This window comes from Muscardinus avellanarius, assembly GCF_963383645.1.
Source record: "Muscardinus avellanarius genome assembly, chromosome: 18".
Lineage (NCBI taxonomy): Eukaryota > Metazoa > Chordata > Mammalia > Rodentia > Gliridae > Muscardinus > Muscardinus avellanarius.
The window spans coordinates 2955301-3098847 of NC_137804.1; the positions used below are offsets into that span (position 1 = coordinate 2955301).

At 45.8% G+C, this 143547-nt stretch overlaps 2 protein-coding genes across 2 annotated transcripts in view; both read left to right on the forward strand.

Annotated features, from left to right (window-relative positions):
* Positions 1-34729: 34729 nt before the first annotated feature.
* Positions 34730-107773, forward strand: GOLGA4 (golgin A4; the record flags this gene model as incomplete). Its single annotated transcript, XM_080715863.1, has 25 exons — positions 34730-34801; positions 44760-44849; positions 47950-48048; positions 50804-50869; positions 54094-54408; positions 55650-55697; positions 56848-56904; positions 59993-60091; positions 60409-60520; positions 61815-62002; positions 62274-62357; positions 64070-64217; positions 75278-75456; positions 76783-76914; positions 78140-78295; positions 80782-85019; positions 85720-85841; positions 86285-86415; positions 93391-93504; positions 93932-93952; positions 94131-94199; positions 95021-95096; positions 99064-99167; positions 104684-104783; positions 107670-107773. The coding sequence occupies 25 exons, from the start codon at positions 34730-34732 to the stop codon at positions 107771-107773; spliced, it is 6924 nt and encodes a 2307-aa protein (XP_080571989.1).
* Positions 107774-134142: 26369 nt separating this feature from the next.
* Positions 134143-143547, forward strand: part of ITGA9 (integrin subunit alpha 9) — a gene marked incomplete at both ends in the record, with an annotated part of 279709 nt that continues 270304 nt past the window's right edge. The window contains one exon of the mRNA XM_080715880.1: positions 134143-134327. Within this exon, the coding sequence (XP_080572006.1) occupies positions 134143-134327 (185 nt within the window). The remainder of the gene's footprint in view (positions 134328-143547) is intronic.

The window sequence follows — 143547 nt, forward strand, 5'->3', positions numbered from 1 at the left end:
TTTCTTCTCCCCCAAAGCATAGAACTTAAAAGATCACACTTCCCACTACATTCCGGCAAGTGGAATTCATGTGCCCTTGGTGGGCATCCAGGCTGTCTTCCTGTGTCTGTCATGCTGGTGTTACACAGTGTGGAGAACCAGATCTAAGAGTCAATCAAAAGAGTGGCCAGGATATATAACTCACAAAAAGTAGAGATGCTGTGAGGACCGAAGCAGAGCCGGGCTCTAGTAGGAAGAGAAAGACAGTAGCTGTGCTGGCGGCAAGCAAGAGCAGCCGGCAAGCTTACATGCTGGAGCACCAGCAAAGCAGAGCAGTCCCAGCCGACTTGATAGTGCCTCCTCAGCCACCGAGGCCCCTTGTGAGGACCTTTGCACAAGAACTCTTTAGAGACTCCTTGGCCATGTAGGAGTCCTGCCTTTCTCTCTCTCCTACTAAACATTGTACTTTGATTCTTGTGTCTGCTAAGCTAATTTTTTTTGTGTGTGTGTGGTACTAGGGGTGGAACCCAGAGGCCTTGTACCTCCAAGATACACCCCAGCCCTATTTTTTAGTCTATTTATTTATTTATTGGTGGTACTGGGGGTGGAACCCAGAGGCTTTCTACCTCCGGGCTATATTCCCAGACATATTTTATATTTTATTTGGAAACAGGGTCTCACTAAGTTGCTGAGAGCCTCACTAAGTAGCTGAGGCTGGCTTCAAACCTGTACGATCCTCCTGTCTCAGCCTCCCAAGTGCGGGGATTACAAGCACGCGCCACCACGCCTGGCCTAGTCTTTTTATTTTTGAAACAGGGTCTCACTGAGTTGCAAAGGGCCTCGCTAAGTAGCTGAGGCTGCCTGTGAATCATGGACCTTTGGTCTCCGCCTCCCAAAGGCTGGGATTACAAGCATGGGCCACCACACCAGCTTGCTAAGCTAAATTCTTTTGGTCTTGGGGAAAAAAGCTGAGGTAAACTATGAGTCCTGGGCTGAGCCATTCTTTCCCCAGCCCAACCCATAGCAGTCCCTGTCTCAAGACATCTTATAGGCAAAGAAACTAATTTACGGTAGGGTGAGGGGTGACTTGACCAAGATAACTGATCTGAGAAGTGGTCAGTTGACGTGTATTTATCTCATCTGTCTCAAAGCCAGGATTTTTCTTCATTTTCTGCTGTGCTAAATTCTAGGCAGCTGTATCATCTCCAGGTATATGGGTGCTGAAGAAACTTCTAGGCTCAGGTTGTAGAGAAGAGTTCTGTCCAGGTAGAGAGGAGACCCTTGGAGGAAACCTCAGGACATATCCAGAGTGATCCTAAGAAATGTTTGGATTATAACAGTGAACAAAACACAATGATGGCCCCATTTAGGTGGAGCTGATGTCCTAGTGAGAGAGAATAAATTTATGGATTACATAATGTACTAGGAAGTTGTTAGGACTACAAAAGACAAAACAGGGTGGGGAAGTGATTGCAGAAGTGTTAAGAAGGGAGGAAATTGGTTTTACTTCTTTACTTACTACTAGGAATTGAACCCAGGGACATTCTACCTCTGAGCTAGATCCCCAGCCCTATTTTATTTTTTGTTTTGAAACAGAGTCTCACTAAGTTGCAGAGGGCCTGACCAAGTTGTTGAGGCTGGCTGTGAACCTGCAATCCTCCTGTCTCAGCCTCTCAAGTACTAGAATTACAGGTATTAGGATCTGCGTGACACCATGTCCAGCTGGAAATGTGGTTTTATTCCTCCTTCTCCTCTTTTTCCTCCTCCTCCTCCTCCTCCTCCTCCTCCTCCTCCTCCTCCTCCTCCTCCTCCTCCTCCTCCTTCTTCTTCTTCTTCTTCTTCTTCTTCTTCTTCTTCTTCTTTGTGGTGCTGGGGATGGAACCCAGAGGTTTTCTACCTTCAGGCTACACTCCCAGACCTATATTCTATTTTACTTGGAAACAGGGTCTCACTAAGTTGCTGAGAACCTCACTAAGTAACTGAGGCTTTGAACCTGCGTGATCCTCCTGCCTCAGCCTCCCAAGCGCTGGGATTACAAGTGTGCACCACCACGCCCAGCTGGAAATGTGATGGTTTTTTTTTTTTTTTTTTTTTTTTTTTGGTGGTACTGGGGTTCCTGGAAACACTTCTACCTCCGGGCTACACTCCCAGACCTATTTTTTATACTTTTATTTGTAAACAGGGTCTCTTAATCCAGCAAGGCTGGCTTTGAACCTGCGCGATCCTCCTGTCTCCGCATCCCAAGTGCGGGGCGTATGCCACCACGCCTGGTGGTGATGTGGTTTTAAATGATGTGCTCATTGCAAGGCTGCAGTGGCTGACACCTGAGACCCCAGTGCTTAGGTGGCTGAGACAGGAGGAATCAATAAGTTAGTGTATGCTAACTTAGTGCTTCAAAACTAAACACAATTACAAAATAGGGCAAGGGGTCTAGCTCAGAGGTAGAATCCTCCTGGGTTCAACTCCCAGTATACATCCCCAAAAGTGGGCCTTTTCTTTGAGTCATAGAATTTTTTTTTTCAGTAATGGGGATTTAACTCAGGGGCATTTTACTCTGAGCTACAATGCAGACTAATTTTTATTCTTTATTTTGAAACAGGGTCTCACAAAGTTGCAGAGGACCTTCCTAGGTAGCTGAGGCTGTCCGTGAACCTGCGATCTTCCTGTCTTGGCCTCCCAAGTACGAGAATTGCAAGCATGTACCACAACTGGCTGAGTCATAGGATTTACTTTTTTTTTATTTTATGGTACTAGGAATGGAACCCAAGAGCATTTTACCTCCGAGCCACACCCCAGCCCTATTTTTTATTCTTTATTTTGAAACAGGGTCTCACTGAGTTGCAAAGCCTCACTAAGTAGCTGAGGCTGTCCACAAACCATGATCCTCCTGGGGTGTCACTCAAGTAGATTTCCCCTGGGTTAAATCCCCAGCATGACAAAAAAAAAAAAAAAAAGCAAAACAAAAAAAACACACTTCCCACTACACTCCTGCAAATTAAGAAAGGCTGATAAAGGGAAAAGGTGGCAAGCTGGAGCAAGGGCGGGGATCAGCAGCTCTCCCAGACTTCTAGGTCAAGACCTATCAGGAATTCCAAAGAGGATTGAAAGTTGACCAATCAGGATCCAGATCCAAGGACCAATCAGAGTCCAGGCCAAGGACCAATCAGGGCCCAGATCTAAGAACGAATCAGAAGAGTTGCCAGGATATATAAATAGGCTTAGGAATCACAGAAAAGCAGGGAAGCTGGGAGGTCAGACACCCGCCAGGTCAGACACCCACTAGCTACCAACAGAAGAAAAGCAGAGCAGGGGATAGAGCAGGAAGAGAAAGGCAGTGGTGGTAGCAATGCTTGCAGAGCGTAATGCCAACAAAGCAGAGCCATCCCAAGAGTGTTCTGACAGTGTCTTCTCAGCTGCAGCAGCAGCCAAGGCCTACTGCTATCACTGGTGACAGCTACTTTTTCAAGATTCCCTTCCCTGTGCAGGATATGTCTACTAAACTAGTTTTTTTTTTTTTTTTTTTTTTTGTCTCTTAGAGACAAGAGCTGAGGTAAACTGTGTCTCAGGCTGAGAACTCCCTGCCCCTGCCCCACCCACAGCAGTACCTGTCTTATTGGTGCTGTGACTCAGATATTTCTTTTCTCTATTTCTCAGCAGAAGTGATCTCAGAGATCAGTGGTGTGCAATTGCCAGTGCTTGGCCTGGGTTGCTTCCAGAGAGTACCCAGAGGCCCCACTGGTTCTCTGTTCTCCATGGCCTGAGAGGGTATTTCACTTCCGATATTATTCTCTTCCCAGAAACTTCTTGTTGCAGAAATTCTCTGGAATAACCAACCCAATGCCAGTTGGGGTGGAAAAGAAGTTTATCACACTGGCGGGCCAAAGTTAGGATAACTCCTGAAAGACTCCAGCCCCAAGCTCTCATTTTATAGGATGAAGGGTGGAAGTAGGCAGGCGGGGTTACAGAAGTTGAAACGTGGCAGTTAGCGATTGCAGAAAATTCCTGAGCCAACTGCAACTTATGTGACTTATGACCTATGTGACTTACAGCCTACAAGACTTAGGACCAATGTGACTTACGACCTGTGTGATTTACGACCTACGTGACTTCTGACCTACGTGACTTACCATCTTTTCTTCAGGCAGTTGCCTGGATACGTGGCCTTCCATTTTAGTAATGCTTCCACATTCTGATCCCTCGAACACTGGACACCAGCCAGCCAGTAAAAGCCATAAAGGGGGGAGGGACACCCATCTACAAGGCTGGTGAAAGGTCTCACAATATTTTCTTTGGGGGGAACCCTCTTTTCCTGCTGAAGGACTGTTGCCTTAGGGGCTCACCTTCCTGGAGGCTCTGAAAGCCATTAGTAATTTTCTTGCTTGTCAAATGGTTTCTTTTTTTTTTTTAACTTCTGAGTCTGACTCATATTTTAAAACTGTGTTTTCTAGCCATTTTACCCTGCCTGTGATCCCTGTTGCTGTGATGCACATGCTACCCCATGGAGGGAATCTGGGGGTCAGTCATCACTTTCTGTCCCCTGCCTTCCCTCTGGGCAAGGGAGCAAGAGGGGGTCTGGGGAGCTCATGTTGGGGCTTCCTGTGCCCTTGGTGGGGGTCAAGGCCGTCTCTCTGTTTGACACGCTGGTGCTTCAGATGAAGGGGCCAAGTGTGGTGTGTGTTGGGCCAATCAAATTATAGATGTTGCTCCAGATGGAGCCAAATGACAGCCCCAAAAAATTCTACCATGGACTTTGTGATGGTCCCGAGCCCTGATAACCCATCTACTGGACCCTAGCTGCCATTCTCCCTCCATTGACTTTTCTCAGCAGGAAGCAGCTCAGGCAATCATGGCTCTTATTCCCTAATGGCAGAGAGGGATGCCAATATAATAGGAGGGATAAAGAGTGGTGAGCTAGTGAGGGCAGGGCTGGCTGCTTTCCTTGACTTCTAGGTCCAGGCTGATTAAGGATTTCTTTTCTTTTCTTTTTTTTCTTTTTTTCTTTTTTTTTTTTTTTTTGGTGGTACTGGGGTTTCTGGAAGCCCTTCTATTTCCGGGCTACACTGCCAGACCTATTTTTACATTTTTATTTGGAAACAGGGTCTCCTAAGCCAGCGCTTGCGGCTGGCTTCGAACCTGAGCGATCCTCCTGTCTCCGCCTCCCAAGCGTGGGGATTACAAGCATCGCCACCACCCCCGGCCTTGATTAAGGATTTCAAAGAGAGTTTGAAAATGGACCAATCAAGGTCCAGATGTAATGACCAATCAGGGCCCAGAACTAAGGACTAGTCAGGGTCCAAATCTAAAGACCTAAGGGCCAATCAGGATCCAAATTTAGGGAGTAATCAGGGTCCAGACCTAACGGGCCAACCAGGGCCCAGATCTAAGGACCAATTAGAAGGCTTGCCAGGATATGTGCAAACCTCCCCATTGCAAGAGTGCAGGCTGTGTGAGGAGAGAGCAGAGCAGAGCAGAGCACCGGCTGTGATCTGGAGGAGAGGCACTGGCGAGGGCAGCAAAGCGGAGCAGCAGTGACAGCAATTTGGCGCTGCCTCCGCAGTAGCCGGGCGCCGTGGGGCGCAGCTGCTCAGGGACTCTTCTGAGCCTCTCTTACTGTGCAGAGTCCTGCTGCCTTTCCCTGGCTCCTTCTTTTAGAAGCTGTACCCTGGCTCCTATGTCCTCTAAACTAAATTCTTTTGGCTCTTTGACAAGAGCTGAGATAAACTTCAGGTCCCAGGCTAAGACCTTCTCCTCACTCCAGCCCAGCCAGTAGCTTTCCCTGTCTCAAGACAAACTTCGCGTGTGCGTGTGTTCCTGGGAATGGAACCCAGGGGCCTTTTACCTTCAAGCTACACCCCCAGGCCTATTTTTTATTTTATTTGGAAACAGGGTCTCACTAAGTTGCTGAGAGCCTCACTTAGCTGCTGAGGCTGGCTTCGAACCTGCGCGATCCTCCTGTCTCAGCCTCCCAAGTACTGGGATTACAAGTGTGCGCCACCACGCCTGGCAAGACAGATGTTATTAGTTTCATCTTATAGGCAAGGCAATGACATCTTAGTGGGGTGAGGGGGGGGGGTCTGCCTAAGATCACTCACCTGGGAAGTGGTCAGTCTATCTGCATCCGTCTCATCTGCCTCAAATCCAGGGCTCTCCTTTGTATTCCCCTATTTTGAATCCTAAGCAGCCTTATCATCTCCAGATATATGGGCTCTGAGAAATCTAGGCTCTGGCTGTAGAGAGCAGTCCTATTCTGATAGAGAGCAGCCCGTGCAGAAGACCTCAGGATGTGTCCAGAGTCCTCCTAAGAAACATTTGGTTTATATTAAACATTTGGTGAACAAAACACAAAGATGCCCATATCTAGGTAGAATTGACAAACTAGTGGGAGAGAGACAAAAACAGTAATTATAAATAGATTATACAACATACTAAAGAGTTTTAAGGGCAGCAAGCAAGGAAGAAAATTATAGAGTGGGAAAGTGCTATCAGAAGCATAAAGATGGGAGGCTGAGACAGGAGGATCGCGAGTTCTCAGCCAGCCTCCGCTACTTAGTGAGGCCCTCAGCAACTCAGTGAGACCCTGTTACAAAATAAAGAAGAAAAAATAGGGCTGGGGGTATCGCTTAGAGGTAGAATGTCCTTGGGTTCAATCCCCAGTACTGGAAAAAAAAAAGTGTCAAGATGGGAAGAAATGTGGTTTGTTTATTATTTATTCTTATTATTTATTTATTTATTTTTGCAGTACTGGAGATGGAACCCAGGCGCATTCTATCTCTGAGCTACACCCCCAGCTTGATTTTTTTATTCTTTATTTTGAAACAGGGTCTCACTGAGTTGCAAAGGGCTTAAGTAGCTGAGGCTGTCCGCGAACCGCAATCCTCCTGTCTCAGCCTCCCAAATGCTGAGATTACAAGCATGTGTCACCACGCCTGGTTTGCCCTATTTTTTTTTTTAAACATTACAAAATAGGGCTGAGGTGTAGCTCAGAGTTTTGAATCCTGAATACCACAAGACAATAATTAAAAATAAAAAGATCCGGGCGTGGTGGCGCACACTTGTAATCCCCATGCTTGGGGGGCGGAGACAGGAGGATCACGTAGGTTCAAAGCCAGTCTCCCTGGCTTAAGAGACCCTGTTTCCAAATTTTAAAAATATAAAAATAGGTCTGGGAGTGTAGCCCGGAGGTAGAAGGGTTCCACCCCCAGTACCACAAAAATAAATAAATAAATGAATAAATAAAATGAAAATAGTGTTCAGGGAAGGTCTCACCGAAAAGGTGACATTTGAGCAGAGACTTGGTGATCAAGGACTGGACCTTGATATATGAGCAAAGAAGATTCCAGGCAGAAACACAAGGAGCCAGTCAAAGGCCCCGAGGCGAGGACAGCGGCCCGAGGGTGGAGAGGAAAGTGAGAAGGTGAGAAGAGGTAGACATGGCTGGAGTTTGGTGTTATCTCAGCTCTGTATTGCTGCATAACAATTTATCCTCACACTTGACAATCTAAAACAATAGGCCGGGTGTGGTGGCGCACGCTTGTAATCCCCGCGCTTGGGAGGCTGAGACAGGAGGATCGTGCAGGTTCGAAGCCAGCCTCAGCTACTTAGTGAGGCTCTCAGCAACTTAGTGAGACCCTGTTTCCAAATAAAATATAAAATGGGTCTGGGAGTATATCCCTGAAGTAGAAAGCCTCTGGGTTCCACCCCCAGTACCACCAAAAAATAAAAAAATAAAAAATGAAACAACAGGCCGGGCGTAGTGGTGCATGCTTGTAATCCCAGCATATGGGAGGCTGAGACAGGAGGATTGTGGTTCACGGATAGCCTCAGCTACTTAATGAGGGCCTTTGCAACTTAGTGAGACCCTGTTTCAAAAAATAAAGAATAAAAAATAGGGCTAGGGGTATAGCTTGGAGGTAGAATGCCCCTGGGTTCCATCCCTAGTACCACACACACAAAAAAATAATAAAATAAAATAAAAATAAAACAACAGACATTATTTGGGAGGCTGAGATAAGGGATTGCAGTTCATGGCCAGCCTCGGCTATTTAGTGAGGCCGTCTGCAACTCAGTGAGACCCTGTTTCCAAACAAAGAATAAAAAATAGGGCTGGGGGGTCGGGTATAGCTCGGAGATCGAATGCCCCTGGGTTCCATTCCCAGTGCTGAAAAAAATTTTAAAAACGAAAACAACAGACATTCGCTTTCAGTTTCTATGGGTCAGAAATTCAGCAAAGCTATTAGTTCCGACCTGGGTCTCTCGAGAGGCTGCGGTTAAGATATTGCCTAGGGCCGGGCGTGGTGGCGCACGCTTGTAATCCCCGCGCTTGGGAGGCGGAGACAGGAGGATCGCACTGGTTCAGAGCCAGCCCCGCTGCTTAAGAGACCCTGTTTCCAAATAAAAAATATAAAATAGGTCTGGGAGTGTAGCCCGTGGGAGTGTATCCCAGAGGTAGAAGGGCTTCCAGGAACCCCAGTACCACCAAAAAAAAAAAAAAAAAAAAGATATTGCCTAGGGATGTTCTGGAACAACTGGATCCTAGCGTATAAGGAGCATCCCCCAAAGCGTCATGAAACCAAAGAAAGACAGACAGATCTAGGACTTGCACAGGGTGCTATTTATTAGGGAATTTATCGATGACAATGTCATCCTAGGTGGTAACAAGGCCAATTGGTTTGCTGCAATTTGGATCAGAAAAAGGTTCATATTTGTAGGTTTGGACAACAATGATTTCATCCTAACTGGAAAGTACTTGATTTATCTTAAGATAATGTCAGAGCATCAGGCTCATCCCTGGAGCCAGGGTCCTATTGCAAAGCCCCTTGACTCCAGTGTTTTTCTCTACGATTTGTTGCGAAACTGTGCAGGAAACACAGCTAGGGTCTGTCATGGTGCTCACAACTCAAGATGGTTGCAGTCACGTCAAGTTGGATACATCAGTCATGGTCATTTGAAGGCTCAGCTGAGGTCAGAGGACCTGCTTTCAAGATGGCGCACACATGCGGCTGGCAAGTCGCTGCAGTGTGTTGGCAGGAGGCCTTAGTTCTTCATGACATGGACCTCCCCAGGGGGCTGCTTGGGCATCTTCAAAAGATAGTGTCTAGTTTCCTCCGGAGTGGTTGATCCAAGAAACAGACCAAGGCAGGGGTTGCAATTGTCTTTAACGACCAAGTCTCAGTAGACATAAGGCATCCTCTTCCACATACTCTATCAGTGAGAGATTCGGTGTGGCAGAAATAACCTGAGGGCACATATATCAGAAGTAAGGGGTTGATGTTTATGCAAGTAAAAAAAAAAAAAAAAAAAAGAAGGGATGCCGGGCGTGGTGGCACATGCTTGCAATCCCCGCGCTTGGGAGGCTGAGACAGGAGGATCACACGGGTTCGAAGCCAGCCTCAGCTACTTAGTGAGGCTCTCAGCAACTTAGTGAGACCCTGTTTCCAAATAAAATATTAAAAAGGTCTGGGAGTATAGCCCAGAGGTAGGAGGCCTCTGGGTTCCACCCCCAGTACCACAAAAAAAAAAAAAGAAGGGTTATTGGGGGGCCAGCTTGCAGGCTGGCCACCATAGATGGGGGCCAAGCATGGCCACGTAATGAAGCTTGGTAGGATTAATTGGCCTTAGGTTTGCACAGAGCTCTGATATGACCTTCATAGGATCACAGATATATTTGGGTTCCCTGGTGGAGCGTTTGTCAGCCTCTCAGTGTGGAGATATCTTTCTGTAGATTGAGGTTGGTGCAGAAAGAAGCCTAGAAGTGTGAATAATATTTTTTCTATGACAACGATAGGCCGAGGCCCATCATACAGCCTCATCATGGGGCTAAACACCAACTCCCTCCTTTGGAGGAGGAAATAACAGTGGTTAGACTTGGAAACCCATGAAACCAGATGGAAAAGGCACCATGATCAGAATGTACAAGGAGTGTTATAGCCGAGCGTGGCGTGTACACCTGTAATCCCAGTAACTTGGGAGGCTGGGAGAGGAGGATCACAGGTTCAAGGACAGCCTCAGCAATGTAGCAAGACTCTCAGCGATCCAATGAGACTCTGTTTCAAAACAAAAAATAAAACAAGAATTGGGGGTAAAGCTCAGAGGTAGAGTGCCCCTGGGTTTCATCCCCATACTCCACCACCACATATACACACAAAAAAAGTGTGTTTACTTTTATACAGTATAAACTTCCACACATAGTAAACTTGCTTCTTTCTACCACTTAGATTCCATTTTTTTTAATAGTTAAAAAAAAAAAAAAAAGGCCAGGCATGGTTGCAAACGCTTGTAATCCCAGTACTTGGGAGCCTGAGACAAAAGGATCTCAGGTTCAAAGCCAGCCTTAGCTACTTAGTGAGGTTCTCAGCAACTTAGTGAGACCCTGTTTCCAAAAGAAATATAAAATAGGTCTGGGAGTGTAGCCTAGAGGTAGAAAACCCCTGGGTTCCATCCCCAGTAACACACACACACACACACACACACAGACTGATTCTAGGAAACTCTTTTTACCTTCTAAGTTTTGCTGTTATGTCTACTATACTGTTAAAGATACTGTTAAATCTGTGTGAACAACTAGAATTTTCTATCTAGTCATCCATCCTTTCGGGAGCTCTCTGCTGCTGCCATCTGCTGATCACTTAGAATAATAGCAACTAGGGTGTTTGGTTCCAGTGACTCACCAATTAGAAGTGTGTCCTGGATTCTGGGTAAATAAATACTTCTAGTGGCAGATGGCCAATTGCTTTGCAAGACTTTGTCTATGTAAAGCTTTGATTATCAGAAACTCCTTTCTGATACTAAGCTAAATTCTTTATTGTTCTAATTTTCACCCAATTTGTCCTTTTTCAAATACTTTCTATTTTTAAAAAAATATTTTAAAGCAGCTAAGCCAGGCATGGTGGCACATGCTTGTAATCTCAGTACTTGAGAGGCTGAGACAGAAGGATCACAGATTCAAAACCAGCCTCCGCAACTTAGCAAGGCCCTCCACAACTTAGTGAGACCCTGTTTCCAAATAAGAAATAAAACCGGGCTGGGGGTGTAGATTGGAGGTAGAATGCCTCTGAGTTCAATCCCCAATGCCCCAACACACACGGCTGCTTATTGTATTTCCCCCAACCCTCCGTTCCCCCTAAATTCCAGCTTCTCCATCATTCCTTAAATTATATACTACACAGAGCCTCTATCATCCAGAGCCGGAGACAGGGATTCTGCTGCAAGCCATGCTGGAGAGTGGCTTCAGGGACCACCTGGGATGGAGATGAGGAAGCAGGATGGGCCAAGGGGCAGAGCTAAGGGAGAATGTGGGCTCTGCTGGGCCCAAATGCACCTGATCCTGTGGGGAGCTCTGGGGCCTGGGAGGCTTCAATAAGTTAGTCCCACCTAGAGGCAAGGGGGTCCGGCTTTTGTGTTCTCTGTCGCTCAGTCACTGGCCCTGAGGTGATATGAGTTGGGGGTAACTCTTCCTCAATGACGAGGTTCCCATGTATGCAAGGGTAGTTGGGAGCAGCCAGTGTTGGCAGGATGTGGGGTATGAGTGCCCAGGAAAAGGTATCTGTGTACCTTCTTCTAACAGCCCATCTCAGTCCTTATGCCCAGCCCAAGACCCAAGCAGCCCAGAGGCGCTCTGATGTGTGGAATTCAAGGGGCCACTAAGTCCTGTTCTCCTTAGCTCAGGATTAGTTGTCAGGGCTCACATGCAGATTGTGTCAATCTAAGCCCCCACCCCCCTCTCATTTGTTAGTCTGCCCTGTATTCTTTATTTTTTTATTTATGGGGTGTTTTTTTTTTTTTTTTTTTTTTTTTTAGTACTGGGGATGGAACCCCGGGCCAGTCTACCTCCATGCTATACCCCCAGCCCTACTTGTTGTTCTTTATTTTGAAACAGGGTCTCACTGAGTTGTAAAGGTTCTAAATAGCTGAGGCTTTCCACGGATCCGGATCCTCTTGTCTTAGCCTACCAAATGCTGGGATTACAACTGTGCACCACCACCCCCGGCTCATGGTGAGATAGTCTTTACTAAGCAACTTAAACAATGGAATGACATCAAGCAGAGATTCCAGCCAACAAGAGACAACTGGCTTTGAATTTCCTCCCCTGAATGCAGACACAAGGCTAATTCCTTACTGGGATGGTTCAAACCGGAAACTTGACTTCAAAGTCATCATGTCTATCTATATTTAAAATACGGCTGAGTAGGGTGGAACTTGCCTGTCATCTCAATACCTGTAAGCCTGAGACAGTAGGATCACAGGTTCCAAACCAGCCTCAGCAACTTACTGAGCCCGGCTTTTCCTTTCTTTTTCTTTCTTTCTTTCCTTCTTTCTTTCTTTCTTTCTTTCTTTCTTTCTTTCTTTTTTTTTTGTGGTACTGGGGGTGGAACCCAGGGGCTTTTCTACCTCCAGGCTAGATTACAAGACCTATTTTTACATTTTATTTGGAAACTGGGTCTCACTAAGTTGCTGAGAGCCTCACTAAGTAGCTGAGGCTGGATTTGAACCTGCGCGATCCTCCTGTCTCAGCCTCCCAACCGCAGGAATTATAAGCGTGCGCCACCACGCCCGGCGAGACCTGCATTCTAAAAAATTAAAAGTAAGCTGCAACTTAGTGAGACCCTGTGTCAAAATAAAGAGTTAAAATAGGACTGGGGGGGGTAGCTCAGAGGTAGAATGCCCTTGGGTTCCAACCCCAGTACCACACACACACAAAAAAAAAATAAAAATAATAAGGGCTGGGGGTGTACCTCTGCCACTGAGTTCAATTTCCAATACCACAAAAATTATTTTGAGCTTGTGAAGTTTGAAATGTTATTAATTTACTTATTGAATATGTTTTTTTAGATTTCTAGTGAAGAAGTTAAGCAAGCAGCTGGTCCAAAAAAAAAAAAAAAAAAAAGAGTCAAATTAAGCTGGACATGGTAACGCATGTCTGTATCCCAATACTGGGTGGGAGACTGAGACAGAAGATCACAGGTTCAAGGCTAGTCTCAGCAACTTAGGCCCTCAGCAACTTAGTGAGACCCTGTTTCAAATTTTAAAAAATAATGACAATAAAATAAAACCAGGCTGGGATGTTGCTCAGAAGTACAATGCCCCTGGGTTCAGTCCCCAGTCCTCCTCCCAAGGGTCAAATTATTTGCAGTCAATAAAATGTAACTGATCACTGCTTGGTTTCTCCAGCAACAAGTTCCTCCCCTGGCACAATGCCTGAACTGCTCAGGTTTTCTTTCCCTCTGGCGATTGCTATTTAGTTAACAGGAGAGTGAGCATTCTATGGGACCCTAGCTAGAGTCTAGAAAAATGAACAGCCAGGCTCTCCTATTGGTGGCAGCTGCATTCCAGATGCTAAAATCACTCCTGAGATTTTTCATGGCATGAAAAAAAAAAATGGTCCCAGATACCACTGTCCACCAATTTCATGCTCATGTCTTCCTGTCTTCCTAGATGGCTTCCCAACATATTGCTCCACAAAGAGGAAGCCATTATCACGCCCATTTAATTTTCATGAAGTGCTGTAATAGGGATCGTGGATTCAGCAAGTGAAGCTGAAAGCCACATTAATAATGCACGTGAAGCAGGACTGATGGGCCCTCTGTCGTCTTAACGTCAGTGAGGAAGAGGGGAGAGCAAGGTGCGGCAGCATGGCGACGTACCGCATCCCTTCTGCAGAGAGGCTGGGAACAAGGGACGGGGAAGAATCTTCAGTTTTCAACTTAAGTTACTGGTTCTCCAGCAGAAAAGCCATCAGAGAGCCAGGCATGTTGGTGCCTGTTTGTAATCCCAGTTACTTAGGAGGCTGAAACTGGAGGATCACAGGTTTGCTGCCAGCCTCAACTACTTAGCAATGCTCTCTGCAACATACTGAGATCCTGTTTCCAAATAAAAAATAAAATAGGTGTAGCTCAGAAATAGAAAATCCCTGGGTTCAAGCCCCAGTAACACCCCCCCCACATACACACACACCAAAAAAGAAAGAAAGAAAGAAAGAAAGAAAAAAAGAAAGAAAGAAAGAAAGGAAGGAAGGAAAGGAAGGCCCATCACATCAGAGGGTGAGTCTAATTTAAAATGTCTTTCTCGCCGGGCATGGTGGCGCACACTTGCAATCCCCACACTTGGGAGGCAGAGACAGGAGGATCACGCTGGTTCGAAGCCAACCTTGCTGGCTTAAGAGACCCTGTTTTGAAATAAAAATATAACATAAGTCTGGGAGTGTAGTCCAGAGGTAGAAGGGTTTCCAGGAACCCCAGTACCACCAAAATATATTTTAAAAAGTCTTCATTTTCTCCAATGAATATCTCTTAAAGGCCTGTCATGTCTCAGACAATGTCTCAGGTCTCGAAATCTGGATAATAGCAGGCTCTCTGGAAGATGTTCTGATAACACATTGTTGTAGGAGAAGCTGGCTTAAAGAAACTCGTAATTGCTGGGGTGAGGTGGCACATGTCTGTAATCTTAGTACTAAGGCAAGAGAATTACAGGCTCGAGGCCAGCACACCGTAACTTAGTGAGACCCTATTTCAAAATAAATAGGGCTGAGGGTGTAGAACAGAGATAGAACCACCCCTGGGTTCAATCCCCGGTACCAAAAAAAAAAAAAAAAAAAAGCCAGATGTGGTGGCACATGCCTGTAATCCCAGTACTAGGAAGGCTGAGACAGGAGAATCCCAGGTTTGAGGACAGCCTCGGCAAGTAGTAAGTAAGACTTATAAACCTAGTGAGATCCTGCTTCAAATTAAAAATAAAATAGGGCACTTGGGCTGGGCATGGTGGCACATGCTTGTAATCCTAGTATTTGGGAAGCTGAGACAGGAGAATCATGGTTGGGCTACTTAGTGAAGCCCTCTGCAACCTAGCGAGACCCTGTTTCCAAATAAGAAATAAAATCAGGCTGGGGGTGCAGCTTGGAGGTAGAATGCCTCTTGGTTTAATTCCCAGTACCAAAATAAGTAAATAAATAAATAAATAAAATAGGGCTGGAGGTACACCTCAGATACAGAATGGCCCTGGTTTCAATCCCCAAACTACACACACACAAAAAAAAAAATAAAAGAAAGGAAGAAAAGAAAAGAAAGAAAGAAAGAAAGAAAGGAAGGAAGGAAGGAAGGAAGGAAGGAAGGAAGAAAAAAGAAAAGAGAAAAGAAACTGTAGCCAGCCATGGAGGTACACACTTATAATCCTAGCATTTGGGAGGCTCAGACAGGAGGATCACGGTTCACAGACAGCCTCAGCTTAGCGAGAAGGCCCTTTGCAACTCAATGAGAACTTGTTTTAAAATAAAGAATAAAGCCGGGCATGGTGGTACATGCTTGTAATCCCTGCGCTTGGGAGGCGGAGACAGGAGGATCGCACTGGTTCGAAGCCAGCCCCGCTGGCTTAAGAGACCCACCCTGTTTCCAAAAATTAAAAAGTATAAAATAGGTCTGGGAGTGTAGCCCGGATGTAGAAGGGCTTCCAGGAGCCCCAGTACCACTAAATAAATAAATAAATGAATAAATATAAAATAAAGAATAAAAAATATGGCTGGAGGTGTAGCTCAGAGGTAGAATGCCCCTGGGTAGTTCCCCAGTACTGCATAAAAGAGAAATAAATAAATAAATAAATAAAGAAAGAAAGAAAGAAAGAAAGAGAGAAAGAAAGGGAGAGAAAGAAAGAGCCTGTAATTGATAGATGGTTGCCTAGCATCCAGCTTGCTCACCCACCCCTCACACACATAGGTGGTGTGTCATGGGTAGAAATCTAGCCCCGGGCTTCAGGAGATGCTGGACACAGCTCCGCCCTGTGAGCAGGTGCGGATTGTTCCAAGGCGGTCCTGGTTTTCCCATGTCTCTTTGCAGGGATAGGTTTAGACATGGCCATGTGATATCATTGTGACCAATGAAACTGAGATGTCTGCAGGGGGCTTCCAAGAAAGACTGACTGGCTCCCAATAAAAAACATAACTGAATCCAGATTTGAAGGCTGGCAGTAGGAGCAGCCGCTTTGTGACAGCGTCAGGGAGGCCCCCCAAAATGGACCTAGAGCACTTTTTTTTTTAACCATACTGAGGATTGAACCCAGGTCTTACATCTGCTAGGTATACAATCTACCATTGAGCTACAAACCCAGCCAAGAGAGTCTTGCTAAATTGGCCAGGCTGGCTTCAAAGTTGTGATCCTCCTGACTCAATCTCCCTGCTAGCTGGGTTTTCAGGTAGGTATCACCACACTTGGTTAGAGCATTTCTTCTTTAAAACAATTGCTAAGTAAGTTACAAGGCAGAGCAGCAAGATGGGAAGGAACTTGGTCCTTCGAAATGCCATTGAGGCTGGGTGTTTGGGAAGCTGAGACACCTTTCTGTATTCCCAGTACTTGTATTCACCTGTAATCCCAGTACTTGGGAGGCTGAGACTGTAATCCCAGTACTTGGGAGGCTGAGACTCGAGGATCACAGGTTCAAGGGCAGCCTCAGCAACTTAAAGAGACTCAGCACCCTAGCAAGAATAAAAAATAGAGCCGGGTGTAGTGGTGCACGCTTGTAATCCCAGCATTTGGGAGGCTGAGACCTGGAGGATTGCGGTTCACAGCCAGCCTCAGCTACTTAGTGAGGCCCTCTGCAACTCAGTGAGACCTGGTTTCAAAATAAATAATAAAAAATAGGGCAGGGTGTATAGCTTGGAGGTCGAATGCCCCTGGGTTCCATCCCCAGACCCATAAATAAATAAATAAATAAATAAATAAATAAATAAATAAAAATTGGGGTGCAGGCCGGGGCAATGAGGCTGAGCCATGTGCAGGCGGTTTTCTTTGACTTGGACAACACGTTCATCCACACAGCTGGAGCGAACAGAAGGGCCATGCTGGAGCTTCAAGGATTATCAGATGTGGGAAAACCCACTTTCAAAAGTGAATCTTCCTGACCCCAAGTGTCCTGTCTTTCATGCTTTTTCGAGTAATAAAGCTCTTAGCATCAAAATACCATTATTACAAAGAAGCCAAGCCAGGTGTGGTAGCGCAGTCTTGTAATCCCAGCTCTTGGGAGGCTGAGACAGGAGCATAGCACAGGTTCGAAGCCAGCCTCAGCTACTTAGTGAGGCTCTCAGCAACTTAGTGAGACCCTGTTTCAAAAATAAAATATAAAATAGGGCTGGGAGTATAGCCTGGAGGTAGAAAGCCTCTGGGTTCCACCCCCAGTACCACAAAAAAAAAAGAAGAAGGAGGAGGAGGAGGAGGAGGAGGAGGAGGAGGAGGAGGAGGAGAAGAAGAAGAAGAAGAAGAAGAAGAAGAAGAAGAAGAAGAAGAAGAAGAAGAAGAAGATGATGATGATGTTCAAACTAAGCACAGCAAGGAATGTTTTCATCCTTACAGTGGTGCATGCATTACAGACCTGAGGGCGTCACACAGGGAAGAAGCAATCTAAGAAACAAAAGTCTGTGCAGACCGTAGGAGGCTGGCTGAAGAACGTTATTTCCCGTGGAAATCTACACGTTCATAGCACGTGACGCTAGCTGAAGATGTCAAAGCCGTGCTCGCTGAACTTCGCAAGGAAGCTCGCCTATTCTTGTTAACAAATGGAGACAGACAGCGGGAGAAGGTGGAGGCGTGTACCGGTCCTACTTTGATGCTGTTGCAGTTGGAGAGCAAGAAGGGAAGAAACCAGCACCTTCTGGTCACTGCTGTGATCGCCTTGGAGTGCGACCTGGGGGCTGTGTGACGGTTGGTGACGCGGTAGAAACCGATACGCAAGCTGGCCTCAGCGCCGGGCTGAAAGCAGCGGTCCGGATAAATGTTAAAAGTGGACCAGAGACTGACATCCTCTTCCATCCCGCGTTTCATAGCTTCTTCTGTGCTAGAATTACCTGCTCTCTTACAAAATATGGATTGCAAATTCCATATTCTAGTTGGAAGACCATAAAAGGTCACAGTTACAAACTTCAGGGTCAGTTGGTATGGTTGAAACTAAGAGAAGTGAAGGTATTCCAATATCATGGTTCATTTCTAAGAATAGCGTGACTTAGGATTTGATGGCCATGTGTGAAGGTCTTCCCAACCCTATTGCCTCTGTGTGTGTGTGTGTGTGTGTGTGTGTGTGTGTGTGTGTGTGTAGTACTGGGGGTGGAACCCAGGAGCTTTTCTACCTCCGGGATATACCCCCAGACCTATTTTATATTTTTTATTTGGGTCTCACTAAGTTGCTGAGAGCCTCACTAAGTGGCTGAGGCTGGCTTCAAACCTGTGCGATCCTCCTGTCTCAGCCTCCCAAGCGCGGGGATTACAAGCGTGTGCCACCACACCCGGCAACCCTATTTATTGCTTTTGACAACAACTGACTTGTGCTTATAACTGAAAATTCAGTTAGTATCAATACAAGTTGCTTTTAAGTGTGTACTCCAGAAAATTTGAGGAAATACATGACATGTTTTAGGCTGTGACTTGAGATTTTCAAAAATTATTTTGCTAATCTTTTAGTATCTTAGTTCCATTATAGTAAGCAGGGCTTAGACACATTTACACAAATACAGGTTTTATAGCTTAAAAAGATAATTTTTATGGTGTTTGGGTTTGAACATTCTACCTCCAAGATATACCCCCAACCCTATTTTTATTTTTTATTTGAAAACAGGGTCTCACTAAGTTGCTGAGGGCCACACATTGCTGAGACTGACTTTGAACTTCAGTTCTCCCGCCTCAGTCTCCCAGGTACCAGGATTGTAGGCATGCACCACCACATCCGGGTTGCAAACACATATATGTTGTTTTGTTTTGTTTTGCTTTTACGGTACTAAGGATTGAACTCAGGGCCATTCTACCTCCAAGCTACACCCCCAGCCCTATTTTTAATTCTTATTTTTTTATTTTTTATTTTTTATTTTTTTTGGTGGTACTGTGGAAGGAACACTTCTACCTCGAGGCTACACTCCCAGACCTATTTTATACTTTTATTTGGAAACAGGGCCTCTTAAGCTAGCGAGGCTGGCTTCGAACCTGCACGATCCTCCTGTCTCCATCTCCCAAGCACGGGGATTACAAGTCTGTGCCACCACGCCCAGCTTTATTCTTTATTTTGAAACAGGGTCTCACTAAGTTCTGGAGGGCCTCACTAAGTTCCTGAGGCTGGCCGTGAACCTGCAATCCTCCTGTCTCAACCTCCCAAGGGTGCACCACCACACTCGACTGCAAATAGATATTTAAAAAACAGAAGACCACCAAAAATTTTAAAAATTTAAAAAATAAATAAAAAGCAGAAGAGCCGGGTGTGATGGCACACGCTTGTAATCCCCGCGCTTGGGAGGCGGAGACAGGAGGATCGTGCAGATTCGAAGCCAGCCGCGCGCGGGCTTACAAGACCCTGTTTCCAAATAAAAATGTAAAAATAGGTCTGGGAGTGTAGCCCGGAGGTAGAAGGGCTTCCAGGAACCCAGTACCACCAAACAAACAAACAAACAAACAAACCAAGAAAAACCCAGAAGAGATTTATCAGAGCAACTGGGTCTGATTAGTATGAAGTAGTGAGTCATGCAACAAGACATTTCATAGTGACTCTTTTGCATATATTTAAACATAAGAGATTTTTTGCCTAAAAAATGAAAAATTAAAAGGAGTGCAATGTAGCTTGAAGGTAAAATACCCCTGCGTCAAATTCTCAGTGCTAAAAAAGAAAAAAAATGTCATTTACCATTGAATGTCCAACCCAGGTGCTGTCCTATGTTTGGACTTCCAGCTACCAGATAAACAATTTCCTTGTTGTTTAAACTAAGTGAGCTCAGATTCTTTTAAAGTTTGGGATAAAAAGGGAAAAAAAAATTCTAAGCCGGGCGTGGTGGCACATGCTTGTAATCCCAGGATTTGGGAGGCTGAGACAGGAGGATTGTAGTTCAAGGACAGCCTCAGCTATGTAGTGAGTCCCTTTGCAATTCAGTGAGACCCTGTTTCAAAAAATAAAGAATAAAATAATTGGGCTGGGGTGTAGCTCGGTGGTAGAATACCCCTGGGTTCCATCTCCTATTCTGCTACTGAGTTTGTATGTATACTTTTGTGTTCTTGGAGATTTAACCCAGAGGCATTCTACCTCTGAGCTACACCCCCAGCCCTATTTTTTTTCTTTCTTTCCTTCCTTCCTTCCTTCCTTCCTTCCTTCCTTCCTTCCTTCCTTCCTTCCTTCCTTCTTATTTATTTATTTTGACATAGTGGGGATGGAACCCAGGGACTTTCTACCTCTGAGCCATACCTCTAACCATATTTTTTATTCTTTATTTTGAAACAGGGTCTCACTAAGTTGTGGAGGGCCTCACTAAGTACCTGAGGCTGGTCACGAGCCTGCGACCCTCCTTTCTCAGCCTCTCAAGTACTGGGATTAAACACATGTGCCACCACGCCTGTCTTATTTTTATTTTGAAACAGGGCCTCACGAGGTTGATTAGAATCTCTCTGCTTACTGAGGCTTTCTTTGAACCTGTGATCCTCCCAAGTTCTGGGATTATAGGCATGTGCCACCATGCCTGGGTGTACGTGTACTTCTGATCCAGGTTTTAAGCTGCCTGTGATGTACTTATTAAAGAATGGTACACAATGTCTCAGGTGCTGAGAGAAGGGATTTGAGCACACGTGTTTTATTAAGGTCATGGTCTTGGGAGAAACCAGTGCAGAAGGGAGTAAAACCGGATAGCCCAAGGGGGAAAGATGAAAGCGGATGCGGTTCAGGCAAAGTCGAGCCTTGCCCTGATCCATGGGAGGGAGGTTTTGTTTTGTTTTTTGTTTTGTTTTGTTTTTGCCGGTCTGGGGATGGAACCCAGGGGCATTTGACCTCCGAGCCACACCCCCCGCCCCATTTTTTATCCTTTATTTTGAAACCGGGTCTCACTGAGTTGCAGAGGGCCTCACTAAGTAGCTGAGGCTGTCCGCGAACCGTGATCCTCTGGTCTCAGCCTCCCAAATGCTGGGATTGGGAGGGAGGTTTTGCAGAATTGTCCAATATGGCTATATGCAAATATTCATTTATGGGTTTTTTTTTGTTTTGTTTTTTTTTTTTGCGGTCCTGGGATGAAACCCAGGGGCATTCTACCTCTGAGCTATACCTCAGCCCTAAGTTTTATTCTTTATTTTAAAAAACGAGGTCTCACAAAGTTGCAGAGGGAGGGCCTCACTAAGTAGCTGAGGCTGTCTGTGAACCCGTGATCCTCTCGTCTCAGCCTCGCCAGTACTGGGATTACAAGCGTGTGCTGGCACGCCTGGCACCACTTATGTTTAACACAATGTAAAGTTCAGTTCTTCACGTCAGGGGAAGGTCACAGGTAATGTCACGGGCCATTGCACTCGTAACAGCTCCAGACTTGGCCGCAGGTTAGGCATCTGGGCAGAGCACCAGCCGTGACCATGGCTGGGGTGCAATGCTTCTGGCGAAGTTGTTGGGAAACACTCCTTCCCTCCCATCAGCACTGGGAATTCGGGATCTCCAGGGATGGCTTCTAAGGAGCATCTGCAATGCCAGTGAGATCTAGACGCAGACCTGTACCACCTGTACAAACATATCTGATGGGCAGGTCATCCCAGGGAGGCTCGGGTGGCAGAAGAGACAATGGAGGCTCAGAGTGCAGACTCCAGGGGAGACAGGGACCTGACCCAACGGGCGAGACCTAGAAAAAAGTGCCTGGGTGTGAGAGGGCTGGGGAGTTGGCACAGAACTTGGAGCCACTGCAAGAACTGTCTCATCCAGCCACTGTGTCCCACGAGAAAGAAGTTGAGGGTGTACACACATTTTTATTAAGTGCTCATCAAGCTATAACGGACTTTCCTCTATTGTATGTCTGTCTGGTCTTTGGGTACTTCTTCACTGGACACGGATTTTGCAATGCCGTCTTCTATAAAGAGAACAGATGATTCAGTCTCTCCTCGTTCTTGGTTGACCAAAATTTGTTGGTATTGCTGGTAATCACAGTACTTAGGAGGCTGAGACAGGAGGATCACAGGTTCGAGGCTGGTCTCAGCAACTTAGCAAGACCCTGTGTCAACACAGAAAATAAAATAGGGCTTAGAGTAGCTTGGAAGTAGAATGCCCTTGGGTCCAATCCCCAGTACCCCCCCCACACACTATTGGTGTCATTATTATTATTGCTAGTCCTACTGCTGCTGATTTAGACACATTTTTTAAGCCGGGCGTGGTGGCTCACGCTTGTAATCATAGTACTTGGGAGGCTTAGTGAGACCCTGTTTCCAAATAAAATATAAAGTAGGTCTGGGAGTATAGCCTGGAGGTAGAAAACCCATGGGTTCTATCCCCGGTAACACACACACACACACACACACACACACACACACACACACACACACACGAAACATTTCTTTGTCCTTCACATCTTATGGGAAATGCCATACCTTCCTTCTTGGTTCCTTGACCAGGAGATACTTCTTGTCTGGGGAAAAGTCCTCAGATAACACAGCCACAGCCCCTCAATATGGCTGCCAGGGCAGCTGGTAAAGTTGTCAGGAACCCCCTTCCCTTTGATCAGTACTGGGGTGCAGAATCTCCAGGGATGGACCCTAAGGCGCACCTTTGGCTCCCGTTGCCCTAGCTCAGGTCAGGCTCACCGCCTCTCCCATCGGCAGTTGGGTCCCAGGTGGGGGGCCGTAGGGTGGGCGCTGCAGGAAGACGTGCTGACCAGTGTGAGTCATGATCCCCCTGAGCAGGAGGCAAAGGAGCTTCTCATTCAGAATCTTCTCTCTGGGGCCAGAGATGGAATCCAGAGGTTAAAGGCACCGACAACTCATGTGCCCTCGGTGGACACCAACAGACCTCCACCTGCTGGCATCTGCAGCGCTGCCTTGGGCCTGTTCTCTGGCCACTGAAGCCCACTTTGCCCGCCTGTGTGGCGAGCCACCGGTGTCTATGAATTATTGGGTCCTGCCCAACCTCCAGCCAACCACTAATGGAAAATAGTGTATGAATACCAAAGCTCCTCACCCCGTGGGTGGGATTCCTGTGCAGGAGCCCACACTGGCTTCCAGGATTTCCCATCTTAATTAAGCTCTGGGTGTCTCTGTGGCACATGCCTGACAATGCCCATATCTCCTCTTTGGCTGCCTTTCCTATGCTGTCTGTCTCGCTTCTCTTTATGCTGGATTTTTTTTTTTTTTTTTTTTTTTTTTTTTACTTCCTAACTGATCTTCTTGTGCATGAGTCATGGTCTCAGCATCTGCTTCTGGGGTTACACAACTAAGACCCCAGGTGAGTCCACCAGGTGTGCTTGTTGCTAGGGACTGGGTGATGTGGACAGCGTGCTGGTGCTTGTTGCTAGGGACTGGGTGATGCAGACAGCGTGCTGGTGCTTGTTGCTAGGGACTGGGTGATGCAGACAGCGTGCTGGTGCTTGTTGCTAGGGACTGGGTGATGCGGACAGCGTGCTGGCAGCCTGCTACCCAGCTTGAGCCCAGGATTACCATCAAGGTATAATTCTATCCTGGGTTGCAAAAGGGCAATCCTGCATGTTGTCAAGCCACAGAGAGGACTTTAGAGTCTTTAGAACGTCTCCTCAGATTTGCAGACATTAATCTTAAAGACTCTTCAGGCCTAAGCTGTCTCTTTCATCTTCTCTGTTAAGGTGCATGAATCTCGAGGGAATATGAGTTGCTCTCAATGACTACGTATTGGTCCTGGTCTATTACGTCGCATACTTGATAAACAGGTCAGGACTCTGTCGGTTACAAGTGACAGAAAACCAGCTGAAACCAGACTAGGCGGAAAAAGAATTTGTTATTTCAGATAACTGGGAATAGTCCTGGGCTGGTTTAAAGTAAGAGTAAGAGCCAGAATTCAGGGACTCAGAGCCTGGAACTATATACAGATCGACTGTCAGTGACACTTTTTTTTTTTTTTTTTTTTTTTGCGGTACTAGAAATGGAACCCAGGGGCATTCTACCTCTGAGCTACACCCCCAGCCCTATTTTTTATTCTTTCATTTTTGAAACAGGGTCTCACTGAGTTGCAGAGGACCTCACTAAGTAGCTGAGGCTGGCCGCAAACCGAGATCCTCCTGTCTCAGCCTCCCAAGTGCTGGGATTACAAGTGTGCGCCACCACGGCCGGCTCAGTGACACAATTTATCTGTTTCCTTCTCTTGACCTCTCCTCCCCCCTCTCCTCGCTCACCCAGTCCCCTTCCACGACTCCACTGGTGTCTCCCCCTTCTAGTTTCCACATACAAGAGAAACCATGGTGCCCTTGATTTTTGGAGCCTGGCTGATCTCAGCATCTTTTTTCTTGTACCATTCATTCATTTTCCTGCAAGGGACAAACTTGGCTTCTGTTTTCCTGATAGCCCTTGACCAGCACTTGGAGGTATTAGAGTGGGGCTGAAGGCAGGGACAATACTGGAGAAACAGACGTCTTCTCCCTTGAAGTCCAGGCGCCTCAGGGATAGGAATGGGGACCAGGAGGCAGTGGCAGGGCGCTGAAGTCCACAGCTGGTCCCTGGGCATCACCCTTTGTCCTTCCCCCTAGGGGCGGGGGTGGAGAGATTAATGAATAGAGAAAAGGGCAGGCAACAGAGGACCCAGTCTCCCCACCCATGGACAGTAAGCCACAAGCCAGCCAGCACAGTCGTCCAGCTGTCTGGGGTGAAGTCCAGAGGGGCTGCCCCACAACAGAAGCATCTTTATCTGGAAGCATGGTGGGGACCGTTTTGGCTGCATCTGTAACCTGTCTAGGGTCGGGCTGGCTGCTGATTCGCCACAGCCCACGGTTGGGGCCCATTGTTAAATGTCAATATTTTCACAGCCCTCCCACGCTGCCGGGTGTAGCTTCTGTCGCTCAGTGCTGGGAGGACAGGCGATTCTTTCACACATAATAGGGAACGACACAAGAAAGACTCTTTTTCTCTCGAAGACTGACCAAGCCAGTTAGCAGGCCAGTACACTCTGAATAATGATGCCCTTTCACATGGAGAAAAAGGAGGATTCTGGAATCACACATTTTTGAAACCACTAGACAGCAAGTTTGGTGAGGATGTTTTTTTGTTTTTCGATATTTTGCAGTACTGGGGATTGAACCGAGGGACATTCTACCTCTGAGCTACACCCTCAGTCCTATCTTTTATTCTTTATTTAAAAAAAATTTTTTTTTGTGGGTTTGGGGATGAAACCCAGGGGCATTTGACCTCTGAGCTACACTCCCTGTTCTATTTTTTCTTCTTTATTTTTGAAACAGGGTCTCACTAAGTTGCAGAGGGCCTCACTAAGTAGCTGAGGCTGTCCGCGAACCGCAATCCTCCGGTCTCAGCCTCCTGAATGCTAGGATTACAAGTGTGCACCACCACGCCCAGCACTATTCTTTATTTTGAAACAGTGTCTCACTAAGTTGTAGAGGACCTCCCTAAGTAGCTGAGGCTCGCTGTGAACCTGCAATCCTCCTGTTTCCGCCTCCCAAGTACTGGGATTAAAAAGTGTGTGCCACTGCCGGGCGTGGTGGCGCACGCTTGTAATCCCCACACTTGGGAGGCGGAGACAGGAGGATCGCGCAGGTTCGAAGCCAGCCGCACTGGCTTAAGAGACCCTGTTTCCAAATAAAAATATAAAAATAGGTGTCTGGGAGTGTAGCCTGGAGGTAGAAGGGTTTCCAGGAACCCCAGTACCTCCAAAAAAAAAAAAAAAAAAAGCATGCACCACTATGCCGGGCTTGAGGATGGTTTTTGCAAGTTGATTCTATAACATTAGGTAAGCTTCCAAGCCTAAAATAAATAAAATATATTTATTCAGGATATTGCACAAGTGTTTGTACGTGTGGATTAAAGTCCATCATCCTGGGCTGGGCATGGTGGTGCACACCTGTAATCATAGTACTTGGGAGGCTGAGACAGGAGAATCACAAATTCAAGGCCCACCTTGGCAAGTAATGAGGCTCTCAGCAACGTAGTGAGACCCTGTTTCAAAATAAGAAATAAAATAGGGTTGGGGGCATAGCTCAGTGTTGGACTGCTCCTGGGTTCTATCCCCAGTAAAATATACACACAGCCTCCTGAAAAGTATCTTGTGCTCAAGATAGTGCGGAAAACTGTCCTAAGTCTAAAAACCATCTTAGTGAAAGCTGACTACCAGCCAGCCACTTGGTTAGAGGGTTGATGAGCTTCTCGCTGGCTTCGGCAGAAGGCCGCTCTCTTCAGGGCACCGCAGGCCGCGACCTCGGTGAGTCTCCGCTGTCCACTTCACTCTGTTCTGTAATTGCTGCAGTTTGTTTTGCTGAAGGTCGTGATCTCCGACATCTTTGCAAATGTGCCAGACAAAAACTTACCTTCTAGAACATTCCTCACGCATCGCCCGGCTGCTATAGCTAGAGACGAACAAGCACCTGATGACCTGCTCGTGGCCTTGTGAGCGTGAGAGGAAGGGAGGCCCTGAAGCCGGCGCGGCGCACGCTCGTCATCCCAGCATTCGGGAGGCTGAGACCGGAGGATCGCGGTTCGCGGACAGCCTCAGCTGCTTAGTGAGGTCCTCTGCAACTCAGTGAGACCGGTTTCAAAAGAAAGAATAAAAAATAGGGCAGGGGGTGTAGCTTGGAGGTCGAATACCCCTGGGTTCCATCCCCAGACCCACAAAAAAAAAAAAAAAAAAAGAAAGAAAGAAAGAAAAGAAAAGAAAAGAAAGGAGGAGCTGAGTTTCTCTGGGGCAGTTGGCTCTCACGCCTTCTCCCTCTCACCTTTTGAGACCAGGAATAAAGTCTCCAGAGCATTGTTTCATCTCGTCCTGCTGAGCACTGCTGATACAGAGCCTGGCAGACAGGATGTGAGAACTGTGCCATGCCTGAAGGAGATGCTTGCGGAGCAAGGTTCCACAAACAAAGATGCCCGCCCATCAGTCCAGGTGTCTCTGTTTCTCAGGAGAATCTGGGGCTGCCAGTCTTTGGGTGTGCTCCGAGGGACCTGTGGAACTGGTGTAAGCAGCTCCATCAGAGGCAGGAATGCCACAGAGGCAGCTGGGCCTGGGGTGCGGTGGGTGGGGCTTTTGCTGAGAGGCCCCCCCTGGAGAGGGTGACCCAACACTTCTCCGTGCTGTGGGGACTGTCAAGGGCGGCTGCAGGGTAGTTACCCTGATGGACGAAGGGCACGCATACATGCTCCTTCTCTGTGAAGTGTAGCTGTGACCACCCCAGCCACCGCCTTCTTCTCCTGCCATCTGCCAGTGTAAGCCCATCACCCAGAAGCCTTAAGGTAAAAATCTTAGTGGGGGGCAGAGGTGCACGACTGTAATACCAATGCCTGGAAGGCTGAAACAGGAGGACAGCAGGGCAAGGTCAGCCTCAGCAACTTCAGCAATTTAGTGAGACCCTGTTTCCAAATAAAAATGAAATAGGCCTGGGGGTATAGCTCAGAGATAGAATGCCCCTGGGTTTGATCCCCAGTACTGCAATAAATAAGTAAATAAATTAGCCAGGCGTGGTGGCACACGCTGTAATCCCTGCGCTTGGGAGGCTGAGACAGGAGGATCGCACAGGTTCGGAGCCAGCCTCAGCTACTTAGTGAGGCTCTCAGCAACTTAGTGAGACCCTGTTTCCAAATAAAATATAAAATAGGTCTGGGAGTTTAGCTCAGAGGTAAAAAGCCCCTGGGTTCCACCCCTAGTACCACCAAAAACAAAAACAAAAACAAACCCCCAATAAGTAAATGAATAAATAATAAATAAATAAACATTAAAATCCTTAGCTTATGTGCTGGAAACACATTTCTATAGTTAGGAAAAGGTCAGTTAAAAAGGTCTTTATGCTTTTTGTTTTAGTTCTCCTAAACTCTGAGGGTGACCCTTTAAAACTGAAGGAGGAACAGAACGTTGTTTACAATAGCCTCCCTCCCTCCTAGAAGGCAGTTCAGAGTATCTTCTGTTCCCAAAGTGCAAAGTCTTCCTTGTGACTTCCTTATAATGACTGCCTCACCTACTCAGGAGGAGGGACTTCAGTGATAGATGTAGGAATGCAAGATGGGGGCCAGGAAAGGTTTTGCTTTGGGGAAGGAAAGGCAGAGATGACCAAAGTCCCAAGATAAAAGATAAAGTGTGGCAAGCTGAAATAAGGACCAGGGAGGCAGTTCTCCCTGACTTTTAGGTTAAGACTGAACAAGGGTTCTAAAGAGGGATTGAAAATGGGCCAATCAGGGCCCAGATGTAAGGACCAATCGGTGCCCAGAGGGAAGGACCAATCAGGGTTCAGATCTAAGGACCAATCAGAAGAGTTGACAGGCTATAAAAGCAAGCTTCCTGAGAGCAAAAAAAGCTGTTAGAAGGGAAAGAGATCAGTGGTGGTGACCACCCAGGAAAGGAGAGAGGGGTGCCCACTGCAAGTGGGGCACTGGGACCCTTCTGAGACCCTTCCCTGTACCAGAGATCTTGCTGCCTGTCCCTATCTCCTATTAAGTGCTGTGCCCTGATTCCTGTTTCTCATAAGCTAATTCCTTTGGCTCTTGGAGTCAAGAGGTGAGATAAACTTGCCCCAACCCGATATGTAGTAATCCTTGTCTCACTTAGACCTGGTAGAATAGGCAGAGACAAGGCCAAAGTGTGTCTGGGAGGATTAAGTCAGCAACCAGAGGGTGATGGTAGGACTGCTTGGAGTAAAAAATATGTGTTTAATAAGAGTATTTAGAACTCTTGGGGTATAATAGCATGGGGTATGTGTGGACACAAGCACTCCACTGAGATAGGAGGACTGTAGGTTTGAAGCCATCCCCAGAAATTTAGTGAGGCCCTCAGCAACTTAGCAAGACCTTGTTTCAAAATTAAAAAAATAAAAATAAAAAGGGCTTGGGAGCTGGGTGTGGTGATGCATGCATGCCTGTAATTCTAGTGCGTGGGAAGCTGGAAGAGGAGGATTGCAGGTTGGAGGATAGCCTCAGCAACTTAGTGAGGCTCTGTTTCAGAAACAAAATTCAGAAGGGTTAGGGGTGTTGTTTGGAGGCAGAATGCCTCTGGGTTCAATCTCTACTACCACAAAAAAAAAAAAAAAGAAAAAAAAGAAAAGAAAAAAAACCAGGCTTGCAGTGTAGCCAAAAGTGAAATGCCCCTGAGTTCAATCTCCAGTCACACACACACACACACACACACACACACACACACACACACACACACACACACCCCAGCTCTAGAAATGAAAGGCAGCTCAGTGCCACAGCACATGCCTATCATGTGTGAGGCCTTGGAGTGAGGCCCAGCCATGCATAAGAAGTATGTATGTATGTATGTATGTATGTATGTATGTATTTTGCAGCACTGGGGATGGAACCCAGGGGCATTCTACCTCTGAGCTATTATCCCCAGCCCTACTTTTTATTTTTTATTTTTTATGGTGGTACTGGGGGTGGAACCCAGAGACTTGCTACCTCTGTAGCAGGGCTTGGTGGTGCACACTTGTAATCCCAGACTTCAGGAGGCTTAGACAGAAATATAAAATAGGTCTGGGAGTGTAGCCCAGAGGTAGAGGGCCCCTGTGTTCCATCCCCAGTACCACACACACACACACACACACACACACACACGTACGCACATAAATTATCTTTGTTTTCTTGGCAAGCTATTATTATTCTAAAACTTACATACAGTAAAATTGAACTTTGTTTATTTTTGTGGTGCTGGGGATGGAACCCAGGGCCTCACTAATGCCAGGCAAGTGCCCTACTGCTGAGCTACACCCCAGCCCTGAACTACAGCCCTGAACTTGATTTTTGTCTATAGTTCTAGTTCTGTAAGTTGTTTTACCTGCCGTGTGTCTGTGCGTGCACGCGTGCGTCCATGCATGTGTGCATGTGTGTGTGTTTGCATGCACACATGTGGCATTGGGGATTAAACTCAGGGCCATAGCCAGGCATGGTGGCGCACGCTTGTAATCCCAGCATTTGGGAGGCTGAGACCTGAGGATTGCGGTTCGTGGACAGCCTCAGCTACTTAGTGAGACCCTCTGCAACTCAGTGAGACCCAGTTTCAAAAGAAAGAATAAAAAATAGGGCAGGGGGTGTAGCTCGGAGGTCGAATGCCCCTGGGTTCCATCCCCAGACCTGCCAATAAATAAATAAATAAATAAATAAACTCAGGGCTATATGCTTGGCACTAAACTACTGAGCTACATTCTAGCCCAGTTCCCTGAGTTTTAGTGCAAGTATAGATGTATATATTCACCACCAAAATCAGGAAACAGATCCATAGAACCTCCAACAACAACCAAAACAGGATACTGCCAGCTCCCCAGATCTCCTCCTACCCCCCATTACCCCTTTGTGTCCAAAACAACATTTTCCTTGATTTCTAACACCAGAGATTAGCCTTGCGTATATGGAGTCATACGTGTGTGTGTGTGTGTGTGTGTGTGTGTGTGTGTGTACGTGTGGTGATGGGGACTGAGCCCACAGGAGTTCCATAAAGATAAAGCCGAGGAGTTCTCAGCTACACCTCAGCTTATCTTTATCTGGAAACAGGGTCTTGCTAAGCTGATGCCCGCCTCACTGAGTTGCTGAGGCTGGCTTTGAACCTGAGATTCTCCGGTCTCAACCTCTCAAGCACTGGGAATACAGGCGTGCACCACCACGCCCAGCATGTGCCTTTGTTTGACTTCTTGTAATCAACATTATGAAAGATTCATCCATGTTGTCATGTGATGATTATAGGGCAATGAATTGCACAATATTTCCTTATATGACAATAGTGTGTGTGTGTGTGTGTGTGTGTGTGTGTGTGTGTGTGTGTGTGTCACTGGTGATGGAGCCCAAGGGCATTCTACCTCTAATGTACACATTTATTTATTTATTGGTGGTACTGGGGTTCCTGGAAACCCTTCTACCTCCAGGCTACACCTCCAGACCTATTTTTATACTTTTTTATTTGGAAACAGGGTCTCTTACGCCAGTGCGGCTGGCTTCGAACCTGCGCGATCCTCTTGTCTCCGCCTCCGAAGCACGGGGATTACAAGTGTGCGCCACCACGCCCGGCTCTCACCCTTTTTTATTTTGAAACAGGGTTTCATTAGGTTGATGAGAGTATTTCCTGGGGCTGTCCTCAAACCTGCAATCCTCTGTCTCAACCTCCCAAGTACTGAATAAGTGTGTGCCACCATGTCTGGCTACATTTTTGACATTATGAATTAAAATCAAGCCTTTATATAGGTTTGATAAACATGAGTTAATTTATGTTTAGAGTTTCTTTAGCACTTCAAGATGATAACGTAGCTGGGCAGGGTGGCCAGTTTGTAATCCCAGTATGTGGGAGGCTGAGACAGGAGGATCACAGGTTCAAAGTTAGCCTCAGCAATTCAGCAAGGCCCTCAGCAACTTAGTGAGACCCTGTTTCAAAATATGTACAATAGGGCTGGGTGTGTAGCTCAGAGGTAGAATGCCCTGGGTTCAGCCTTTAGTGCCACAAAATATGATAAAATAATCCCCCTGCTTCCACTTTTCTAGTTTTTCTTTTTGGTATTGGGGATTGAACCCAGAAGCATTCTACTTCCAAGTTATACCCCCAGCCTGACTTTATTTCATATCTGGAAACAGGGCCTCACTAAGTAGCTGAGGCTGGTTACAAACCTGTCATCTTCGTGTCTCAGCCTCCCCATTTCTGGGATTACTAACATGCACCACCACGTCTGGCCCTAGTATTTTTTTTTTTTTTTTTGTGTGTGTGGTACTGGGGTTCCTGGAAACCCTTCTACCTCCGGGCTACACTCCCAGACCCATTTTTATATTATTATTTGGAAATAGGGTCTCTTAAGCCAGCAAGGCTGGCTTCAAACCTGCGGGATCCTCCTGTCTCTGCTTCTCAAGCGCGGGGATTACAAGCGTGCGCCGCCACGCCTGGCCCTAGTATTTTGATAGCTTCATTTTTAAGAGAGTGAGGAATAAATCTTTCAGGATATCAAGTCAGCTGGGCATGGTGGCGCACACCTATAATCTCGACACTTGGGAGGTTGAGACAGGAGGCTCATAGCTTTGAAGCCAGCCATACCAATTTAGCAAGGTCCTCAGCAATCTAATGAAATCGTTTCAAAATAAAAAATAAAATAGGGCTGGGAGGTAGAATGCCCTTGGGTTCATTTCCTAGCAAAACACACACACACACACACACACACACACACGCACGCACGCACGCACACATGCACACACACACAATCAGTGTATTATCCTAATAATCATTTACTCCTCACAGGAATACTGCAGCGGTCTTCATTTTGCAGATAATTTGAAACGAAGTCGGGTACAGTGGTTCACACTTGAGATCCCAGCTACGTTGGAAGCTGAGGTGGAAAGACCACTTGAGGGGGGGGAGATGGGGGAGGGAGAAAGGAAGAGAAAGACAGACAGACAGGAAGCAAGAGGAGGAGGAGGAGGAGGAGGAGGAGGAGGAGGAGGAGGAGGAGGAGGAGGGGGGGGGGATAAATATGGTGGGAGAGAGGGAAGGAACTGAAACACAGAAATTCAGTATGTTTCTTCCATCACAGTTACTAAATAGCAAGCCTGGGATTTGTACTGTCAGTTGACTTTAATGTCAAGATGATCATTCACTATGCTACTTGGCCTTTTTACGCAGAAAGAACCCAATATCAGTAAACAGTATGAGGCCAACTTTTCTTCCTCCTCTTCCTTTTCTTTTCCATGTTACAAACACAGTATCCAAATCCTAGCAAGAGTGACTCTGTTTACGTAGGAGTCTGATTGTTTAGTAAGGAAGGAGGGAATGTGACACCTTCCTACTTCCATTTCACCAACCCGTGGAAGCTCTGGGTTTCCAAGCGACCTCATTTCCTGAAATAAGATTTATTTCTCATCCCAGTATTGGGTTTCTCCTTCAAATGATGGTTCTTATTAAAGTTTTGAGTCATCAGCTTTGTAGATTTTTCTAGAACATGTCATGTAAACAAAACTGTTAAGAATGAAGTCTAACAGCTTACAAAACTTTAGCAGGGTGTGTCTCAGAAACAAGAAGGAAGTATTAAACATATTACAGCCTGGGACCGATAAAGGGCAAGAGGCCTGCGGTCACTTTCCAATTCTGTAGCTGAGATCATTCGACTCTGGGCAAGTTGTTGGAGCTTTTGGTTGTTTTATCTTTCCTGGAGATTTGTCAAACAGGGGCAATAATAGTAATAATGAAGCCCCATTCTGTTCCCTAATTTTCTTACTTTGGCCCACAATGGGAATTAAATTAAAACCACACACACACATGCACACACCTCTAATACTAAGTTACTCCAGACTGAAAAATTGGCTAAATTCCGAGGAGAGTCATGGTCTAAGTTTAGATTATGATGTGTAGACTTTTCTTCCGTGGGAGGTTTCCCAGGAGTTTTATAACTGCAATTTACAGAGTTTTACAATATTCTCTTGAAAAAGTAGTTATTGCAAACATACTCTAAAGCATTCCAAAGAGATATATTAGAACAGTGTAATACAAGTATTTTCATCTCCAAATCTTTGTTACTTGCTATAATAAAAGCCAAAGGGCTTCTCTTTCCCTTGTTGTATAACACAGACACACACACACACATACGTGTATGCATGTAAACATATTTATACATGCGTATAATCTCTTCCCTGCTATAAGTATTGGGCAATCTGGAATGGGAAGAACAATACAGCTGCCCTTTCACATTTGAGAACAGTGCTCTGAATGTACAAAAGAAGACATTTTCCTTTTTTGCATCCAAGAAGGCATATACAAAATGGGTGCAGTGGTGAACACCTGTAATCCCAGGTGTTGGGAGGCGAGACGGGGGGTCGAAGGTTCAAGGCCGGCCTTCACCGGCCACTGTCTCCTACCATGTGGGTACCTGCTGCGCTCCTAACTGGCTCCTCCTAAGCATCTGACTTTGTACCCAGCAGTGTGCCTCAGTGCCAAAGGTCTAAGAGCAAGAAAATGTCTCTCTTGTATTTTTTGATTGATGTCAAAGACTGTGCTCTTGGCCACGCTTACACTCCGGTGGCTACAAGGATTCTGGGTGAAGGTCAAGATGCATCATACAGCATTATAAATGTCGATACGGCATTTGTAGTCAGAAAGTAGAAAAATCAGAGTTAAGCCGGATGTGATGGCACCCCGCGGTAACCCCGTAGGATTTGGGAGGCCGGGACAGGAGCGGGCTCACGGCCAGCCTCAGCACGTTAGCAAGGCCCTTTGCAATTTAGTGAGACTCTGTTTCCAAATTAAAAAATAAAAGAGGGCCAGGGATGGGATGGTAAAACCCAGAAGCAGAATGCCCTGGGTTCAATCCCCAGTACAAACAATAAACACAGAATTCTAACGACAGATACTGAACAGGTGCACACTACGCTTCAGACCCACTAGGTTCCCTGGATCCCCTTCCCACACGGGCCTCCTTCCCCGTGGGTCTAACTCCCCCCTTCGGTAGACCCTGCCCGGCCCCCACCTAGCCCCGGCGCGCGCCTGCGCGGTGCTCAGATCCGGCTGAGCGCGGCGGCGCAGGTGCCGAGGCGCTCCGCACCCTCCCGCTGGGCGCCTCCACGGCGCATGCGCGGGCGCTCGGCGGCGCGTGTCCTCCGCGGCGCTCCGTAGGTCCCGGGCGGCGAGCTCCACGTCGGCCGCGCAGGCGCGCTGGGCGCGCCGCTCACCTGCTGCCGTTGTCGCCGCCGCCGCCGGGGCTGGATGGGGGGCCGGGACCAGCCGGTGGCACCTGGAAGGAAGAGACGCGGCGGCGGCGACGCCGACCCCCGCAGGACGCGTGGGCCGCTCGGGCCGCGAGCTCCAGGAGGCGGCGGCGAGGCCCGGCCCCCGCGGCCGTAGAGCAGGGCGCGCTCACACTCGGGACCCGCGCTGCGCCATGTTCAAGAAACTGAAGCAAAAGATCAGCGAGGAGCAGCAGCAGCTCCAGCAGGCGCTGGCTCCTACGCAGGTGAGGGGGCCGCCGCCTCCCTCCCCGGGGTCCCGACCCCGCCGCGGCGGGGATCCTGTGACCTTTGGCCTCTAGCCCGGGAGCCCCGGACCCTCCCTGGACCCCGCGTGAGTGCGGGGCGGGCCAGGTCCTAGGGATCTCTGACCCGGGTGCCGTCCCGGTTGGCCGGGCGCGCGTTGACCTTCGACCTCTAGAGTTCTCCCTGGCGTCCGCCCCTGCCCTTAGGGTGAGTGCGAGGGCTCGGATCTGGCCTGCTTTCTGAGCCCATCGCAGGCCCTCCTACTCTTCCGAGACTCCGACGCAAGAGAGGGCGGGCTGGGACAGCCAGGTCCCCGGTGATACCTGTGCTCCGACGAGGCCCTCTCTGCATCCCGACCCGAGGCGGAGTTTGAAAAGGCCAGGATCCTGCAGAACCCCGGCCGGCGGGTCTCTGTAGCCTCCCAGCTCCGAACCCCGGCCCAGGGCAGAGGACGGGGTGGCGCGCCCTCCCGGACCTGGACGTGCTGGCGGCGTGGCCCGCGTCCAGACACGGTCACGAGTTAGTCACTTCGCATAACTTGGTCGATACCGGCCGGGCGGGCGCCGGGGCTGACTTTCCCGGCCGGCCGGTGCTGTCGGTAACCCCGCGTGCAGCTTGCACACAGCGGTTGTGTTTGTTTTTCGGAAATGCTGTTGCTTTAGGAAGTGTGTTTCCAGGGAAAAGGGGGCGTGTTAGTGTTAAAGACACAGTCTCCTAAAGTCTTCGCTGAACGTGTTTCTGTGTTGACAGCTAAGGCGAGGGCTCCTGCGAAATGGCTTTCTAAAGCCTTTACGAGTCTCAACAAATTGAACACAAACTTCTTTCTTAATTTTAGGGTTTCTGGTCTTTGCCTGTGGTTCCAGAAAGGCTGAGTTTTTACTAATAAGGAGTCGTTTCTGTTTCTAAACAACATTTATCTTACAACTTCCTGCATTCAGGTTTTTCCCTGAAACTATCAATTGATTTTTTTTTTTTTAATTTGAGGCTTATGAGTGAAGCCTAAAGAGTAAAACAGTCCTTGAGAAGAACATTGGAACTTAGCCGGGTGTGGTGGTGCACGCTTGTAATCCCAGCGTTCAGGAGGCTGAGACCGGAGGATCGCGGTTCACAGGCAGCCTCAGCTACTTAGTGAGGCCCTCTGCAACTCAGTGAGACCCTCTTTCAAAATAAAGAACAAAAAGGGCAGGGGATGTAGCTCGGAGATCGAACAACAGAACTTGACATTGAAAACTTGTTTGTTTTCCCAAGTAAATGGTGATAAAAATTTAAATATTAAGGCATGTACTTTTGCATGCTTCTGTTGCAGCTTTTTAAACTTTATTTTATTATTATTAGTGTGTGTGTGTGTGGTACTGTGGATTGAAGCCAGAGACATTCTACCTTCCAGCTACATCCCCTAGCCTGATCTTATTTCTTGGAAACAGGGTCTCCCGAGGCTGATGAGCATCTATTATTTGCTGAGGCTGTCTTTGAACCTGTAATCCTCCTGACTCAGCCTGGGATTATAGACGTAAGCCATCACGCCTGGCCTTTTTTTTTTTTTTTTTTAACTTTATAAACACATTGTTTAGCACACAAAGAGAAACCTTAAAAGGTAGGTGCAGGTGAGGAATGTGCGTCAGTGGGCAGTGACTTTAAGGCGTTTATGTTTGGGAATGAATACAGTATTACCAGGAATTTATTCTAAGAAAATTATGGATGTATAAAGACTTGGCTACATGGATATTCTCTTCCTTTCTCTTTTGTACTGGGTATTGAACCCAGGGCCTTCCTTGTACATGCTAGGGTAAGGATTCTGCCATGGAGCTACATCTCTAGCCCTTTTGAAACAAGTTTATTTTGAGATAGGGTCAGTTAAGTTACCCAGGCTGGCCTTGAACTCCTGGGCCTAAGTGATCCTCCTGCTTCAGCCTCCGGAACGGCTGGGATTGTAGGGCCTTCCACTATGCTCTGCGGAAGATGAATTTTTACTTTATTTTTCAGATCTGCGGACTAAAACTGGGGACATTCTGCCTTTGAGCCAGGGTCTAAAACAGGGTCCTGCCTAGATGCTGAGGCTGTCCTTGAACCTGCAGTCTTGTTTCAGATGGCTTCCCAAATCCTAGGATTACAGACATGTGCTACCACTCCCTGCTGGAAGATGAGTTGTACAACATTGTTCCATTGTTTTTCATTGGCAGCAATGTTGAGAAATCTAGCGCTCTTTTGTCCCCCTCCCCACACTTGGTACTGGGACTGAACTCGGGGGGGTTTCACCTGTGAGCTATACCAGCACTATCTTATTTTTTATTTTGAAACAGGGTCTTACTAAATTGTGGAAGGCCTCATTAAGTTGCTGAGGCTGGCTGCAAACCTGTGATCCTCCTGTCTTAGACTCCCAAGTACCAAGATTACCAGTGAGTGCCACCACATCCGGCTCTTTCTGTTTTGAAGACTCAGCCACCATCGTGGCTTCTCTGAAATTTCATGGCAAATATTCCTTTTTATGGATTTTGTTTGTGTGGTACTGGGGACTGAACCCAGACATGCTGCCTCTGAGTTACACCCCTAGCCCATTTTATTTTTTGTTTTGAAACAAAGTCTTGCTAGGTTGCTGCGGTTGGTCTCGAACCTTCAATCCTCCTATCTCAGCCTCGTAAGTACTGGAATTACAGGTGTGTGCCCTCACTTCCTGGCCTCTCAGGTCTGTTTCTTACTGTCCTCTGCTTTTTCATAAATTGTCCTTATGTAGAATTATTTTATCTCCCTGAGGATAATAGGGATGTTTTCTGTTTATATTTTTCTTTTAATCTCTATTGTTTGTTGTTCTGTGTTTATGTTTTTATCTCTGTCTTTTACATTGGAAACTTTTGTCAGATACTGAGTGTACTGTGCTATCTGGTCACATTTGAGGGTGAGGCACTAAAAGTCTGCTGTTCTCTGGGAGTAGCCTGTGATGTTACTCCCTAGGCATGCTCTAGGTGATGGGCTATAAACTGGCTTTAGTATGGGGAGATACATGTCAGTAGCTGGAAGTCTTTTTAAAGGGGTCACTCAGTTTTTCCAGAGAAGCATTCTGTTTTGGGAAGGAGTAAGGAATTGTCATTGTCAACTCTCTGGAAGGGTGCTGAGGAAATGGTTGGGGTTCCACTATTCACTGTGCGTACTGTGGCTTACCCTCTCAAGTTTGGCTACACTTGTGCTCTTCACCCCTGTTTCTCTGAACTCTGTCGCCCAGTGAGAAGCCTCATGCTCCAGAAAACAGACCCCGTTCTCCAGCAGGGTGGGCCGAGCACCTGGGGTCGTTCAGCTCGTCTTCCTGGTTTTGGACTTGCTTCCGCTCCTGAGTCCCGCCTCGTGCCTTGCCAGGTCTTCCCAGGGTCCTGGGATGAACATAGTCTCACCTCTTCTCATGGCTCCCTTTAGGGCCTTGGGGTGGCAGTGTCCTCAGCTCTGCTGATTAGCTCGAATCTTCTGAAATTGGTTTGTTTGTTTGTTTGTTTGTTTTGGTGGTACTGGGGATTGAACTCAGGGGCCTTCTACCTCCAGGCTACACTCCCAGGCCTATTTTATATTTTATTTGGAAACAGGGTCTCTTAAACCAGCGCGATCCTCCTGTCTCAGCCTCCCAAGCGTGGGGATGACAAGCGTGCGCCACCACACCCGGCTTGGATCTTCTGAAATTGGGTTGAAATTTCTTATTTCAACCTTGAAGCCTGAGAAGATGGGGTATATAGTTCAGCCATCATGTTTAACTGGAAATTTCCTTAAGTTATTTTGACTGAGTGGAATTATTTTGGATAACCCCCTATTAAAGAGCTGTTTTTGAGAGGTCAGCATTTATAACATAAGAGCAATATTTCATTTCTGGCACTCCTAAGACGTCAGATGAAGGTACTTCATTACTACCATGATGAAAAGTTTTAATCATTTTGGTAACTAAAATATGAAGGGTATATGAAAACTAACCCCACGTTACTGCAACCATCCTTTTAGAGCTGGAATGTGATGTTTATTTGCAGTGACTTTCAGCAGTCTCCACGAGGACTCTATGGCTGTCCCTGCCGTGCCTGGTTACCCATCGGTGTGGGAGGTAGGAGTGACGTGATTAGTACGCTTGTGCAAATCTCATTTATTTGGGGCATAACTTAAAAAGCAGGCAATAAGTCAAAACGCCTACATGCAACTAAAAATGTTAATATCATCAACTTCACATTCTGTATCAAATGTAAGTTACTTGCAAGAAAACATTTAGAAATTCCTCATTTAGAGCTTTCTCCTGCTTATTTTGTCTACAGTTCAGGAAATAAAGCTACTCAGTTTCTAAACTAGTAGCCCGCTAGAGTGCAACTGTCAAGTACTATATTGACAGGAGTGACCGTTGACCTAGAAAATGTTAAATTATGTTGTTTTCTTTTACTTTAGGAAACAAATTAGTTAATTGATTTCAGAAAGTTATAGATTCAAAACAGCCTGAAGAGACTTGGAGATTCGTATTTATATCTGTATCTCTAACAGTGCCACTTTCTTGAGTGACTGTCCATGACTCCCCTCAACCTGCCCCTGATATATAGCCCCTCATCGAATAAACTGATTAAGATAGGTTGGCTTTGTGTGTGTGTGTGTGTGTGTGTGGTACTGAGGATGATGAAGCCCAGGGACATTCTACTCTCAGCCCTATTTTTTATTATTTATTTTGAAACAGGGTCTCACTGAGTTGCAAAGAGCCTCACTAAGTAGGGATTATAAGCGTGCACCACCACGCCCGGCTTAAGGTTGGCTTTAACATAGAACTTCCTGATTGATAATGTGAATATCTTTAATTAATTAATTATTTTTATTTTGAATACTGGAGATTGAACCCAGAGACATTCTACCTCCGAGCTACACCCCAGCCCTATTTTTATTCTTTATTTTGAAACAGGCTCTCACTAAGTTGTGGAGGGCCCCATTAAGTAGCTGAGACTGGTCGCAGACCTGCAGTCCTCCGGCTGTGAACCTGTGATCCTCCTGTCTCAGCCTCCCAAGTACTGGGATAACAAGCATGACTCATGCTGGGCTCTTTTTCTTTTTTTCGTTGGTGCTGGAGATTGAGGTTCTTCCACATACTAGGCAAGTACTGGGCAACTGCGCTACACCCTCAGCCCAGGAAGCTTTTTTAAAAATATTTAATGAAAGTGTAGAGAATGTGGCACCTCATGTCATAAAATCCCATGTGGAGTCTCTCTCGTCGGGGCTGGAGGGGACGCTCTGTGGAGAAGGCTTGTGCAGTATGGGCAGGACCCTGGGATCGATTCCCGGCGCTGATGCTGAGCACTGCGCACCCACTCAAGTAGCTGTTGTGTAAAACTTGTAGAGCGTCCCCATGTGAATTGACTGGTGGCCTTGTTGTTACTGCGAGACCCAGAGAATGAAGTGTGAGAAAGTCCTGGAAAGGCACGGAGCAAGTGCACATGGGAATCAGAAGACCTGTGTGGTCAGTCTCCACCTTGGCACCTGAGCCTGAGCCAGCGTGGAAGTGCTCTGAGCTCCTCGTGTTCTCATCAGGAGCTTGTGATAGTATCTGTCCTGCTTACCTCTCAGGCTGGTTGCATGATCAAAGCCGATAAGTATCTGCCAGCACTTGTGATCGTAGAGCGCTTGCTTACTTACCAGTGCCTGCAGGCTGTGCTGGGCATTGCGTTTGCTCGGGTGTGGGTAGTCCTCGCACCATGGGCTTGAGAGGCAGTACTTTCTGTGAGCACAGGGGCTTGTGGCTGCCCTGGGAATCGTTTATGGGGAGGGTCAGGCTGGCGGCCGAGCGGGCAGTGGAGGATCGCGGTACTGGGCAGGGCCACTCAAGGCTCATTGTTCCTCAGCACGGCCACTTGTTTTCTTACGTTGCTGAGAAGGTTCCACAGCTTTGATGCCCGCAGCCCAGTTTCTTCACACTTCTGTAAGTCCGCAGTCTGGGAGGGCGAAACTGGATTCTCTGCCCAGGGTCTTCCAAGGCTGAAGTCAAGGTGTCTTCCAGGGCGTGTTCTCACCCGAGCATAGGGCTTCCACTGCACAGGCACTTGTGCGGTTAGCGTGGAATCCAGCCTTGGCCCTCGAGAGCGGAGGCCTCATTTCTTGCGGGCTGTCAGCGGGAGGACAGACCCCTTTCGGCTCCCGAGGCTTCCACGTACGTGCAGCTCCTCACCATGTGCCCTTGGAGGCCGTTGGCTTTCTCGGGACATTCCAAGTGCGTCTCTCTCTGCCCTCTACACCATATTTAGTGAAGGGCTCATGTAATTAGAGTCCCGTCCAAGTAATCTTTTTGTTGTTGTTGGGACCCAGGGGCATTCTATCTTTGAGCTATATATACCCTTAGCCCTATTTATTTTTTATTTTTGAAACAGGGTCTCGCTAATTGTTGAGAGTGTCACTAAGTTATTGAGGCTGGCCTCAAGCCCATGATCCTCCTGCTTCAGCCTCCCAAGTACTGGTGTACCACCATGCCTGGCTCCAAGTAATCTTTTGATTAGCTTAGAATCAACTGATTTTTTTTTCCTCCAGGTTTTGGAAATGGAACCCAGGGGCATTTGACCTCTGAGCTATACCTCTTGCCCTGTTTTTTTATTTTTTATTTTGAAACCGGGTCTCACTGAGTTGCAGAGGGCCTCACTAAGTAGCTGAGGCTGTCTGCGAACCGCGATCCTCTGGTCTCAGCCTTCTGAATGCTGGGATTACAAGCGTTCACCACCATGCCCGGCTGAATCAGCTGATTTTGGTTACATGGTTGAAAGCCATGTAATGTGGTCTTGGAAGTGATAGCCTATTCATAGGGCAAGCAAGGGTCATTTGGGGTCATCAGGATTCTGCTTACCACAGTGACTTAAAATGGTTTTTCTGGTACTGAAATTGAAACCTGTGCTCAGCTTATAATCAGCTGGTGGACAATAAAATATTAATTGTGAGCCTAGCTGTAGCAGGTTTCTCAGAAAATGCCTTAGCAATCTGATTTCACATTTTTCATGTCTATGAGAATTAATCAGCCCAAGTTTGGTTCCAGGGAACCTAACCTTTTGTATCTTGAAGTGAGGGCAGCTCACTAAAGCGCAGGAACAGTTAGTTGTTCCTGTAAAGAGCGCTTTGTACTTTACAGTCCGCCCCTTCTCTTGCGTGGTCCTTGGAGGGTGACCAGCAAACCCTCATCAGGCCAGGTTGGCCAGGTGGACTCCTTCCTGGAGGACAGTGTGTTTTAGAACTGGTTCTTCGACTTGGTAAACCCTCATTTGATTTCATCAGTTTATCCAGAGCTGACAAGGCTCCCGGATTAGATTCATAGGAGGCCAAGTGTAAGACCTAAGACCAGTTTTAAAAATTCACTGTGGGGTTTACTTTTCAAGTGGTTGAAAGTCACTGTCTAGGGTAGCCCTTTCCTGGCCTCTGGACATTTGGACAGCTGAGTTAATAGCCTACAGGTCTCTTAGACATGATGGGATCACAGCACAAAGATCTGGCAGTCAGGTCTCTCCTCTAGTTTGGTAGTACTTTCCAATTACTTTCTAATGTTTTACCCCTCCAGTGGCTTTTTAATAAAAGAAGATCTTTGGTCTCACCACTTTTACATAGCTATAGGAGAACTCCCCCCTCCCCAGTGACAGCCTTTGAAGTGACATGGTTTGAAAATTAGGGGTCTCAGTGTGGGAAGCCTTGTTAACTTTCCTGCAGCTGGCTGAAAGCTGTTTCTAAAGTACTGGTGATGCTCGTGACGTGGCTTCAGCCCTGGAGTGCACGTTGGTGACTGGGCTTACCCTTCCCTTTCTAAGCACAGTGTCTGCTTTTACTCATACATACCTAGACACTGAAACCATGGTTAAGGCTTAGCTTTATTTCACATTCCGCTGCTTCCTTGTTTAGAATTTTAAGACCATATTCTTCGGGTTTTATCTGGGGTAGTAGGCTGTCTTATCCCTTCAGGTGACTTCTGGCATAGCTGATTTCAGTCGACCACGTGCTGGCTTTCTGACTCATCTTTTAGAAGGGAGTGTGTGTTGGAATTCTTAATTGTGAACAACATTCAGTCTAGCTGGTCAGCAGAAAGGAAATTATTAAAGACTGTTCTGTAGCAGATGGAATTTCCTCGAGGGCTCTTCTGGGCTCACTGCTGCGTCAGCCTCGCTGCGGACGGAGACTGCTCTCTGGATGTGTGGCAGTGGCCTCAGCCTGAGCCGGCATCGAGGCTTCCCTGCACAGCCCTCCTGCGTGGCTGTGATTTCTGTGCCTTGCTCGCTAGATGAGCTTTGATTTTGCGGCTTTCTCACATAACCTACTTATGACTCAAGATTTCACATGGGTGGGTGTGATTGGTGGAGCTCAAGTTACATGCTCCTGATAAGAAGCGGACTGAGCCCAGGGCTGTGGCCCAGGCCTATCCTCCCAGTACTTGGGAGGCTGAGATAGGAGAATTGCAGGTTCAAGGCCAGCCTCAGCAACCTAGTGAGATCCTGGTTCAAAATAAAAAGTAAAAAAGGTTAAGAGTAGTTTAGAGGTAGAATGCAAGTACACAGAAGTAAAATAAAATAAATACTATAAAAGAGGACTAGGTTAGTTAATTTTGTTTGTTTGGTTTTCTGGCGTTGGGGATGGAGCCCAGTGCCTTGTGCATGCTGGGCAAGCATTGTACTACTGAGCTAGACCCCTACACCCAGTTTTCTGCGTTCTGACTTTGGGACTTACAAGAGCTGTTTATGGGAAAAAGGTTTTTAATTTTTGTTATGAGGCATAGATGCTTTCCCCTCCTCTCAATTAAACTGCTCCTTTTGATTTTTGGTGTGTGTATATGTGTCAGTCACAGGGGATCCAATCCTGGGCCTTGCACTTATTAATTTCTGCTTTTGACATAAAAATCTCTTTCCTCTTCAGAGATTAAAGAAATAGACTGGTATTTACTCTCTGTGTTACAAATTTGAAAAATCATTTAAGTCTTTATTAGAGCTTAAGTATGAATTAAGGGTGCGATTGATGTCTCTCCCCTTGTGCATGGCCAGCTGTCCCAACACCGTTTGTGGAATCTCTGTCCTGACCTGGTGTGAAGTGCTCCTCATAAACCAAGACTGTGTCTGTTGCTGGTTGTGAATAGCGTTTGTACGCATGCGCACGGTTCCTCGCGCCCTCTCGGCTGTGGTGTACGTACAGGCCTGACTTCAGAGCTCCATGTATTCATTCATTCACTCATTTGACAAATATTTATTAAATGCCTTGAATGTAGAGCAGTGTAGACAACAATGGTAAGGACTGACTATGAACTGTTGTGTTCAGGTCTGTTTGTTACAGGTGTAGAAGCTGCTTGGAGTTTGGGTTTTATACTTTTAGTGCTGTTTTAGGTCAACTTAGAGTAGACCTCAGTCTTCTAATTTAAACTTTGGGGCCTTTCTTTTGAGTTTTGTACAATAGATTCCAGTAGTCAGGCTATATATACTAAGCTTCATAGTGTCTAGCTATGACCCAAAGAGGAGCCTTTGACTGAAGAAGCAGGAAAGTGCTATTTACCTGTGCACTTCATTGTCCTGAATGTTTAAGGGCCCTTAAAGATGGAATTAACAACCTTATTTCTTTAAGTGAACTTTAAAATTGGAAATCCCCTTATTTCATAGAAAAGTTGCAAAGCCAGTGTAGGATTTTCCTAAACCCCTCACCCTGCAGTGGTTCCCCTTTGGTTATCACCTTACAACCATCACAACATTATTTTGTATATGAGGAGACATAGCTCTCAAAAAATTCTTCCAGGCAAGATTAGAGATCTGGTTGGTGGTAGAATTGGGCCAGGAACCCAGTGGGTGGCCTGGCTCTTCTAGTTGGTCGCATTTTAATAATTCTCTCCTCCTCGCATTCCTGTACCTTTCCTTTCTTTCACTGAGTTCTTGGCATGTGCTAAGGGACGGGCTACTCAGCACACGTAGTTTTTCTAATTTGCACAATACTTTTTAAATCCAGGCTTCCTCCAGTGCCTCAACACCAACAAGAAACAGGAGCAGGACATCTTCATTTACAGAGCAGTTTGATGAAGATGCACCCAATAGAGAGGTGAGTGTGACATTTCTAATACACTTCTTACAAGAAGCTAATTCATTTAAAATGTAATGCTGCTGTTGTAACAAGTGGGAAACTATTTCACAGGTCAATTATTTAATTCTTAGGTGTTGTTTTTATTAGTAACATAATTAGTCTTTTTATTTTTCCAAAATAACAGCTATGCTTTTGTAAAGTGTTTAAGAGCCTCAATATGAGAGGATAATACACTCTGTGTATAAATTTGAAGCTTTCAGAATAATTTGGTAACAATTTGTTCAAAGTAGCATCAGATGGGATAAAGCCCTGATTCTGTATAGCTAGTAGCTGACAGTACGACCCATTTTTCCCCTCAGCATTTCCTTTTCTTTCTGTGAAATGTAGCACAGATACAGATAAGAGGGTAAGACAACAGTGCACGCACAGATCAGCAGGTTACCATGAGTGACTCTCCACGCTACCATCACCCAGGGCAAGAAAAGGAGCCCTGCTAATACCTAGCACCCCCTCCCTCCACCGTCCTCCCTCCGTGAAAGACAGCCCCGCCCTGGGCTTTGATGTTTGCCTTCTTCCTTTCCTTCATGGTTTTACCATGGAATTGTGCTTTCTAAATGTGAACGTTGCAGTTAAGCATATGGTTGTCTCCAGTTCTGGGCTCTTGTAAATAATGCTGCTCAAAATATTATTGTACATGTTTTTGGGCACAAATGTACCTACATTTCCATTGGTGTATGCTTTGGAATAAATCATTAGCTCAAAGGACATAAATAGTTGGAACACTTGAGGAGATAATGCCACTGTATTTCAATAGAAATGTACCCACCATTAGGAGTCCATGAAAGTTACTATCGCTCTCTATTCTTGTTCTTCTCTAATTTCAGCCTTTCTGGAGAATGTGTGTGTGTGTGTGTGTGTGTGTGTGTGTGTGTGTGTGTGTGTGTGTGTTATTGAACCCAGGGGCATTCTGCCTCCAAGCTATAGTCCCAGCTCTTTTTTTTGTTTTGAAACAGAGTCTTACTAAGTTCCTGAGAGTCTGTCCAGTGCGCTGAGGCTGGCTTAGAACCTGTGTGCACCACCACACCTCAGGGTCTGCTTTCTTGTTGAGTGGGTTGAGCATTCTCAGAATTGGAGTGCCAAGCTGATTTTTTTTTTTTTTTTTTAAACAGGGTCTAAGTTACTGAGTGCCTCACTAAGTTGCTGAGGCTGGTCTTGAACCTGCAGTCCTCCTGTCTCAGCCTCCCAAGTGCTGGCATTATGTGTGTGCCACCACACTCAGCTCCAGGCTGAGTTTTATTGATTTATTTTTCTCAGGTATTGTGGACTTAGTAAAACTTCCTTGAATTTATATTGTGTCTTCTTTCCTGGTTTCCTGGGCTAATTGTTTTTCTCCATTTTTTTCTAGCCTTATTCTTTTTATTGGTGATTGGGGTTGGGGAAGGTTAGATACCTTATCCTTTTTGCTGTTGTTGGTTTAAAGACTTGCTATATAGTAGCGATATCTATAGAGACAAAATAGAGCCTTGGGTTTTGGTCTTGAATTTGGCCAAAGTAATATACTCAAAGTTTGTACAGTATCTTTCCCTACCTGCTGCTTTAAACAATGTATTCTTGTGTAGTCTGTATGGTATAGGATCACATGTACTTTTCAAGATATACAGTATGGCAAATAAGAATATTATGAATTTAATTGACACAAAAAACTGGCTAACAGTTGCATATGACAGTATCTGGGATGAAAGTAACAGGACCACCTGCTGGCCAGGCAAAGGAAGGTATATTTCTACCCTTGAGAAGGCACTGCACTGCTGAGTACCTCACCCGCTATGAGAGATGACCATCAGGCTTTGTTGCCTATGAATAAACATGAATCTGAAAATCACAGAAATTGATAGTCATTGTTTCTTAAAGAATTTCAGAGAAGCTCCTCCACTAGGCCAGGACGGCTGGTCTTAGAAGTGATCATTCAGAGCCGCACACAGGCGCATCCTCACCTGGAGGACGCTGTCTGGCTGGATCACGCTGGGAGTTCACCCTGAGGCGTCCTTGCTGTTTCAAAAACACGAAAGTGGTAGATGAAACTTGTAAAACATTGAGAGGCAAGGCAGACATCTTGCCAGGCTAAGAGAGACTGAAGCCCTGGGCCGAGAGGCCGTGGCCCTGCGACAAAGGCCGCACTACAGAAAAGGACTTGTACTTTCTCTTGGTTCTCTCAAGGGTGGTGTTCGCCATGCTGGGTCCTAGGTGATAATGTTAACTCCTTACATGCAGTGGACACCGTCCCGGGGCCATTAGGCCTAACCACCTCTCTGCCTACATCTATTTATGTTGTGATGAGAAACTCCTGTCCCTGGGGAGGCCTCATGCGCCTGGCTAATTCTTTTTTGTGTTTTATCATCTATACCCATTTGCATGCTCTCTTTTTGAATATGTAAAACTGAGTGACTCAGTATTTATGAATGTTATTCTAAGGCTTTGTGTTCATCATGCATTTTTAATCCTCTTTACTAAGGAATGATTGATATGTAAAAAGCTGTACATATTTAGGGTAGACAACACCATGAGTTTGGAGATAAGTATGCACCTGTAAAAGTTGTACTGTCAAAGCCATGCATACAGCCATCACCTGCCAGAGTGCCCTCCTGTCTCCGTTATGATGATCATACTCGTTATTGGTGAGAACACAGTATCAGATCTATTCTCCTAAGAAATTCTAAGTATACAGTACAGTGTTACTAGCTGTCAGCACTGTGTGTACAAAGGTCTCCAGAATTTTCTTATTTTTGCATAACCAAAACCTTGTACTCTTCCGTGTTTGTGTTGGGAGGATTTTTATACCAAATTGCCAGACGTGTGCGTGCCCCGGCGCAGGCTGCCTGTGTTCGCATGGTGGAAGCTGGTGGTTCATGAGTTGGCCTTTGAGGTTCTAAACTGATCGGCTCCCCTCCATGTGACCTTTCCCAGCAGCTCGCCCCTTCCCTTGGGGTGGTGGTGCTAGTGGTGACGGCCTGTGTGTTACGCATGCTGTGCGCTGAGAACACTTTGCAACATGCCATCATGATCTGTTTTTTATCATGTGTTTTGTTTTTATACCTGTCGATCACACTGAATGCGACAGCTGCTAGCCGGGATGATAGCAGAGCCTGCTTTTCTCTCTGAATATACTGTCTTTGCTTTGGATTCCTCCCAGCAGCCTAAATCACAGAGTGACGGTGTGGTGAGTGCGTCCACCGCGTCGTGCATCCCCGCGGGGAAGCAGCGCGACCGCAACTGTAGACGCTTCAGACCTCGCTGCTTGCCACCTCCCTCCCGCTCCTCAGGGCGTCCTCGGCGTCCTGTTGCTAACCTGCTCTAAACAGTCCACTGAGATGCTGAGCGCTGGTGGCTGGTGTGCTTCTAACACCAGCTTTATAACAGCAACGAAATAACACGGATCACTAGTGTGGCTAGTGTAGCTGCCTTCACTTGGCCTCAGCTATCAAGTGTTCTCCCTTGGGAATGTTTGCTTATTAATTCACAAAAGGTGTGCACACCAGCAATCTCCATATTATTGGTAGGAGGCCACGAATATTTTGAGATGTGACATTTTTAGGGAAAAAGTCATTATTGTATAAATCTATAATTCAAGAACCATAGATACGTCGGTAAGTTCTACTATAACAATTATTTTGCAATTACGTGTAATAAATAATTGCATCGTATTTTTCAGTGACCAGCTCTTAGTATCAAATATCTGAAAGGAAATAGTTTATTTCATTTTTAAACTGACAACATATTTTTTTAACTTTGTATATAAGATCATTTTGGGAAAATGCACATTTTCTTATTTTTCTCATAAGTTTGTAATTTAGCAAGTTAAAATTTAGAAATGTCTGCCCAGTAAGGTTAGCTTTGGATGTTAGATTCAAGTTGTTCTAAACAGTGGAAAAGCACCTTAGTTTATTAGGTAGCTCGTGAAAAGAGTAGGACATTCCTGTACATATACCATGTAGCCAGTGGAGACTCGCTTGTGTGTGGCGGGAGCGTCTTCAGTTCTATTCTAAACCTGGCTTCAGAGGAGCCGCAGTGACCTGGGTCACTCGTGTCTGGGGAGCTCACCCCTGACCCCAGCAATAGCCGGCGCCTCACTGTTCATCACTGATAGGGAGTGAGGTAGGATCCCAGGTAGGGACAACTTGCCAGTTAACTTCAAAGGCCGGGCATGACTTTCTTTATATTTTGTGTGGTAGTAATAGAAATTGTTAGCTGGGCGTGGTGGTGCACCCCTGTAATCTCAGCATTTGGGAGGCTGAGACAGGAGGATTGTGGTTCGTGTACAGCCTCAGGTAGTTAGCAAAGTCCTTTGCAACTCAGTGAGACCCTGTTTCAAAAGAAAGAATAAAAAATAGGACTGGGGGTTAGCTCAGAGGTAGAATGACCCTGGGTTCCATCCCAAGACCCATTTAAAAAAAAATATATATATATATAAAATTTATTTTGGTAGTACTGAGGATGGAACTCAGGGGCATACTACCTCTGAGCTATACACACACCAGATTTTTTTTTGAAACAGAATCTCACTAAGTTGCAGAGGGCCTCCCGAGGTTGCTGCAGCTGGCTGAGAACCTGCAATCCTCCCGACTCAACCTCCTAAGTATTGAGATTGCAAGTGTGTGCTGCCACGCCCGGCTCCTGGGTCAACATATAATGTCGCTCATGGCCATTCCACCACCACCCTCTCCAGACAGGACAGAGCCCCTTCCTTTGGGATATTTGAAACAAATGAAAGAAATAGATTCTCTCTATAAATATTTTAGTATGTATATCTCTAAAAGATAAAAAACTAAAATATAAGACCACAGCATTTTTATCATACCCAAAAATTACTTTTTATTTTGGTACTGGGGTACTTTGAACCCAGGGGACATTTTACCTCTGAGCCACGCCCCCAGCACTATTTTTTATTTTGAAACAGGGAGGTCTCACCAGTTCCTGAGGGTTTTGTTAAGTTACTGAAGCTGGCCTCCTGTCGCAGCCTCGCAGGTCCTGTTGTTACAGGTGTGTGCCACCACCGCTGGCTCAGTTTCTTACTATTACGTATGTTCATAAACTTGGAGGCTACTTTTACAAAGCTGAGTGAAGACAAGTTAGTCTTCCACTTAGAGTGAAGACAAGTTAGGCCACATATATGAGCTGTTCTTGGTCGGCCGTAGAGGTAGGACAGGCGCTGTTTAACCAGTTACCGAAGCTTAAAGCCACTAGAGCTGTGCTGGGTGGAAGGCTTTTCTTTACAACACAGAATGATTTTTTTCCTGAGTGAGTTTTATAGTGCTGAAAAATTGTAGGTAAGACAGTGTGTTATGAATCCAGCATAGAATTTTGAATCTCAGAGAATCACCTAGTTACCTGTGACATCTACGTTATGATGCAGTCGGGATGCCGCTCAGGTGGGGCGTTTGTCCTACCAAGAGAACAAAGCAAAGTATTTACTGGAAGCAGAGATTTTTACCTATAGCTTTCTCTAAAAATGGTCACAATTTCATTTAAATTGATGGCTTAAAGTGAAGGGGGCATTTCCCTTTCCTGTGTCAAGATATTTTTCATAGACTAACTCAAAGAATTTTAATTCGAATATGATTTTGTTGTAGGGAACAATTGATAGTACTTCTGAATAGTTTTCTATTTGAGTTTTGCTAATTGAATCACCGTTGTTGATTTTTGTTGTGGGGAAAGAACTAGGGACATAATGGGACAAGTATGTGATTAGTTGAAATAATTCTTGTTACATACTAATCTTTGTCCATATATTACAGCAAAATGAATCTTCTTAACAAACTAGTTTTGCCTTGCATGAGAGTGTTCTAATAGTGAACATTTACTAATTCTGTTTAATAAATTCATGTGTCTAATAAAGAGGTATTTGGTACTTTGTTTATAACAGTTTTAAAACCTGAATTTTCTGTTTCATCGTGACGTTTCTTTCTTTTTCTTAGAATGCATCTACCCATGCTACGAAATCTCCCGACAGTGTTAATGGAAGTGAACCAGCCCTTCCCCAGGTCTGTTACTGGTGTTTTTTTGAAACATAGAAAGTCATTTCAGGTGTTGGCTAATCTACATTAACTGTTAGCATTTGAATGTATTAAAGCAATGGTGTTCAAATATTTTGTACAGTATGTGTGGTACATACAGGTGTGTTCATGGTTTCTTGGAGAATAGTTTTAAATGAAGGTAAGATTTCTTTTTTCCTTACTTAAAAAATTCATGGCAGCTGGGCATGGTGGTCCATAGTTGTGATCCCAGTACATGGGAAGCCAGGGCAGGAGAAATGCAGGTTGAAGGCCAGTCTGAGCAACTTCGATTCTACTTCAAAATAAAAAATAAAATATTGGGCTGCAAGTAAGCTTAGAGGTAGAATGCCCATGGGTTCAGTCCCCATTGCCAAGAGGATGATGACGACGACGGTGATAATAGTAATAGTAACGATGATGTGACAACGATGGCAGGGTAGTGAAAACTTGGAAAAAATGAAATCGGTCTTATAGTTGTAAAAGGCTTTGGAGACAGCCGTATTGAGGGACATGCTGAGTTAGAGTCTGGAAGAGGAGTATGAGGAAGTGGGGTTTCTTTTAAAGTTCACTCTTAATGCAAAGTATTTTACTACTAGAGAATTAGGGTTGTCGTTGATTTGAAAAAATATGTGGCGAGTGCAGCTCAAGTGACATCTCTGAGCCCCTGTAAGTTTACGATGGTAGTGTTCAAGGGAAATACGTCTTCTCTGGCTTTAGCGATGGCAGCAATCGTAAGGCCGAAGCTTGAGCTGAACGAACGTGTACTCTGTGCCCCGTTCGTGGGACGCACCGTGCCAGGCTACAGAGATCGCGGGGCCCTTTCTAAGAGGGCGAGGGTCTGTGCGGGTGCCCGGCGCACGTGCGCCCAGGCCGCCCTTGGGTCTCAGTGATGGGCAACTCCGCACCCGCCCTCACCACCGCCTGCGAGCCGGCGCTGCAGCGCCCCCGGTGGAGGCCCCCGGCCCCGGGTCTTCCCTGGCCTCCCGCGTGCTTCTCCTCCCGGGCGCAGGCGGCCTCTGCGGACTGCTCCATCCAGGCAGGAGGAGAAGCTGAGGACAAGGCAGGAGTTGTATTTTGATCAAGAAAACAGCCGCTGTCCGCAGAGACCCTCCTGTGGATTTCTTTTTCTTCCCATCCATAGCAAACTTAGATGGCCCCGGCTTAGCTGAAAGAGCAGATACATTTTCCGTGTCAGTTAGCATGTGTGTGTTATTTTAGCCTTTCCCAGACTCTGAAACCCCAGCTCCTCGTAGTGTTCTTCCAACCTGCTTCACACCTGTTGATACGGAGCAGTCTCCAGGAGGACTGTGTGCCGCGAGCTGAGGGCACTTTCCATGCATGGGTCAGAGGCGCCTGGTAATGAAATCTGAGCAGAGCAGCCCCTAGAAGCTTTTGAGAATGGAAGGTTTTTTCTTCCTTCAGACCCCACCCTATTCAGGTAAAGCGCGCCCATGGTGAAAAACCACCTGAAAGTAGAGAAAAATTCACAATGAAAATAAAACCGCCCCAAATCCTACCTCCTGGAGACACTGTTAACTTGCGGTGTCTGTCCCTCATGACTCAGTTTTAAGGGTGTTTAAGAAGTATATATGATTACTTTAAGTCAAAATCATTCACATATTATGTATTAAATTTGATTTTTCCCCATTTAATAGTATAGCTTGAACTTTAAAAAAAATTTTTGTGTGTGTGTTACTAGGGATTGAACCCAAGGACAGTCCACCTCCAAGCTCTACTCCCAGCCCTTTTAAAATTTAATTTAATTTAATTTTTTTGCAGTACTGGGGATGGAACTCAGAGGCATTCTACCTTGAGCTACATTCCCAGCCCTATTTTTTATTCTTTATTTTGAAACAGGGTTTCACTAAGTTGCTGAGGCTGGCCTCAAACCTGCGATCCTCCTGTCTCAGACTCTCAAGTACTCGGATCGTAGCCTGGAGAGTGTGAGACGGGGGCGTCTCAAAGAGGAGACTGACTGGGCTCTGGCCTCCTTAGGCACTGTGTGGAGCGGCCTCTGGCGATGAGCCCTTGGCTCGCTTGTGGTTTTCACTGTGTTTAAACAACCTGTGTCCCCGAGAGGGCGCTGTGGCTCTGCCTCTTGCTCCCACCTCCCTATACTGTAATTCCATGTCTGAAACCCATGAGTAAAATGTCTCCTTTTGGTGTTAAAGTTGGTGTTCAAGGGAATGTTCTTGTTTTCCTGTAGTCTGTGCCGACACACGGCCCCGGTCTCCCCTGAGCATTTCACTCCTGGCGTCTTTGCCTTTGTTTTTCTCTTTTTCCTTTTTTTGAGGTGCTGGGGACCGAGCCCGGGGCCTCCTGTGTCCTCGGCAAGTCACCCAGCCCCAGCCCCAGCCCTCGGCTTGTTGACGATCCTGCAGGCGCCCTGTTGTCGCACTAACGAGAGGGAACTGGTAGGGAACTCCCAAGGACTGACTGACGCGACCTGAGTAGAACGGCACGGGTTAGAACAGGTGGTCAAGTCAGGCCGCATAATGTTTCCTTATGATCATTCAGATCAGCTAAGAGAACGTTGTGGCCTGTTGCTGCTCCTGACCTGGGGCCCACTGACTGCGAGAGGGGGTGACCTAGACTGCTGAGCCGCCCTGCAGTGTCCTCCTGCTGGGCGGATTCCTGCTGACAGAGAGTGGGTGGGGCGCGTTGTGGTCACTAGTCAAGGCTGCCTCCTAGCCCCATCTAAACCGAAGGCTCATTTGCGCTCCCCTGCCCCGCCTCCATTCGCCTATCTTGGGAGGAACCCGCTGCCACCTCCAGAGGACTCTGCAGATAAAGCCAGCCGAGTTCAGTCACACACCATGTCTAGGCTCGGTGGGCACCGGTGCAGGCGGGGTGTACACATGGCCGCTGCCTGTAAGGATCCTGGAGTTAAGCGGATGAGTCCTCACGCACACCTTTGGGTGTGCTGGGGAAGCATGGCTTTCTTCTTTTTATATGCAAATGTAAGGAACGTATCTTAGTGACCGGTCTACTGCTGGCCGACAGGCCTAGGACCTATACCAGCCCTCTGACTCCAGGTTCAGAGCTTTTCCAGAAACAACCAGGTGTCTTTTGTGTTTCAGAAAACAGTGTTTAAGTAAGGTGTCAGGTGTGTAAGTTGCACTTGTTGGAGCTTTTAAGTTTGCGGGTGGCTGGGAGTGACGGAAGGCCGAGTGTGCGTATGTTAACCCGCACTCTGTTGGGTTTGGTTGCAGTCGGGTGACACACAGACTTTTGCGCAGAAGCTCCAGCTCCGGGTGCCTTCCATGGAGTCTTTGTTTCGAAGTCCGATAAAGGAATCTCTATTCCGATCTTCTTCCAAAGAGTCTTTGGTGCGAACGTCTTCCAGAGAGTCCCTGAACCACCTGGACTTGGACTGCTCTGCCGCCACCTTTGACCCACCCTCTGATATGGAGAGCGAGGCCGAAGACTCCCTGGGGAATTCAGACAGCCTCAGCAAAGAGCAGCTGGCTCAGCGGTTGCGGAGAGTGGAGCGGAGCCTAAGTAGCTACAGAGGAAAGTATTCCGAGGTAGGAGCGTGACCTTCCGCCTACGCAGAATATTTTCATCTTGTTTCCTGGTTGGCTGGGCATCGATTCCCCAGATGCCTGGTTACTACTGGGAGGTTGTCCATGGCAATATCTAGTTAAAAGACTCGGAGTGGTACAGAGGCCCTTAGCCAATACTCTTCCTGCAGCATCGGAGAGGACCGTTGTCTGCAGCTTCTTGTTCTCCCTTAGTGTGCGCCTTCTCTCTCTTGGCCCCTCTCCAGTGTCCCTTGGACACCCAGGACAGAGGTCACCCTCCCTCCTCACTTCCCCTCCCTTGTCCATCCCTAACACAGTGGCTCCCACATCGCCCGCAGCCAAGTCCCCAGGATTGCCGGCTGCACTTGGGTTTTAGGTGGTCTGATTATCTGGCCGGTTTGGCTCGTTCTCATTGTGCCTACATTTAAACGTTTGCCAGAAATGCATCTTTTAACTGCCACCCCGCGAGGACGACGCGCCCTGGCAGGCGTGAGGGCGGCGCGGTGCTAGCACCTTCCTTTTGGGCTGAGTTCGCCACTGCCTTCCTTTGACTCCCTTCCCAGTACAGACCAAGCCAGCCTTCTTCAGGAACGTCTTTGTGGAATGGGCAGGCAACAGCCTTTTGTTTGCCTTAATTCATAATATTTTACTGTTTTATGGTTCATAAATTGGCATCACAGTAAATTTAAATGAATGAATACTAACATTCCTGGTTACCTGGTCATGGCGGCACACGATTATAGTCCCAGTACGTGTGAGGCAGAGGTAGGAGAATCACAGGTTGGAGATCAGCCTCAGCTATTTAGTGAGGCCCTCTGCAACTTAGTTTCAAAATAAATAATAAAATATAGGGCTGGGAATATAGCTTGGAGGTAGACTGCTCCTGGGCTTCATCCCCAATGTCACAGACAAAGAAAGTTCAGGGTTAGTATATAAAGTCAGCCAAAACTTCAGTTACGCTCTTCTACAGGTAGTTTACTCTATAGCCAAAACCAAAACAAAGAAGCTTTCATGAGATATATAAAGTAATCTTTTTAAAAAGTGTGCAGAGGCCCGGCCTGCTGGCACACGCTTGTAATCCCAGTACTTGGGAGGCTGAGACTGGAGGATCGCGGTTCGCAGACAGCCTCAGCTCTACATAAGGGACTCATAATTTTATTTTCATAAATAAATGCTTTGGCAGGTTAGAATAATTACTAGTATTTATTTAGTAATGACTAATATTATTTGTAACTTTATTTTAGCTTGTTACAGCTTATCAGACTCTTCAGAGAGAGAAGAAAAAGCTACAAGTAAGTGATTTCTTGGTTGTGTTATTAAGCCATACATAATTTTAAAATAAAAGGTCTTACAGTAAGATATTTTTAAATTCTCCATATGAACACGGTATTTAACCTGTTTTTCCATGTCTCGAAGTTTTGATAAAGAGACTGAATGCTAGGTCTTGGTGATACCACCACTGTTGGGGAGGGAGGAGTGGTTGAGTCACAGATCCCTGCAAGGTTTAAGAGGTTTGAATTGAAGGCATATTTCCTGTAGCTCAGTCTGCAGGTTTCCTTCTTGATTATCTCTGTTTCCTTCTCGATTATCTCTGTTTTTTACGGTGCTGGGGGTTGGACCCAGGGACTTCGTGCACGCTATGCAAGCACTCTACCACTGAGCTACATCCCCAGCCTCGACACCAGCCTTCTGTGTATCCCTCGCCCACTCCCCCACCCCGCACCAGCCCTGTCTGGGAATGTACACAGTGGTGCTCTACCACGGAGCTACATCTTCAGCCCTTTTTATTTTGTATTTTGAGAGGATTTTGCTGAGATGTCCAGGCTGGCCCGTGTGATCCTCCTGCCTCATCCTCCTGAGTACCTGGGGCAGTGGGCATATGCCACCACACTCAGCACATTTGTAATTTAATTTAACTTTAAAAATTTTATTTTTATAATTAACATATAGTAAAAGTAAGTTGGTTTTTTTTTTTTTTTTTTTTTTTTGCGGGTCTGGAGATGGAACTCAGGGACATTCTACCTCCGAGCTACACCCCCTGCCCTATTTTTTATTCTTTATTTTGAAACCGGGTCTCACCGAGTTGCAGAGGGCCTCACTACGTAGCTGAGGCTGTCCGCGAACCGCGATCTGGTCTCAGCCTCCCGAATGCTGGGATTACAAGCGTGAGCCACCACGCCCGGCTAGTAAGTTTTGTTTGGTTTATATGTCTATGCAATTTTACAAATATTCAGAGCATATAACTACTCCTGTAGCCAGGAATATAGTTGTATTGACTTATAATTGATTTCAATATGCTGACAATCTTAATATTTTCAGTCTTGTTTTCTGTCTTCATATTATTTGTATCAATAGTTATAATATTTTAAAAGTAACTCTTTTTAACTTGCTTTGTATTGCTACGCTATACAGATATTTAATGAGTTTTTTTTTCTATTAAAGGGTATATTAAGTCAGAGTCAGGATAAAGCACTTCGGAGGATTGGAGAATTGAGAGAGGTGAGTTTTAGTGATCAGTACTTGGAGAATAGCCGTGAGGTTCAGCACTATTGTACGTGCTGGGGTAGTTTGATGGGCTCGTAATTAGTTGACAGCTAACCAGCCCGCCCAGCCTGCAAGACCACAGTTAGTCCTTACAGTTTTTGTTTGTATGGTTTTCCTAAGATACCTGTTGGGATTAATGAAACGAGTGTCTTACTTAGCAGCAGAAACTGCTGTCTGTTTGGAAGCAGTGGCAATTTCCAAGCTAAACTGTTCTTGCTGTTAAGTATTCTAGGCTTCATTTTGCTTTTCCTAACCAACAGTCTTTTTGGTTAAAATAGGATAAAAATGATGTTGGCTGTGATTTTGGGGTAGTTGTTGGAGGGTGGGTGGACCGAGCCCTTCATGCCTGGCTGCGGGCCGCAGGCCCCTCTTGCTGGGGAGTTCAGGTCCCAGAGGGAGTAGTGGCTGGTCCAGTTCTCTGCATCCTGAGCCATCTGACGACCTTGACAGATCCCGCCACCGCTCTTGGTGCTCCAGCCCCACACGCTGGCACTGTGGTATTTGTGGGGCGTATCTTATCTATTTTTGTTGTGAATGTTCTTTATGGATTTTGCATTGCTAATATTTGTTACTTTTTGCTACTCAAATCAGGGTTTTTGAGAATCTGAAACAAGCGGGGAAGGGCAAATAAAAGCTAGGCATGAACCTGGGCGTGGTGGTACGCACTTGTAATCCCAATACTTGGGAGGCTAGGACAGGAGGATCACAGGTTTGTAGCCACCCTCAGCAACTTAATGAAATCCTGTTTAAAAATTAAAAAAAATATATATAGGACTGTAGGGAAAAAAAAATATAGGATATGTGGGACTGTAGGTCAAAGGCAGAATGCCCCTGGGTTCCCCAGTACCACAGGACAAAACATTTTAAAATGTGAAACACCTTTTCACTTTTGATAGGGGCAAATAATATGGCACTTTTTTTTAAAAAAAAGGTTTTTTTTATTAAGCTGATATATTTTTGTTTAATATATTTTCCTTCTCATTAGCTTTCATTTGGGGAATCAATGAAGGGTATTTAACAATAGGTATATTCAACTTTGGTTAAGAAGTTAAATGTCTGGGTTTCATTCAGTTAGTGATAGTAATGTAGGGCAGACATGTTTGAAGGTGGGAAGTAGACATTAGAGGCCAGACATTGGGTTATGAGGGTGTTTATAATGGTGTTGTATTTGGAAAAACAGGAACGCTGTGGTTTTCTCCTGCTGCACAGCATTCTCCACTAAAGAGTCTCTCATCGAGGGTGCTGTCCTGAAGAAAATACAGCTGAATGGGGAATGGACCTCTGTTTTCTTATAGATGAGAAAGTAGATAGGCATTATTATTGGCCCTTGGTAATCCTAGGGCCTTACAGATGTGGAGGAAAGTGCCAGATTGCCTCTGTACTTTGAGAATTGATAGCGCAGTGTTAGAAGTGGTTGCTTATAAGTCCTTGAAATAGTATCTGAGGAAAATTATTCTGGTGATCTATAAGGGACGGATCACATCAGAAGAACCCTGAGGGAAGAAATCTCTGTAGATGGCTACTGACAGAAACCAGCCATTCAAAACCTGTAGATACATGTACTATGGTTCTAGCTGTGGGAAAAGAAATGACCTAAACATGGTAGAGAAAGTAGGAAAAGAATTTGATCATATGTAGGGACCAGTAATGCAAGCAACGTGTGACGTTGTGTATTGTGAATCTGGGGAAGTGTGGGCTTGGAGTCCCCGGATGATGAAGGGGACGGTGTCTGGAGGTTAGAGAGGCTCGTCATAGCATCTAAGGGCAGGAGTGTAAGGGAGAAGCAGCACACAGGGCTGAGCTGAGGAGGGCGGGCAGGGTCAGTAAAGAGCAGGGGAGCATAGCGTCAGGAGCCCAAAAGGCTGGGACGACAGAGAAGGAATGGCTATTGGATTTCATTAATGAACTAACAAAAGCAGCACTTAAGTTTCAGGAGCTAGAAGTTTTATTGTTGATAGTCAGCTACTTCTTATTTTATAGATAGACACTCTGGTGCTTTCATATGGGAGGACGAAGACAATTGGCTTTCTGTTTAGTAAAGTTTAGATTTAGATTGAGTAAATAAGATACTGTGGTAGGATGCCTCAAAATAAAATTTTAGTTTTTAAAATTTTTCCCATAATATTAAGCCGGGCGTGGTGGTGCATGCTTGTAATCCCAGCATTTGGGAGGCTGAGACAGGAGGATCCCGGTTCGCAGACAGCCTCAGCTACTTAGGCCCTTTGCAACTCAGTGAGACCATTTCAAAATAAAGAATAAAAAATAGGACTAGCTATGTCACTTGAAGGTAGAATACCCCTGGGTTCCATACTGCAAAATAAATAAATAAATAAATAAATTTCCCATGTTATTATCAACATAACAATCATCACAGCTCCAGAAAGTATACATTTTCTTCTTGAATCTTCATATTCTTTTTTTTTTTTTAACTGAAGCTGTCCTTAAACCTTCACTAGTCATAATTTGCTGAGATATAAGGATAAGGTGTATCCAAAAGAGGCTATGTCAGCCCAAATACCTGCAGCTCAGGTGGGGGGCGGGGTGGGAGGAGGACTTAGAGCGAGTCATTGTTGGTGTCTTTTCATTTATCTGTTTGCAAAAATCCTTTAGGACTGAAATCCTCTGTGGAGTATTCTAGGGAATGGGGAGGAACAAAATTATTTGTTGGTGTTAATGTTTTAAGTAATGTTAATGTCTCAAATGCTAACTATTCTCTAATTATTGATGCTGATACCTTAAGAGTACGCAAGCTGGGCACAGTGGCGCACGCTTGTAATCCCAGTACTCCACAGGTTGGGACAGGAGGAGCTCAGGTTCACGGTCAGCCTCAGCTACTTAGTGAGGCCCTCAACGTGTGAGACCTTGTTTCAAAATAAAGTAGAAAAAATAGGGCTGGGGGTGTAGCTTGGAGATAGACTGCCCCTGGGTTCAGTCTCTAGAAAAAGGTGTGCAGATCTGGATTGGTCATGTTTCTAAACTTTGAAAATTTTGAGTTTGTATCTTTTTATATTGAAAACTACCTATCCAGTTGTTTTTGTTTTAGGAACTCCAGATGGACCAGCAAGCAAAGAAACATCTCCAGGAGGAGTTTGATGCATCTTTAGAGGAGAAAGATCAGCATATCAGTGTTCTCCAAACTCAGGTAAAAGAGTGAAAGTAGGGAATTTCTGGCTAAAGAAAAGCAGGGGTTTTGATGGGATATCTAAGGGGTCCCAAACATTTTTTTTTCAAAAGCCTGTTTTTAAAGCTCTTTAATTTTTCTCAGTTTTTAGGCTAATTTTGGTTTTTTTTTTTTTTTTTTTTTTTTTTTTGCTAACTGATATTACAGGTAATATACCACATTAAAACCAACAGCATTGGGAATAAACTCTCCCCCATTGTAACAAACATGATTTACTCTAGAGAAAACACTCCTGCCCTAGCCTTCTATTTTCCCTCTAATGAAGTACTTCTTTTAAGGTTGCCCTCTTGAAACAACGCTTGCGAAATGGCCCAACGAATGCTGATGTACTGAAACCACCCTTGGAGTCACAGACTGAAGAGAGCACAGAGGGAGAGGGGGAGCCAGGAGGTAAGCTTCATTTGTCAGAAGCCTAATTTAAAAATTAGAGGAGAGCCGGGCGTGGGGGTGCATGCCTGTCATTCTCGTACTTGAGGTTGAGATTGGAGGGCTGCAGGTTCAAGACCAGTCTCTGCAACTTAGCGAAACTCTCAGCAACATAATGAGATTCTGTTTCAACAATAACAACAACGAAAACTCCACCATGCCTGGCTAGACAGAGGGTAATTTTATATAACAAAAAAATGATTTATCAGCCAGGCATGGTGGCACTTGTAATCCCCACGCTGGGGAGGCTGAGTCAGGAGGATTGCACAGGTTCAAAACCAGCCTCAGCTACTGACTGAGGCCCTCAGCAACGTAAACCCTGTTACCAAATAAAATGTAAAATAGGTCTGGGAGTATAGCCCGGAGGTAGAAAGCCTCTGGGTGCCACCCCCAGTACCACCACCAAAAAAAAAAAAAACGCTTATCAGAGCTGCACATGGTGGTGTGCGCTTGTAAACCCAGCATTTGGGAGGCTGAGACAGGAGGATCACGGTTCATGGACAGCCTCAGCTACTTAGTGAGGCCCTTTGCAACTCAGCGAGACCTTGTTTCAAAATAAAGAATAAAAAATCAGGCCAGGCATGGTGGCACACACTTGTAATCCCAATATTTGGGAGGTGGAGACTGGTGGAATGTGGGTCGCGGCCAGCCTCAGCTACTTAGTGAGGCCCTCTGCAACTCAGTAAGACCCTGTTTCAGAGACTAAAACTTAGGGTTCGGGGTGTAGAAGACCCCTTGGAGGTAGAAGACCCCTGTGATCCATCCCCAGTAATGCAAAAAAAAAAAAAAAAAAGAATAAAAATCGGGCTGGGGATATAGCTTGGAGATAGAATGGCCCTGGGTTCCATCCCTAGTACTGCAAAATATAAATCAATCAATCAATCAAAAATTGTTATTAGCCTATCTTTTAAGGAGGGCGGATCCAGTTAATGTAGTTAACGCCTGTGTCAATTTAGGATGGTTGAACCCCAGAAGAGGCGCTTGCGCTTCCCCATTTTCAGATTAACACCACCTAGTAACCAAGAGTGGACCAGGGTTAGCTGACCAGCTTGCCCCTGTCGATGTGGCTCAAGGGTAGGCAGAGTCTTGGTATGGGAATATCCTCCTGGGGCTGGGCTGACTGGTGGCAGTGTGTGAGAGTGCGTCTTAGCCTGTGTGGAGCCATAGGTTCAAGTCCCAGCGCCAAGCAGAAGAGGGTCGACCCGAGTGCTGCCCACTGGCTGCCCCTGACCCTCTGCTTACGCTGCTCTCTCACTAGTGGGTGATGGCGCTTCGGCCAAGACGCTGGAGGCCCTTCAGCGGAGAGTCAGGCGGCAAGAGAGCCTGCTTCAGCGCTGCAAGGAGAGGCTGCAGGCACAGAAGGAGCAGTGCGCGCTGCTGACCAGCGAGAAGGAGGCGCTGCAGGAGCAGCTGGACGAGCGGCTGCAGGAACTGGAGAAGGTGAAGGTGAGCGCGCTCCGCTCTGCCCCCTCCCGCCCCTGGCACCAGGCCCCGGCTCCAGTGGCCCGCGCCTTCCCGGGCCCGCTGCCCTCACGGGCACGAGAGGACAGGCGTCCTTGTTGGTCACCCAAGTGCCCTGGGCTTTGTGGCACTCACCCGACTGCTCATGCTCCCTCCCGCTAGACTAAGCTATGCTTTGAGATTAGATAAGATGTTCAGAGTTCTCATGAGGAGAAGCTTTACTAGATATGGAAATGAAATTTTAAAATTTTTTTAGGAGCTTCATATGGCTGAGAAGACTAAACTTATCACTCAGTTGCGTGATGCAAAGAACTTAATTGAACAGCTTGAACAAGATAAGGTAAAAACAACACAATTGATGATACTAAATGTTCACGTTCACATGTGAAAGCAGTTGGAGGTGTTCATGCCTCTGCTTTCCACAATATTGCAGCTGCTTCCATGGAAAGCGTTCTCATTTCTAGATACATAGAACTCTTAGTATTGTATCCTGTGAAGCTGATTCTCTCTCTGGGACTTTGCAATCCCAGTCAGCATTTTAATTTTTAGATTTGAGTAACAGTTGCAAAGGAAGTATTATGTTTATAATACATGTCCACTTTTCAGAGAAAAATTTATTTATGGTTATGGCATTCTACCTGTGAATGGTTTTTACTATATTGTTTCAAATATTATGGAAACAGATTACTCTCTCAGATAAGTTGCCTGAAAAGTAAGCGATGATGTTTATATTTAATATAAACAAAAATGTCCTTAAGTGGCTTTTAAATATGTAGGTGAGCGTGGAGGGTTCACACAGGGCTGACTCTGATCCGCGGCTGTGTGGAGTTGCAGCAGTAGCTTTGCAGGAGAGACACCTGGAAGGTGCCGAGGGTGGGCAGCCCCCTGTGCCTCTGGAAGGTGCCGAGGGTGGACAGTTCCCATGAGCCTCTCGGCCCTCCGTCTTGGGTTCTTTAAAAATGCAGCTCCCAGTTTGTTTCGTACCATCTGTCATTTTCTTTAATTTGCTCGTTTTTAGCCATAGCATTTTAGCATATCTTTAAAACAAAATCTTTTTGCACAAACAGAATGACCTTATGATCTGAGCTAGCCGTCGCTCGTCCTCTGTGCGGCTGCTCTGGATTCATTCTCAGGTCCCTAAGATCTCCAACTGCCTTCCTCGATCGGGTGGACTTTCTCTCTTGTACTTGGTTGATAGGACTCTTAAGACTTCTTCTAATCTATGGGCTCGGTTGTCCTCTCTCTGTTTTGTTCTGTTGTGATTTGGTTTTTGAAGAAACTGAACACCCCCCATTTTGTTTTGATATTTGCTGACAGTGCTCCCTTTACCTGGAGCTTTATCTGTCCATGAATGCGCTAATCCAGAGTAGCCACTCTGAAGCAGTGCCAGCAGACCTGCAAGTGAGGTTGTAACCGCGAGACCACGAAGTAGCCTGCGGTCACAAAGGCTCCCGGTCTTCTCAAGAGGCAGGTTGAGCTGCCCCATTCTTTGCTAGCTCCAGATGACTGGTTTAAAATGTAATATTTGCTCCTCCATTTCCCCCAGCGAACTTCATTTCTAGTGTAGATTGTCCACAGAGAGGGAACAGAAGCAACTAGCAAGTGAAGAAGGTGCGCCCTACTGGCAGCAGTAGGAGTGGTGGTGGGCGGGACAGTTCCCAGAGGGGAGAAAAACCTGTGGAGCTGTGCGGCAGCCTGCTCCGGCCACGGTCTCTGGGGTTGTGAGTTATGCAGATCGTAGGTACACTGCGAGCACTGGCTCAAATTACAGCCTTGAACCAAGTTCAAAAGGCTATATTCTGTTCATTCTAAACTGTTCATTGAGGCAGGAAAGCACTTTATAGAGAGGTTATAAAATAATCTTTTAACTGAAAATGTTTTAATGCTTAAAGGATTTAATATTCACATTTTTATATGAAAATATCCTGATATATCAGGTCACTGAAGCATAGAGAACAAGAACTATTTTTCTGCCTTTGTAATTAAGTTTGAGCTGTGCTATTGATAATGCAGCTTGTTATGCAAAGCTTCAGAGTGTGCGCTTCTGTTCAGGGAATGGTGATAGCAGAGACAAAACGTCAGATGCATGAGACCCTGGAACTGAAAGAGGAAGAGATCGCTCAGCTTCGCAGTCGCCTCAAGCAGATGACTGCACAGGGGGAGGAGCTGCGGGAACAGAAGGAAAAGTCCGAGCGAGCTGGTAAGCAGGCGGGGTTCTCTTTAATAGGGGCTCAGAGGCATGTGAAGCGTTTTACCTGTATTTTGAAAAATTAGTTGAGTAATGATAAAAATGTTAACACTTTTTATAAAATGGTAAACTGCTCATTACAAAAGGCAAGGATCAGCAAACCTGGTCTGTGGGCCAAATCTACCCCACGGTTTGTTTATATTCCTCAAGCTGAGTGATTTTTACTTTCTTAAATGGTTGGAAATAAAAAATAAAAGAAGAAAACATAACAGGAATCGTTTGTAGCCTGCAAAACAAAATACTAACATATAGCCTTTTACAGAAGAATCGTTTATGGACCACTGCCTTAAGAGTGTTGGAAATGTAAAAATCTTCCAGTAGACACAGCATGGTTCTTAATAAATAACTGCTACCTTATAGAGGCTTTCGGCTGAACAGAAGTTTAAGGAATTGTCTGCTTTTAAAAGGAATAATGGCTAGCTGGGCGTGGTGGCACACGCTTGTAATCTCCACACTTGGGAGGCTGAGATAGGAGGATCGCTCAGGTTCAAAGCCAGCCTCAGCTACTTAGTGAGGTGCTCAGCAACTTGGCAAGACCTTGTTTCCAAATAAAATATAAAATTGGTCTGGGAGCGTGGCCCAGAGGTGGAAAGCTTCTGGGTTCCACCCCCAGTATCATGGAAAAAAAATGGAATAATGACTAATTCAATTTTGTGCATAGTAGCACTGTGCCTTAGAACTAATGGTTCTTAGTTCAAATATTAAGTGACACAGTAAGCTGTAGGCTGAGGAGAATAGAGACCAGTGCAGCACCCACGGTGCAGGACGGAGGGCTGCTGGGAAGGGAGTGAGCGGGGTCAGCCGCCTTCCTGTTAGGAAGGGTGCAAGTTTTGAGTTGGACCTCAAATAACTAATGCACAGATTAGTTATTAGTAATAGAAAAAAAAACTGCTCTAAACAGAGAGGTGGAGACAGCTTTCAGGTGCCACGCCACCACCCTCCTCAGGTGCCGTGACTGTAGTGCATGTAGGAATCAACCGGGAGACAGTTTTGCCAAGGTGGGCAGTGAATCTGGATTGTGGAGGATCTTAAGTCTGTGCGTGGACTTCGAGGTACAAGGAGTAAGGAACCAGCAATGGGGAAGCATCTGGTGGTGGGAGCTCGTGCTTCCTCCCTGGCTTCTTAAAACGCAGGTGAATGTGGTCTTTAAATGTGAAAATGTATATGTAGATACATATGTACATATACATATGTATGTATGTCTGAGGGCTGCTGGGTATTGAATCCAGAGCCTTGTACATGCTAAGCACACACTCTTATCACTGAGCTGCACCCCAGGCTCTAAACTGTATTTTTGTAAATATTCAATAGCCTGTAAGTTGAGATCAAAAGTTAATAGTACTGCCAGGCGTGGTGGCGCTCGCTTATAATCCCCACACTTGGGAGGCTGAGACAGGAGGATCCCACAAGTTCGAAGCCAGCCTCAGCTACTTAGTGAGGCTCTTAGCAACTTAGTGAGACCTATTTCCAAATAAAGTATAAAATAGGTCTGAGAGTATAGCCCAGAGGGAGAAAGCTACTGGGTTCCAAAACCCAGTACCACCAAAAAAAAAAAAAAGAAAGGAAAAAGTTAATAGTGCAGCCAAAATAGTAAAAATACACAGGCCAGAAGCCAGCCTCAGCAACTTAGACCTTGTTTCAAAATTAAAAGTAAAAAATAAAATATGGCTGGGATGTACCTGAGAGGTAGAATATTCCTGGGTTCAATCTCCAGCATCACACACACACCAAAAAAAAAAAAAAGGAAAGGAAAAAGGAACACAAATTTAGCCGCGTATTGTGGTATACACCTGCAATCCCAGTACTGGAAAAGCTGAGTCAGGAGGATCACAGGTCTAAGACAAGCCTAGCAACATAGCAAGCCTCAGAATCTTAGCAAGACCCTGTTTCACAACCAAAAATTAAAAGGGATGAGGGGTAAAGCCCAGGGGTAGAACTCCCCTGGGTTCAATCCCCAGTATCAAAAATAAAATAAAATAAAAGACGGACAGAGAGAGAGAGAGAGAGAGAGAGAGAGAGAGAGAGAGAGAGAGGGAGAGAATGAACACGAACAGAGAGAAAACAGAGAGAGAAAACAGAGAGAGAAAACAGAAAAAAAACAACTAAAAAAATCATTAAAAGGAAATTAAGATTTATTTTAAAAATTGGAGGTACGATGAATGGGGCATGTTACTACTGAGCTACATTGCCAGCTCTTTTTAATTTTCTCTTTCTTAATTTGGAGAGAATCTTGCTAAGTTGTGCAGGCCAGCCTCAAACCTGTGACCCTCCTGCTTCAGCCTCCTCAGTCACTGGGATTACAGGTGATCGCCACTGCACCTCAGGTTTAAGGTATTTAATAGATACATTGAAAGTCTTTAGGTAAGTGCTTTGATAGATATTTTTAATTGTACTTGTAATCATAATTATGGAAGGCTATAAATTTGATAGCAGATAGTTTCACATCTTGTAAATCTAATGAAACCTAGTTTTGCACATGAGTTGCATTTCATCTAATAGTTGTTTTTGAGTAGAACTGTTGTAATAGAAAATGGTTTTTAGTTCAAATATTAAGTCCATATACCAGTTAAAAGAAACATTCCGATTAAGTATTAAAACATAAAGTCAGCATAAAGGAAATCAAGTTTCTATAAGCAGTCTCTGACTTTTGGGGAGAATTCAGTTGCTATTGTTAAATACTTCTTTTCTTTGAGTAAAAATCTCTTCTAAGATTTTTATAAGTAAAATTGGGCCTTAAATCGTCTCACATTTAAAGTTTAAAGGCTAACCATGTAAGAGTTGGCCATATAAAGGAAACAGTAACGTCATTACAGCTTGCCATTAGGATTTTAGAAGTAGGTGTTTACATAAAGCTGTCACCTAAGAAAATGAGTCTCCTAATGCATTTTCAACTGTAGAAATTGTGGCTCTGTAGTTGCTGGTAATTCTTGACACGTGGGTCCCAAGAGTCCACCGCTTCCTTTGGCTCACTTGCTTTGGATGTCAGAGCTGGCTGAAGAGCATTCTCTGCCACTGTTCTTGAGAAACAGACTATTTTCTCAAGACAAACTGGTGCCCCGCATGTTGGAGAACAGAGGAAATCTCAGTGTCTCTGATTTTAAGAAGAATAATTTTGTCATAAAATACTAAGATATGAGCATGGTGATGCACCACTTCAGGACGCGGTATCAGCCTCCAGTACTTAAGCAGTCTGCTTTCTAGTGAACGTGTTTTTTTTTTGTTTTTTTTTGAAATATGATATTTTAGCATTTTTGTTAACATTTTTTATTCTAATGGATAAAAAATGAAAAATAAAAATATTGTTATAAGTACTTTATTACAGCTGTTGATTTTATTTCTTTCTAGGTTTTACTTAAAATAGTGGTCAGGTCTTTTAGTAACCAGATTTTAAACTTGGAGAAATCTGACTAGTTGGCTTTAGGGCATAATACTATGTCTTAGGTGCTAGGAAACATTTGTGATTGTTTTGATATCCTTAATGCAGCACCAGTGTCTAATGTTAATGCTATGAAGCCCCACCCTGCGTCTTGTGTGCCAACTGGGGCAGGGCGCCCAGCCAGGTACTAATGCCGTGTTGCCAGAGACTGGAAACAGGGAATGGAAGCAGGTCGTTGTCTCGGGCCCTCATGGAGTGTCCATGTGCTTATATTATAGTAGTAGCATCATCATCCATAGAATTTTGTATGTTCTTTATACCACCTCTTAGCATTATCTTAGGAATACCTTTACATGCTGGTAAGGTCTTAACTTTTTTTTTTTTTTTTTTTTTTTTGGTACCTGGTATCAAACTCAGAGGCATTCTACCTCCAAGCTACGTCCCTGGCCCTGTGGTTTTGTTTTGTTTTGTTTTGTTTTTTGATACATGGTCTAGCTAGGTTGATGACAGTCTCATTACATTTCTGAGGCTGCCTTTGAACCTGCGATTCTCCTGTCTCAGCCTCCCAAATACTGGGATTACAGGCGTGCACCATCACGCCTGGCTGTTTTAACATATTTTAGTGGCTGTATCATAGTGTATGCACATCATTGACTTGGTAAGCACTTCTCTATTGACACCTAGAGTGTTTTGTATTTTTGCTTTTATGAATAATGCAGTCATTTTGTGATATAGCTTGTGCCATATCTTTGAGTGTTTCCTCAAAATAACTTCTTACCCACAGACTTTTAGTTGTTTTGTTAGTTACCTTTAAGTGATTTAAATAGAGCCCGTTCTAAGAGCCCATACCAGTGTTAACTCCCCGCCCTTTAAGTGTGCCCACTGCAGTTATGTAAAGTGAGTGTGAAACGCTCTGGTGAATGGGGCGCGCCTTCCCACGCACTAACTTTCATTAGCCTGTCCCCTGCCCTGTGCTCAAGCTCCGTGTTTTATATGGTTGGCTGCATTGGGAACGTGAGTTAACTCACACCGTTCTCTGCTTTTCTATCATCACGTCGCGTTTGTGCAGGTAATGAGCTTGTCATCGTCTGTGTCCTTAGGCCTGATACAGCAAAGACATTCAGTCTTTAAAATGCAGACCCTTTAAAATGGAGTTTATGTACTGAAGTCATGTGTAAGGTGTATGCGCTTTATATGACAAGCCAAAATCACATGCGTATTTCAGTGTTTTGTTAGTGTCTGTTAATTTATGTAAAATAGTTTTCTTGGAGTCTTAAGTCTCACAAAACATCTTATTTTTGTGCATCCACACATGCCAATAAGTGAATCATGGTGCCTTTCCCAAGCCTTGTATGAACAGGACTGGGGTAAGGAGAATTTTTTTTTTTCTTAACGTAGGTACTTAGATAAGCTTTAAGAAGAAAATTCCATGTTTCTCAGGCAAAATAAATAAATAAACAAGAATAAAATTAAAGACATTTTAAGCATGCCATGTTACATAGAAGTATGTTCATATTTGAGCACTAGATGACTATCTCATGGAATATTTTATTACTTTAAGTGCATTCATTTCTGTGCTGGGAATGTCGCTGTTGCTGGAAAGCATCAGCAGCTGGGCTGAGTTCCTTTGGGGTAGGGTCCTATCTCCATTTTGCCTGAATTCCTTGGCTTTACCTTAGCCTAGTGTTTTTCAAGATTAGTCTCATTTTTAAAGGTATTTGATAGATTATTTTGTATGTAAGGAGTACATGAAAAATTGGACAAATCTGCCATTTTTGGGAGGTCAAAATGTATTAATAGAATGAATTTAATTATAAATTTTGGAAAGTGACTTTATTATTTTTTTTACGGGTCTGGGGATGGAACCCAGGGGCATTTGACCTCTGAACTACGCCCCCTGCCCCCCCCTCCCGTTTTTTTGGAAACAAGTCTCACTAAGTTGCAAAGGGCTTCACTAAGTAGCCGAGGCTGTCTGCCAACCTTGATCCTCCAGTCTCAGCCTCCTGAATGCTGGGATTACAAGCGTGCGCCACCACGCCCGGCTGAAAGTGACTTTACAAAGTAGATTTTCTTTGCAAATGTGATATTTAATAAATTTTTTATTTTTTTTATTTAATTTTTTTATTTAATTTTTTTTTTGTAGTGCTGGAGGTTTAACCAAGGGACATTCTACCTCCAAGCTACATTCCCAGCCCTAGTTTTATTATTTATTTATTTATTTATTTATTTATTTTTACTTGAAGCAGGGTCTCACTAAGTTACGGAGGGCCTCACTCCAGGCTATGCCTGGCCTTGGAGATCCGAATTTACATGTAAGCATTGTGCTATCTGGTTTATACCACTGGGTGGTAGTATTTTATCTTCATTTATGAAGGCTATAGACGAGAATTTTTGAACTGTTTTTTAATCTCACGGCCCTCTTTAGATTCTTAAAACTTACTGGCAATTTCAAAGAGCTACATTTATGTGGGTTCTGTGTATTGGTATTTATTGTATAAAAATCGAAAAAAGTTTAATTCATTTATAAATAACAAATATAAATCTATTACATATGAATATAAATATTTTTATGAAAGGTACCTATATTTTCCAAATAAAATTTAGTGTGAAGAGTGGCCTTGCTTTACATTTTTGTTTATAGCATTGTTTGCCTTAATAGAATACAGCTGGATTTTCATGCCGATTTCTGCATTCAATCTGTTGTGACATGTTACTTTGGTTGAAATATATGAAGAACATCTGTTTTACACAGATATGTATTTGGAAAGATCACCAGTCCTTTGAAAGGCTACCAGGACCTGAGACTCTTTGGAGCACATATTGAGAACTGCTGCTGACTTTAACTTTTATTCATAAAACTGATGACTGGGTGGGAATTCCAATAAGCAAAATTCTTTTTGTTGCTTTTTTGTTAATTTGCATTTCATTCATTTTGCAGCACTGTGTATGTTTCTTAAACCTAATACCACATGTGTTTTAGCGGGTTTTGCTTGGTTATGGTTCCCTACCCCCCTCCCAGGATAAATACATAGTCGCTGCCTTCTCGGGATGATCCAGCAGCTAATCTAGAGGTTGGCGGCCTTTCTACACTTCTGCATCTTTGCTTATTCCCTGCCTGGAATGGAGGTAGAAACGGGTCCTGTTAGCTTTATTGTAGAATGTCTCTAAGACAGTGCAATACAGCAGCAATGCTGTGTGGAACCCCTGAATTCCAGCCCCCCTGGAACTGGAATGGAACCCAGGGGCATTCTGCCTCTGAGCCACAGCCCCAGTCCTATATTTAACTCTTTATTTTTGAAACAGGGTCTCACTGAGTAGCAAAGGGCCTCACTAAGTAGCTGAGGCTGGCTGCCAACCGCGATCCTCCTATCTCAGCCTCCCAAATGCTGGGATTACACGCGTGTGCCACCATGCCCGGCTAATTCCAGCCTTTTTGATGATTGATCAGGATACTCAGGGGGAGAAGAGAAGGTAGTGGAATGGCAAAAACAATGCCACATTCTTTTTTTTTTTTTTTCTTTTTTTTTGGTGGCACTGGGATTCCTGGAAGCCCTTCTACTTCCGGGCTACACTCCCAGACCTATTTTTACATTTTTATTTGGAAACAGAGTCTCCTTGAGCCAGCGCACGTGGCTCGCTTTGAACCTGCGTGATCCTCCTGTCTCTGCCTCCCAAGCGTGGGGATTACAAGCATGCGCCACCATGCCCGGCAACAATGCCACATTCTTACCAGCTTTATCTAAGGATTTGTTTATTGTTTCCTTCCTCTCCTTACTGGTTTTGCTTTTGTGAAACATTTTTACATGTCACCCAACACTTAGCAGTTACTTGGTGAATGGTAACCATCCAGTAATATTTGATAAATGGATGCAGGATGATTGGATTATAGCTTTTCTCACTGAAGTCTTAAAGTGAGCCTGAGTCCATTTTAAACTTCCCACGGATGTAAGTGGACCTCATCTGAGGTGAGAAGCGAGGGGCTGGCAGTGAGTCCTGCCCTGCCTTTACTTACCTGGGGCAAACTGTATTTACAGTTGGTTCAGTTTTGCCTAGAAATACTTTTCAAAGTATTGTTTCTTCCTCTTTTAAATAAAAATTGCCTGAGATACATTGAATTTTGCTTTGGAAGAACACAGCGTGTTCTTGCAACATCCCGCGGCAGTTTGAGCTTGCCTTCCTGTCCGGTGTGTGCGCTGACCGGTGCCCGCACTCTTGCATGGGGGCGCGCTCGTTGACTGGGCTGATCCACACTTGCTTTCTCCCCACTCATTGCTCTGTGTTGGTAATCGAGAGGTAAATTCCGTGGGCATTCAGATCATGCCTCTGCCGTACTCACATACTGCAGACTCACATACATAGCATACTTTCACTTTGGGAAGGGTAGGGAATTCACTTCAAGAGCATTGCAGGCTGTGGCTACCACTTGATTGTGTCTGGTGGTTGCAGGGTCAGGAGGTGAGATGCTTCTGGTTAGTCAATGAATGTTTTTGGTATATTCTTCTCAAACATTGACTGCAACTCAACTGTTGGAGGTTGATTTCCTGTGAGGAAGTGGCTTCATTGTAGTATTGCGAGAAACCATAATGGGGCTGAAGTGTGTTTTAGATATGTGCATATATACTATGTGCTTTAGTGCTTTTTAGGGGTTATGTAGCATTTCCTTAAAGCAGGATGCAGGTAGAAAGAAGTGACTTTTTTGTGTTTATAAGAGGTATGGATATATTGTAATTTTGATGAGTTAGAAGATATTAGTCATTGGTTTGGAAATTCTGTCTAAGAAATATTATTACTTAGCTGAGATTGATCAATATCAGCATCCTTAGTTTTTTAAAAACATTACAAGGTAAGGATTGTTTCTTAAAACTATTTAAAAATTCTACCATCAAGCTTTATAGTCAGGTTGATTTATCATCCAAGGGAAAATGTGGATGCCCTGTTAATTCACTTGAATGAGGATACTGGGTTAAAAGATTTCAAAGGTTTCTTTCGAGGTGAGAAATTATTTGGTTCCCTTACATAATAGAAAGAATTTAAGTTTAGGTGAAGAGAATTATAGAACCAAATATATCCTTATTTAATTATTATTTGGTAGGTAATCAGATGATGTAGGAGAAGCATTTTAGTAGATTAAACACTAAAATTAGAATGTATTATCAGAATGTTCTAAGGCTTACTGAGTATGTTTAGAAAACTCCGGATGAGTACCAAAACTGTCTTCTCAAGTTCTCCAGAGTGACTTAAGGCATTTCTGTGAAGCACTTAGAAGGCAAAGATCCAGATTTAATCTGGATAATAAGGATGAAAAGGTGCTGATGATATCTGTTAGAAATCTCTGCCATTCCTTTTTCATCTTTTTCTTTCCCAAGAGTTAAGTCTTGAGCACAGACTAGCAGTGAGCCCTCTGCCGTGGAGTCTCTGCCGTGACCATTCACTGTACTGACTTTAGGGAGCAGCCCGCTTTGCAGCAGCACCCGGAGCTCATCGTGCCCGTGGCTGGACACTAGAGTTCCAGGGACGAGCAGCCTCGCAGAGCAAAGGCGAAGCGCTCCTCTAGCATTGTGCTTCCAGCATTCTTGTTTCTAGGGATTATCATCGTGTATTTGTAAGTGCTGCCAATCAGGGTAGACAAAGAATCTTAAAAAATGGTTTTAGCCAATTCCTTTGAAATTTAAACCTTACTTGAGCGTCAGTTTTATATTCTGTTTATATAGAATCAATGAATTGGGTCGATTTGGGGTTTTTTTTGTTTGTTTGTTTTGGTGGTTCTGGGGTTCCTGGAAACCCTTCTACCTCTGGGCTACACTCCCAGACCTATTTTATATTTTTATTTGGAAACAGGGTCTCTTAAGCCAGTGTGGCTGGCTTCGAACCTGCGCGATCCTCCTGTCTCCACCTCCCAAGCGCAGGGATTACAAGCATGCGCCACCATGCCTGGCTTGGTCAATTTGTTTTTATATCAAAGATTTATCGTTGCCAAAGAAGTTATTTTTTCAACTGTGAGCACAACCTTGTGTTTCTCAGTTGTTACCAGAATTTAGCTTCTCCCTTTTTCGGAGCCTAATGCATTTTACTATTAAGAAAATGTCTTACGCTCAGTATATTGGCACACACCTGTAATTCTAGTATTTGAGAGGCTAAGACTGAAGGATTATAGGTTTGCAGCCAGCCCCAGCAACTTAGTGAGGCCCTCTGTAACTTAATGAGATCCTGTTTCAAAATAAAATATAAAATAGGGCTGGGGATAGGGCTAGAGGCAGAATGGCCCTGGGTTTAATCCCCAGTAAAACACACACACACACACACACACACACACACACACACACACACACACACACACACACACAGCTTTAGAATAGATATTTGTTTTCAGCTATGTAATTCCTGTGCCCCAACCATTGTTAATTAAGCCAAGCGTGGTTAATAAAAGACCCTTTTCCCTGAGATGCCATAGGTCAAAGTTCCCACATTTCTTACACAAGAAGTGAAAATATTGCATATATCAAGGAGCTGTCTCCTCTGGGCGTGTTTCTTGATGGGATTGAAAACCTTTCACGAACATAGAGTTTTGTCTCTAGTCTTTCCAGTGGGAAGTTTGGGGACTTCTTTTAGGACTAAGGTAAATCATTTAGGATGACAGTAGCAGTAGGATTTTCACAGGTCTCATTATGCTGATAATGTGTGTGCACATATATGTATGCAACACATGTGCATACACGTATAGGTGCATGTATGCACATGCAGACACAGACAGATATGGAGGTCATGTTAACCAGCTGCTGGACCACCCTCCTATTTTGTTGGGTGCTGGGTGAGCTTATTTGGCTTCCTTAAAGACCTTACTACTCTAGCTAACATTATTTCTTCAAGGGCCTGAATTCCTATTTATCTTATAAAGAACTTCTTGGAAGCAGGACCTTTCCATATACTTCTCAGCCAGATAAAGTTTTCTTTCTAGTCAACTCAAAGCAGCCCTAGTGTGTAACTTGTACACAAGAAGCAGTTTTCATTTCAAAAGTATATTGTATAAATATGTGATTGACCCAGTGAATGTTTTTAAAAGAAACAAGTTTCTCTGGACTTTTATTATATGGTAAAGAAGTTCTTACAAATATTACTAAGTCATCTTTCCATTTTTACAAATGTCCTAGTGATATGCAATATTATTACTAACTACCGATGATAGATACACTAAAAAACTGTGTAACATTCAAGAAACCAATCTCAATTGTACAGCACAGAAGTAAAGAACATTTCTTTGAATTTGTTAGTCATTAGGACCCTGGTGAGAATCTTTACAAAGTGTCAGAAAGACACTGATGACTCTGGTGTCCGTAGGGATACCAGTGTCCTTGTGACTATTAAAGTAGAATCTTTATTTTTTTCAAATTTCTGAGCTTAGGCTAAATTAGCAGACTTATTATTCTAATCTGGAACTCAACCCCCAAAAAATCAGTTTCAGTGTCAACAGTTCCTGTGGCTTTGTTGGCTAGCTTAGATTTCTCTTGGCTGAAAACAAAGATGTGTTGTTAACCTGTCCTGCTATAGCTGCTTTTAGTTCTTGTACATTGGGTGTAAAACACTTTAGCTCAATGATAGTATTTCTTGAGATACTTGTTTTCTGCTGTTTTTATTATAGCTTTTGAGGAACTTGAAAAAGCCTTGAGTACAGCCCAAAAAACAGAAGAGGCACGGAGAAAGATGAAGGCGGAAATGGATGAGCAAATAAGAGCTATTGAGAAAGCCAGCGAAGAGGAGCGCGTCAGCCTCCAGCAGGAGCTGAGCCGGGTGAAACAGGAGGTGGTTGACATCATGAAAGTAAGGGCGGGCTTGGCTGAACCCAGAGCCTCACGCGGTGTTTGTTCTGAGGTCGTTTACTAGGGGGCGTTCATGTGTATCTTAGGCCCTGGCCATTCCATGATGCTGAGGATAGAGTGGGAAGCACCTTACTGGAGAGATGCACGTATCGTTGGTCGGTCCCTGGCGCTTAGCCTTTGCTTCCTCTGGTGGGCTGTTATGGACTGACTTCCTGCTTTGGGCTCCTGGAGGGCACGCTGCGCAGTTGATTCAGTAGGGTGCCCTTCATACAGCTGGCTCAGAATGTGCTTGATCAATGTGTGTGTACTTATGGGGTTTAAAGGTTTTAGAAGATAATTACTCATTTCTTTTATGTGTGCTGGGGATTGAAGCAAGGGTCCTCCTCACCTACTTTACCCCTGAGCCACTTCCCCTTTCCCTTACAGTCTAGTTGTAATTATTAATGTTCTGGCTACTCTTCTTTTTTGGTGGTATTGGGGTTCCTGGAAACCCTTCTATGTCCAGGCTACACTCCCAGACACTTATTTTTTATATTTTTATTTGGAAACAGGGTCTCTTAAGCCAGCAAGGCTGGCTTCGAACCTGCGCGATACTGTCTCCACCTCCCAATTGTGGGGATTACAAGCGTGCTCCACCATGCCCGGCATGTTCTGGCTACTCTTAAAAATACAGATAGGCTGGTCATGGTGCTGTAGGCCTCTAATCCCAGCTATGCATTAAAGGAGGATGACAAGTTTTAGGTCAGCCTGGGAAACTTTGTGAAACTGTCCATGATAAAACAAAAAGAAAAATCCAGATGTGATGGTGCACACTTGTAATTCCAGTACTTGGGAGGCAAAGACAGGAGGATCGCGGTTCACAGCAGCCTCAGCTACTTAGTGAGGCCCTCAGCAACTCAGTGAGATCCTGTTTCAAAATAAAGAATTTAGTAGGGCTGGAGGTGTAGCTCAGAGGCAGAATGCCCCTGGGTTCCATCCCCAGCACCAAGAGAAAGAAGAGAAGGAAGGACAGGAAAGAGGGAGGGAGGGAGAGAGGAAAAGGCAGGGCCTGGCCAGGCGGCAGGGCAGGTACTGGGGATGCAGCTCAGTGATAGAGCACTTGCCTCGCAGATGCAGGGGACCCGGGTTCTGTTCCCAGCACTGCAAAAAGGGCATATGGATAGATAGAGCTCATTTTCAAAATTAGTCAGCTTTTTTAAAAGTTATCTTTTTAGAAATGAATAACTTTTCAGAATTCCATAGATCTCCATTTTTTCAGAAATGTAATCATGTCAGTAGTATGATCATTTCCTGCATGTTTTCATTTGATGTGTCTGGCTCGTTTCAGAAGTCTTCCGAAGAACAAATTACTGAACTTCAGAAGCTCCATGAGAAGGAGCTGGCCAGCCAGGAGCAGGAGCTGACCAGGAAGCTCCAGACCCAGGAGCAGGCACTGCAGGAGCAGATGCGAGTTGCTCTGGTAAGCACCTGCTCTGTTTCTGCTTTAGGTGAACTTCACAGAGCTAAAGAGTTGTCAGCCCCGGCCTGTGCCTCCCTCAAGGTCAGAGTATTGGCAGCTTTGACCTCTGAGTATTCAGAGGTTATAGGGGGCAGGCAAAAGAGGCTGTGTCAGGCTGGGCCGGTGGCACATGCTTGTCATCCCAGCATTCGGGAGGCTGACACAGAAGGATCCGGGTTCATGGACAGCCTCAGCTACTCAGTGAGGTCCTCTGCAACTCAGTGAGATCCTGTTTCAAAATAAAGAATAAGTGAAGACACTGCTGTTGGCAATGTGAAGTGCAGGTCAGTGTACTTATCATAATTGGGGTTCAATCGAGAAATTAACAGCTAGCGTGCTCGTGTAATGTTAAAAGTGCTCTCTTGAATTTCTCAAAGCAGTGAAAATCTTTTTTTTTTTCTCTTCTCTCCTGTGGTACTGGGGATTGAGCCCAGAGGCATTTTACCTCCAAACTATACCCCTAGTCCTATTTTTTATTCTTTATTTTTAAATAGGGTCTCATTAAGTTGCAGAGAGCCTCAGTAAGTAGCTGAGGCTGGCCAGGAACCTGTGATCCTCCTTTCTCAGCCTCCCAAGTACTGGGATTACAAGTGTGAGCCACCATGCCTGGCTGTCTTTAATATTAATATTGACATGTAATAGGACAATTAGAGAAACTTTTCAGAATTAAGAGGGTGGCAGGTCATCTAAAATGTGTCCTATAGGCTTTGTTCTATAAATATTCTCTTGATCTTCTCTGCATAGTCACAGATAATCTGCTTTTCATTGGGTTTCTATATGAGGGTACCATATTTTACTGATGTATTTCTCACAGATTGTTTAAGCTTAAAATCTAGTTTCTAATATATTTTAGAGGGTTGAAATATCTCAAGTGAGAGAAGAAATAACAAAAATTATGTGACCCTACACATTCAGTAATGTTTGGTAAAACATTTTAAATACTGGACAGTAGACACGACAGGCCAAGTGGAACAAAGTTTTTCAGGCCAGTAGTGATGGTGGCAAAGATCAGCCAGAGCATGCTGGGAAAACGCAGGTGCCTGGCTTCTGCAGACAGGAGAGGTGGTGGTGCTGCCGCCTCCAGGGCTGGTGCAGATCAGCCGAAAGGCAGGAGTCCTGCGGAAGCACTTGGGAACGCTAAAGATTAACATGGGTTTACCATGGTGTTTGCTCATTTTTTACATAGGAAAAGAGTGAATCAGAATATTTGAAGATCACTCGAGAAAAAGAACAGCAAGAATCATTGGCACTGGAAGAGTTAGAATTGCAGAAAAAAGCAATCCTTCTAGAGAGTGAAAATAAACTCAGGGAACTTCGACAAGAAGCGGAGACTTACAAAACTGTAAGTTTAAATAATGTAACGGTTCGAGAACTGTGAAATTACTTGTATAATTTGTATGCTTTCCGATGAGCATATTCAAGTGAGGGAAAGGGCCAGACAACAGCCACTAAGGTTTCAGCTCTTCTGTTTTACTGGGCTGGGTGTGTGCACACGCGCCCTCGCTTTGAGTGAGTGAGAGCGGTCTGGGAGCGTGCTCGTGGCCCTGGGCTTCGTGTTCGCTCCCTGGTCCTCTGGGCTCGCCTGCAGCGAGCTGTGTTGCTGTCGCCACTCGCTCCCTGCACTACACGCTCGCTGGCATCGCTGGGACCTGGCCTCTCCCTGTAGGCAGCACCTGCCAGCTCCTCCTGCTCGCCCAGCCTCCGCTCAGGCCGCGTCCCAAGCATCAGCCCTCTTCTGCTTATAGCAGTTTAGTAACACCAATGTCTCACTTTGCATTTAAGCTTTCCCCAATTTTTCTATATGGAATGTAGTCCTGTAATTGGTGTATTTGTATATGTTTCATTGTGCTTTGTTTTTGTTTGTTTGTGTTTTGTTTATTTGTTTGTTTTTGTGGTACTGGGGTTCCTGGAAACCCTTCTACCTCTGGGCTACACTCCCAGACCTATTTTTTATACTTTTTAAATTTGAAAACAGGGTTTCTTAAGCCAGCATGGCTGGCTTCGAACCTTTGCGATCCTCCTGTCTCCGCCTCCCAAGTGCGAGGATTACAAACATACACCACCACGCCCGGCATGATTTTTTTTTTTTTTTTTTGGTACTGGGTATTGAACCAGTACTACCTCTGAGCTGCATTCCTAGTTCTTTTTATTTTCTACCTCTGAGCTACACTTCTAGCTCTTTTTATTTTTGAAACAGGTTATTACCAAGTTACTGTGTACTGGCCTCTAACCTGTGATCCTCCTGTCTCAGCCTTCCAAGTATTGGGAGTACAGGTGTGCCCCACATGCCCAGCTTCATTGTGCATATTTTTAAGGCCCTCCAACCCTTTCCCTCAGCAGTGTTTTAAAAATGTGTCCAGTTTTGAAAACATACTATTGTTATTTCAACTCTTTAGACTTTTTGCTTAGATTTAGACAGAGCTGGGCGTGGTGGTGCACACTTGTAGTCCCAGCATTTGAGAAGCTGAGACAGGAAGATTGTGGTTCACAGACAGCCTCAGCTACTAAGTGAGGCCCTTTGCAACTCAGCGAGACTCTGTTTCAAAATAAAGGAAAAAAAAAAGGGCCGGGGTGTAGCTTGGAAGTAGAATGCCCCTGGGTTCAACCCCCAGTACCGCAAAAACAAACAGACAAACCAGATTTCGATAGTGAGACAGCCACACTTCTCATCCGTGGTTCTGAACTGTGCTTTACTCTCCCATCACCAACATTTAAAAACAGCAGCGTGGTGGAGTCAAGTGGTCTTAAAACGACCGTGTGTTGTATGATAGCTGAGCTTACTAACTGTCGCAGAGTCTGCGTTTGGTAATCCCTAGGGCTTTCCCGGCCCTGCGTTCGGTGACTGCCTTACTTACCTCTTTTTCCTTCAGAGTCAATGGTGATGTTTTTATGAGGTAATAGTATTCTTTGGTAAAAATTTGTATAAATACTTTCCTTTTTTTTAAGAAACCTCTTCTGGATAATCATTTTGGGGATAATTCAGATATATTACTTTTCTTCCAAAAATAAATTTCGAAATTAATAAAGTAATATTATATGCCTTAAATAAAATCAGAAATCCATCTTTCAGGCCAAAGTTACTGTTATCTTTTATATGATTAATTTCTGTGTGAGTGTTACTAGGAATTGAATCGAGGGGTTCTACTTCTGAGCTACACCCTGAGCCCTATTTCATTTGTTTATTCTGAAACAGGATGTCACACCGTTGCTGACGATCTCGCTAAGTTGCAAGGCTAGCCTTGAACTCACAATCCTCCTGTCTCAGCCTCCCAAGTACTGAGATTGCAGGCTTGTGCTAACCATGCCTGGCTGATTCATTTCTTTTTTGTAATCTATTAAAATATATTTGAAGCCAGGCATGGTGGCGCATGCTTGTAATCCTAGCATTTTGGAGGCTGAAACAGGAGGATCATAGGTTTGTGGCCAGCCTCAACTACTTTTTGATGCTCTCTGCAACTTAGTGAGACCCTGTTTCAAAGTAAAGAATAAAAATAGGGCTAGGGTTGTATCTTGGAGGTAAAATGCCCTTGGGTTCAATCCCCAATAATTAAAAAAAAATCTTGAAAATAGAGGTCATTGAAATGACTACTCAAGTAAGTACAGAGTCTTGGACTTATGAGTTGTGTTAAAAATAGGATCTTTTCTTTCTTATATGTTTCTTTTAGTAGTTGAGCAGAAACATATTGTTTGTTCTTTCTTGTGTTTGGTATGAGATGTAAAACTACTTATTTAAATTGTACTCTTAAGTTGTTGGTAACTATTATGCTTGTATATCATTGCTAGTAAACAAGTAGTGCTTTAATAAAATACACCTATTTTCATTAACAGAGAATTCTTGAATTAGAAAGTTCTTTGGAGAAAAGCGTACAGGAAAGCAAAAATCAATCAGAAGACTTAGCTGTGCGTTGGGAAGCTGAAAAAAATAAGCACAACAAAGAAATGACAACCTTGGTTGAAAAACACAAGAAGGAACTGGAGAACCTGCAGCGCCAGCAAGAAAACCTTTGGACGGAAAGACTCCAGGCCTTAACGCAGCAGCATCAGACTGAACTGGAGAACCTTAGAGCAAAGTGTGAAGAAGAAAGAGAAACTTTACTCAAGGACAAGGAGGTTCTCTTCCAGGCCCACATAGAAGAGATGAACGAGAAGACTTTGGAAAAGCTTGATGTGAAGCAGACAGAACTGGAATCGTTATCTTCTGAACTGTCAGAAGTATCAAAAGCCCGTCACAAGCTGGAGGAGGAGCTTTCTGTCCTAAGGGATCAAGCAGCTACAGCGAGGCAGGACCTGGAGGCCAGGCTGAATGAACAGGAAGATCGTCACCAGCAGCAGGTTGACAGGATGGTCAAGGAGCAAGAACTCTCTCTCCAGAGAGCCGAGAAGGCGTTGAAGGATCAGGTGAATCAGCTGGAGCTTCTCCTGAAGGAAAAGGACAAACAGCTCAGAGCGCAGCAGACTCACATGGAGAAGCTGGAGGCCGACATCAGGAGGTCTGAAGGCGAGCTGCAGCAGGCGTCTGCCGAGCTGGGTCTGTCTCGGTCCCGAGAGAGCACCGTGCTGGAGCAGGCCAAAGCCCGCGAGGAGCAGCTGGCCCAGGTACAGCGGAGGTTGTTGGATTTGGAAACAGAAAAATCTCTGCTTACCAACCAGCTGGTTGAAGTTGAAACACAAAAGAAAGATGTCTGTGCTGAGTTAGATAATCACAAAGCCCAGGTGCAGGACTTAACACAGCAACTTGAAAAACACAACAGTGAAGTGGAAGAGAAAGTAAAGTCTTTAACCCAACTGTATGAATCTCAACTTAAAGACAGGAGTATTGAGCAAGAACAGCGAAATCAAATCCTAATGGAAAAGGAAAATACAATTCTACAGATGAGAGAAGGACAGAGCAGAGAGATTGAGCTACTCCAACAGAAGCTGTCAGCCAAGGAGGACAGTATAAGTATTTTGCATGAGGAATATGAAACAAAATTTAAAAATCAAGAAAAAAAGATGGAAAAATTTAGGCAAAAAGCAAAGGAGACGCAAGAAATGTTAAAGAAGAAATTGTTGGATCAGGAAGCCAAACTTAAAAAAGAGCTTGAAAATACTGTTCTAGAACTTAGTCAGAAAGAAAAACAGTTCAATGCCAAAATGTTGGAAATGGCGCAGGCCAACTCGGCTGGAATCACTGATGCAGTGTCGAGGCTGGAGGCCAACCAAAAGGAGCAAATGGAAAGCCTGACCGAGGCGCACCAGCGGGAGCTCCGTGATGTCGCGGCGCGCTGGCAGAAGCAGCTCACCCAGCAAGCCGAGGAGCTCCAGGAGCAGCACGAGGCCCAGCTGCAGCAGAAAGATCAGGAGCTCGCAGCCCTGCAGCAGAAGGTCCTCAGGGCTGGGTGTGAAAAAGAAGAGATGAACAAGGAAATCGCGTGGCTGAAGGAAGAGGGCGTTAGGCAGGACTCTGCAGTATGTGAACTGCAGGCACAGTTACAGGAGAAGTCGGCTCAGACGGCCTCTCTCTCACAAAACGAAGCCAGACTGAAAGCACAACTCGAAACGCTGGAGGTTGACCTGAATCGTTCTCTGAAGGAAAATGCCTGTCTGCAGGAGCAGCTCGTTGAACTGCAAATGCTGGTAGAGAAAGAGAAGCTCGAGGTTTCTCAGTTGACAGACAAATTGAGAACCACCGACGAGGAATTCCGAGGATTGAAATCTTTACATGAAAGAAGTCAGAAAAGCCTTGAGGACCAAAGCCTGGAGCTGAGAACCCGGTCGGAGGAGCTCGCGCTGCAGCTGCAGCGCTGCTGTGAGAAGACCAGGGCGCTAGTGGAAGCCAAAGCCAGCGAGCTGCTCAGCGTCAGCAGCAGCAAAACCAGCGCCGTCCTCGCGAGGATCTGTCGCTGTCAGCACCACACAACCAGACTTAAGGAGGCGCTGCTGGTGAAAACGCGCAGAGTTTCTGAGTTAGAAGCACAACTTCAAAAGGTAGCGCAGGAGCAGAGTACACTCAGTAGCTCTTTTCAACAGGCCACCCATCAGTTAGAGGAAAAAGAAAATCAAATTAAGAACTTGAAGGCTGATATCGAAGGTCTTGTAACAGAAAAAGAAGCCTTACAGAAGGAAGGAGGCAACCAGCAACAGGCTGCCTGTGAAAAGGAGTCTTGTATCACCCAGCTGAAGAAAGAGTTATCAGAGAACATCAATGCAGTCACATTGCTGAAAGGAGAGCTTGCAGAAAAAAAATCTGAGATTAGCAGTCTTAGCAAACAGCTAACTGATTTGAATGCCCAGCTTCAGAATAGTATCAGCCGAGCTGAAAAAGACGCAGCCGTTTCACTACTGAGCAAGCAGTACGAGGAGCAAACTCGGGAACTGCAGGATCAGGTGCAGGATTTGTCCTCGAAAGTTGATGCTCTGAGTAAAGAGAAAACTTCTGCCCTTCAGCAGGTGGATCACTGGTCCAACAAGTCCTCCGAGTGGAAGAAAAAAGCCCAGTCAAAATTAACGCAGTATCAAAGCACTGTTAAAGAACTGCAGGTGCAGCTTGAGTCAAAAACAAAGGAGGCTGATGAAAAGGCTGAGCAGATCCGTTTCCTAAAGGAAGACCTTGATCAACAGAGTAAGAGGTATGAATGTTTAAAGGGTGAAATGGAGGATAAGAAGAGCGAGATGGAGAAGAGAGAGCGTGACTTGGAGACTGAGCTCACGACGCAGACAGCAAGGATCGTGGAGTTGGAGGGCCATGTTGCTCAGAAAACAGCTCAGATTGAGTCTTTAAACGGCCTTCTTCAAAACTGTAATCAGCAAAAGGATCTGGAACTGAAAGAATTGGTGCAGAAACTTCAACACTTTCAAGAGTTAGGAGAAGAAAAGGACAACAGGGCTAAAGAAACTGAAGAAAAAGTGTTAGGACTTGAAAAGCAAATGTCGTCCATGGAAGCTGAGCTTGAGACTAAGAAGAAAGAGTTAGAACATAGGCACTCAAGGCTGGAAAGCCGAGAAGAGGAGCTGAAGGCACTGGAGGAGAGACTGGAGTCAGAAAGTGCTGCAAAACTTGCAGAACTGAAGAAAAAGGCCGAGCAGAAAATTGCTGCCATCAAGAAGCAGTTGTTATCGCAAATGGAAGAGAAAGAGCAGCAATATAGAAAAGATACCGAGAGCCGTCTGACTGAGCTAAGTACAAGACTGCAAGAGAGGGAGGAGGAAGTTCACAGCTTGGAAGAAAAACTTCAGTCACTGCAGAGTTCTCCACAACCAGAAACATCAATTCCATCCAGATCAACCAAAAGTGTGGCCCCGTATACTGAACAAGAAGTGGCGGATTCCCAAGGCTGTGTGCAGAAGGAATATGAGGAAAAAATCCGTGTTTTACAAAGAAATTTAACTGAAAAAGAAAAGCTGTTGCAGAGGTTAGAGCAGGAAAAAGAAGAGACGACTTCGTCTTACTCTGAAGTGCAGTGCAAGTACCAGGAGCTCTTGGAAAAGTTTGAGCACGCTGAAGCAAAGCGACAGGAGGGTCCAGTTGTGATCGGTCATCTTCCAGAAGAACCGGGAAAAAAGAAAGACTCCTTGGCCACGTCCCAGCATGCCGAAGGAGGAGGTGAAAATAATGTGGAGGCAAAGCAGAATCGGGAGAGTGCGGGTGGTGATGTCCGGAAAGCCCTCCAGGAGAAGGAACTGAGCTGTCAGGTCCTCGAGCAGAAGCTGCAAGAGCTGGAGTCCTGCCTAGGAAGAGAGAAGGAAGCACACAGAGGCGAAATGGAAGCGTTGACCTCAAAATATGAAGCATTACTGGCTTTCCAACAACAGCAGATGGGCGGGAGAAATGAACCTGCCGAAGTCTTGGAAGACAGCGCTGAGGAAAAGTCCAAGTCACACGTGGTCCAGCCCACGTTGCCTAGCAGCATGGAAGCCCTGCACAGTGACTTGGAGTTTAAATTAGCAGGGGCGGAACGGGAAAAACAGAAGCTGGGCAAGGAGATCGCTCGGTTGCAGAAAGACCTTCGGATGTTGAGGAAGGAGCACCAGCAGGAACTGGACATAGTAAAGAAAGAGTATGAACAAGAAATGGAGGAGAAAATCAAGTAAGTGTTTCTTCTTTGTCCTTTCCTGTGCCTAATGCAGTTCTTTTAAGTCACTGGGTGTTTCCTCCACCTGAAGTGTTAGTGTAAATCCAGTAAGTCAGATACTGAGGAGGAAGAGAAAACAGGCTGGGGCAAGTGGCAGTGTTGTTCCATGGCCACTTAGGGGAACCTTTGCCTGCATGGAAGGTCGTAGGTGTCAGGTATATCCAAGGAGTTGTTTCTTTCTGGGTTACTGGGGATGGAACCCAAGGACATTGTACCTCCGAGCTGCATCCCCAGCCCTATTTTTTAGTCTTTTTAAATTTTTGAAACGGTCTCACTGAGTCGCGAAGGGCCTCACTAAGTAGCTGAGGCAGAATGGCAATCCTCCGGTCTCAGCCTCCCGAGTACTGGGATTACAAGCATGCGCCACCACAGCCGGCTTTGGGTTATTAATTTTAGTAGTAACATTATTACTATATAACATAGATGTGTGAATGAAAATCTAAAGTGGAAAAGTTCTGTAGTCCCCAGGACCACACTCTGAAGGTGATCCTATTTTATATATCCTTCCAGAAGTTTTCTGTACCTGGCCACACACATTTACAGTTGTTTTCATAGTAGCAAGATCATCCTGTAGGCACTGTTTCAAGACCAGGTAACACTTTGCAAAGTGTTCTTTGGCTGGCAGCGGTTTATTTTTTACATATTTGTTACTCAGACAGGAGCAGGAAGATCTTGAGTTGAAGCACAATTCCACATTAAAGCAGCTGATGAGAGAATTTAATACCCACCTGGCACAAAAGGAACAGGAGCTGGAAACAACCATTAAAGAAACCATCAGTAAGTGCGATTTTGGGCGAATGGGGGGGAGCACAGTCAGTAGACACTGTAACCTAAGCTTGCTCTGTCTTGCACTGTGGTAAATTCTATAAGTTGTTGAACTGGGAGAAGAATCTTTGCCCAAGAAAGTTCTCTACTTGATGCTCTAGAGAGCTCTCTGCCCTGCCCTGCCTGGCAGTGACTTGCCCTCCAGAGGGAGGAGCAAATGAAGGGATCGGAAAGCTCTGCTAATGATTACCTTGTGAAGACATGTAATTACACATGTGCTCGGTAGGAGGCTACTTTTTATCATGTGGCCAGTGTTGGGCTGGGTGTCTCATTAAACATCTTGTAATGCTTGCACTACGTTGAATTTTATCAAAACGAGGGTTTTTACTGATTGTGGCATGTAGTCAGTTGTGACTAATTGTGTTTTCTTATGTATCTCAATTGCTTTTTATTAGACAAGGCCCAGGAGGTGGAAGCTGAACTTGTGGAAAGTCACCAGGAAGAGACAAATCGGTTACATAGAAAAATCTCAGAGAAAGATGACGATCTAAAAAGAACAGCCCAAAGATATGAAGAAATCCTTGATGTACCTTATTTTCTTCCTCTTTTAAATTTAACTATAATAGATTTCATGATAGTCTTCAGAATTTCCTGTTTTGCTTACGTAGAGGGTTTTCTTTAAAAATACTTAAATTAGTACTTTGCATACACTATGTAGATTTATGGAGAGTCTAATTGATTTCTGCCAGGGTTGTGGTTTTGATCAGATTGTGGTGCCCAGTGAGCACCACCCGCTCGCAGCTCTGAGGCACAGCGAGGTACGCGGGGAAGCAGAGGCGCCCTTCTCCTTCTCCCACAAAGGTTCAGCCTGGCCCCGAGAGCCAGACGAGAGCAGTGGAGACTCGTGTGAGTGAAGTCCTAGTAAGGGGCCATGTGTGTTTGAGTGAGGCAGGTGAACTTAGCAGGGATCCTGTGGGCAAGCCAGTTAACTTTACTCCTCCCGGCTCAGTTTGCATCGTTTACATTAGTCTCAAAGGGGGAAAAATTGGGGGGAAATAGAGTGCATTAGTCAAATGTTTCTATCTAGTGGAATTTTGGGTCGTAGTTCTTATTCACCTAGTGCTGTGGCAGCCATGATGGTAAACCAGGAGTGGGCTTGATGGTGCATGCCTGCAATCTCAACTACGCAGTAGATCGCAGTAAGACAATCGCAAGTTCAAGGCCAGCCTGGGCCGGTCAGGGAGGCTCTGCCTGGAAATAAAAAGGGGCGGGATGTAGGCCAGTGGCAAATAGAGCGCCTCTGGAATGCCCCCCCCCCCAGCACAGAGGGATGGGGACGTTTGTCCTGATGCTAGTGAGTACTCTGGACCCCATGAATGGTTTTAGATGTAAAACAGTGTAAATTAGTCTCAGTTGGTAACAGATCCTTCAGTTATTTTATTACTCCAAGCTTTACTATATGCCAAGACTCATTTCATGATTAAGGTTACAAAATCTGAAAGTCATGCCTCAACTTAGCAGTAGATGTCAAAGCCAAGAACAGATTATGATAATACTTAAAATAATTATTTTATTTTTTATTTTTGGTGGTACTGGGGTTCCTGGAAACCCTTCTATCTCCAGGCTACACTCCCAGACCTATTTTTTATATTTTTTATTCAGAAACAGGGTCTCTTAAGCTAGCAAGGCCGGCTTTGAACCTGCACAGTTCTCCTGTCTCCGCCTCCCAAGCGCGGGGATTACAAGCAAGTGCCACTACGCCCGCTGACAGTTACTTTAAATGTAATTGAAATGGCTAAAGTTCCAGTATGTGATATAAGCCTATAAATGCCACCTTTGTATAACGTTTGGCAGTGAATTTGAAAGAATGGATATATACATTTACACACACACACACACACACAGGAACTGGTTTCAGCATCAACCTCTTACCACTTTCCCCATACCAAAATCTGCAGAAGCTTAAGTGTCTTATATAAAAATGGTGTTATCTTTGTATATAACCTGCATATATTCCTATGTATACATTGAGTTATTTCCAGGTTACTTGTAATCCTAGTATCAGTCTCAAAAGATTTAAATAATTTCACATTTTCTTATGCTTCCAGAGTATCTGTGTACACATATATTACTTCTTGAATGCTTAGTGAATGTAAGAATTGGAAGATACGTTACAGTTAGCTTAATTATTTTAGATTTTTTTTTTTTTTTGCAAAAGGAAAAGTAAGTTCAGCATAGTTAACATATTTGTTCTCATCAGATTTTTTTTTTTTTTTTTTTTTTTTTTTTTTTTTTGGTGGTACTGGGGTTCCTGGAAGCCCTTCTACCTCCAGGCTACACTCCCAGACCTATTTTATATTTTTGAAACAGGGTCTCTTAAGTCAGCTCTGCTGGCTTCGAACCTGCGTGATCCTCCTGTCTTTGCCTCCCAAGCACGGGGATTACAAGCGTGCACCACCACACCCGGCGTCATCAGATTTATTTTTTATCATGAAAGGAAGATGTGACCTTTTGGTCTCCTAAATATGCCCAACACGTCCCATGGCCCCAGTGGCGCCCGCGCTAGTCGAGTTCTAGCCAGACACCCCTTCAGCCTGTTTCTCTTAACCATGTTGTACCTTTGCTCGTGGTTTCTGTGTGTCTGAAAAAGTCCTCTCAGACTTCATGAACTAATGCAGGTGTTATTTTCTTTCAGATTTTTCTAAAAAGTTTTAGATTTAACTCTAAAAAAATTGAATCACATGGTTAAAAGATCAAAATATTGTTAAAAAGTATACTTAAAAACAAACTTCCTTTCTTCTTGTCTTTTTTCTTCTTTCCTAAGTCTAAAAAGATTTTTTTTTATTTTTCAATTTTTTTAAATTTTTTATTGGTGCACTGTATTCATACATCATAGTGGGATACAAACTTTTGTAAGCATACATGCACACATCGCCCAGTCAGCCCCCACCCGATCCCCACCCTATTCCCTCTCCATCCCTCCTTCCCATGCTTGCCTTAGTGGTTGACATCTAGTATTATAGCAATTTATCCAAAATTAAAAATGATATTCTCACATAACAGTTTCATTTGTCTGATACCAAGCTTTTGATAACTTAAAGATAACATTTCAATATTTTATTTTTCTTTCTTTCTTACCAGAGAATATTTCTTTTTTTTTTTAGGTGAAACTATCATATATTTATATATTTATTTTTCAGAAAAAAAATCTATCCTAATATAGAATATGGACTCTAGATACCCAAAACGATCTTGAAAAAGAACAAAGCTAGAAGATATATATTTTCTGATTTCAAACCATATAAAGCTACAATAATTGAAACAGTGTAGTACTGTTCTAACGGCAGATATATAAACCATTGGAGTTAAATAAAAGCCTAGAGCTAAATTCTTTCATATATTGTCAAGTTATTTTTGACAAGGTTTCCACGAACATTTGGTGGGGGAAATAATAATCTTTTAACTAAATATTGTTGAAAAATAATAATTACATGAAAAAGAATAAAATTGGACCCTTACCTAACACCATATACAAATATTAACTCAAAATAGATAAAAGACCTAAATATAAATCTTAGGACTATAAACTTTTAGAAGAAAATCTGGGTCATAAAACCTCACAACACTGAAATTGGCAGTGATTTCTTGGATATGATTTCAATGGCACAGGCAACAGAAGAGTATACAAACTCCCTAAAAAAAAAAAAAAAATATTGTATATCCAAAGACAATGTAAACAGAGTTAAAAGTTACTGATTGAATGGGATAAAATATTTCTAAATGCTATATCTGAAGGTATATTAATATTCCAACTAGAATTCCTAAAAATTAACAATAAAAGCAAACAATACAATTTAGAGATAGATAAAAGACTAACATAAGTAATGAATCTCCACAGATAACCAATCTTAGTTGTCTGGTTCTGGTGTGTGTTACCTATTTCTTCTTTGTAGTTAATCTCTTTGAGTATTTTCTCTAGTGCTGGTTTTGAAGACATAAATTCCTTCAGTTTCTGTTTGTCATGGAAGCTTCTTATTTCTCCATCTAATTTGATAGAAAGTTTTGCTGGGTAGGAAATTTTTGGCTGGAAGTTGTTTTCTTTCAGAGTTTGGAATACGTTACTCCAAGCCCTACTGGCTCTCATGACTTGGTTTGGGAAGTCTGGAGTGATTCTAATTGGTTTGCCTCTGAATGTCACTTGGCCCTTTGTTTTTGTTGCCTTTAAGATTCTCTGCTTGGCTTCCACATTGGTCATTTTGACAATTATGTGGCGTGGGGATCCTCTTCTCTGATCCTGTCTAAAGGGAGTTCTATAAGTTTCCTGGACCTGTGTATCGACCTCTTGCTCTATGTTTGGAAAATTTTCTGCTATTACTTCTTTCAAGAGATTGTTGATCCCTTTGGTTTCACTTTCTTTTCCCTCCTCTATTCCAATTATTCTTAGGTTAGCACTCTTAAAATGGGCCCATATTTCTTCAATGTCAGATTCCTGCTGTTGGATATTTTTTTCTAGATTAGAAACTATGTGTTCATTTTTGGATTGATCATCTTCTAAGAGCGAGATTCTGTTCTCCATGTGGTCTAATCGGTTCTTTGTACTTTGAATTGAGGCCTTTACTTCATTAATTGCATCCTTATCTCTTTTTGGCTCTCTCTGAATTCTTTTCGAAACACCTCTATTATTTCTACAGTTATTTTCCTGATTTGATCTTCTAGAAATCTCTGAATTTCTGTTTTATCGGGTTCTGATGTTGTGGGGTTGTGGGCATTCATTGCCCCATTGTTATTCCTCTTTCCCATGATTTCGGGAGTTTGTGCCTTCTCTGGGTTCTTCCCTTGGGTCACTATGACTTCACTTACGGTGCTCTGGATCTCGAGTCTGTGGTATCTCAGTCACCACTACTCCTTTACTGGGTTGTATCATAAAGTCTCAGACCCAGGGAGTCAATAGAGGCTGCTTTAGACCATGGGGGATGCCAGGTTGGGCGTTCTCCTATGGTGTGATATCTCTGCCACCGCCACTCCTCCACTGGGTCAAGTCCCTGGGAGTGCAGTACTGGGATTTTTCCTCTGGGGCCCGCAATTTGACTCACTGTTGTTGAGTACGCAGATCGAGCTGCAGTGGACTCAGTGAATTTGCTGCTGCTGCCGCCGGTGGCAATATGGCGCCTCTGCCACACCCTCGGCCGTGAGGCTGGCGTATTTGTTCTCTGTTTTTGAGCTCTGCTCTGAGTCCCTGCAGCGTGTGCTGAGCTCAGCCACTGGGAGCTTTAGATGCTCCCTGCGCCGAAAAATCCCGCCCGGCTGTTCCGCAGCGGCTCACCTTGGCTCGTTGTAGCCGTCCGGTGAACTCGCCGCTGCCGCCGGCAGTAAGGCGCTGCTGCCATGTCCTCGGGCGTGAGGCCGGTGTATCTCCTCTGTGGCTCTGACCTTTGTTCTGAGCCCCTTCCTCTCTGGAGCCTGGTGATTTTTTTTTGTTTCTCTGGTGATGGTGTTTTCTGGCTGTGAAAGGCACTGATTTTGTGGTAATGGAGATTAGTTTTTAGCGGGGCTCTTAAGCCCTGCTTTTCTCGGTCGCCACCTTCCCGGAAGTCTCTAATTTTTCAAATTTTTTATTGGTGCATTATATTCATACATCATATTGGGGTAAAAAACTTGTATGTACATACATGTACACATCACTGATTTAACCCCTACCCTAAAAAGATTTTACAAATTCCCAATCTGTTTTTTTTTGTGTGTGTGGTACTAGAGGTCCTGGGCTATGCATGTGCTAGGTAAGTATTTGTTATACCACTGAGCTGAACTGCAGCTCCAGAACTATTTAAGTTAGAAACAACTCATCAAGGATTTTTTTTCTAAATCTTAGAGGGCTGCCATAGATAATGGTATCCCCCAGCTATCACAGCTAATGTCTGACGTGGCCAATTGTCATATTAAATCTGGGTCCAACTGAGTAGGTAGCCATGCAAGTATGTCCTTTCAAACCAGGCTCAAACACATGGACACTGACAAGCACATGTGATCTGCCACGGTAGAATACATGCAGTGCCCCAGGACCCAGGGCATGCTCCTTGAACAGCAGTTTCTGGCCGACAGTGTGTAGATGTGGCGGCCAGGTCAACAAGGTCCTCGCTGGGCCAGCTGCTGTGCTGATGTTGAGAGAGGGGTTTGTTTTCTTCAACTAGTCTAAGAAAGTTTCAGAACAAGTGGTATTTAAAATTAGACTTTCAAGTATACTGTGGCTCAGTGTCTTGTCTTGTGGCGTAGGGTACAAAACCATTTGTTTTTGTTTTGTCTTAGAGAATACTTCTCTTGTTTCTGGAAAATCAGCATCTGTTAAATCAGATACCTGTCTGTGCTTGTTTTTCCTGTTAAGTTTCTTGAGTCAGCAGTCACTTGTCTTCATTATTCAAATCAGGTCAATATTCCAATTCCAAATGTTCTTTCAGTACAGAGGTTATTGCAAGATTTATAAGACTGCGGAGAGTCCTGAATTGCTTTGTGTAGTATAGTAAACCACAGCAGTTCCCAAGGGAGAGGTAGGAATGTAAAGGTGAGCAGCAGCCTGGTACCGAACAGTCAAGGCAGAGGAGAAAGATGATCTGCATGCCAGATTTCCTAAGTAGGTCCATTGGGCCAAAAGTGACATAGTGCTTTTTCTGATTTTGCAAAGCTGGACAAATAGATACATTACATTGGTTATCAACACGTTCGACAGTAACTACTTTTCTTTTTTCAAGAATAGATTTTGGTTGACCATTCTACCTTGAAGAACTGTTGGTGCAGTTTGGGGATAGATATATAGGAGTTGTGCATTCAGGTTTGCCGAAGTAGGATAGAGGACCAGCTGTTGACATGCAGCCCATCCAAAGGGGGTGGGGAGGCCCACAAGGAGCACGCCAACATCTTGTGATCACTAAGTTGCCAGCTGGTTGGACAGTCTAAAAATATCTACTACTTTTTGTGTGTGTGTGTGGTACTGGGGTTCCTGGAAACCCTTCTACCTCCAGGCTACACTTCCAGACACTATTTTTTATATTTTTATTTGGAAACAGTGAGGCTGTTTATTTAAGCCAGCGAGGCTGGCTTCGAACCTGTGCGATCCTCCTGTCTCTGCCTCCCAAGCGCAGGGATAACAAGCGTGTACCACCAGCCCGGCTAAAATATCTACTACTTTTTTAATGAATATTTTCTGATAAACAAATCCCAGTAGAGAAGTACTAAAAATCAGGGTGTGTATTGTAGTTCTGTCTCAGCACCGTTCCACACCTGATGCTGAATACCGGAGGAGCCTAGTGTAAGGGGAAAGAAACAGCTTGTTCACCTGGGCGGGGGCAGAGGGAGTGAAGGCGGGAAAGTTGGGAACAGTGAGCAGCATGGCAGGGCTCGGCTGGAAAGGGAGCCCGCGGGAAGCTGTTCAGAGAATAGTAACGAATCAAAAATAGGACCGTGTGTCTCAAAACCCGCTTCTACAGAGTTAGTGTTCTCTGTGCCATGTTCCCTCTCTACAGTGTTCTTCTGAGGTTGTTAACACTTTTTTTTTTTTTAAATTCCAAAGGCTCGTGAAGAAGAAATGACTGCAAAAGTCAAGGACCTGCAAACTCAGCTCGAGGAACTGCAGGAAAAATACCAGCAAAGGCTTCAGGAGGAGGAGAGCCCCGGCAATGATAAAGTGAGAGGGATTTGAGTTGGTTTCACATATTTCTTGCAAATATTGTCATTCTCATGCCTCACTCAATTTTAAGAAATTGTACAAGTAATACATGCACATATTCCTGTTGTAAGAGTCCAGTAATGCAGAAGACTACAGAAAAAAAACAAACCCTTATTTGGGGTAGCAGCCCCCCTCAGGTGGTGATCACTGTTAAAAGCCGGCCAGTGGCTTCAGACCTTTTCCTTTGTGCTCCTCTGAGCTTGTGAGCCAGACCAGGTTTAAAGGCAACATTTAAAGTTTGCTCCATACTTTAGCTCCAGTATGACCATTCGCTTAGGACTATACCACCGGCTTATTTTCTTTTAATTTCATATGGCTTTGTTTTATTGTTTCTTTACTTGTAGTTTTTGTTGTATACCCTCATTTTTTTCTTTTCCCTTTTTAGGTAACAATTATGGCACTACAGGTAAGATAAGTTCTTCCTCGAATTTGACTAAAAATACTGCATTTTGGGGACATTCTTTTTTGTAAGTGAAAACATAGAGGAGACTGTCACCGAGGAAGAATTTCTGCCACAGTGGACAGATGGCGTCGGCAGTGAGGAAAGCCGCGTGCATTTCACATCTGGCCTTTTCTTCTCTCAGACGCAGCTGGCACAGAAGACTACTCTGATTAGCGATTCAAAGTTGAAGGAGCAGGAGTTCAGAGAGCAGGTACAGGCTGAGTGGTGCCTTTTATTTCGCACTAAGTTTATGTTGGTATGTTCTTGGGGCTCGTTTAACTAAATTTTAAGTAACTGACTTAATAGTGATTTAATAGTTGGCTTCGTAATTCTTCTGTCTCGCACAGGAAATTTTACTTCCAAATCCAGAGGTGTTAGAGGTTCTCTATAAATTCATGCTCACGTATGTTTAACCAAGAACATTTGAATCCTGTTATTTCTAGAATTCAATATTTTGGATAACAATTTGTGTTTGTATACATCTAAATAACTTAGAGAAGTTATTTTTGGCTTATCAAAGGGAAAATATGTTGGTCATTTTTTGAGTTGGGTTGATGGGTTTTTTTTAAATGTAAATGCTCTTTATATATTCAGGATTCAAGTTCTTCATCAGATATATGATTTACAAGTATTTTCTCTCATTCTGTACATGTTTTCACTTTCTTGATACTATCCTTTGATGCACAAAGGTTCATAATTTAAACAAAATTCAATTCATATTTTTTCCTTTGTTCTTAGGAACTTTTCGTTCCTAGCTCAGAAACTTTCTTTCAATGCCATTTGCCTGTACTCTGTCTTCAGCATTCAAGAATCTAGTGGCTACGATGCTCTGTTTCTCTTTTTTTTTATCCTTCTCTATTGGTGCCTTGTGGTCATACATCTTCATGAGGTTCAGAGCCGCAGGGCTCGGTGTGATTCCTGTGAGGCCCCACCCACTCCCGGTAGTGATACCTTCACACAGCAGTCGTTCCTTTACTCACAGACGGCTCCATATGAATCTTATGATAGCATCTGAATATTTGTTATTTTTAGATTCACAGTTTAGAAGACCGTTTAAAGGAATATGAGAAGAATGTATATGCAGCCACGGTGGGGACGCCATACAAAGGTGAGGTGCTTTTCCCATCGTGTAGTCCATGGTAGTCTCTCACTGGCAGGTTTATGGATGATTTTTGTTTTCGTCTTTGCTTATCTATATTCTTTTTTGACAAAAATTATATATATTTATGGTCTTCAACTTGATGTTTTGAAATGAGGATTAATTGCAGAATGCCTAAATTAGCTTATTTATTTATTTATTTTGCTGTACCGGGGATGGAACCCACAGGCATTCTACCTCCGAGCTATACCCCAGCCCTGTTTTTTATCCTTTATTTTGAAAGCAGGTCTCACTAAGTTGCAAGGGGCCTCACTAAGTAGCTGAGGCTGTCAGCGAACCCCGATCCTCCGATCTCAGCCTCCCGATTGCTGGGATGACAAGCGTGCCCACCGCGCCCGGCCTTCTAAATGAGTGTATTAAGGTGCCGTTCCTCACACGGTTCACATCCTTTTGTAGAGCACTTCAGATCTACTCTTAGTGATTTTGAAGAAATGATACATTGTTGACTGTAGTCCTTGTGCTGTACAGTAGATCTCTTGAGCTTGTTCCTCCTGGCTATTTGAAATCTTGTGTACTTTGAACAGCTCTCCCTAGTCCACCTCTGATAACTACCATTCCACTGTTTATGAGGATTTATTAGTAATGGAGTTTTTATGGTGGTACTGGAGATGGAACCCAGGGGCCTTCTACCTCTGGGCTACACTCCCAGACCTATTTTATATTTTTTACTTGGAAACAGGGTCTCTTAAGCCAGCGCGGCTGGCTTCGAACCTGCGCGATCCTCCTGTCTCCGCCTCCCAAGCGCGGGGATGACAAGCGTGCGCCACCACGCCCGGCAGTAATAGAATTTTAAGGAAAGGATGACAGTAATCTAATACAAAGATTAATGCGCAAGTGTGGTTAAAAACAAATAGTGCTGTGTCGTGACATGAGACTGCGGCCTCCCCTTTACTCTCCACTCTCCAGGTGGCCCGGTGGCTGCTGGTGTGTTTGTGGTGCGTTTGTGTACACAGACATACATATAACCCATGAGCACACACACACTTGCTCTCGCCAGGGTTTTAGCTGCTTTTGCTCTTAAAGTAATGCTGTATTCACTCAATTTAAACCAATACTTAAGAAGAAACTAATTTCATAAATATTCTTATATTCAAAAAGATTCTTTTTTGTGTGTGATACTGGGGATGGAACTCAGAGGCAGTCTATCTTCGAGCTGTACCTTAAGCCCGATTTTTTTGCTTTTTTATTTTGAAACAGGGTCTTGCTAAATTGCGGAGGCTGGTCTTAAACCTGTGATCCTCCTTTCTCAACCTCCAAGTACTGGGATCAGAAGTGGGTGCCCCACCCCGGCAGATCATGATTTCTGAATAGTCTTGTGATCATTGTCCATCCTCTGCGCTTCAGTTTCTGGCCCCACTGTGGGGGGAGTTGTTTTTTTTTTGCCAAGTGCAGAGTGGAGCTTTGTTTCCTCGTGGGATGCACCAGTGCCACGGTGAAGTGGCTTTCGCCCTCAGCATCCACGGCCTAATCCATTTCACTGTCACTGTCGGCCCCCTTGTGTTTTGAAAGCTCTTATTGGTATGAACTAACATATTAGACAGTCTTTAATTAAATAAAAGGGTGGCTTTGGATTGTTTCCAGACCACTCTAAAATGTGGTGTTCAGAGCCTCTTTTTAACAATTCATAATTGAAACCTTACTATGTTTGTTATCTTGCTGGTTAGTGTTATTGCCTGATATTTTTTCAATTTTTAAAATAATTCAGGGTATTGATCATATATGACATATAGTACAGTTCACCTTTTTAGACAATTGACAGGTGTATACAACCAGATAACCACTGGCAGAATAAGGCCAGAGAGTGTCCCCTTGCCCTCGGACAGTCTCTGGGCCTAGTGAGGCAGCACGTCACAGCAGAAGGCTCTTGTGGAGCAAAGCTACTCATCTGGTGGCCAGGAGCAGAGAGATCAGAGGGGACGATGGACCGGGGAGAGGAACAGGTGTACCCAGGACCACGGGAGGCCTGTGGAGACACCCCTCGTGACCTGCTTCCCCCACCGAGGCCCGCCTCTGGACGCCCTCCCCTCCTACAGTGCATCAGATGACGACCCTGCCAGTGTGTTGACCCCTGGAGTCAAGCCCTCTGATTGGTCACCTCCCCAGAGCGCCCTCGGCTCCCATAGGGGACCAGGCCTTCAGCACCTACGCCTTGGGGCATGCTCTCGATCCAGCAGAACAAATTCATTCAAGCATGGTTAATTTGTCATTTGTATGTAATAATTTCAATATCAGGGTCAACATTCTCATCCATGAGGGTTTGTCTCCTCTGGTGTGCGGATTTATATTTCTTGTAAATTGAAAACGGATATGACTGTAACTGTTAATTTGGAGGGTCCTAGATGAAGACTTTTTGTCAGAGTGTTGTGTGCTTCTGCTGGATGCCATGGGCATACCTGGTCTTCAGTGAGTTTATTTTTTAGTTTCAGAATCCGTGCTTGAAAGAGTCTTACCGCTCTGAGTTATTTCCCCTCGGAGTAGGTTCCTGGTCACATCCAGGTGGACCCAGTGCACCCGCAGGTCTCACAGCTGCCTCTCAGGCTCAGCTCCTTCCTTCACACCAGGGCCGAGCCTCAGCTCCCTCGCTGCCGGGCCAGCCAGCCCGGGGTTGCCTATGATGCTAGAGTGTTCTTATGTAGCAGCTAGCTATTTCCTGGATATCAGATATCTGTTGTACCATAGTGCTAGAAGTGGGTGCAAGTCTAGACTGCTTAGTGCATAGATGATTCATTCAGATCTGTGACTTCTTATACCTGAACAGTATGTACGCTTTCATTTTAGGTGGATATTTTAAATCAGTATAATGACATTGATATTTTATGCATATTCTGGTTATTTTATCTATCTTGTATTCCAAACAGTTTTGAAAACTTGATTTAGAGTAAGTATTTTTTGCTGGGCGTGATGGCGTACGCTTGTAATCCCCACATTTGGGAGGCTGAGACAAGAGGATTGTGGTTTGTGGACAGCCTCAACTACTTAGTGAGGCCCTCTACAACTCTGAGACAGTGTTTCAAAATAAAGAATAAAAAATAGGGCTGGGGTTATAGCTCAGAGGTAGAATGCCCCTGGTTTCCATCCCCAGTAACACACACACACACACACACACACACACACACACACACAAAAAAAAAAAAAAAAAAAAAAAAAAAACTAAGTATTTTCAGACTGGAATATTTGAAAAACTGGAACAGTATTCTGAGATACTTAATCCTTAATACGTAAAATGGTAATTTTAGTTACTGTGGACTATCTGAAGCCAGCCACTTAATATTCAGAAGAGAAATAACAATGTTAAGGAACCTTTGTACTACCTATATAGCCTTTTAAAATTGTTGTGCCAGGGATGTGAGGGCGATCTGGCTGTGACATCTGTCACCCCATTGATCGCCAGGGTGGATTCGGCTGATCTGGCTGGCTAGGCGGTGTCCCCTTCCTCCTTTACCGCTCCACGTGCGTTCCTCCCGAAGCTACGCGCTCGGTCGAAGAGGACGACCTTCCCCGAATAGAGGAGGACCGGTCTTCGGTCAAGGGTACACGAGCAGCTGCGCCCCCCTGCTAGGACCTCCAGCAAGCTTTCTAGGTCCGTTTGTAGGAGAACGTAGGGTAATCAAGCCTCCAAGACTGCAGACACATCCAAATGAGGCGCTGCACGTGGCAGTCTGCCTTTCTAAATAAATAAAAAATAAAATTGTTGTGCCAGGAAAAGGAGGAGGAGGAGGAGATAATATTGGGAGTGGTTTCGCTTTAATGGTTGCTTTCTCTTCCAGCGTAGCAGGTGGAATGTCTAGTGTGTGCAGCACAGTTAACATAAGACCGCAGCCTTTCTTGGTTCCATTGATTCTTTTAATGTGTCTCTTTTCTAAGTAACAAATTGTCTGTCTGGTTTTGACTTTTCAATTTGTCTTTTATTTGGCAGGTGGCAATTTGTACCATACTGAAGTCTCACTCTTGGGAGAACCGACCGAGTTTGAGTATTTGCGGAAAGTGCTTTTTGAGTATATGATGGGTCGTGAGACAAAGGTATAAATCGTGTCTGGTGACTTCTATGAGGCTCCACTGAAAGGAATATGTTCCACTTTTAATACACACAATGACACTCGCTGTTTACTCTTAGCAGGTCACACGTGCTCATTGTAGGCAACGGTTATGCTACAGCTCCTAGTCTACACGGCAAGGGCAGAGCTTGCTTATGTTTGTTACATTTATAAAGTCTTCATGCTTAACGTTTTGTTGGATGATGCTAAATACTAAGAATTTAAATTTTCTCAACTTAAGAATAATTTATGAAGCACGTGGCTGTTTTTCTTCTTGACTTTAGATCTTGAAATTAGAAGAGATCTCGTTTTCAAGAGAACTTTAAGATAGTGTGGATAGTATTGCTCATAATTAACAATGGCCTCTTGGGAAGATCTTAGGAATATTTTACTTTAGTCACTATAAGAAAATCCTTCCTATAGACATGGACTGTTGGTCACTGTAAAATCAGTACATCATGTAGTAATAATGCTTGGCTAATTTCTTTTCTAGATTTATTTTATAATCTAGAATGTTAGATTTATTATAAAATTCTTGGATGTAGAGTCTTGCCTTATTCTTCATCCTCTTTAGTGTTTTAAAAAAGGGCCCTATGTTAGACATTTGACAAATCTTGAATTAAATTTAATGTTTTTAGGAAATTCATGAGCCTTTCCTCAGACAAAATGTTTCATGTTAAATGGTTTCTGGCATTGGCACGTTTTACAGCTTTTCACCTTGAGGGAATTTTATGTTGTCTGTATATCTTGTCTAAGAACCGGGTAATGAGTTTTCTGTCCTTGGGAGTCGTGCGTCTTAACGAGTGCCTGGTGGGGTTGCTGAGTCATTGGATGTAAACCAGCTCAGCGTTGATGTGACTGTTTGCTTGTTTGTTTGTTTGTTTGCTGGGATTAGAACCCAGGGCCAGCCTGCCTCTGCTGTAGATCCCAAGCCCTTTTTACATTTTATTTTATTTTATTTTATTTTTTTATTTTTGGTGGTACTGGGGGTGGAACCCAGAGGCTTTCTACCTCCGGGCTATACTCCCAGACCCATTTTATATTTTATTTGGAAACAGGGTCTCACTAAGTAGCTGAGAGCCTCACTAAGTAGCTGAGGCTGGCTTCGAACCTGCGCGATCCTCCTGTCTCAGCCTCCCAAGCGCGGGGATTACAAGCGTGCACCACCACGCTCAGCCTTACATTTTATTTTTCAGAGTCTCACTAAGTTGAGGTCCTCACTAAGTTGCTGAAGCTGGCCTCGATCCTGGGATCCTCCTGTTTCAGCCTCCCAAGTACTGAGATGACAGTTGTGCACCACCATACCCAGCTGGCAAATATATTTAAAATAAAGCACAGGATAAGGAAATATTCCAAGAATATTGTGGATTCTAGATTGTACATTCAGTGAAACACCAGGAGCTACCAGGCTGTTGGTAGAGATGACATTTCTAGTTTTCAGATTAAAATAACACTTAATACCTAATTATGAATGTGAACAAGTATCACAGGAGAGAGTTGGTTTTGTTTTTCTTAAGGACTTTTGTTAATTCCAGGGGCAACTAAAACTAATTTTCTCCTTTTTAAAACAAAGATAGTAAAATATAGCTTTCTCTTGTTATGTCTTTTTTTTTTTTTTTTTTTTTTTTTTGTGGTCCTGGGGATTGAACTCAGAGACATCCTACCTCCAAGCTATACCCCCAGCCTTATTTTATTCTTTATTTTGAAACAGGGTCTCACTAAGTTGCAGAGGGCCTCACAAGTTGCTGAGGCTGGGTGCAAACCTGTGATTCTCCTGTCTCAGCCTCCCAAGTACTGGGATTACAAGCGTGCACCACCACACCTGGCTTATTATGTCCTTTTTAAAATGACGTAGCTTCCTGTATTTAGTGTTGGATAGTTTGAAGTTGCTTTGTTTTTAGTGTAGAGGACAGGGAAGAGAGGCTTTTTTTTTTTTTTTTTTTTGGTGGTACTGGGGTTCCTGGAAGCCCTTCTACTTCTGGGCTACACTCCCAGACCTATTTTATATATTTTTTATTTGGAAACAGGGCCTCTTAAGCCAGCGTGCGTGGCTGGCTTCGAACCTGCGCAATCCTCCTGTCTCGGCCTCCCAAGCGCGGGGATTACAAGCGTGCGCCACCACGCCTGGCACCAAGAGAGGCATTTTTTTAAGGCTCTCAGAACTTAGCTGCCTTGGTTCACTAGGGAATCTATGGTTCACTAGTGAAGCTATGGTGCAAGTGTTGTTGCTAAATGACTTACCTAACTTTTCCTTGATCTACAAAATAAAGAGACTGGCTGCCTTGACCCATTTCTTGCAGACCGCGCATGTTTATGAGAGCTCTGCAGTCTGAGCACCCTGAGGAAGGACCCTGCACAAACAGCGTTCTGAAACGGCGCTGCTTCAGCCAAGCCCAGGCCCATGCTTTCTGGGCCTGCGGTTGGCCGTAGGGCATGACTTGGCCGCAGTGGAGAGGGACAGGGGCACAGCGGCCCACCCAGCGCAGGCTGGGGGTGTGCTGAGGAGTGCTGTCTCTTTCTCTTCATTCTTTTGCCCTTTTCTGACATAAAGATAAAGAGTAGCCTGCCATTCTCTGTGACGTTTTGCATGTTGATACTGAGAATTGGAGCAGGTTTAATTCACTGTACATTTAGTGAGCTCTTAACCACATGGAGCCTTTTATGTAACCACGATGGAGCGTCAAGTGGAACTGCCAACCTCCCTCGCTGCTGAGGAGTACCCGAGGGGATGCAGAAGGCAGGGCGGCCGAGAAGGCGGGTGCTGCGTCCTCCTCCTCCTCGCCTGTGGGGAGGTGGAGGACGTGGGTGGGGCGGTGCCGAGTACACCGGGCTCAAGCAGGAGGGTGAGATTCTGACGGATGAATCTGGACAGAGGGAGCAGCCCAGACTAAGGCCCAAGGTTGCTAATTTCTAGAATTAACAAAGAACTTGAAGTGGAGCCTAGGTCACGTTTTCGATGAGCCAGAGTGAGCCGAGGCCTTCGCGAGTCTCCACGCACAGCTGCTTCAGGGCTCCGGGCTCTGTACGGCAGCTCTGTGTTTCTTCAGCCACCTTTGCACGTAGGGTTATTTTATGAGGCAGTCACCTTTTTAAAGAAGAATGAAAATACTACACACATTCTTATAGGACAGAGTTCTTTCTATCCATGTACTTTTTTATTTTTCTTTCTTTTTTTGGGGTGGCTTTTGACCTTCCATAGTATTGTTAATACTGAAATTCAGCCTGTCTTCCTTTTCAGTTAGAGGTGTTTCTCATCCTAAATTGTACTGAAGAAGCCTCTCCCTAAAGAAAAACTGCCAGGAGAGGTTCCTTCTAAAGTAGGTAGCTCATTTGAACTGTTCCTTACTGCCCAGGGCCTGAGGCTATTATGGTATAGAGAGAGTAGACGTCTGATCCCTTCCTTCCTTTCTTCCTATCCTGGGGATGGAACCCAAGGGCATTCTACCTCCAAGCTACACCCCTGGTCCTTTTTTTTCCCCTAGTACTAGGGATGGAACCCAGGGGGATTCTACCTCCAAGTTCTACCCCCAGCCCTATTTTTTATTTTATTCTTTATTTTGAAACAGGGTCTCACTGAGTTACAAAGGGCCTCACTAAGTAGCTGAGGCTGTCTGAGAACCATGATCTTCCTGTGTCAGCCTCCCGAATGCTGGAATTACAAGCATGTGCCACCACGCCTGACTGCTATTTTTTTTTTTTAATCTTTATTTTGAAACAGGGTCTCACTAAGTTGTTGAGTGCCTTACTAAGTAGCTGAGGCTGGCTTTGAACCTGCCATCCTCCTGTCCCAAGTACTGGGATTACAAGCGTGGGCCCCCACGCACAGCTAGACAGTCTGATCGACCCCCTCCACCCCCCACCCCCCCCTGGTGTGGCAGAATCTGGGCTTCTCCATTAAAGTGTTTTCTGGCAAGCTTTAAGGTTTTACTGGATAATCAGCTACAAATTCTGGATTGCTAATTAATTTAGAGGTAGGTTTATGAATTGATGTCTGGGATTAGAGAGATAACTGGCCACACAATTCAGTTTTTTTAAGCATGTTTGTACATGAATGTATATGTGGTTTTCATAAAGAATATAAGTGTACCTTTTTGATACTTTGAGATTAAAATTAGAGAAAGGCTTTCTAAAACTGAATCCTTAAATTTTAGATGTCTGGTACTTCCTAAAAATAATCTTTATAGATATAGACAAGAAGTTGCTGTAAAGTATTAATGAAAGGAAGCACTGATACGGTTACTACTTCTGTTTCTCTTGCCATTCCATGCCACAGTATACTTCAGATGAGCATACAAGGTTCTGTTCTGTCTAGTTAATATGATTTAAACGATGCAATTGTTGTAAGGTGCCTTGGGAATTCTCCAAGAACTAAGTTGTTTTATTATTTTTGATCATCAGCATTGGCAAAGGCAAAGATAAAAAAGGAGAGAGCTAAAACCAAATCTTGGAATGTGTGGGGTTTATGATTGAGGAACAGTATTAGTGATCTGTCAGTTGAAATAAATATTAGAAATACGTGAAGTGTCTTTCCTAGGCTTAGACAAATGTTAGTTCCTTCCTTCCTGGGAAGTTTTTTTTCCCTAATGATGTGAGTTTCCAAAACTTTTGGTTAACTGTTTTGTGCCGTCCTTCTTAATGACCTCCCCAAGAACCCCACCCCACCCCGGGCACAGAGAGAGTCTGTGCGCGCTAGCGAAGGCTGTCAGGTCAGTTGTCTGGGCTGCCACCTGCCACCGACTCTGTATGTAAGCACTGAACTTGTTATCTTACTTATTTCATAGCGGTATCTTCTTTCCTCTCTGTCTCCCTCAAAACACCTCATCTTGAAACAAAATAGGGAGTTTCAACCTTTGAGGAGAATTTTCCAGGCGCTTATGGGTGACAGTCTGACTTACGGTATATTTATTTAGATCTGCACAATGTATGATCTTGTTTTGCAAGCCACCATGTGTAACGTGTTGATCCATCATGTTTTCTACCAAACCAAACATCTCGTGTTTCTTTAAAACGTAACTTGCAATCCTGCTAGGCTGGCGTGCTGCATGTCTTGACAGCGCCTCCTGAGCATGCTCGTGTCCATGCAGTAGCCATGTTTATGAGATATATGATGTGATTAGTTAACGCCGAACTCGGCGCAGCTAATTCTGGTGTTTTAGAGCATTTGCCTTGGAAGTACATCACTATAGATTTCTGTAGACAAAAAGCCTTTTCAAATGATTGAGTGATGGAGTTTCACCTTAATTAGACCAAGGGCCAAGAGCATTCGATCTTCATACAGCTTAATGCTATTGGAAATACATCTTCCTAAATGAAACCCAGACACTGTGAAGAGTACTTTTCCATTGAAATTCTAGTGTTGGCTGTGATCTCCTTGACTAATACCTTCACATCATACTTCTTTGTTTGTGGCCTTCATTGAGAGCACTAAAGAATCCCACCAGCAGACATGTCAGAAGGTGCCAGTCCATCTGCTATTAGTGACCGCCCTCATTTTTCTTGTAGACCATGGCAAAAGTTATAACCACCGTACTGAAGTTCCCTGATGATCAGACTCAGAAAATTTTGGAAAGAGAAGACGCTCGGCTAATGGTAAGTTTCAGAAGTAAGCTAGAGAAGATCACGGTCTCTTCTATTAATATTCTGTTCCATTTATTAAGACTGAATTGATAAAGAAAGTGTGAAACATGTTAAATCTTGATCATACTGCAGCCTGAAAAGTAGGAGTTTTAGCCAAGGGCAAGTGTGAATGGATAACTTGAAAGAAAGAGGAGTCTTGCTGGTAGCGTGCGTGGGCTGGTGCCATATCTGCTGGTATGGGATTTCCGGAACTGGAGCTGTGGACAGAAAGGGCATTTGTTCTGGTATAGGATATAATAACTTCAGACCAATTATACCATGGCATTAGATGTTTTCTAAGATAGTTTCCTATTACATTTCAGTTATGTCTATGTATATTAGTTCTGGGTGTAATAATATAAGCACTTGAGTTTTTGTTAACTTAGGAAAGATAGACAACTAGATTAATCTAAAATCTATGAAATCAACTATGACTTAAGAATGACACAAACACATACTTCACAACTTATGTGAAGTACCTGTGCCTGACTTCTTTCTGCCCTTGGCTAGTACTTCAGTAAGAAGGCCCACCGCTGCAGGCAGAGTGAGGCTAGGGACCTGTCCCGCCCCTGGCTCTGCTTGTTTCCTACCCTGGCCGAGGCCTGCAGAGCTCCGTCCTCTGCAGCCACCCCCTGTGCGTGTGACCCGTGCTGCTTTTCTCTTCGTCCCCTCCCTGAGCAGCAAAGCCTTCTCCTCACGGGTGCGCGGCGTATCTGACTGTCTCTGTCAGGAGCAGCAGTCCGGGAGTCCCAGAGCCCAGCACGCTTCTCAGGAACGCCCGGCTCGCCCCGGGCCCCACACACCACGTCTCCTCCCTGTCCTGGCTGCCTGTTCTGTTTCTTCCTCTTTGTTGTGATTCTAAGCCACAGAACTCAGCCCAAGTCTGGGGACAGCCTCAGCGGAGCGCTTCCTCCTCTAGACCGAATGCCCCCAGCACAAGGCTCCTCAGCCCTGAGCCCTGCCCGCCAGGCCGGAGCAAGCCCGGCGTCCCAGGCACATCTGGCCACTTCCACTTGCCTTCCTCTGAGTTCATCCGAGCACCTTGGCTTTTGTCCCCAGTCACCATTGTAGGGTGTATTATATACCTGTTGTCTGTTTCTAGCACAGTTGCTGTTACTTGGGTTAACATTTGTTTTTTGTTAGCGCTCCTACGCCCTGGCATTTAATGGCCTGCAGAGCACTGCCGTGTTTCTAGTTATTTCTGATTACAAATGCTTTGATTACAAAAGTCACTATAACGCATGCCTTTCATCAATAGAGAGAGTATTGTTTTAAATGATAAGTCATCTAGTTCTCTCTGCGTGTACTCAGAGGTTTTCTTTTCTTGAGCAACACAACTGTGTCTTTGTGAAAATAAAAATTTCCAATTCAGTCTAGGCCTGTTGGCATGGTTCTGTCCTTATGACTTAAGCAAATGTTTGAAGTGATGTGAAAGAGCCTTTACGGAGCCGTGTGGACGTCCTGGAGCCCTGTCCTGCGGCCTCCTTGTCTTGGTGGAGTGTGGCCCGCTTCTCACACCGCCGGGCTGCGTCTCCCAGCATTTGTTGTGCAGCCCTCCTTCCATGGCACCCCAGCCTCACACAGCTGTGTGTGATGGGAAACCAGCCGCATGGTAAAGTGTGAGAGGTGATTCATGGAAGAAGCTCTGAAAGCTGACAGGTTTCTTCCTTTTGATTTACTTGTTTTTATTATTATTATTACTATTATTATTAATTATTGTTATTATTATTGTGGATGGCATAGGGCATTCTACCTCTGACCTACACTCCCAGCCCTATTTTTTTTATTTTAGTCTTTTTATTATTTGAAACAGAGTGTCACTGAGTTGCAAAGGGCCTCACTAAGTAGCTGAGGCTGTCCATGAACTGTGATCCTCCCGTCTCAGCCTCCCAAATGCTGGGATTACAAGCATGTGCCACCACGCCCCATTTTCTTCTTTTTTTTTTTTTTTTTAAAGTTTAACTAAAATGAAAGCTTCAAAAAATGTTACTTGTGATATAGATGGTATTCATTCTAGGTAGGGGTGAAATGGTGGCTTACTGCTCCTTCCTGAAAAACTCTCCTTTATACCCGAGGCTGACCTGCCCAGACAGACAGCCCACATTTCCACTGCTCCTTTAAACACCCATTATTATCTTTTGCCCCTTGAGTAAATTCAGTCTACAGTCACCTATTCCTCTAGTTGCTGTGGGGAAAGTAGAAAAATCAAAGGCATGAAAGGACATGGTGGTTGTCCTGTGCAACCTTTAGGGTGAAGAGGTAATATCCACCCACCCGTACAGGAATAAAAGCTGTGCCTAAGTAGTATCATTCAAATAATAAAAATAAATGCTTAGGGAATGTGAAAAAAGTTATAATGAGAATGAAATGGAGGAGATCCCAAAATATGGGACAACCTAGAGTCCAGCGAGTCACCCTCTGTCATGCTAGGGCGATCCTTGGCGCTTGATAAAGTGGCGTGTGAAAGTTTCCTGTATCTTTGTGATAATTTCGTTAAGGGCTGAGGATGGAACTTAGTGGTAGAGCCCCAGCCTCGCACCGTGAGGCCTGGCTTGGGTGCCCGTACCACACATGCACATACACACAGAAAGGTGATTTGATGAGAATGCATTGTAGTCGGATGACAGATCATGTCTTGGAATCGAGAGATTCCTTTGTTATATAGAAACGTAAGTTTTTCTAGAAATACAGTTTTCTCTTTAGAAGGCCAGCAAAACTTAATGACATAAATCTATATATGGCTTTATGTCCTAAAAACCTACACATGTGGTGTAAACCTACATACAGAGGTGTGTGTGCGTAAGCTATGCTCTTACTGATTCCATGGCGAGCAGACGTCCTCTCTGGTGAAGGAGCCGCCCGTCCTGCGCAGCCCGCCGGCTGTGCCTCTGCGCGGTTCCCATGCTGGTCTCCACGCTGCGTCTAGACTTCACGTCTCGGTGCTGGCTCCAGCCCTGGGCCCCGGCCGCGCCCTGAGCCCGTGTGCAGCCCTCGGTTAGTCCTCACCCTTCAGCAGCTGCTGCTGTGCTGTGTTTTCCCTTCTCTGGTTGGAATTTTTAAAACCTCTCCGAATTCATAAAACCATCAGGACTTTTGAGTGTGAAGCTTTTCCCTCCCAGCATGAGGCTTGCCTTCCCCTTTGCAGCGGGAAGACGTGGCAAGGCGGATTTGGAAAAAAAAGGCAAATAACAAGTGACACCAGTGAACAATACCACACTTGTGAAGCAGGCACTCGTTATTGTGAAATGGCTTAGATCCCGACGCTGTTAGAGTAAGTTAACGTGGGGTCGTCGTTCAGGAGGTGTTGCCAACAGTTCAGACATACACTACAAGGAGAGTCCTCGATGGCCCTCAGCCTATAAACTGTTTTGACCAGACCAAGGTCTGCTAATAGTGTGGTAAATAGCTCCGCACTTTCTAAACCTTGTATTCACGGTTATTCTTTTATCACTTAATTATTAACATATAAAAATAAATGCATAACAGCCGGGCGTGGTGGTACATGCTTGTAATCCCAGCCTTCGGGAGGCTGAGACTGGAGGATTGCGGCTCACGGCCAGCCTCAGCTACTTAGCGAGGCCGGTCGCAACTTAGTGATCCCTGTTTCAAAAAAAAAAAAAAAAACAACTAAAAAATAGGGCTGGGGTGTTGTTTACTCAGAGGTACAGTGCCCCTAAGTTCCATCTCAGGTACTGCAAAACAAAACAAAAAAAAGCATAGCAGCTTGCTGTTAAATTTAAGATACCTTCATATCATTCCATCTCATTATAAATTGGTTCACCTCGTTCCTTTTCCTGGCTGACTCTGTGATCGTTTAGATGTTCTATGGTAGCTCATCAGTTCCTCTTTATTTCATTCACTTAGGTTGTTTTCAGTTGTGTGGTACTTACAAGCACAGATCCAGGAAACATGCACGCATAGTCTGCGTGCTTTCACTATTCCTGTAGGATATCAATGTTGCTGTGTTGTGTGTGGCAAAACATTTTCTAGTTTGTGTTTTGATTTTGCTGCTTTCTACTAACTTCACGTTAATTATGAAAGATAATTAAAATGGTACTTCGGAGGTTGGTAATAAATACCCAGCTTTTATAAACAGCTTTGTTTTTTGATGTTGCCAGTTTCAAGTAAAACATGAAGCTAATTAAAGATTTTCAGTTATACCCATTTAAAATAAGGCATAGAATTTATTTAGATTTGCTAAAGTAAAAATTATATTTGAGATTGAGTTCTTTTAAATTATAATTTCAAGCTGGGCATGGTGGTACACATTTGTAATCCAGTATTTGGGAGGCTGAGACAGGAGGATCGCAGGTCCGTGGCCAGCCTCAGCTACTTACAGTGAGACCCTGTTTCAAAATGAAGAATAAAAAATAGTGCTGGGGGTGTAGCTCAGAGGTAGAGTGCTCTTGGGTTCAATCCCCAGTCCCATAAAAAAATAACAAAATTATAAATTGTTTGGGTCATCATTTCTGAAATTGTTCTTGATATTTTATTTGAGTTATTCAGTGATGAAATTGATACATCTTAGGAATAAAAGTTCAACATATAGACATACTACTGTGTATCAAATACCATCATGTTTCCAAGAAACATTTGAGAGTAAATTGAGATTCTGTAAATCACGTTTTAATGTATACTTTAATAGAATTGTGAAAAATCCTTTAGCACCCCTTAATTTATCCAGTGGTTAAAAGAGTGCATAAAGTATGAAGTCCACCTTTCATTAGATTGTGTAAGTTCTTAAATGAAAGTTGCACGTAAAACTTAGCTACCTCATACACTGAGGATGGGGAAGGTACTACATTCCTTTTACTTTGCCTGAATAATTTTGATTCAGAAAGACCTGAGATCATTTCGGGCGCAGACGTTTAACCTAGAACTTGATGTGTCGTATTAGCGACGTGGCGTCTTCACTAACCCATGAGCTTTTTTCTCCCGGCTGTGCAGTTCCCCTCAGCTCGCAGTGGTCTCTTCTGAATAACCGTCAGTCTGTGCTTAGTGAGCATGTGGTGAGTGGACAGTAATATGTCTTGTGTCTTTTGTGCAAAAATCAAACCTGTTGCATGATACTAACCATTCTGCTGGAATTCTTTTGCTTTTGTTTAATGAACATGTGATTATGCTGTGGGTTAATTTAAACATTTTTGTTAATTCTGTTATAATGACTAATAATATATACACTGATTATAACCAAGAATGGCTATTGAAATTAATAAAGATTGTGAGAGAAATGAAAAATCAGTCTTAAAAATGAAATGTTTTCTAAATTCAGAGTTAAAATACTTTAAAGCTTAATCAGAGCCAAGGCTAGTTTGAAATAATGGAAATTAGTAAGGTTGATTAAAAATAAATGTTCTGGGCATGGTGGTGCACACCTGTAATCCCAGTACTTGGAAGGCTGAGACAGGAGGATCACAGGTTCAAGGACATTCTCAGCAACATAGCAACCTAGTGAGACCCTATTTCAAAATAAGAAATAAGGTGTGGAGATATAGCTTGGAGGTAGAATGCCTCTGGGTTCAATCTCCATATCACAAAAAATATAGAGCCGGGCTTGTTGGCGCACGCTTGTAATCCCCACGCTTGGGAGGCAGAGACAGGAGGATCGCGCAGGTTTGAAGCCAGCTACGCTGTCTTAAGAGACCCTGTTTCCAAATAAAAAGTATAAAATAGGTCTGGGAGCGTAGCCCGAAGGTAAAAGGGCTTCCAGGAACCCCAGTACCACCAAAATAAATAAATAATAATAATAATATAAATATAGTTTTATTACTTCCTAGGACCATGTAGTTGAACAGGAGATAACATATTTGTGCTGAGAACGCTCTTAGGCAGCCTGCTTTAAGTGAATGTGGCTGTTTCTGATGAACATATTTTTACAGGGAAATGGGTCATTTGAAATGTCTCACACACTGCAGTGTTCAGTCTTCACCCGTCAAGCCCCTCCTCCCGCCGTGCATTTCCACGCCTCTTGCTGTTAACTTCATTTAGCGCCCTTTAAACATTTATCTCACACTTTGCCACAAGTTTTGCAAATCACAGATAAGTTAGAACACAATTGATAGGACTTAGTCATAATTAAAGGTTGTGATTGTGAGTTTAGACCAGTACTCATACAACAGGATCAAGGTTTAAATATGAGATACATCTTTTCCGTTTTTTAAGCCTTTAGCTTTAAATATCCTCTATGCCAGCCGGGTACTAGGGCTCATGCCTATAATCCCAATACTTGGGAGGCTGAGACAGGAGGACCACAGATTTGAAGCCAGTGTGCTTTAACTTAGTGAGACCTTGTCTCAAAATAAAACCTAGAAAGGGCTGGAGGTGTAGCTCAGAGGTGGAACACGTGGGGTCAGTCCCCAGTACGACACACGTGAACTGCTTGAACTGTTGGGTTCAGTTCCCAGGGCACATACACGCATGCACGCGTGCGTACACACACACACACACACACACACACACTCTCTCTCTCTCTCTCTCTCTCTCTCTCTCTCTCTCTCTCTCTCACAGGCCGGAGGGAGGAAAAAACCCTGTGCCTGCGTTGAAGTCCCTCTTTACTTTGACGAGTGTCATTTAATTTCCCTAAGGGGCTGTCTAGAACCGCCCTGCTCTGGCTGTCTCCGTTAGAGTGGCCAGGAGCGCCCCGGGATGCCGTTAGGCTCCTTCACAATTAGTGCGTGAAGGCTGAAAAAATAAATCTCCTCTCCAACCCACCAAGCGTCAGTATTTCTCTATGCAGTCGTGTCAGTACTTCCTCGTGTTTACATGTTCCTGCACTGTGTGCTGTACAGCATTTCTGTTGATCTATTGTCTGCCCGACTTTTATTTTGAAATATTTCAGACATAAGATTTATAAAAACAGTGCAGCAAACACCCTAATACCCTTTCCCTAGATCGGCCAATTGTTAACATCTTGTCAGACTTTTTTCACTCACTCTTGATCTTTCTCCATGTATATTTTCCCCCTACCTTTTGGGGTTACTTTTTTTTAATTTTTTTTTATTTTTAACTGGGGATCGAACCCAGGGCAGTCTAGCTCTGCACTTTTTACATTTTATTTTGAAAGAGGTCTTCCTAAGTTGCTGAAGGTCTTTTTTTTTCTTTTTTTTTTGCGGTTCTAGGGATGGAGCCTACCTCCGAGCTATACCCTCAGCCCTATTTTTATTCTTTATTTTGAAACAGGGTCTCACCGAGTTGCAAAGGGCCTCACTAAGTAGCTGAGGCTGGCTTCAAACTTGCAAAATTCTCCCGTCTCAGCCTCCCAAATGCTGGGATGACGAGCGGGCACCACCACACCCAGCTGCTGAGAGTGTTCATGTCGCCAAGGCTGGTCTCGCCTGGGCTCCTCCTTGTCTTATCTTCCCAAGTCCTGAGACCGTCGGTGTGCCTCCCCGTGCCCGGCTTTGCAGCTACTTTTAAACATTGGCTTAAAGCATCTGACAGTTGCAAACAGATGTGAATGCTTTCAAAATTTATTTAGGAAGACAGTTATATACTCATAATCATCCTACTCTGAACACATATTATAAACATACTACTGTTATCTAATATATAATAATCAGTTTCCCCAGTTTTTCAAATAATGTCTTTGATGACTTAAAATCCAGGTTCACGGGACTACTGTGCATCTTGTTGTCCCTTTCCCGCCAGAACGCCTCTCCCTGTGTTTTTCTCTGTCATGACTTTGGCTTAGCGCTGCACTGGCGAGCCATTCATGAGAGTGTTCCTACCGTAGCGCACCCTAGGGTTCAAAATAGTGACTACCAGGAGTCACAAGCTCTTCTCCACCCCTTCCCGGTTCCTAGGACCCACAGGATGCTGGGCTCGTTTCATGAGTAGCACACCGTGAGGAGTGAGTCACGAGCACTGGATCGTGGTGTTCATCTGCCCTCAGGACTGTTCTGACTTCATCTTCCCACTGCTGATGTGGAAAGTTGGTCTCTAGTAATTAATCTTTTGTGTCAGTTTATTTTTATGACATTTTCAGCCTGATCTGACACTAGCTCTCAGCGTTTTTAATCTGAGAAACTTTCTTAGGAATATTTTGGCGTTTTTTCTCATGGTTATCTCTTTGATTTTTGACATCCACGTACAGTTGAAGCTTTTCACCAGAGGCGGCTGGCTGGAGGACTGCAGTCTGGGGGAGGGGCCCATGGGGAAGCGGGCGCGCCCTGGGCGCCCCATGCCTCCTTGTGGACCTAGCAGCCTGCATCCGAGGTGAAAGGTTGCAGCTCCAGATTTCACTCACCGGAATTGTTGCCTATTGGTCAGTTTGAATCATTCCAAAAAACATTAATTTCCTAGCAGATTTCTGTTAGGATTTAATATTTAGAATATTTCTACTTCTTTATTTTATTTATTTATTCATTTTTTGGTGGTACTGGGGTTCCTGGAAACCCTTCTACCTCCGGGCTACACTCCCAGACCCATTTTTATATTTTTATTTGGAAACAGGGTCTCTTAAGCCAGCGCGGCTGACTTCGAACCTCCTGTCTCCGCCTCCCAAGCACGGGGATTACAAGCGTGCGCCACCACGCCCAGCTCTACTTCTTTATTTTAACTTGAGAAGACAAAGCACCAAAAAAACCAGCCCCCAAAGGTCGTTTGTTTGGGGCTTTCCCCCCTTTCTTCCTTTCTTCATCTTTATTTCCTTTTCTTTTCCAGTCATGGCTCAGACCTTCAAGTTGAGGAAACGGGGAGAACGGCGTGGGGAGGCAGCCGCCGGGAGACGTGCACATGTACTCTGAGAATGGAGCTGTCCCCCGGGCCCTCAGGCGGCCAGAAGAAAACTGAGAAAACGACACTGGCCCAGCGTACATTGCAGACTGCTTTTAAAATAGATGCTATCAGTGGAGACATGGTGATAGTTTTTTTCCTATATTTCTTCAAGTTTCCATTGGGAAGAGTTTTGTGTTGTTAAAAAAGATATTTTGAATAACTTAACCTGATTTGTGGGCTCACTGAATGTTTCTTCTTTTTGTCCCTCCCTTTAAAGGCCTGCTTGCCTTTCTTATTTATTTTTAGGGTGATTTTTTTTCTTTTTTAAAGACTTGTGCAATATATTTTGAAGTAAAATTTAGTGGATTTTTAAAAATAAATTATAGCGTTTAATTGACTATTACCTAAATTGATTTGTCGAATAATTGCTGAAGACTAGTTCTTTGAGCTCTGACATATGATAATTCCCAAATGGCAGTACCTCGTTGTTTACTAGCTTTTGTACTTATATTTTTCAGAGGAAAAAATACTACTGTAAATTGTAAATAGCAATACATAAAACTGTATTGTACAAAAAATCTGTGACTCTTGGCACTGTCATCTTGAAGAAACAGATAAATAAAGTTTATTTACTATGTAATATTTTTTATTGCTTCTTCCTAGGTTGAAATCTGTTTCAAAATGAATTTGATGATTAGCTTAGGCCCAGAGGAAAAAACCATCCAAAGAGATTATATTTTCCTAGTCTCTTCTGCCAGCTGTCTTCTGTGTGGCCAAGCGTGCAGACCCGGGGCTGGCGCTGTGGTCCAGGTGTGTCCCCCAGAACTCATGTGTTGGGAACTTAATCCTCGGTGCAAGTGTTGGAAGGCAGCACCTATAGGTGTTTAGGTCCTGAGGGCTTTGTCCTCCCGGCGGGATCAGTGCCCTGTAAGAGAGTGCCTGTAAAGCTGGGCGTGGTGGTGCACGCTTCTAATCCCAGCTTTTGGGAGGCTGAGACTGGAAGATCACGGCTCATGGACAGCCTCAGCTACTCAGCAAAGCCCTTCACAACTCAGTGAGACCCTGTTTCAAAAATACAAAGACTAGCTGGGTGTGGTGGCGCACGCTTGTAATCCCCACACTTGGGGCGGACACAGGAGGATCCTGCAGGTTCGAAGCCAGCCACGCTGGCTTAAGAGACCCTGTTTCCAATTTAAAAAAGTATAGGTCTGGGAGTGTAGCCTGGAAGTAGAAGGAGGTAAAAGGGTTTCCAGGAACCCCAGTACCACCAAAAAAAAAAAAAAAGACTAAAAACTAGGGCTGGGAGTATAGCTTGGAGGTAGAATGCCCGCTGGCTTCCATTCCCAGTACCAAAAACAAAAGGAAAAAAAAAAAGGAAAAAAGAAAGTGCCTGCAGGACTGGGATTGCGCTCTCATCCTCCTGCCATGTGAGACAGTAAGAAACCCCACCACCGAGTTGACTCCTCGCCCTTGGACTTCCCAGCCTCCAGAACCCTGACTAGCCTCCTTTATAAATCACCAGATCTGTGGTATTCTGTTACAGTAGCGTAGAACAGACTAAGCCATTCTGCCAGGGTTCAAGTCCTGGCGTGGCGTTACTCACGAGGCAAAGGACTTGACCATCTTTTCTTCATCCATACAATGGGAATCATAGTGTTTGTCTCTAAGAATGGATGAAGATTGAATTGATGCTTAGAATTACATCTAAACAGCCGGCCGTGGTGGCGCACATTTGTAATCCCAGCATTTGGGAATCTGAGACCGGAGGATCACAGTTCGTGGACAGCCTCACCTACTTAGGCCCTCTGCAACTTATTAGACCCTGTTTATAAAGAATAAAAAATAGGGCAGGGGGCATAGCTCAGAGGTAGAATGCTCCTGGGTTCCATCCCCAGTGCCGCCAAACAAAACAAAAAGAATTGTGTCTAAACATGGTAAGAACTCAGGAAAAACAGGCTCTTCTCTGCCTCTTACTAGCAGTTTAAGAGACTGAAATTGTCAGCGGTGAATGTGCAGTAATGCCAGTGAAATACAAGCAAAATAAGACTAAAGTAAAGCTGGGCGTGCTGGTGCACACCTGTAATCCCAGCATTCGGGAGGCTGAGACCAGAGGATCGCAGTTCGCGGACAGCCTCAGCTACTTAGTGAGGCCCTCTGCAACTTAGACTCTGTTTATAAAGAATAAAAAATAGGGCAGGGGGCATAGCTCAGAGGTTGAATGCCCCTGGGTTCCATCCCCAAATCTGCAAGAAAATAAAAGACTAAAGCAGACACTGGGTTGCACCGGCCATGGTAACAGGCAGGATGCTGATGTCTGACCTCACAGACAATGGCTGGGCCAGAGCTGGGCTCCACACACTGCCCAGAAGACTCAGAAAAAGGCAGGAGGAGGCACGGGGAAGCAGCTCCCAATCTGGGTCCTCGGGGCCCTTGCTCTCTGTGCTGTCTCCTCCGTCCTCGGCAGTTTCCTTCCCCTCTGTGTCTCTCATAGGCACCACCTCTGAGCAGCTGCTCTCCACTCCCTGTGCCCAGCAGCAGGGCTCCTCAAGGACCAATCAGGCTGATCTCTGGTCCCTGGAGCAGCCAGGAGTTCCCAGGGTGGGCCTAGGACAGCTTCTTTGGGTGCTGGAGAAGACTTCCTGGGCCTGTGAGCTAGAGTTGCCACTGGGGGCTCTGTTCCTCTTGGAAGTGACCCTACCTTACTGCATCACTGTGGGGAAGCCAGGGCTTGTGTGGCTCCGCCCTTGTTCGGCCACCTGTCACCCAGCCAGGAGTCCTGTTGGCTGGGACCTGGGAGTGGACACACCCCCAGCTCCTGCCTGTGTGGCCCTGTGCTGCCACCTCTAGGGCTCCTCCCCTGGACCAGGCCTCTGCATCCTGCCCAACACAGGCCCACTGGGCTCATGAGGAAGGAAACAGAACCGGTCCCCCGGTCTGCCCTGTGTACTGACCCTCTCGAAATGAATTTTAGTGCATTGAGGAACAATCCACTGTAGCCACAGCTGAGTCAGGCGAGACCAAGAGGATGTGAGTGGCCCCAGAAGTGTCTGCTGCGGCTTCTGGCCCCCGTTAGGTGAGTTAACTTCCTGCCTAAACCCAGGGGCACTGAAGACTGTCACGCATCCAGCCAGAATCAGAAAAGCTTCTCCAGCCTGGGAAGCCGAAGTTGGCCTTGGCTGGCGTCTGGATGGAAGGTGAGTTGCCCGTGAGAGCCGAGGCTGAGCCTGCACTGCGCGAGAGCGTGGTACCAGAGTCACGCCGCCGGAGGGAGGCCCCGGAGGAGCCGCAGAACCTCTGCGAGCCCCTGCATCACGGGGAAGCCCGCGTGCCCCGGGCTGGAACTCCCTTGCAGAGTGTCCTGCTGAGGACGCGCTGGCAGCAAAGACCGCAGCAGCAAGAGGAAACGAGTCCTTGAGAGCAGACATGGACTGGAACTGCACCCCGCGAGGGGAGACGGGGCCACCTGGGGGAGACACGATTGTGGGAGGAGCAGCCAACTGCATCTGGGGAGGACGGCACCTGACCTGAGCCCTGGTGGAGGAGCAGGGGGCAAGAGGGACGGTGCTGCGGGCGAGCGGAGCTCAAGTAGGACAGAACCAGGTTCCTGTGAACAGGAACCCACAGCGAGGAGGACCGCGGGTGCAGGAGGCGCGCGGCCCGTGGGCCAGGTGTCCAGGGCCCCACAGCCTTCCTCATTGCCTACACACCATCCTAAGCTGTTGGCAGCTCACTTTGGATGTTTTTTTCTTTGCGGTACTGGGCATTCTACCTCTGAGCTCCACCCCAGCCCAATTTTTGCTTCTTTATTTTCAAATAGGGTCTCACTGAGTCGCAGAGGCCTCACTAAGTAGCCGAAGCTGTCAGTGAACCGCGATCCTCCCGCCTCAGCCTCCTAAATGCTGGGATTCCAAGCGTGTGCCACCACACCCGGCTGGATGTTTTCAGCTGGAAGCCATTTACCTCTTCCCTTGAAAGCTTGGGCGAGTTTTGCAGCCAGAATCTTGCAACGGCAGCTCTGACCAGGGTGGATTCTGAAAACTGAATGCACGTGGGGTCTCCCATTGCTCAAGCCCAATGTAGTGCACAAGGGGAGGGAAGGGAGGAGCTGCCCGAGGACAGGTTTGTCTGTTGGAGCTGAGTATACACCCCACTGCCTGCTGTCTGGGCCCCGAGAATGAGGTTACAGTTGGCTGGCCTTTGCCCTACATTATTATTATTTTTGTGATACTAGGGGTGAAACTCACGGGCATTCTACCTCCAAGCTATACCCCATCCCTGTTTTATTCTTTACTTTGAAACGGGTCTCACTAAGCTGCAGGGGGCCTCACTAAGTTGCTGAGGCTGGTTGCGAACTGCGATCCTCCTATCTCCCAAATACTGGGATTGCAAGTGTGTGCCCCATGCCCAGCTTTTATTTTTATTTTGAAACATGGTCTCGCTAGATTGATGAGAGTCTCACTACTTGATGAGGCTGTCCTCAAACCTGTGATCCTCCTGTCTCAGCCTCCCAAGTACTGGGATTACAGAGATGAACTCTTTAAAAATAAAAAGATAACAATTACTCTCTGTCCCCAGCCTGGGCTTCCACTCTCCTTAAAACCTCTCCGGCCAGCACTCCTCGGTTCCCCTCTGAAACTGCTCTTGGCGAGGCCAGTTGCCAAGGCCAAGGGTCACTCTATCCTGTCTGGTTCTCCGCAGGGGGCCACTTTCTCCTCCTCAGAAGACCCTCCCTCACTTGGCATCCGGGCAGTGGCTCCACCTTCTCCCTCCTCCGTGGTGCGTGGAGTGTCCCTGCCCCGGGACCTTGGAGGACCCCGAGGCCCTGGCTCCAGCCCTTCCCCTTCCCGGTGTGACCTCGTCCTGCCCTGGTGCCCAGCGCCAGCTGTGTGCCAGTGACTCACATCTGGGTGTCCAGCCTCACACAGCCAACGGCCTCTCCACCCCTCTCCTGGGTGGGGTCTAGCAGCGTCACGCACTGGCCTGCTGGACCTGAATCCTGGCTGGCCCTCAAACCCGCTGCTCCCGTGCAGCCCAGGTCAGTGAAAGGCCAGGGCGTCTTTGCGGTCTCCTGTCTGCACCCTTCTCTTCGCCACATCTAATGCCCACCAATCCTGAGAGCTCGACTTCCAGTTTTAGGGTTTGGGTTTTCCCCTTTCTGAGTTAATTTTATTTTTGAATCTATAAAACAATTACGTGGTTCCAAGTCAAAACAATAATAAAAGGTCTCCTCAGAGAAGTCTCACTTTCTTCGTGTACTTCTCCAAGCTGTCCCACTCTCCAGTGTCTCTCTTGACAAAAATACACGCACATGCGCACACATGCAAACACGCGCGCACGTACACATGCGCACACACGTGTGCACGCACACATGCACATGCACATATTGCTGTTCCTGGACAGGGACACGCAGAAGACGCCTCGCTAGCACCTAGGACTCGGGTGTCTCACTCCCAGTGTATCTATCCCAGCCCCTGAAGAACGTGAACACATTTTGAAAATAAACGAAGGATTACTCGCGTGAGCATTTTCCAGACGTGTCCCCGGCATCCATCCATTCTTCCTTCTCTCATAGCCTTAATCCTCTCTTCCCTTAGGAAAACACCTCTCCCCGTTTTGTATGTATGTATGTGCGTATTTCAATTTATTTTTGTGGCTCTGGGATTGAATCCAGGGCATTATACCTCTGAGCTCCCACAAACCTGTGCTCCTGGCTCAGCCTCCCAAGCACTGGGATTGCAGGTGGGCACCACCACACACAGCTCCTTTGTATCAGAAGACCCCTGGATTCCATCCCCAGTACAGCAAAAAAGAAAAATAAATAAGTAAATAAAATAGTGCTTAGTGGGGCGTGGCCTATAAATACTGCTCAATGAACAGCAACCAATATTGTTATTAGGATGTGCTTATTTTTAGTTATGGGCCTTATTATTCTGTTCTTCAACACTGACACGTTTCCGGTGTTCCCGCCAATGTTGGACTTCTCCCCCCAGAGGAGACAGGCCGAGGTGCGGCCCGCCCGGCGCCCACACCAGCCTCGGTCGGGTCCTCCTTGCAGAGCCACGCTGGCGTCGCCCTGGCCCGCTCTGCGCTCGTCCAATCCCTCTGACTTCATTTTCTCCTTTTGGCAACATCCATCTGTCTCAGACTTACACTATAAATGTTTTCAGCAAAGTGCTGCCAAAGCTTTTCAGAAATCCAAATCCTGCCGGGCGTGGCGGGCACGCTTGTCATCCCCGCGCTCGGGAGGCGGAGACAGGAGGATCGCGCAGGTTCGAAGCCAGCCGCGCTGGCTTAGGAGATCCTGTTTCAAAAATAGAAAATAGGTCTGGGAGTGTAGCCCGGAAGTAGAAGGGCTTCCAGGAACCCCAGTACCACCAAAAAAAAAAAAACAAAAAAACAAAACAAAACAAAAAAAAAACAAAAATAAACCCACAAATCCAAATCCACAGGAAAACAATGGCAACGAGAAAAAGGTGTGCGCTTTCCAGAAAAGGCCCAGATTTTGAAGATGTGAGTAAGAGGCTATTGTGCAGCAGAACTTCTCACACAAGAGCTGGAGATGACTTAGCAGGAGGAATAACAAACAGAGGCGGCCTGGCTAACGCAGAGCGGCTGGGCTGCAGGGCAGCTCAGACTTCATCTGCCCTTCGTGTGGGGAGCCATTAAGGCCTTCCCCTAGATTGGTGTCTCTGACTCAGCTGACTGTCCTTCGCCCAGAGTCAGCAAGGTTTGGGGTTATGGAAAGTTCAAAGAGGTCTGAGAGAGGATCAGGTGGTGATGATAGGTAGTCTTCAAGAGCCTACCGTGGCTGTGGCAGGTATTTGCCATTCACTCGAGGGTACTGATAGGCCTATCTGTAATGTGTGTGTTTTGTATTGGTCTTTATTGTATTCCGGTGGTGGTAGCACGAGAATGTTGATTGACCTGTAGCTGTGTATAAATACCTCTGGAAAAACAAACCCGGCGTCAGCGCAATAAAGACGAGATTGACCCAGAAGTAGGCGTCGGCCAGGAGTGTCGGCGCAATAGAGAATACAGACCCAGGAGTAGTCGTCAACCCGTAGGAAATATGACCCAAGAACAGGGGTCGGCCAGTAGAGACAGTAGGCTGGCGGCTCCCGACGTTAGAATTAAAAATTCTTCATCCTCACGCCTCTCTTCAGAACCCGTACTTTTGCCGCTGGCTCCGGCACCCTCGGACCTCTGCACTCAACCACCGAGGCTGATTTCCTTCACGAAAAAGAAACAGGACGCGGTGGGGAAAGCCATAAACATGGCTGGCTTGATTGCTGGCGTGGTCCGTGGACTGAAGTCTTCAAGAACCTACTGTGACTGTGGCAGGTATTTGCCATTCACTCCTTGAATCCTGACCACAACTCCTTTATTTATTTATGTATGTATTTATGTATTTACTTTGCGGTACTGGGGATGGAAGCCAGGGGCATTCTACCTCCGAGCTACACCCCCAGCCCTATTTTTTTATTCTTTACTTGGAAACAGGCTCTTGCTGAGTTGCAAAGGACCTCACTAAGTAGCCGAGGCTGGCGATCCTGCTGTTTCAGCCTCCCAAATGCTGGGATTACAAGTGTATGCCACCACACCCGGCTTTATTCTTATCTTTAAAGTGGAGTTTGTGGACAGCCTCAGCTACTTAATGAGGTCTTTTGCAACGCAATGAGACCCTATTTCAAAATAAAAAAATAAAAAACAGGGCTGGGGGTGTAGCTCAGAGGTAGAATTCCCCTGGGTTCCGTATTCTAGTACGGGAAAAAAACAAAAAACCCAAAACACCAAGGCTCTGGAAGCGTCAGACATTTCCTGGAGGGGCACAGCTGTTTAGAGAGCAGAGCCAGGCTCAGCCCTGCGTCTGCCGCATCGCGCATGGCACGTTTCTGCAAGATGGACTAAGAGGTGAAAAGGGAAAATAGGTCATAGGCAGAGAAATTTGAGAAATACTGATACAGATATATAGATACACCTACTTGTGCATATTTATGGAGGTGTTGAGGTTCGATAAACATCACACGTTTGAAGAGTTCAACCTGGTAAGTCTGGACATATGTCTGTACCTGGGAAACCATCATTGCAGTCAAGATGGCGAGCGTAGACAGGCATGGCAGCTGAGACAGGAGGGTCACAGGTTCACGACCAGCCTCAGCAACCTAGCACGGTCCTGTTTCAAGACAAAAAAAGAAAATTAATAAAGGGCTGGGGCTGGAAGTGTGGGTTAAAAATAGAATGCCCCTAAGTTCAGTCCCCAGTGAGACACACACATGCACCACCATGCCTGGCTCTTTGGCATGATTTTAGTTGATTTTCTTTTTCAAGAGATGGGATCTCACTATGTTGCCCAGGCTGACCCCCAAACTCCTGGGCTCAAAAAGTCCTCCTGCCTCAGCCTCCCAAGTATCTGGAACTCTAGGTGTGCGCCGTCGTGCCCAGTGAGTTGCTTCTTTTCTTACTGAGTTTTAAGAGCTTTTTGCATGTTTCAATATAAATCTCCTAATACATTGGTCAATGTTTTGCAAAGATTTTCTCCAAGTCTGAGTTTGCATTTCCATTCTCCTAACAGTTCGTTTGAAGAGGCTCAACTGGCCGCACAAACACTGAGGACTGAGCCTCCACTCCTCTCTCTCCAGTGGCTTAGGAACACACATTTCCATGCTGGAGCCTGCCGGATTAACGTGACTGTGGAAAGGGGTTGATGCCTGTGGGTACACATGGAAACTGTTAGGGTTGTAAGCGCACCGTGGGCTCGTTTTCTTAATTCAAATAAAATTTGTTGAATTGGGAAATTAAAACTAATAGCTCAGTTGCATCTTTTTTTGGGGGGGGTCTGGGGATGGAGCCCAGGGGCATTTGACCTTCGAGCTACACCCTCTGCCCTATTTTTTATTCTTTATTTTGAAATGGGGTCTCACTGAGTTGCAGAGGGCCTCACTAAGTAGATGAGGCTGTCCGCGAACCGCAATCCACTGGTCTCAACCTCCCGAGTGCTGGGATTACAAGCGTGCGCCATCACACCCGGCTTCAGTTGCATTTTTAACAATTTTTTTTTATTACAAAGTCGATAGGAAATAGAAAGTAAAGTAGAGCAGTGTGTCTAGACATGCTGGAGAGCCTGGAAATGGAACTCTGCCCCCTCTTCGACCCTGGCCCTTAAAAAAGCTTTCTTATTGGTGGTATCTTATTAGCGTTTCCAAGGCAACAGGCTAGTAACTTATTTCTAGGAGGCCAGGTGGTGCCTCTTTGTCTCTGGGCAGTGCCCTGAGTACCGGGGTCAATCATCTACCTTGCTTTGACCTCTATCGAACTGGGCTGTATTGGTCGCCCATCGGCTATGGGCGCTTTGAAGCAGCACTTGAAGTTCACCTTTGCAGATCTCAAAGCATAGGAGGGAAGCAGAGGGACGAGTTACCGCCAGTGTAGCTGTGTGTGATCTCTAAGAGCAAGGCATGAGGCTTTTGCTACCTTCATGGCTCTGAGATGCCAGGTCAATGTGATCTTAGGGTTTCTAATTGTCTCTGCAATTTTTAAGGCTAAAGGCTTTACTATGGGTAAACAAACAGTAGGACCAAGGGCAGAGAGAGGGGGCTCTCCAGTGTACCAGCTGATAAGTTGGGTCCTGCACTCGTGTGACTTTGTGTCATATGACCTGTGCAGGGCAAGGCAGGGGTCGAAACCCCCGTGAGAATTGGGCGTTCCCGGAGTAAACCCCCATCTTGTGAGATGCATACCTTGAAAAGGAGAGCCTGCCTCCTCTAGCTTGGGACAGGCGCGCGGGCCCCACGGTGCCTCGCCCTGATCCCCGGGAGAGCCGTGCCATTAAAACTTTACATGCCACGTGTACCGGACCTCTCGTGTTTTTCACACTCCGCCGTACTCACGTTATTTTTTATTTTACTCGCATATTTTTTATTTTACTTAACACCAGCTGCCGCCCCTCCCTGCCTGAGCGCTTGAATGGCACTCAGGCTCTGACTGCGTTTTACGTTTTTTTTGGAAATCAATTCCAGAGCAATTTTCTAGTACCAGCACAGGAACTATCAGGCAGGCTGTCTAGGTACTTCCCACAGAGTGTTTCCCATTCCAAATACACTCCAAGTTTCTCTTCAACATATTTGAAGTAGGAAAATAATCTCAGAGTGTCCCAATCTGGAATGTAATTTAGATAAAGCTCAAAGCCAAACGGGAGGAGAGCACAGCTCCCATCTCCCAGGTCTGTGTGGTCCATCTTCGTAAAACTAGTAAGGTGAAGCCTCCTGGACAGCAGATGGGATGAGTTGAAATGTCAGCTGTTTATGTTTTAAATGTCTGTGTGTGGGGGATTACTGGGGATTGAACCCAGGGCATTCTACCTCTAAGCTACATTACCAGTCAGTCCTCCTCCTCCCTCTCCTCCTCCTCCTCCCTCTCCTCCTCCTCCTCCTCCTCCCTCTCCTCCTCCTCCCTCTCCTCCTCCTCCTCCTCCTTTCAGACAGTCTTGTTAGGTTGCTGAGAACCTTGCTTCACTGCTGAGGCTGTCATCAAACCTGCAATCCTCCTGGCTCGGCCTCCCAAGTACTGGGATTATAGGTGTGTGCCACCACACCCAGTTTAAATGTCTTTTATTTTTATTTATTTTCTATTTCTTGTGGTATTGGGGTTGGAACCCAGGGGTATTCCAACTCTGAGCTGTACACCTAGCCCTATTTTATTCTTTTACTTGGAGACAGAGTCTCATTAAGTTGTGGAGGCTGGCCGTGAATATGCAATCCTCCTGTCTCTGCCTCCCAAGTACAAGCATGTGCCACCACGCCCGGCTTAAATGTCTTAAAATACAACTTCCAGCTGGCTGTAGTGGCTCATGCCTGTAACCCCAGTACTTGGGAGCCGGACACAGGAGGATTGCAGGTTTGAGGCCAGTCTCAGCAATTTAGCAAGACACCATTTCCAAATAAAAGATAAAAAGGGCTGGGCCTGCAGCCGGGAGGCAGAAGCCCCAGGATTCAGTCCCTAGTATGTATAATCTGTAATCTCAGATTACACCTGTGATCCCAGTTACTCAGGAAGGCTGAAACAGTAAAGGGTAGAAAGTTCTAGGTCAGCCTTAGCAATTTAGGGGGACCATGTCTCAGAATTTAAATAGTACTGGGGTGTGGTTCAGTGGTCGGCTCCTGGCCCTGCAGCCTGAGGCCCTGGGTGTTGATTTCCATTTCAGTCTTCCTCCAGACTGTTGGGTGAATACTATTGTTTCCAAGTCTGCACTGGAGGAATTAAACTTCCTAGGGTTCTCCTGGGTCTGGAGGTTACTTTGTGTGTTTATTTCCTGTGAACTTCTACTGGTGGCTAGGAGATAAAATTGTTTCCATTTCTGGAGAAGGAAATAGCCCAGATGAGGTGATGGGAGATCGGACTCCTCAGACTTGAGACTCAAAATACCATGACATCTTGACCACGTGGAAGTCATTCTTTTATTTGTGTGTGAGTGGGCATTTGTGCACACACGCGGCAACATCTTAAAATCTCCCCACGGTTAATTCTTGCAAACAGGGAGTGGGACCTTTAAGAATTCCGAAAGAAAGCAGGGGTGGGGTGGGGGTGGGATTTGGCCGTTGTGGAGCGACACCTGAGAAAGGGGAGGGGGCCGCAGGGCCGCTGCCTGATGATACCTGGTTTGGCTCACGACCCTCCTCTCCAGCCCTCCACAGGATACACCTGAAGTTACCGGAGCTTAAAGACTTGAACTATTTAAGTCAAGAAAAGTTCCAAGCTGGCCCGGCGTGGTGGCGCAAGCTTGTCATCCCAGCATTCGGGAGGCTGAGACCTAAGAATCGCGGTTCGCAGACAGCCTCAGCTACTTAGTGAGGCCCTCTGCAAATCAGTGAGAACTGGTTTCAAAATAAAGAAAAAATAGGGCAGGTGGTGTAGCTCGGAGGTCGAATGCCCCTGGGTTCCATCCCCAGACCCGCAAAAAAAAAAAAAAAAGCCACCTGTCAGGTGTGATGGTGTACACTGGTAATCCCAGTAATTTGGGAGGCCGAGACAAGAGGTTCACAGATTCAAGCCAGCCTCGGCAATTTAGTGAGACTGTCAGCCAGACCCTCTCTTTAAATAAGAAATAAAAACAGCCGGGCGCCGTGGTGCACGCTTGTAATCTCAGCACTGGGGAGGTTGAGACAGGAGGACAGCCTTTGGGTGGGGGATGTTTTTCTTCCTTCCTTTCTTCCTTTCTTTTTCTTCTTTTTTTTTTTTTTTTTGTAGTAGTGGGATGAAACACTCAGGGGCATTCTACTTCTGAGCTACACCCTCAGCCCTATTTTGTAACTCCTTATTTTGAAACAGGGTCTCTATAAGTTGCAAAGGGCTCACTAAGTAGCTGAGGCTATCCTCAAACCGCAATCCTCCTGTCTCAGCCTCCCAAATGCTGGGATTACAAGCGTGCTCTACCATGCCCGGCGTCTATTCTTTATTTTTGAGACAGGGTCTCACTGAGTTGCTGAGGGTGGCTTCGAACCTGTGATCTTCCTGTCTCAGCTTCCCAAATCCTGGGATTACAAGCATGTACCACCATACCCAGTTTAATCTTTAAATTGAGGTGAGAAATAGTTTTAAAGCTGGGCATTATGGTGTGTGGGTCTATTCTAACATCCGACGACTGTTACTAATGCAGTTTCACTAAATTTAGATCTCTGGAAAAAAGTTTGGAGCATGAAAACAGGTTGGAAATGTTGCGCCCAATAATAACAGTCGGACTTTTGGCCCGTGAAATACTTCAGTGGGAAAGCATTTGCTTAAATCTCTGCCTGCTGTTGTAGTTGAAGGTTTGGCAATAGTATTTGCCCTTCTCCTGAACTTTCTGGATTTCAAAACCATGTGGAAGTAGCGTTCGTCTTAGGTATGAAATATAAGGTCACGCAACTCTTAAAGAATTGACATCAAGGAGTGCTTTTGTTAAGTGCCAGCCATTTAGAGAATGCTGTTCTGCTGTGCGAATGGTCCTTTTTATTTCCCTCTCCTCCTTTGAAAATACCACGAGGAGCTATTTGGCTCTGTCTTCCACACCTCGGCCCATTGCCTCCCCGGCAAAGCCCCTTCGCAGGAAGTGAGTACCGCCCCTCCATGGAGGCCGAGGCTTGTCAGAGGGTCATCCTGGCTGTGCCTCCCCTGTCCTTCCTCAGCCTGGGAAGGTCAAGTTTTCTTCTCATTTAGAGAGCAGATGGCTTTGTGTCCTTCCTCCCTCCTTCTCTTTTCTTTTTCCTCCTCCTCCTCCTCCTCCTCCTCCTCCTTCTTCTTCTTTTCTCTCTCTCTCTCTCTCTCTCTCTCTCTCTCTCTCTCTCTCTCTGGTACTAGGAATTGAACCCAGGGGCATTCTACCTCTGAGCCCTGTTTTTTTATTTTTTATTTTGAAACAGGGTCTGGCTAAGTTACAGAGGGCTTTACTAAGTTGCTGGGGCTGGCTGTGAGCCTGTGATCCTCCTGTCTCGGTCTCCCAAGTCCTGGGATTACAGGTGCGCACCCCCACACCTGGTTCTGCTGGTTTATTTCTAATGGGCTTTCACTTTGGTTAGTGACTTCAGCTCTACGGAGCATCTTCATCCACTGCAGGCTCTCTGTAGACAATTTAAACAAAATAAAAAACTGATGATGATGATAGATAGATAGGCAGATAGATAGGTTAAACGATTACCTCAACTATAAACATGATTAACATTGCGGTAGACCTTCAGATTGTGTGTGTGTGTGTGTGTGTGTGTGTGTGTGTGTGTGTGTGTGGTACTAGGGATGGAACTCAGGGGCCTTCGACCTCCAGGCTATACTCCCAGATCTATTTTATATTTTATTTGGAAACAGGGTCTCACTAAGTTGCTGAGAGCCTCACTAAGTAGCTGAGGCTGGCTTTGAACCTGTATGATTCTTCTGTCTTAGCCTCCCAGGTACTGGGATTACAAGCGTGCGCCACCACACCCAGCTGATATTCAGATTTTGTTATATGCATGTGGATTATAGGTGCATGAAAATGTACGTATATCAGATCACATTGGGAACCTGAATTTCTTCTGCAGTTGTAGGTTAAAAACATGATTAGAGCCAGGAGTGGTGGCACATGCCTATAATCCCAGCACTTGGGAGGCTGAGACAGGAAGATTGCAGGTTTGAGGCTGGCCTCAGGAAATTATCAAGAGTGTTAGCAACTTAGTGAGACCCTGATTCAAAATAAGAAGTAAAATAGGCCTGGGCATGTAGCTCAGAGGTAGAATGTTCCTGACTTCAACCCCTAGTACCACAAGCAAAACAAAACAAAAATAAAATAAAACAAATTTTAAAAATCCAAAACGATTAAGTCTTTCATGACTTAAAAATTAGTTTTTTTTTTTTTTTTCTGGCAATATATGTGCTTAAGAATCTGGAACTTTTTCTTGGTACCAAACACTTAGCATTGCTGAATTAAATATAAAAGTAAATAATAGATGTCTTGGTTGGCAAGAAATAACTGTGTAGAGGCCAGGCATAATGAAAAAAATTCTGATTTGGAAGAAAAAGTGGTTGCTGAAGTCAGCCTTGGCCTTGGGTGTATCTGGATTGAAGTGCGTCTCACACAGGCAAGGGGACTCGAGTGGAGACCCCAAGCCAAGGTGAGCCCTTCAGGAAGGACGGCCTGCTCCACAGAGGGATTGCCAGAGGTCTTCCTTGCTGTGGCTCTTGGTGGAATAAAAGGAAAAAAAGAAAAAAAGGAAAAAGTAGCCCTTGAAACTACCATCACTTGTGGTATGATGTGTGTTTAGGAAAACAACAGAAGTCCCAAAGCCAGACGGGTCAAACTGGCTAATCAACAGCGTTCCTCACAATTGGCAGAAATAGACACAAGCTGTTTGTGGATGAACTAGTATTCTATTTTTTTTCTTTTGAGGTACTGGGACTGGAGGTGGAACCCAGGGACTTTTCTACCTCCGGGCTATACTCCCAGGCCTATTTTATATTTTATTTGGAAACAGGGTCTCACTAAGTTGCTGAGAGCCTCACTAAGTAGCTGAGGCTGGCTTTGAACCTGTGTGATCCTCCTGTCTCAGCCTCCAAACAGAGGGATTATAAGCGTGCGCCACCACGCCCAGCCTGAACTAGTATTCTAAACAAAGATGAAACTGCAAGGAACATGAACTCACTGCTAGAGATTACAGAATCCATAAGGAAGCGGGCCACCACGAGGGAGGATCAGCAGAAAGTGCTAGCTGGAGGGCTTTTGCCCACTTTATATAGACATTTGCAGACTTAGACACTAGAATGATCAGAAACAGTACGGGTTTATTTAAAGGTATTACGGGACATGTTAAAGGTGTGATTTAGGAGCAAGAGACTATCAAAGCTGATATTTTAAATAATTTAAATACTTTGCCAGGGGTGGCGCATGCTCGTAATCCCCTCACTTGGGAGGTGGAGACAGGAGGATCGCGCAGGTTCGAAGCCAGCCGCACTGGCTTAAGAGGCCCTGTTTCCAAAAATAAAAATGTATAAAATAGATCTGGGAGTGTATCCCGGAGGTAGAAGGGATTCCAGGAACCCCAGTACCACCACCAACAAAAAAAATTAAATACTTCAAAACTGGGCGTGCAGCTGGGCGTGGTGGCGCACGCTTGTCATCCCCGCGCTTGGGAGGCAGAGACAGGAGGATCGCGCAGGTTCGAAGCCAGCTGTGCTGGCGTAAGAGACCCTGTTTCAAGATATAAAAATAGGTCTGGGAGTGTAGCCCAGAGGTAGAAGGGTTTCCAGGAACCCCAGTACCACCAAAAAAAAAAAAAAAAAAAAGCTGGGTGTGGTGGTGCACACTTGTAATCCTAGTACTTGGGAGGCTGAGACAGGAAGGATCACAGGTTCTCAACCAGCCTCAGCCACTTAGTGGGCCCCTGTTTCAAAATAAAGAATGAAAAGTGTGCTGGGGTGTTGCTCAGAGGTAGAATGCCTCTGGGTCCATCCCTAGTACCGCCCCCAAAATATTTTTTTTCAATATACTTTTAAAATACTTTTTTGGTGTTTTTAAAAGCTTTCATTGGTCCACTGTAACTGTACAACACAGTGAGATTCAAAGTGGCATACTCCTACGTGCACACAGTGCTGCTCTCTGCATCCCTCCAGCCCCTCCCCCTCCCTCTCCATACGTGTTGGTGATTCGGGTACTGACACCTTCATGGGTAAACAGAACATTATCCAAACGGCTCCCTTCAGTGAGCCTCCTCCCATCCCAACCCACGGCTCTGGTTTTCTCTCCTCATTTGACTGGAGTCCCCTTTCTTTCACAGTTTCATTCTAGCTTCCACGTGAGAGAAAAAACAAGGTCGTTTTGTTGTTTTGGTGCTGGGGGTGGAGCCCAGGGGCACTCCACTTCTGAGTTGCATCCCCAGCCCTATGTCATTTTTTATCTTATTTATTTATTTATTTATTGGTGGTACTAGAGGTGGAACCCAGAGGCTTTCTGCCTGCCGTCTATACTCCCAGGCCTATTTTTAAAATTTTTTTGGAAGCAGGGACTCACTAAGTTGCTGAGAGCCTCACTAAGTAGCTGAGGCTGGCTTCGAAGCTGTGCGATCCTCCTGTCTCAGCCTCCCAGGCACAGGGATTACAAGCGTGCAACACCACGCCCGGCTTCATTTTTTATTTTGAAATGGGGTCTTACTAAGTTGCGGAGGACCTTCCTAACGAATTGCCGAGGCTGGCCGCAAAGCTGTGTTCCTCCTGTCTCAGCCTCCCAAGTCCTGGGATTACAGGTGTGAGCCACCACACTTGGTGGCGGAGTTGTTTTCAAGGTTTATGAAAAACCAAGTTTGTACCAGTATTGGGAAGAGGCTTCAAAATGTATTAATGTACCAGTATTGGAAAAGATTTTCAGTTTTTCAAATATAAAGAAGCCAGGAGCTTCAGAAAAAGAAGCTGCAGGATTCCAGGGACCAAGGGAATTTAGCAAGATAACAGAGATAGTTCCAGGGCCTTTTCCATTATAAAGATAAGAGTTCCCAAGGAAGCAGAAGGATGCCATGAACCCTCAGGAGATCCCAGACTTCCATAATCATGGGAGGAGGCCGGAAGCCTTCAAGAAAGACCAGGATCCGATGATCAAATAACACACTTGGGGGTCAGTACTAGAAACAGGACAGACTGGCAGGAAGGAATGCCCCCAAATCAAAAGGGCGGGCCCTAGACGGGACAGGTCTCGTTGAGGACTGACTATAAAATACTCCGTACCCAGGAATTATCGGTGATTTTGTTCGAAGCACCCCCTCATGTTACATGAGGCTGTAACTATCTTCTGTATTTCTCTTTTTAATAAACTCCTTTAAATCTTCAGCAAGAGTTCAGGCTATTGCATATCTATCCTGAGCTCAGGACGAGAACCTGCGGTTTTATGGGAATAGTCTTGGGGAGCCTGACAAAGGCCCCCAGGGACAGTTTCCCAAACCACAACGGTCCAGAAACCGTGACGACGTTTCGTTCTGCCCCTAATCATTTTACTGTTTCTTTCTGCAGTGGGGCTGAGAGGAGCTCCAACTTCAAAACTATTAGTCCTGCTCTGTTTTGTGAGAAGTCAAGTTTGCCTAGGGAAACTGAGGCAGGCTTTAGAAAGGTGAGTGATAGGTGAATTGCTAGTGTGTGCCTCTTAATGTGTACCCAGTGTGGTCAACACAAAACCTTCAGATTAGTTTTATCCTTATTTTGGTGCTGGGATTAAATCCAGGAGCATTCTACCACATCCCAGGCCATTTAATTTTGTATTATGAGACAGGGTCTCACTAAGTTGCCAGCCTTAGTTTCAAACTTGTGATCCTCTGGCTTCAACCTTCCCCCCCAAAACTATTACGGGTGTGTGAGCCACCATGCCTGGCCAGATTTATTATTATTATTATTATTATTATTATTATTATTAATAGTAGTGGTGGTGGTGGTGGTGGTCGTGCTAGAGATTGAACTCAGAGGTGTTATACCTCTGAACTATACCCTCAGCCCTTTTTATTGATTTACTTTTTGTGTGTGTGTAGTACTGGGAATGGAACCCAGGGGCTTTCTACCGCTGGGCTACACTCCCAGACCTATTTTCTATTTATTTGGAAACAAAGGTCTCACTAAATTGCTGAGGCTGGCTTTGAACCTGCACAATTCTCCTGTCTCAGCCTCCTGGGTACTGGGATTACAAGTATGCACCACCATGCCCGGTTTACTTTTTATTATTATTATTATTATTATTATTATTATTATTATTATTATTACTGGGGTTCCTGGAAACCCACCTCTGGGCTACACTCCCAGACCTATTTTTATACTTTAAAAAAAAAATTTGGAAACAGGGTCTCTTAAGCCAGCGCAGCTGCCTTCAAACCTGCTCAATCCTCCTGTCTCTGTCTCCCAAGCACGGGGATTACAAGCGTGTGCCACCATGCCCAGCTTACTTTTTATTTTGAAACAGGGTCTTACTAAATTGCTGAGAGCCTCACTAAATTGCTGAGGCTGGCCTGGAACCTGCCATCCTCCTGTCTCAGCCTCCTGAGCAGCTGGGATTACAGGTATGCACCACCACGCCCGACAAGATTAATCCTTGAAGGGAAAGAATAAAAGAAGAGGGAGTACTGGAGTATCCGTTCCTTTGGGAAGCTGGATATAAGGTGCAGTTTTTCAAAAGGCGCAGTCCCAGGAAGGAAGCCTGCATTTTGTATGGGCAGGTTTGAAATAGAATCCCTGTTCACCCCCTTGCCAGCCAGCCTGGAGAAAGAAAGGCTTATTCTGGCAATTTGGAAATTGAGCTCATCCCTGATGTCAGATTATATGAATAACTAATAGATGTTCAAAGTTTTACAGTTAAAAAATGCTGTCCCAAGCAGCCCATCCATAGACATATTGGTTTATTAGTTTCCTTGGTTCATTGATTTACAACATACACAGCCGGTCAGACCTGGGGTTTAAATCCTCTTCGTCTCATCCCAAATCCTGTGTCGTCCTAGGTGCTACATGTCCAGGATCACAGGGCAGAATGTATAAGGACAGGGACCCCCAAACCTGGTCTCCTAACACATCTCCCGAGATCACAGGGCAGAATGCATAAGGACAGGGACCCCCAAACCTGGTCTCTTAACACATCCCCCGAGAGAAGTTTGAAATGTGGTTTCCCAAGCCTCGCCCTTAGGGATTCTGACTCAGAGTAGTATTTGTGAATCTATTTATTTTTGTTTGTTTTTGTAGTACTGGGGGCTTTCTACCTCTTGGTTACACTCCCTGAATCTATATATTTTTGTTTGTTTTTGTGATACTGGGGGTGGAACCCAGGGGCTTTCTACCTCCGGGCTACACTCCCAGACCTTTTTTTTTTTTTTTTTTTTGTATTTTATTTGGAAACAAGGCCTCACTAAGTTGCTGAGAGCCTCAGTAAGTAACCGAGGCTGGTTTTGAACCTGTGTGATCCTCCTGTTTCAGCCTCCCACGCGTTGGGATTACAAGCGTGCGCCACCATGCCCGGCTTAATCTATATTTTTAAATGATTGTCTGAGAGTCTGATGTACAGTCAGGTTTGGGAACCAAATACCTATCTGCGTGGCTACATTCCTAGAGACGCAGAGTGATGTTGGCAGGGGCTGGGGAGCGAGGGCCGAGGCCTGGCTGTACTGGGTGTGGGGCTCAGGCCTCCTGTATCCCAAGCCCCAGCAGGTGGCCCTCTGGGCTACACCCCAGCCCAGCAGTTAGTGTTTAGTGGGTACAGCTTGTTTTGCCAGGTGAAAAGGCTTCTGAGCCCGCCCCGGGTGCTGTTTGCGCAACATCAACACATTGTCAAGACCATTGGTGTCAGGTTAACTGTGTTCCACCTGCCCGCGTGCATGCCTACGCCACTGCCCCAGCCCAGCAGCTCCGGCCCCTGGGTGAGGCCTGAGGACCTGCGCTTGGGGCAAGTCCTCAAGATGAGGCCGGGGCTGTGGAGTCTGGAGCAGTGTGCCTTTGGGTTTACTTGTTGATTTTATTTTTATTTGATTTTTTTTTTGTGGTACTAGGGGTGGAACCCGGGGGCATTCTACCTCTGAGCTACACCCCCAGCCCTATTTTATATTCTTTATTTCTCCTTCCTTCCTCTGAGATACACCCCACCCCTACTTTATATTTTTCTCTTTCCTTTCCTTTTCTTTTCTTTCATTTTTTTTGCGATACTGGGGATGGAACCCAGGGTCATTCTACCTCTAAGCTACACCCCGGCCCTATTTTATATTCTTTCTTTTTTTTTTTTTTTTTTGCAGTAATGGGGATGGAACCCAGGGGCACTCTACCTCCGAGCAACACCCCCAGCCCTATATTTTACTCTTTATTTTTGAAACAGGGTCTCCCTGAGTTGCAAAGGGCCTCGCTAAATCCTCGCTACCGGCCCCAGCCAGTTCATCCCGAGCGCCTGCTGTCGATCGGCAGGGGGCGCCGCGTCCCCGCCTGGCCCCTCGCCCTCCGCCCGGCCGCCCACCCCGCGGGCGCGCCTCTCTCTGGGCAGAGCAGCCCGCCCGGCTCCGGCCCGCGCAGACCGCGCAGCCGGCCGCGATCGCCGCTCCCCGGGCTCTCGGCCCTGCCCAGCGCCCCGGGGCCGTCCGCCCGCGTCCGGCCGGGCATCCGCGGCGCCTGCTCGGGCTCAGGCCTTGGGGATGGGCGGCCCGGCGGCGCGCAGGGGTGCCGGGGGGCTCCGCGCGCTGCTGCTGGCGCTGCTGGCCGCGGGGACCCCCGCCGGCGCCTACAACCTGGACCCGCAGCGCCCCGTGCGCTTCCAGGGCCCCGCCGGCTCCTTCTTCGGCTACGCGGTGCTGGAGCACTTCCACGACCACACGCGCTGGTGAGTGCCCGGCCCGAGGGGAACGTGTAGAGGTCTGGGCTCCGCTGCGGGATCCCGGCCCCGGCCCCGCCGACGTCCGGGGGGCGCCTCCCCGGGGACCCCGGCCCGGCCGCCAAGCCCAGGAACCTGGCGGGGCCGCCGCCGAGCATCCCCAAGCCCGCAGGACCCCCAGGGGACCTCAGGACAGCGCTCGGGTCAGTTTCCAGGTCTCAGCGAGCAGCGTAGCCCAGCCGGACATGCTAAGGCTGCGCGGCGAGGGCGCGGTGGGTTAGAAGTGCGGGGTACCCCCGGCGAGGCCCCTGGACCCAGAGGACAGAGAAGGACAAAGGTCCCCTGTCCCCCCAGGGATAAAGGCAAAGTGGTTCGGGGCATCCTGAACCTCAGTCCACAGGTGTCATCCCGCCTAGACCTCTTGGGATTGGAACTTGATTCTTTGAAGCCAAGGTGTCCAGAGCTGGGGTCTGAGGAAACCGTGGGTTGGGGGCCCTCGCTTTTTAGCAGTTAAGTTCAGAGCTTCGGCGCTCAGCCTCCTGGGGGGAGCGCGAAGAGGACGTTGGTGCGCTCCGTGACAGCTTCTAAGAGGAAGGGGAAGGCCACTGTGTGACTTGTACATCCAGGGAGTTGGGCTGCGGGACTCTCTCCCTCCCGCTTTCTGGATGTCTCCAGGTGATAGCTAGTTCAGGATTGTATTGTTGGACCACCAGCATGAGCATCCTTGGGGGTGGCGGGCTGGCACATGGGACCCGCGATGGTTGTGTTCTTGGCGCTAACTGTGCGGAGGAGATGCCTCTCTGCATTGGACAGAGGCTGCTGGACAAGGGTGTTTTGTGGATGGGCGTCCTCAAAGGTTCCTGCTAGAGGGAACTCCCGGGCTGCCGGCTCACTCACAATGGTGGGTTTAGGAGAGCCGCCTCCCACAGAAGGAGCCTCGAAAGTGCTCCGCCAGCATCCTGAACACCCTTCCTGTGTTTTCCAGACCCCAGGACCACCGTGGGCTTTGCATTTGGTGCAGAGTGTAGCCTGGCAGAACTAGCTGCAGAAAACATCCCAGAGTCCCATGCAGTGTGACCTTGGCACTTGGGGAGGGCCGTCAAAAATAGAAGGGCGGCTCTGGGTAGGGGCCGCTGAGCGAGGGCATCATCATCGTGTGGCATCGGCAAACCGTGGGTGCTGGTGTCCCCTGCAGCTCCCCTGTGGCTAAGGGAAAGGTGCCACCTCTCCGTCCCCTGGGTTTGGATGGGCCCACGTTCAAAGCCTCCCTAGCTGGTAGCAACCAGGTAGAGTCAAGAACAGATGTGCTACGGAAAACGTGTCCAGTCGCTTTAAGAAGGGATAAAGGGGAGCTGTGTGTTGGGAATAGATGGCCAAGTACAGGAAAAGAAAGGCTGGCTTTGAACTTGGCACCCAGGGTAAATTGTAGGGAGGAACTGGACGGTGATGCCGGGCTTAGGGCCTTCTTGCTAGAGACAGGACGGCTATTTCTAGGGTCCAGGAGAAGCTCTGCAGCTGGGCGCTGGCCTCAGAAATGGCCTCTGCTGGCCTGGTGCTCCCTGGGCTGCTTTCTGTATTGGGGCACTTGCCCTTGTAATTTCTTGGGGACCCATTAAAACTGTCCCCTCCATTTGGCCTTAGTTTATGTTTGTGTATATATATATATGTGTGTGTGTGTGTGTGTATGTGTGTGTGTGTGTTATATATACACACACACATACATACATACATAAATATATATATATTCAAAAATATATTTTTTTCTAGGGGCGGAAGCCAGGGGCATTCTACCTCCAAGCAATACCCACAGCCCTATTTTTTATTCTTTATTTTGAAAAATGGTCTCACCGAGTGGCAAAGGGCCTCACTAAATAGCTGAGGCTGTCCGCGAACCTCGATCCTCCTGTCTCAGCCTTCCGAATGCTGGGATTTAAGCGTGTGCCACCACGCCCAGCTGACCCTGAATATATCTTTTGCTGATTATGTTACACAGTGTTGGTGCTGTGGTCTTCGGAGCATGAGGCTTCCAGCATCTCTTTTTCCCAAAGGCCAGACCTACCATGAGGTTAATGTAAGTCTAAGCCGAAGGCCTCTTTCATGCACCATGGGCTTGTATCTAATTTTATCCCCTTAATTTTGTAATAGTTTTCTTGGTGGTCACTCTAAATAAGATTCAGATCTTGTGAAGTCTACATGTATCCCAGGTTTCGACTTTCAACTTGGGTTGGTTGATTGACTTAGTGATTGGTTGTTGGTTTCTTACTTCTGGGAAAACCCTAAGGCCTGGACCTTCTCACCAAGAGCATCTAGGTTGTTTCCAATTATTCACGATTATAAACAAGAGCAGGGTAAACATCCTTGTCACTAAGTCCTTGCGGACATCCTTAATTATTTCCTTTGAATCAATCCCTGGGCTTAGAATTGCTGTGTCAGAGGGGATGGCAGAGTTAAGGCATTCTCTGTATGCTGGAGTGAAGCTGAAGGGTGTGTACTATATGGACACGCTTTAACACAAGTAGTTTAGCAGAAGGCTGCTCCGGTGTCTTTAAAGAGCCACAAAAGGGGAAAGTAGCATTTTTGCTAACGAGCGAGGACACCTGTCAATGAACCCTTGCATCTTGTATGTTCTGGAAGAGATTTCACCTTAGCTTGTTCACTGAGCATCACGTGACTTAGGTGTTGGCTTTATGCCAGGGAACCTCCCGATTTGCAGGAGAAAGGATGCTATGTCTCCGGGTAGGGAATGTGCTGGGAGAGACCGGGGAAGTCCAGACACCAGGTGATGGAGCTGAGGGTTCCCGGGTTGTGGTGGTTGGCTTTCTGTTACTGTCACCAACACCTGAGACAGCTCAACCTAAAAAGAGGAAAGGTTTATTTGGGCTCACTATTTTGGAGGTTTCGGCTTTTAGTCCAGGTTAAAAAAAATATAGGCCCCTTGATTTTGGGTCTATTATCCCTCACAGAGGCACATCCCCACTCTCCTGCTAGGCCCCGCCTCTTAGTTCCCACCACCTCCCAGTAGCTTTGAAGCTGGGGAAACCAGGCTTTAACAAATGGGCCTTTGGGGGACATTCCCATCCAAACCGTGGCACATCTGAGGCCCCAGGTGCACGTCACAGAACACCTGGGTGGGCCGTCTGCAGAGCTAGCGCTACTCTCGTCCTGCAACTGAGCACTTCTACCAAGGCTTTTGCAAACCGAAATTGTCACTGACCAGAGGGTCCTAGATACCTGTGTAGAAAAGGGGCGGCTTTTCTTTTCTTTTTTTTTATTTTTTATTTCTTTTTTATTTTTTGGTGGTACTGGGGTTCCTGGAAGCCCTTGTACCTCTGGGCTACATTCCCAGACCTATTTTATACTTTTTAATTTTTGGAAACAGGGTCTCTTAAGCCAGCGGGGCTGACTTCGAACCAGCGTGATCCTCCTGTCTCCGCCTCCCAAGCGTGGGGATTACAAGCATGCACCACCATGCCCGGCATTCTTTTCTGAACCCTGGTACCAAGTCCAGATCTGATAGCCATGTCACACCTAGAACAGAGCCCCAGACCCAGCTTTTATCAAAGAACTCATTGGAAAGTTCCTCTGTCCCCAGGCCTGGGCAGGGAGAATTGTCCTTATGGGAGACTGGACTATCTGATGACCTCTGTATCAGTTCAAATGCAATCATTCAATTGACTATTTCCTTGTGGGTTTTTTTTTTTTTTTTTTTGCAGTACTGGGGATGGAACCCAAGCACATTCTATCTCCTAGCTAAATCCTCAGACCTACTTTTTATTCTTTATTTTGAAACAGGGTCCCACTAAGTTGCAGAGGACCTCACTAAGTAGCTGAGGCTGGCCACGAACCTGTGATCCTCCTGTCTCAGCCTCCCAAGTCCTGGGATTACAAACATGCACCTCCACGCCCGGATGAACCTCCTTTTCCTAATGGTACTTAGAGGGTGCCTGCCCAGCTAGAGGTCTCCTGTATCCCCTGCCCCCGTGTCTTCTGGCGGTCTTTGAAAGACAGCAGTAGGTGCCAGGGGACATGGACAAAGCCGATTTTTGTCCCCTTCCTTGGGCAGTTCCTCAGCTGCAGAGCTGACAATTGTAACACTCTGTGATATTAATAAATGCGGCCAGGCTGGTGTGCCCCTATTCCCTCCCCACCCGCGGGATGATTGGGTGCGCTGGCTTCCCACCCTCTCTCTTGGGGTGCGCCAGGACGGCTGCGCTCAGACACAGAACAAGCTCTTGGAAATGGAAGTCGCCTAAATGTTTTGCTTGGTGAAGGTTGTCGGAGCACTGTGCGGTGCAGAGAAGGAGCATCTGAGAGCCGAGGAGGAGGAGGAGGAGGAGGAGGAGGAGGAGGAAGAGGAGGAGGAGGAGGAGGAGGAGGAGGCGGTGGCGGCGGCGGCGGCGGCGGCGGCGGCGGCGTCCACAACTAGCCGTGCCTCCGCCAGCCAGATGTATCACTACCTAAATGAAAAGGAACAAGCCAGGCATGGTGGCGCACGCTTGTAATCCCAGCATTCGGGAGGCTGAGACAGGAGGATCGCAGGTTCGCAGACAGCCTCAGCTACTTAGGTCTTTTGCAACTGAGTGAGACCCTGTTTCAAAATAAAGAATAAGAAAATAGGGCTGGGAGTGTAGCTCGGACATAGAATGGCCCTGGGTTCCATCCCCAGTACTGAAAAAAAAAAAGGAAGCACAGTTTAGGATTGAGTTATCAGTCGGACGTCACACATGGCTAAGTGGCTGTTCTACTGGGCAGCCACAGAGTGTGTCATCCACACAAGGGCCCGCTGGACAGTGGGTTTGCAGATTCCCAAAGCCGGCAACACCGCTCCCGGTGGGGTCGGACTGATCCAGGGGGAGGTAGTAGCCTCGGGTGCGATGGTCCTTATGGTAGTATTGGACCATATGACGACATTTGTATCAGTTTGGCTGCAACCATGCAATTAACTCAATTTCCTTTTTTTTGTTTGTTTTTGTGGTACTGGGGATGGAAGCCAGCAACATTCTACCTCTGAGCTACACCCCCAGCCCTATATCTTATTCTTGATTTTGAAACAGGGTCTCACTGAGTTGCAAAGGGCCTCACTAAGGAGCAGAAGTTGTCCGTGATCCTTCTGTCTCAGCTGGCTACAGATGTGCAATCCTCCTTTCTCATCCTCCCAAGTACTGGGATTACCGGTGTGCACCACCATGCCCAGCAAAAATTATTATTTTCCTGAAAAGGAGGCAGTAAGCCAATAAGTTTAGAATCTCTGGTTGGAGTAGTGACTTAAGTCTTAAAAGGCTGGAGAAGGATGAAAAAGAAATTAAAAAGAACTGTCGTCATATTTGAGTATTAAAACCCAAGGGGTGCTTAAATCTAAAAATTATGGGCCAGTGAAGAGGCTGAATTACCTTTGCATCACACGTTGCAAAGCCTGTTGTGTGGTGAGGGGTCAGGATTCAATCCACCCGCACATATGATGGGTAAGAACATTGTGGGGTTTGAGTCCCTTGTCTTGGGCCAAATCTAAGACCCATTATTGGCTTGGCAGATCCTGGGGCAGGCAGTGGTCTTTCAGGGTGTTCAGGAGGAAAGACTCGGGGAATCTGGAATTATGTCCCCGACTTTGCCAGCTGTCGAAGTACCCAGAAATGATGGTGGCCTCCTGACCTCCCTGGGGACTCTTTGCCTGGATTCTTTGGTCCCTTGCTGGCCCCGGGGGGTAGGTGTGGCTCCTTGTATCCATCCCTAGGGTACTGTCTGGAAGCTGGATTCTCGGACCTCCTTCCTGGCGCCCACTGGCCCTGAAGACCCTGCTTTCTCGAGCTCTGGACCAGGGACAACTTCTATTTGAGGCTTAGTTCTCAGGGGTCTGAGAGGTGAGGGTGCTGTTTCCTGAGCTAGTGCTGAATGCAGGCGGGGCAGAGGCATTCTGTCACTGAGCCTCCAGGTCAGACAGACACACAGCCCTCTGAGCCTGAGAGCGTGAGAGTGTGAAGGCCTTTCTGCCAGCTCCGATTCCTGGGTGACACACTGCCCTTCAGGGTACGGTTTCCTTCTGGTAACATCTGTTATTTGTCTAGGGGAAGTCATTATTTTCAAGTTTATTAAAAGCAGCCGTGTTGGTGCATGCCTGAAATCCCAGTACTTGGGAGGCTGAGACAGGAGGATTTCAGGTTTGAGGGCAGCCTCAGCAGCTTAGAGTCTCAGCAACTTAGACCCTATTTTAAAATAAGATTGTAGCCCAGAGATGAAGACTGCTGTGTTCAATCCTCAGTACCGTAAGATAAAAAAAGGGGGGGGGCAGCCACAGTGTTCTCTGAAATAACTTATTTTTGAAAGAGATGCATGTAACTTTAAAAGTCACAATTCTGTTGGATAGTATTTTCTGGGTGTCTGCAAGAGGTAGGGTGCTTTTGAAGGCAGAATGCTCATCAGCTAAGTCCTGGGTTCCAGCTTGCCTGTTGGGGGGGGGGGGCGGCGAGGCATCCAGAGTTGCGCCCGGCCTGAGGGACCCATGTGCGTTTACTGGGGGTCTAGTGTCAGTTTGCATCTTCATGAAACAGATGCTGAGACAGACAGGGGTGCTGGGTGGGGAGAAGGGTTTTGAGAGGGAGAGGAAGAAGCCACAGCGGGAACGAAGGGCCTCAGGTTGCTAAGCGGGTCTGGCTAAAGTCTCCGTCGGCTCAATGGGGACCTTTGGGTGTGGTGGCGATGCTCCGTGGGGGCCAGCCCGCATGAGGTGGCGCTCACCTGCAAGGCCGCCTGAGCCCCTCATGGTCAGGGAGGTGACTGTGGCTCTGGGCTTGCCCTGCGGCTGGGCGTCATCTGTGTCCACACTCACCCCACTGTGGGCAGCCTGTGGACAGTGAGGGTTGATGGTGGGCAGTGTTCCAGAACCTGAATCCAGAACCATCGCACCGCCAGCTTCCCAACATCAGAAGCCACAGGCCTTCACGGAGCCACCGAGCTCTCCAAGCTGCAAAGTCTTTGACCCCAGTGGACTTGGTGGCCAAGCAAAGCAGGAGAAATTGTTTAATCCCCGCCCTCCCTCTTGCCAGAGGGAGTCTTAGGCAGAAAAAGTGAGTCCAAGATTGGGAGCAAAGGCTCACCTGGTCTCTGATGTCTGCTTCATAGGAGAAGAAAAAGGACTGCTGTTGTGAGTTTTAATTATTATTATTATTTTTTTGAGTCCTGGGATGGAACCCAGGGGCTTTCCACCTCTGAGCTATACCCCCAGCCCTATTTTTTTTATTATTTATTTTGAAGAAAGTTCTCACTAAATTGCAAAGGGCCTCACTAAGTAGGTGAGGCTGGCCACAAACCTGCACTCCTCTTGTTTCAGCCTCCCAATACTGGGATTACTAGCATGCACCACCACCCCTCGCTACACGTGGTCTCTTGAAGCCCAAGTCCAGAAGCCAAACCATGCCTCTCTTCCGCATTCCCTTGTCCCCTCTCTCTGGAGCGAAGGGCTCCATGTGGTCAGAGGTGGCTCTCGGGCACCAGCGCGACCTCTGCCCACACCCCGGGCACTCTGTGTCCAGGGAAGGCGGTGGTGTGGTTCCGGGGTTTCTCCGTGGTGGACGCACAGTGATTGAATTCAACTCATGGAATGTGAGTTTCAGGGGAAGCCCTGGCTTTGGGATCTAATACACCAAGGCAAACCTAGTGGCTTTTAGGTTTGCAAGCCCCAGTTGCTGCCCTCGGTCTGGCTGTGACTTGGCCCTGTGGATGGCTGTCTGTGGCATCTGCTGACAGAGGGAGCCTTAGACACTGCCAGCATCCCTCCCAGGGATGGCGGAGGCTCAGCCCTTCTCTGCCACCTGCTCCCCGAGAATTGACCTGCAGATTTCTTGGAGGAGCTCGGAGCAGGGTAGGTGCTGGGATGGCGCCTCTGCAGCCCACTGGACCAACCCCGGGGAAACCAAGGAAGCCCCTATAGGGGGTACTTAAACTGCCCTGCCTGAAGGGCATTTGGGGGCCCTGGAAGAAGCATACTCCGTGGTTGGGGACACAGTGGGCTCAGGTCTCAACTCTGCCAAGGAGCAGTGGTGTAGCCTGTGTCTCCACATAAGAAGCCACCTGTTAGGATCTCCTCGTGCAAGAGAAGAGACTCAAGGCACGTGAGTGGGCCACGTTTCCAAGGATGCTTGTGAACTCCTTAACAGGGGCTGGCCTTAGCCGGGAGTGGTGATCGCACGTGTAATCCCAGTACTTGGGAGGCTGAGACAGGAGAATCACAGGTTCAGGGCCAGCCTCAGGAACTTAGACACTCTGCAACATAGATCCTGCTTCAAAATAATAAGCTGGGCGGGGTAGCCCACGCTTGTAATCCCAGTTCTCTGGGGGCTGAGACAGGAGGATTGCAAGTTTGCAGCCAGCCTCAGCTACTTAGGCCCTCCACAACTCAGTGAGACCCTGTTTTAAAATAAGGAATAAAAATAGGGCTGAGGATATAACTTAGAGGTAGAATGTCCCTGGGTTCAACTCCCAGTAAAACACACACACACACACACACACACACACACACACACACACTAAAAAATAGGGCTGGGGATGTAGCTTGGAGGTAGAATGTCCCTGCGTTCAATCTCTAGTACTGCCCCCCCCCAAAAAAAAAAGGTCTGGGGGTGTATCTCAAAAGTAGAATGCTCTGGAGTTTAATCCCCAGAATCCAAAATATAAGGGGGGAAGCTGACCTCTGCTCCTGATGCAGGCAGCATCAGGATATGAAAGCAAGGTACAGTTTACCTCTTGGGTTCCTGGAGCCTGAGGGGCAGAGACAGGCTTCCTTTCCTTTCTCTCCCCGGTCTGTCTTGTGATTGGATGGTGCTTCAGAATCCATGTTCTAGCCAGGCGTGGTGGCGCACGCTTGTAATCCCTGCGTTTGGGAGGTGGAGACAGGAGGATCACGCAGGTTTGAAGCCAACCGTGCTGGCTTAAGAGACCCTGTTTCCAAATAAAAGTATAAAATAGGTCTGGGAATGTAGCCTGGAGGTTAGAAGGGTTTCCAGGAACCCCAGTACCACACACACACACAAACAAAACAAAACAAAACAAAAACCATGTTCTAATCTTAGAGCTGCCAACGGAGCCTTGCTCGGGCTTTCCCAGGCAGGCCACATGTGTGAGCTGCTGGCCACAGAGAGGGCACTGGCACCTGTTCATTCCCTCCTCTCTCTGCTGATGTGGGCGGGTAGGACCCTGAGCAGGTGACACGCTCTCTGTGGGGGAATGTGGCAGCTGT